The sequence below is a fragment of the Cupressus sempervirens genome, chromosome 11 (assembly GCF_028749045.1).
Source record: "Cupressus sempervirens isolate cs-2001-9-10 chromosome 11, ASM2874904v1, whole genome shotgun sequence".
Taxonomy (NCBI): domain Eukaryota; kingdom Viridiplantae; phylum Streptophyta; class Pinopsida; order Cupressales; family Cupressaceae; genus Cupressus; species Cupressus sempervirens.
Window position 1 is genome coordinate 427,375,032 of NC_143128.1, and position 144,179 is coordinate 427,519,210.

General features: G+C 35.5%; 1 protein-coding gene across 6 annotated transcripts; it reads right to left on the reverse strand.

Annotated features, from left to right (window-relative positions):
* Positions 1-34,932: 34,932 nt before the first annotated feature.
* On the reverse strand, positions 34,933-100,255 carry LOC149530254 (extra-large guanine nucleotide-binding protein 3-like). Of its 6 annotated transcripts, none has more exons than XR_016359136.1 (10): positions 98,386-100,255; positions 98,123-98,260; positions 96,116-96,220; positions 95,775-95,960; positions 92,661-92,841; positions 51,785-52,029; positions 50,675-50,844; positions 49,943-50,534; positions 38,873-38,917; positions 35,523-35,612 (listed from the first exon to the last, which is right to left on the reverse strand). XR_016359136.1 is itself a non-coding variant. In XM_089811284.1 (9 exons), the coding sequence occupies exons 1-8, from the start codon at positions 99,703-99,705 to the stop codon at positions 49,955-49,957; spliced, it is 2,925 nt and encodes a 974-aa protein (XP_089667410.1). In that variant the 5' UTR covers positions 99,706-100,255; the 3' UTR covers positions 34,933-35,612; positions 49,943-49,954. The 6 variants fall into 6 exon arrangements, 3 of the variants coding, with proteins under 3 accessions (XP_089667410.1, XP_089667409.1, XP_089667408.1); XR_016359134.1 differs by lacking the exon at positions 35,523-35,612 and adding an exon at positions 35,856-36,454; XR_016359135.1 differs by lacking the exon at positions 35,523-35,612 and adding an exon at positions 36,022-36,394.
* Between the last annotated feature and the right edge of the window lie 43,924 nt (positions 100,256-144,179).

Below are 144,179 nucleotides of genomic sequence, written 5' to 3' on the forward strand. Positions count from 1 at the left end.
CATGCTCACCCAATGATGAGTACCCAAAAGCATGCAAATTCCTAACCCAATCCAATAATCGATCATAACTTCTAGAAGTACCATGGAAGATCAAGCCTTGCAAGTCACCTGACAAACATATGCACGTGTACTTGTGTGTGGTGCATCACCATCACAAAGATCATAACACAAGGACTAGATGAGAGCATAAAGTAGAAAATCACTCAACCAAAAATAGACTTGGGAGGATGGATGTGGCACACATCCTAATGTAATATAAAAGTGCAATAGTGGTCTAACTAACATCCAAACATATCATCTAGGTCCATGACCAACATCATGCCAAGAAAATATGAGAAAATATGGTGGCACACAACATGAAGTGAAAACCCCAAAACTGAAAAAACATCGAAATTAAAACCCATTTGGTCTTTGGGTACAAAACCCCCAAAAATCCAATAATATTTGAGTTCAAATAGTGTATGTAAAAATGCCCACCATAACGGTGCAAAACCCCAAACCCCCATCCCAAAAATAGGGAAAATGTTCGTACCCAACACTAGGTAGAACCAATAAATAGAAATGGAGGGGAACACTAGTTCTCAGCTCCTAAAAAATTGCTATTAGAAATAGAAGCTAAAACAAAGCAGAAACAAGAAAACTGGAAAGCCCTACCTGGCAGTAAAAGGGGCAGAAACCAAAATCATCTCAACAAAATAAATAACCCATCGATATTGCAAAAATTGACGGCAAAGCAAGGTCTCCCCAAGTCAAATCCAATGAGACTGATCTTACGAAAATCCCACGCTCACAACTCTTCGAACAAACAGAAATCCAATCCTTCAGGAAGAGGAATTTAGAAAAGATTTCCAATTTGTATTTTCAAAAAGTGAGAAGTGAATAATAAATCCCTTTTTCAATACTTATTCACTTTTTGAGTGAATAGTCGATTAGGCAAAATAGCTAATTAAACTAGCTAGACTTCAAATCAACCCAAACGAAAATAGGTTAATCCTCATAATAGGAATTCACCTAAGGTAAAGCAGCAAGAAATTAAATTTGAGAAGATGTTAAAGCCCAAAAACCTAAAATCACAAAAATCACTAAACAATTTTCATGACAATGTGAACCTCTAAATGCACAGATACACTCACTGGTCTAATCACATAATGTAGATGAGTTCAAATTTAATAATCACTAAAAGATTTACTTAAACAATTAAAATAAGGATACATTGACCGTATAAGGATGACATTGGTAAAATATGAATAGCTGAATCACTAACTCTGTAGGCCACTGCCAATGATATAATTCTTGCATGCTAAAACACATGATCAATTGCAATTGCATAATAATATCATAGCCGAAGCACTAATGCATTAAAAAATTAATTATTCCATTTACATCACTCACATTTACATAAAGCATAAAGAGACAAGGATGGAGTAAATAACCATAGCATAAAATCCATCACATGACATAATCAGGAAAACATGTATCCAAATACCAGATAATCAAATATCATCATACATCTACTATCATCTCAAAATGGCATCAACATGCAAATATGATAAACTGAATAGCATAGCAATAAAGCATCTATAGTACTAAACCAAAGTACAACATTTGACCTTTAGGTCATCTCAAGGTACATATAATAAGAGTATCAAGTATCTCTCGAATCAAAATAGACAAGGTATAGATTGTAAACACGAGAGGCACTACATATCATTTCATTTCAAAAATTAACATATCTCAGAAAATCATGTACAACTTCATTATTCACAAAAACACAAGCAACAAAGCCTACTATTTATGTTTCCATTCCTTTCCCCTCCCAATGTACAATCTAGTAAGATAAGAAAACAAAAGAAAGACTCTTGTTGTCATGCAGCAATCCTATCTGTAGAAAAGCAGAACCCCTGACTATTTGATGCTTTCCCAATATATAGAATTGATGGATACATTGTATGGTTAGTGCAACTAGTTCTTCTCCATGTTGACCTTTTTCTCCTTCAATGAGATTCCTTTTTAGTTATTAAAACTGAACCTCAGTGATGGATATCCCTCTATGAAGGTTTGTGAAAGCTATTTAAAACCATCACGAAGATTTATGTAATGTAATGGTTTGTTCTTTTAAACCAAACATTATCACAATCCTTAGAACCTCACATGGTATGATGCCACATCATAAGTATACGAACATGGGCATTCAAGGTCAGCATCCTCAAATAATTGCCAGGTCAGACACCCATTTGGCATCGCAAGTTCTTGTCATATTACTATAGGCATTCTATCAAATAGTTGGTTATACACCCTGTGTGAGCTCAAGACTATCGGTTACTCCATAAATGAAACCCAATGAGATAAATTTGACATGTGGGCTTTCGGTTTGTATGTGAGTCTATATTTCATATGGGTCAATGGGCCATTGTCATCATGTAGATTTCATAAGCTCATCGAGCTTGGACACTTGTCTAATGATTCCTACTACATCTGCGAACACCCTGTGTTCCTAGGTATAATCATGGGTTCCCTTTTTTTTCTATTGACACGAGGTGAGGCTTGGACTAGCTTCAATATATTTGTGTGAACGTTTATGACGAACCATCAAGATTCATGGGATTCATGAAGATTATTAACTGCTTGTGAGTGGTAACTTGTGCACTATTTTATATTATAAACTTGTAGACCCCTGCCTCTATTGATATGCCTTACTACATGTGGATGTTTGTGATTGCCAACATTTTGAATGAGATTCGAAGATGGTATCAAAGGGGATGGAAATAACATTTCCCACCAAAACTAGAGGGATATGATCCCTACCAACCTCTTGCGGACCTACACCATATTCATTTTGAATGCATGCTTATGGTTTTGATATTGTCTATGGTCGAGCTCTGCTCATTTCTCCTACCTTCTTGTTGACATAGAGTGAGGGTCAGGCTCTTTTGATGAATGTGAGGCAAGTCTTTAATATGTTTGAGAACATCATGACATTAACATCATGCCTATTCAAAGCATGTTGACCAGCCAATGAACCCAACCTACCATTGGTTTATTTTGAGACATTTATATTTTACAAGGGCCCATGGAAACAAGGAACCATCATTTGTATGTGCCAAAAATTTGATGCCATTGTGTGCATCTATCTACGAATGCATTCTTCTATCTATTACTAGCAATTCAGGCTCATACCTCTTGCAGTTGAGGATAAACAAATATAGGTAACCCACACTGAGCTAAAATGGGAGAATGCATGATCTGGATGGTGAAGAGACTATGGTTTTAATTACCTACCCAAAAATCAAATGATTAATATTCATTATGATCCTTTTATCTTTGTGGTTGATGAATTCATGATGATACAGTTCAGAAAATAAGGAAGCTAATTTCTCCAACTGATGTATTCACCTCTAATCCCCATATGCTTCATATATTTCAAGATTTTATGTGTCAATTCTTTAAGGTGGATAGTGGATCCATCCACTTGGTAAATTGGTTGAGATTATTTAACTTAGTCAAATAGGCTCAACTATTTTGAACTACATTGAACTAACTACACCCAATTGGACCACTTTAAATTAGTAAGCTTCTTCTTTGAATCCGAACTCTGAAAGTTCTAAATTTTTACTAACATTATTGAACTCAAATGCACTTGTATATACTTGTGAGCCTCTTGGAACTCATGAATCATCCTGAATCATACATGTATTGAACCAATTTGAAGCTTCCTAACTTTAAATATTAGGGCCATAGAGTGCACTTTTGAAATATTTGATTGACCTTAACCACAAGCTTTGAATATGCACTTTTAGATTTGTGTACACTAAACTCAAACTTGGAGTCACTCAACCTTTGTACTAAACCTGTGAACTTCAAACTTGACCCATGCATTTTGCACTTTCAAACCTTGAACTTCTAAATCAATCAAACTTGAAGAACTTGTGAACCCTTTGTATACTTGTGAACCTATGCCTTGAACTTTCAACCTAAGAACCTCAAAGATGAACTTTGGTTCTACATTTTGAATATTGTACTAGGGCCAAGGAACTTACAACATGAAAGTGCGTCATGAAACCATTGAACTTGAACTATTGAATCGAGATTGAATTTTGATATTGAATTGAACATGGATTCTGAACTTTGCTTGTCCATTTTAATCTTTGAGCTTCAAACCACTTGAACCATTTGAACCTCTTGAACCTTGTTCAATATGATACTAAAGTTGCAAAAGGAAGGCCTTGAACCTGTGAGCTTGAATATTTGGTTCACTATCATGAAAATTCATTTGAACCCTAACTTGCACAACAATACTTTTATACAATATTTTCAAAATAAATCATAGGAGAGAACTGAGATTTCAAGGAAGGTCAATAGGGAGTTTGGATTTTTAAGCTTAAAATTGTGGGTCAAAATGCCAACTAACAATACTCCACCCACTACTGGTTAGATAAACGAAAAAGATATCAATCTAGAAACCATGGATACTTTGGTTAGTACCTTGTCATACACAAAGTATGTAGATGTAGATAATCTTGATACCACTTATGAGATGTGAGAAAATCTCAAGATTAGAGACAAGCATGTCTAGAAGGCTAAAGATGAAAGCTAAGAGAGAAATAGGATGAAAAAAAAATGAAAGAAGGAGAGGACATCAAACAATATGGAAAGAGGGTGAAGGATAAAGGATATGGTGCTAGAAATCTCATCTACTAGAGGCACCTTACAAGATGATGATGCAATGAGAAAGATACTGATAACATTACTACCCAAGTATGCTATATGTCTCATCCATATAGGAACTGAGATCAATAAAGAAGGTCAAGGTCTTTTGATGCCTTAATAGGAAAGTTTAGTGTGTAAACAAAGAAATTAAGACAATAGTCATCCAAAGGGTAAAACTAGGTTCAAAGCCTCTATTGCACCCTAGAAAGGAAAGGAGGTGAAATGCATTTTTAGATATTGAAGAGACCTTGAGTCTCTATTATGATAAAATCTAACAAGAAGAGTTGGAGGCTATGTTTGCAAAAAGATTACCAAGAGGTAAAGAGAAGTATAAGGCTAAGATTCATTTCGAATGTTTTTACTGTAAAAAGGTAGGATAGTTTGTTGCTAGATGTCATGAGCCTATCGAGAAAGAGAAAACCAAAAGATTGACAAGCTTCAAAGGCAAGAAAAAAAAGCATTTCTACATTGCTAAAGAATGTATGATTGATGAGGAGTCAACTAGTTCTAATGATGATGATTATTATTAAATAGAATTTATTGCTATAATAGAGGAAAGGGTGGAAAGAGCCATAATATCAAGCACTATCCATAGAAATCAATGGATCATAGACAATGGATGCTCTCACCACATGGCTAGTGACCAGAGTAATTTCCATGAAGTGGAAAAATATGGTAGTTTAATGGTAAGATTGGGCAGCAACTATTTGTGTATGGTAGTAGCTAAGGACATTGTCTCCCTAAATGACTTCACTAACTATGAAGTTGAATATCTTTTAGAAAGTCTCAAATAAAATGTACTAAGTGTAGCTTAACTAATCAATAAGAGTTATATGTTTTATTTTGACAAAGGATCTTGCAGAATTATTGATAAGATGGGTAAGCTACTAGGTATAGGTGAAAAAAGTAGAGGTAATTTTTTCTACCTCAATACCTACATAAATAGTAGTTATATAAAAAATTATGATGCTATCTGGTTATGGCATAGGAGGTTATGTCATGTAAATTTTGAGAGTATTGTCATGGTAGGAATAAAGAAATGTGTAAGAGGCTTGCCTCCAAGCAATAAACCTAACAATATCATGTGTAAAGATTGTCAACTAGGAAAGTTGGCTAGTTCTAGTTTCTCTAGAAAATCATTTACTTCTAAACAAATATTGGAGTTAGTGCACTATGATCTATACGGTCCTATGAGGACTAGGAGTGTATCTAGTGACAAGTATTTTATGTTGTTCATTGATGATTTTTCAAAAATGATCTGGCTTGTTTATCTAAAGGAAAAGTTAGAGGCCTTTTACATGTTCAAAGCCTATAGAGCAAAGGTAGAGAGAGATCGATAAGGAGTTGAAGTATCTAAGATTAGACTGAGGAGGTGAGTTTCCCTTACAAGAATTTGAGAGCTAGTGTGAATAACAAAGGATTAAGGGACAAATGTCAACTCCCAGGAGACCACAATAGAATGGTGTTGTAGATAGAAGAAAGAGAACAACCATAGATTGTTCCAAAACACTAATGGCTCAAAATAATGTTGAACAAATTTATTGAAGAGAACTTATAAGTGTCGAAAATATTCAATACTATGCTAGGTTACTGAGAGGGGAGGGGTGAATCAGTATCCAAAAAAAACTTTATCAATTATAGATCTTAATTGCAATAATCTATGGTTGTTCTATTTCTTCTATCTGCAATCTTTTCATCATCCACCAATTATGAAATAAATAATTATTACTCAAGAACTCATACTTATTTTATTTGTTCCACGATAGAATGGTGTTGTAGATAGAAGAAATAGAACAACCATAGATTGTTCCAAAACACTAATGGCTCAAAATAATGTTGAAAAATTTTATTGAAGAGAACTTATAAGTGTCGAAAATATTCAATACTATGCTAGGTTACTGAGAGGGGAGGGGTGAATCAGTATCCAAAAAAAACTTTATCAATTATAGATCTTAATTGCAATAATCTAATTATCATTTAGCTCATCATATTTGATCTAATTACATGCATGACAAATTGGAAACATAAAACATTCATAACACTTGAACACAATGATTTGGTGACCTAGAAACCTTCCAAATAGAAAGTAAAATTGGGGTGGGGATGATACCCACAAAACTTCAATATTGTAGCATAAATTTGGCTAGTTAAGGCTTACATTGATCACTTCTGATGATCTGCCTTGTTAGGAGCAATTAGGACTGCTAGGTCCACCTTGTTAGAGGTTTTACAAAAATAGAATGAATTATGCACTCTATTAAGAGATTTAAGAAAGACTGTTAAGTCTAACTTGTGAAAGAATTTTGACTAGTTCACCTGTTAGGATGAAATAGTAGATCTGTGACTTACAACTAGATTGCTGATAGAGATTCCTTTGATTGTACTAATTACCTTTTTGTGATGAATATGTCTCTATTGCTTCTCTTTCAATATGGCCTTCACAATTCACTCTTTATCTATTGTTTAGCTTCAACTATTCACATTCACATTTTTACACACTCATTATATGGATGTGATATAATACATTACATATATATATCAATCCAAATTACATGGTTACAAAGTTGGCCATCACATAGGTTAACATATATATCACAAAGTTGGCCCAAATGAACACACTGAGATTTTGAAGACTGGCTTGGTGAAGTTCTGATACTCGATGCCCACTGTCATTACTCGACATCATCATGCACTCGGTAGACATAGAAGCGTAGTCCATACTAATCACTTCAATGTAGTCTTGAACTCGGTTTGCACTAGTGACTCAGTAGATATTGTGTAACTTGGCATAAATTGAATCACTCAGTATACACATAAGCTTGATTTATACTAGCTTCGTATTATATGAACTATGAACTCGGTAGAAATTGTAATGCTCGGTAACCACTGAAATGCTCAGGTTGAACTGCTAGACTAAATTTGCTTGGTTTGAACTGCTGGGCTTCACAATAATTGAATACACTTGGTAACCATTGAAATGTTCAGTAGCTACTAGAATTAGTCTAGAAAACTTGGTAACAACTGTAGATCTTGATGGCTACTAAATTACATGGCAAATATTGTAGATTGTTCAATGAGGTCGATAGCCACACAAAATCTAAATAAGTGTATGTCACTAATAACAAACTTGACCGATATGTTAGCAATCTCTTGTTTGGCATTAGTGACAAAAACACTTATTACCCAAAATCTTATATACATCACCATGTGATACTAGCTTGGTAGAATATATTGTTTTGAGATTTTTCAAAATTTATCTTTGTAAGGTATACTATACATTATCTATTATATACATTCTCCTTTTAGCATCTTTCTCCCCCATACTATGTGTCTCTCTATATATAGTATACCATGTGTCTCAATAATAATCTCCTCCTTTTTTACAATAATGCCAAAAATTTATCCAGACATTATCTATATGGAGACACCGAAATGAGATAAAAAATTAGAATGTACCTTAAGAATAAGTGCCAAGGTTTTATCCCAATTTTCTTGCAAAATCTTGCATGTATGTAGAGCAATGTGTACTTCTGCAGAGAGTTCTATCATGTGATCTACAATAGAGAAGTTGTTGTCATGGATCAAGGTTTTTGAGTAAACAATATGTTTCTAGATTGTATCCATGATAGGACGGATCATATTCTGAATATCAATCAGTGTTGACCGGATCCTTGTTTCTTCTCTTAACAACTCTTTCTACATGTCTGACAAAAATCTGATCTTCATGTGATGTGCAAAGCTTGAAGTATGGTCAAGTTGCAACTTTTGAATACTGACTTTTAGATCCTCATTGATTTTTGATAGTTTACCCTTTATTTCCTTTGTGAACTAAGAAACATCACACAACTTCCCAAAAAGTGATGTCACATTGGTGCAAGAGGTCTCAAGATTGATCAAATTTGATGAAAGCTCAACTTGATGAATAGCAATTTGTTGAGCAATGTGCTCCAGCACTTTACTATCAAATTTCTTTTCAACTTTCTCAAGTAGCTTGTCTTGTCCACTAATGTCCTCATTGAACTTTTGGATTGCTTTTGCTAATTGAAACAAAATAGGTTGAGAAGTATCAACCTCGATTCCTATAGCCTCAAACAAAATATTTTTAGCATCATCTATAATCTTATACTCTCTATTTCTTTCTTCTCTTAATTTTTGTTGCTTTGCCTTTTTTCTGAAGAATTTCACCAAACTCATGCATTTGATCTACAGAAAGATTATGAATATCCCATTTGGGGATTTCTATTTCCTCGTCTAAGTCTATTTCATCCTTTATGTCCTTTCCTTTACTCAATAATTTTGTACTTGGTTTAGCCTTAGGTTCAACTATCCTTGTACTTAATGCTTTTGTATCTGGAATAGAAATAATAGTTGATATACTCGGACTTGTAGTGAAAATTGATATAGTACTAACCAATGGAATACTAACAGGAATGTTTGTTGAATCCAAAATTGAAGAAGTCATAACTAAAGTATCCAAAATTGAAGTACTTACTCCTGAAGAACTCAAAATTGTAGAAGATATTGTATTCATGACTGAGGACATCAACTTGGTAGCTAAAGAAGAGAGAGGTTGCAGCTCAATAGATGAAGTGGAAGTCACTTCTATTAATGATACATTAAGCTGAGTGGGGGGCCAAAGAGTGATTGGACATTTGAAGTGTCTGTGGTTGTCACAATCAAACTTGTTGAATTTATCTCTGAGCTTGATATAGCTATTGGTTTGCTTGGAGAGTGAGGAAGTGAGGCAATGACTGTCATAGCTATCTTAACTAGGCTAGTCTCCTCATCATCTTGCTTTGCTTCCTTAGTAGCTTCCTCCTCTTTATCTTCTTCATCTTCCTCATTGTCAAAATGTGTAGGGTCAGTATAAGTTTCTTCTTCATCATTATCACTATCATCATCTTTTATTTCCACTAGTTGTTCACTTGGCTTGTGAAGATGATAGACATTTCTCCAAGTTTTTGTGGCATTCTTCACAACATATTCAATGTCTTTCATCAAAACCAAATAAGTATTGAATTTGAGAGTCATTTTTCTTTCATTATCCTTCAATGACTTGTTTACCTCAGCATCTGTCATGCTCAATACCAATTGTCTCAATGTTTGTGCATATATATCCTTGACAGTTTGCTTGGTATTTTCCCATCTTATCCTAATTTTATCTAATAAGACACTGGGAATCTGTGATGCTAGTTGATTAGGTGAGTACTTCCATTGTTCCATTTTATCCATGACCAGGTCTTCAATCTATTTCTACTCAGCCTCTGTTCTGGTCTCATATTTGAGAACTTTGAAATTGGCTACACTAGCTCCTTCTCTCAATTCCTTTAATCTATCCTTGAATGTGGTTGGAGGTTGGCTAAATATGGTATCACCACCTTCTTTATCTACCTTCTTCCTTGTCCTTCTAGTGAAAACTATAGTGGATCACCCTGGCTTTTCTTCTTCACAGGTTCTTCTTTCTTTTCAAATTCATCTTCATCCTCAACTTCTTTTACATAACCTCTGCCTTCAATTAACATGAGATGTGTGCTAGTCTTTAGTTTAGCTATATTCCTCTTTCCTTTGTTAATTGCCCGAGGAAGCTTTATTTCTAGTTCTATCCTTGCCTTGGCTTCATCATAGGTTCTAAAGTATAGTGCCTTTGGATCAACAGGTTCATTAACTAGAGCTTCAATAATATCCTTTGCTTCATCAATATTCACCTCATAAGGAAGAGGTTTTACCCACACAATTATGGGCTTCATTGCCTGGATGTAAACTCTGTCACTATCTACCATAAAGCACACATCATCTTTGTAATCCTCAACTAACTTCTTAGGTATCTTGAACCTATTGTTCATTTTCTCTTTGAACACATTGATGTAGTTGTCCATAATGCTAACATAGTTCTCTCCCATTTCTATAATGTATTCATTTATTTGGTATAATACAGGCACATCTTTTCTCCATACTAACATTCCTTTGGAAGGGAAGAACTTCTAAACATAAAAGAACAAACAAGTCAAAAGTGAACCAAATTTATAGTAGTTTTTCTTGGATATCCTGAGACTTTCCATGTTTTTGTTGAATTACTTCAACAACAGATCTACCAAGTCATAAGATAGATTATTTTTCACAACTTTATAAGCTAAGTCCACAACTTCACACGATACATTGTTAAGACAACTCAAACTATATATCTTATGTGTTATAACATGAATCCAAAATTTTAGCTCTGCATCTATCACACTGCTAATTTTCATGCCTCTACCATCCCACTATGCTAGGGTTTTCTTTTCCAATTCAGCCCAACCTAGGGTTTTCATCATTTTGGCTTTGGTGAGCATTGGGAGGCTAGTGATGTGATGAATTATTTGCTTTGTAATCGCAACTAGTTGCTCAAGCCATAGTTGACCATTATGCACCCAGCTTAGAATGTATCTAATCCGTTTAATTTGAAAACCTTGGAGCATGTGGGGAATATGTGTTAAACCTTTGTCTTCCAAAATCTTATGCTTAGGTTTCCATTAACACACAATTCGCCTAGGGCATCATCCATTTCTAGGGTACCAATTTCTTGAATAGAACACTTGAAATGAGTACGAATATCATTAATAAGGAGTACCTTGGGAGGGATTTGCGATTGAGCTCCACTTGATTCAAGGGTTTCTGCAATCACAGGCACAAGTTTGAAATCCAACACTTTCCACTCGACTCCTCGAACCAGCCATGGTTCACGTGATAAGCTTGGTTCGAGATGGAATAATCCCTACTATTATATGCGGGGGCCCCTCTGTCGCTAAGTAAGTCCGATGCAAACATTTAAGAGAGGACCCATAGAATTGTAGGGCTCTCTTCTCTCCTATGGTTGTTCTGATAGCAACGCCCACTCATTTCTTCTGCATTACACCTTAGACCTCTCTTCACTTTGTTGTTGCTTGATACCATTTTACTCACTAAACTATGAGAAACTTGATAACTTGTTGCAAATTTTCTTAAATTTGCTTGATCACACTGTAAATCGCTTCTCCACAATAACACTTAGATTTCACGATGAGAAATGAACTTGATTTCATGTTTTTTGTTAAAGCCTCACCATTAATGCTTAGTACAAAGGTAGTTGAGTTGACATCATGCTTAATAGTCTATCATCCACTATCCAATGATCACTCGGTGAAGGCTTCATGACTTGGCAACCATGTGTGTCTTGTTACTCCCAATCTTGCTCCTTAGAGTCTGTGACCCAAACTTACTCAGTAGAGAAAATAATCCTAATACATTTGAGGTCATTTTTCGACCAAAAATTTTGACCATCAATTAATAAGGTTTTGATTGGTCAGACTATAGAAGGAAAAATCTCTTGTTTTTAAAAATCTAAGCCCGTGTTGGTTGAAATTTTGACCAACACGAGCTTAACTTTAACATGCAAAATTGTTTTCAATTTCATTGAATTTGAGCACACGAAGTAGTTGGAGCTACTTTAACCTTGGGTTGACCCATGCCAGTGTTGCTTGTTTTCTCGCTGCTGGCTCCTCATCTGGAACACTGGACTCCATCTCTCACATCCGACTCTGAACCTGTCACTTTTTGCACTTAAACTAGTATTTACCTCATACATATTTTATGTTTTCATACATTTGGTTGATTATTTCATTTCTTCCAATGGTTTGAGTTGTCTCATGCTTAGGTGCTTACACTAAATATGGCATGTTCTTCTTTCATGAGGTTTATTGAAAACCTAAAGCCTTCCACCAGTAATGCCATTGGTGTAATGTCATTAGACTAAATTATGTTGAACATTTTACTATCACAAAATGCCATTTGCGTCCCCTACTCTTGTCAATCTCGCACCATACTGCCCATTTATAGAGGGCCAGCTGAAGGAGATGCTTCATATTTTTCTTTCAACACACAAACCCCCTGAAGATTTGTCCGCAGATGTCCAATGCTTGTAGAATTGCAGTGAACAGAACACCTTTTTTACAAGGCGAATATGTCCTCCCATTTCCTCACTCATAGGCAATTTTCCTTTGGTGTGTATCCTAGTCATAGGTTGTTGAGTGTTCTACCTTGCCTAAATTTGGTCTTGTTTTTGGGCTTCTTCCTCTTGGATCTAAGACACCTTTGGGGCATATCTTTGAAAGGGTTTTTGAAAGGTTAGTGATTTTTGTTTCAGAAATGTGTAGAAGGAAGTTCCCTTGGAGCTTATCTTTTGATGCCTTAATTTGGCCTTTCATGATCCTTGCCTTAGTGTTTGAAGTACTCCCCCCCTAAGTGCATTGTCCAAAATTGTAGTTGAAAAGAGGGTTTCCCTTGAAACCTTCTTTAACATTGGCCCAATAATAGGTCGCACATCAAAAGTACCCTTGTTAATTTTGGTTTGACACCCTTTATTCAAAACTATACATTAGATCGTTAAGTTCTAGGATCTCATTCTACCACTTACTCTGAAAGAAATACCCAAGCCCTTGTTATAATGTTCATCAAGTGATTATCTTTTGGGGGAATATTTTCCTCTTTAATCCTACTCCAACATCAATTACCTGAGAACATATTATGGATTTCAATATCAAAGCTTCAAGTTTCCTTAATCCTCGTTAAGTAACTTGTGAATGAGTAATTAGAAACCTTGAGGCTTGGACCCAAGTAATAATTCAATTTGGGTTTTACTGAGATTGTGTTGGCTTTGTATACTAATAAAATATTATCTTGTAGGAAAAGATAGAGTCGAGAGCATAGCTTCCTCATCATCCACACCAGCGGAAACCTGACACAAGTATCATCAAACCCATGGGAAGGAAGAGAAAAGTTGATCAAAGAGTTTGAAAAGGTAGTACTAATAATGAAATATATGAAGGATGATGTGCTCCAAGTGTTGAAGATAGAGAACTTGATTTGGTTTCTAATGGACATAGATATCAAAGAATGAGGAAATCAAGGAAGATGTACACAAAGGAAATGTTTCTCAATAGGAATACTATACCAAACTTCTTAGTCTAGGATAGTTTAGAAATGCTTCTTTCCTACATCCATTCACTGTCCAAAAATCAGCAACACCTTGGACAATAATTAATCACCAGCTACATGATTTTGTTCCCTACCACACAATACTATCATTGTTGCCTTTGATTCTATCAACATAACCATAGTCTTTCGGACTCCTAGAAGAAAGTGCATGACTTTGAACAATAAGGTCTTTACCCTTAGGGAGTATCAATCCATGGAGCATGAATGCAAGCGATAAGTGAACACATAGTGGATAATCCTCCTCACCCACTATTTCTAGGAAAAAAGTCATATTACCCATCCAAGAGATCATCATTATTTTATGTCGCATATTTATGGAATTAAATATGAAAGAATATTCCCCAAGGATGTATTATCTAATCTCAACATTATTGAATCTACTACCTTTTTTGACTAGGCACAAATGATCTTTGAAAATATTGGTTGACAACTAAAAGAGTTGTAGCAGACTCACAATTTTTATATGACATCTTAAGTAGTTTGGATGATAGATTTGTGTTGACAATATCAAGTGTTGGAGACTAAAGACCACATGGGGGCTCCATTTTGAAATATGTTATGCAATATTTTGCAAGGCTAATGGTACATTCCTTTACAACACAATAATATGCTTACAAGGGGACCCCATATTTTAATTGTCCAAGAAGGAGAAAACCTTTATCAAGTCATGGGGGATGTGGTTCATAAAGAGTTGGTAACACACCTATATCCATCTGTATGGGTTCTAATGACATCCCTATCTACTACTTCAACATTATAGTGATCAAATCATCATGCTCGAGTTCTACAAGTAAATCTTGGATGTACATAATGTATTTTCCATAGAAAAGGTAAAAGTTGTGGGGTTCTCATTATGATGTAGAGGATACAAGTGCACTTTGGCAATTACTAAAGATGCAAGTGCCAAATTGGAAATCCTTAAACTGAGAAAGTTCTACTTGTTGAGGCCCAATTTTGACAACAAGAGGTAAGTTAAACAAGACATTTACCACTAGCTATGGTGGTCACCTCCCTTTCCTTGAGGATTTATAAGTAGATTGTCAAGATGACTTTGATGCATTCTTATGGAGGCATTGCCAAATTAGAACAGAAAATATGAAGTTGTTTAGGTTGAGGACTTTCTCAAAGAAATAATTTTAGTGGTCATGTTGTCCTTATACCCGACTTTGAAATAATTTCAGTGCAAAATAGGCCAAAACTATATTACCGATTATGCCTCTTCAAGCAAGAGCCTCCATTGTCCAATTTAGCAGCAGAATGAGTACTATATTCACATATTTCAATCTGGTCATTAGATATCATTCCAAGTTTTTTATCTATTAGAAAGTTGCAGAGGTGGATTTCAAAGCTATTCAATGCCTTTACATTTTCTCTTTCTCTTCTACTCATCGCAATTTAAAAAACAGAGCCACTGTTAATTCTTTTAGGTCACAAAGTTGTTATATAGATGATGTTTAGGTTCAGGGTTAGCATATATTTAAGTGCAAGGATAAAGCTATGGAAAATTTATATTTCTTATATCACCGGTTATATCTTAAAGTTTAGTTCACTAGACACCTGTATTCTCTCTGTAAGGCCCTGTCCCTTTTGTGGCTCAAATTTTCTCTCACCCATTTGGATCTATATTGAATTCATACTAATGGATGATAATAGACTTTTTTTTAGCAAGCTTCACAAATCTAGAAGTTAGTAAGCACATTACTTGGTAAAAGTCTTGAAATACTGAAATAGTTTTCTATTCGAATGAAGCCTTGAAAGTTTTTGGTTTGCTTCTCCTTTATTAATTTTTCAGCTATAATGAAAATTTGAAGTGGAGATGGCAATCCCATCCTTTGCTTGGTAGGAAAAGACTTGAAAGACAAAATTGTTTTTTGTAACAGTGAAGTGTCAAAAAGTTTTTGGCTAGCTTCTCCATTGTTAATGTTTTGGCCATAGATGAATTCCTTGAGTTCTTGATGTTTGATAAAACTTGGATTATTGTGTGCTCAAAATCAATTTTTTTGGAAATGCATTATCATCTTTATAGTTACTGCTCTTGTTTGTTAAATTTCATTTGCACTTTTCTTGGAGACATATGCCCACTGTGAGCTATTTCTTAAAAGACTAAGAATTGTAGAATAGATGAATAAGATTTAATACTAAATATTTTCTTCAAATCTTGTGTTTTGGTACCGACAACGATGTGTGGAGAGTAGTTGTGTAGAAAGTTGTGCTAATTTTTTGATTCATGATCAGTGACAATTTGTGTAAGTCCCTCTCTTTCGCATATATAAACTAATTCCTAACAACTATAGAAGTACAATCCTCAAATCTTGTATTGATTTATTGTTTAGTTTCTATGAAGTCGTGTGCTCCATTGCTCATGGATAATGTGAATGTGATCAAAACTGTTCAGATGGTTTCTGAGTTTCATGGGCTTCGAGATTATTGAGATCTTCATATTTATCCTAAGAGAGTTCTTGAAGGAGGCATGAAGCATTGGAATAAGAGTGATAGTGACAGAATGACAACATTATAGGACAGTTATATTCAACTATTATGCTCTCTTTTTTGTTTAAGTTCTTTGGTAGCTTCCAACAAAATGAATTGTTCAGTTGCACCGATTAGGTAATCTGACTTAAAAAAATATTACTTTATCATCGAGAGAAAGATACATTGAGGATTGTTTCTTTCTCACTGTTATAAATCGCATTTTACTCAGCTCTGCAAGTACAGAATCATTCTAAATGATGTTTTAGTGATATATGACTGTTCCATCTTCATTTTTGCTTGCATAAAAATTGATTTGCAACAATTAATGACAATTTCCACCTACAATAGAGGTGTATGATCTATTGGAGCTCAAAATAGTTATTGTAGTGATAAAAAGGCAATTTTATATAGTTTGTGTTTTTTAATGTCATTAGAAGACATTTATTATTTGATTTTTTTAATAATTGAATGGTCATAAATTAAGGGAGGATTGTGTGTCACTATGTAGTAACTTAGTTTTGGAAGATCCCCTTTTTGAACTGTATCTGAAAGTGTACAGAAAATTCTTGAGCAATCCAGGAAAACAATATCAGCTTTGAAGGAAGATTACAAATAGGCAATATTTGCAATTAAAGAAAGAGAATACATAATATCAAACCATAAGAAAGTAGGTTTGTATGCATGTAGTGTTATTTAGTAGATGTAGTTTACACGATATTCTTAGATGAGACTTACATTTGGGATGTTGTATGGTGAGCAGAAACACTCTAACCGAGCAGGCCTGCACATCTCTCTCTGATTTGGAGAGATCTCTTAAAGACATTGAAGGGTTATTTGCTAAAATAGGTATGTTGACCCAGGCCTTTTCAAAGACTCAAAATATTTTATGACATTGCAATGCATAGATTGTTAGCTGGACATTTTTGTTCTAATTGTGACAATTTATAGAAATGGAAATCAATATAGGGAATGGATTCAGAATTTCATACCTTGTAAAGTAGTAGTTCAATGCATAAATAATAGTTAATAGAACAATTTTGTAAAAGATAAATAAAATTTGTAGTGTGTGCTTGATATTATCGCATGTCTGTAACTCAAATTATTGTCAATATAAGAGGGAGATACCGTTTAGAATTTGTAAGAGTTCAAAATGTAGCCAACTCAATATTAGTAACAATCTTGACTTATGTCCTATCACATACATTTCTACTACTCAGTCCCTTGTTCCAGTCCTAAAATTTTAGATGTATAGTTGTACTGATGATGAACATTTATTGCCCCTAATATTATTTTATAAGAAAAATTGGGTAGCAAATGGTAGTTAAGTCAGTCACAAGGATCACAATGCATGAATATGAAGTTGATTATTTAAGGCACATGGGTGTGATTTCTTAGTGCCTTCATGGGAACTTAGCTCACCAATTGTGAGGCTCTGCTATTATCTTTATTGCGTAATCATCACAACACTTTCTGACAGAGACACTAAATGCATCTTTAATTCACTTTTATAACTCTTTTTGATAACCCTACAAATGGAGCAATTTACTCACCTATAACCAGTTTGGACCAAAGAGTAACTTAGAATGAATACAAAAACAAGGACATTGATCAAAGATGACTTGATTGGTAGTTAAGTTGTGCATATGTAGGTGTAGATGGAGCCTTGGAAGATTCTCTTTTTAGTATTTCCCCATTTTTCCTTAAGGGTGGTATTACTTGATCTTTTATCAACATTAGCTTTCTTTCCTCCATCTATATCATATTGAATTTGCCCTCATCCGGTAGATAGAGATTAGAGAGAAAATAAGACCTAAATCTGTTTCTCTCCTGCATAAGTTACCAAACATTAATGGTCTTAATCAAAGAACAATGGAAGCAAACAAACTCTTCATCAGTATATCTCTTACTTCCAAATACTTCCAAATGGTTAAGGAGGTAAGGAAGATCAATTTTACTCCATGAAACCCACATTTGCAATGAGAATTATTGTAGGCTAAACATAAACAATTAATCTCAGGTTTTACCAGTACCTGATATTTCATATTTAGGCAATGCTTAATTTTAAGCCAAACTATCGATAGCCAGAGGATTTAATATGATCTGAGATATACTGCATTGTAATTGTCACATGGATTTCCAATGAGACAAAACATTGTTTTGAGGCATCTTTGGTCGTATGAGAGGCCAATGATGCAGCCTTGGAGATTTTTTTTGTGCAACAAGAGATGGGGACAGTGAAAAACAACTTGTAGAGATCCAAAACTTCCCAATATCTCTTGGAAAAACTCTTATTTATTGTGGATTGTTCATGGTTTAGACTCTTGCTACCTTAGTTTATGTTGATAAAAACTGAAGAGAGGCTATTAAGGTGAAGTATAAACATTAACATCTTGAGCATGAATTCTTATATTGCAGACCCCTAAATATTTTGCAGACTTGGCAATTTGAGAGCCCTGTGTCAATAATGTAACACCTTTCAATAAGTGTGCTTGAATTGGGTAATCCAAAATTTAACATCTTGAGCATGAATTCTTATGTTGCAGACTCTTAAATATTTTTGCAGACTTGGCAATTTGAGAGCCCTATGTCGATAATATAACACCTTTCAATAAGCATGCTTGAATTGGGCAACCCAAAATTTAATGGTAGATATTGGGTATTTTATGGTGAGTTGAATCGATTCTTGAAGTTTCAAAAATGGGTCTTCTCCAAATTTGCCACTTTTCATACAGATAAGTTTTTGTAACAATGCTTGGATTGGGAAAATGAAGGCATTACTTATCCATCCAGTCTTTCTCAATGCCCCCCACTTCTTAACAATATCTTTATCTTTTTACACACATACACATCTCTGTGCATAAGAATTTAGAAGGAATCCCTCAGAAGAAACTGAACTTATGATACAACTTTGAAGAACTTTGATTATGTACTTGAAGGTGAATGCATTAAAATCTTAGAAACAACTGAGTTTTAGCAATAAAAAGATAACAAAATCCATGAATGGTGAAGCTTGGGAATCTTATACAAGCAGAAAACTCCACAAATATCCTACACCACTCTAAGAGTGTGGCATTTTTCTGGATGGGTATTGCATCTTAGTCTAATCAAAGGTTCGGCTATCTCTACACACCCTTCTCCCATCTATCCTTACCGACATGTATCTTAGTAATGTTATGCTATTGTCTTCTATGTTTTAGGGCTTGATATGATTGCCAACATATATGCTCCCTAGAAGATGAGAATGTTGTTGATTTGAGGGGATCAAGGGAGAATTTTGAGATGCCAGACCAAACAATTCTTTACTATTTGAGAAGCTTATTTATTAAATATGTATCTTTTTGAACGATTCAAAACTTCAAAGCCACATCATATGTGTGGATTGAGATGATTATAGGGATTTGTATCCCTCAATTGCCCTAGAAAATATCTAACATCAATCTTTTGACTAGATTTCAGGAAGGTTTCAATTTCTAGTTCACTGAATGGCCTCTGACAGTTTTCCAGCAAATCCTTTTGCATAAGAAGCTTGAAAAATGGCCTCTGATAGTTTTAAAAATATTTTCTATTTGTTTGTTAGTGGGGTGTCAAATGAAAAATGGAAATAGAATACCTTTGACTCAGTGTCTTAGCAAAAAATCAATGAATAGATGGTTCTTTCCCAAGGATCAAGGTTTTATGTCTAATATAATTGAATACTTCTTAGATAATTATTAATTAATCTGTGTCAGTGAATTATAAAATTGTTATTTTATTCGCCATGCTTAGGAATTGATCAGCTTCTCTAAGGTCCATCAGAGTGCTTGGAATATCAAATGTACTTGATAGTTGTTAGATTATGCTCCTTGCTGAAATTTATTCTATTGTCAGATGATGAGTGACTCCACATTCTTTCACCTGGAAGAACTACCAGTGAAACAGATGTTGCCAAAGCATTATTGAGAAAGATTGCTTCTGCAAAAGGAAGAGTTATTACTACACGATTTGCCTCAAATATTCATCGTCTTGGAAGTGTGAAAGCAACAGCTAAGCTCACTCATAGGAAACTGGTAGGAATATAATTTTTAGTCTCTATTTTATCATGTGCCACCACACATGCCTTTGTATAAATCCGCCAGGTGGCATCAGAGCATCAGCAAGGTCTGAGTGGGAGTTGATAAGTTGCATGTTTCATCATCTAGGAATTTTTGTTCAGGTTTCAACTTTTATTTTTTATGTTATCTGCATATAATTTTTTGGCATTCACACAAGGCATATGACTGTAACTTCAAAACTCATTTTACTTCAACACTAGTACATTGGTTCCTTCATAATGTTTATGACTACAACTCAGTTATCTTTCAACATATTGATATCTTCAATTTTCTAGATTATATTTTGAGTTGTTGGCGATTTCTATAACTCAATGGTCAGATCTTCTAGTTAAGGAGAATTGTAACCAACAATCACTTTGAATGGAGTCATCTAAATTGATTAACGGTGTATTGTTTTAAAATTATTAATCATCATTATGGGATTCGTCCACAATTTTTGTTCATCTTCTGATTATATTCCTCAACAGGCTTTCAAGCCTCTATCCACTACTTCCAAGCCTCTATTCATGACTTTGTTTTTTTCCCCACATCCCATGGTGTTTCTAATATTGGAATAGCAGGAAATGTGGGAACATGTCCTTGGTGACTGCAGAGGGTAGGAGGCCTTTTTTGTGTGGAACAATGGGGGACAACAATAAAAAAAGGAAAATTTTAAAATATTAGAATGTCAAGTATTTATATAATAATTCATTCGTCATATGCATTATATAAATGTTTCACATAACATTAGAGCTGAATTCAGAATTCACACAAGCTGACAAACAAATTAACTGAATTTCTCTTTTTGTTGTTGTCAATGTGCACATACAACAAAAAGCTGAAGGTCACAACTAGAAAATGACAAAACAGTTAGGAACAAATATATTATATAATTTAGAACATTTATGTATTTAGTATTACATCAAGTCAGTAATCATGCCCCCCCCCCCCCCCCCATGGCTTGGAAACAGTCTGCTTGTGTGCATTTGGAAGCACCACATGGTAAATATAAGAGGTCTGAGGGTTAGAATGGATAAATGAAGGTTGGAAACATTTAGAGGAGTATAGTTTAAGGTGTCTAAACCATTTAAATGGTTTTGTGTAACTGTTAAGGGTCTTTTCTAGAGATCCCTAGGTTAGAAACCCTTAAAACGAGGGTTTGATGAAAGAATGCTTAGAATCTTGCTATTTAATAGATTCCTTAAGACTGTTTCAAGGTTTGGAATGTTGGGAGCAAGTGTAAAAGGTAGTTGCTTTGTAATTGAAGGGCTAATTAGGTTGATGAGGGGAGGGGGATTAATAGAAGGGTTTAGGGAAGGGTCCCTCATGGGGCTTTGGTTTTCCTTATAGGAAGAGTCATCCGATTCACTTTTAACAAAATTTTTGCTTTCACTTTCCACAATGTCTCCTCTTTTTTAGCCAAGTCTTCGATATCTTTTTTACCTCTTTCCTTAGCCAACCTACTCAAGCAACATGTTTGTTTTTGTTGAGTGTCCTCATCACTATCATAGTCAAGGTCGAGGACCATTTTCTTGGCTTTTTTGTCCAGGCATGTTTCTTGGGCTTACAAGGCCTCTCTTCAATTTTTAACACTTGAGGTATCTAGGATATAGGAGTCACTAGAAGAAATACAGCTCACATTGGGAGTAGCTATAGAGTTTTAAATTTTAGACTCTAAAGGGCAACACATTGAGGGAGAAAGTATAGGTTTTTGGTCGGTGATGGAGAGAACATTGGTGGTTAGAGGGGCACATAGGGAACAATGAAGCTCATAAAGTTTGAACATAGGCTCTTGATGGAGGATAACCAATTTTTTCCTTGGACCTTGGCTTCAACAACATCAGACACAATGCTCTCAAAGAATAGAGAAAATAGAAAGGGATGGAGATCAACTCATAGTAGAAGACCTTGTACTTTCCCCCCTAAATTGAAGTAGTTGATTATGATCTAAGACATCTTCAACCAAAAATTTGGGATATCCTTTGTGTTGCGATCACCTTGCCTCTTGACAGGCTTCTCCTCAAGACCTCTAAAAATTTCTTCTATGCCAGCCAAAGTCTTTCTAATTTTATTCCATTTGCATTCATTAATGGGTAGCCCAATAGCTTTCCCAATGTTAAATTCATTGATCTCAATCATTATTCCTTTCACAGTGACTTGTGTATCACTCCAAGAGCTCACAAATTATCAGGAAACAATCTCATTGAAACTTGTCATACACTCCATGAAGTAGAGAGTGCTCCCTGCTTTATAGAAATACATGACCATAGGGTTGGTTCTTAATTCATCTTTGATTTTATCATGCTCGATCTTGTGTCTTTTTGGCCCCTGCCCCATATTCAAATTAGCAACAATAAATCTAGAAATATTGAGACACTTATGAGAAGAAACCCCATTGTAGGTTAAAGACCAACTGCAAAGAAAGAATAAAAAAATGGAAACATAATGCTAGAATGAAAGTTTTGGATGCCCAATATGGAAGGCATGTATGCTAGAGTGGAGAAGTGGCATAAAAATTATGAGGAGAAGCCCCAAATCCAAGACAATCACTATTTTTAAGAGTATTTCCCAAAGACATCTTTTGATACGATGTTAGTGTAGGTTAATAAAATTGTGAGTATAAAAGTATAATCACATAGTCCATGTGAATTTAAATCCTTCCAAAAGGATTTGATGAATATAAAGATTTTTATTACAATTCCACCTCATCCACATAGTATAAAGATAAAAATTCAGAGGTGAAAGATTACTCACAATAAAAAGCTATATATAGTAGTCCCACCCAAATCTATTGTAGAACACCAATAAAAAAGGTGAGGTCACATGCATATGGTGAAACCATCATGAGTAGTACATAGAACAGGGTTATGAGTGTAAGTCCAACTCTACCAACCCATGGAAACAAAATCGTAATCAACATCCATCTTGAACGAGTAATCCATGATAACATTTATATTAAAAAATATGACTCCAAGGAAGCAAGGCCCCATCATGTCAGGTTTAAGATATCCTTATCTATAAAGCTTAAATATCACAATCACCAATATTGGCAACACCCTACCTACCTTATGAGGTTTTGGGTAGTCTTGGGAACAAGATTGATTGCCCTCCAACAATTCAAGCTGATAGACAAATAGACCAACAACCACCATAGAATCTACTAGTGAATTCCCCTTCTTATAGGCATGTTTTACTTTCTCCGTATCAAAATTATAAAGAAGGTTAAGGATGTCATTGAGGATAGTAGTCAAATTTCACCCTACCCTAGAACAACCTTTAACCACATCAATAATGATTTTAGAGTCCTTCTCAATTTCCAATTTTGTGCATCCCAACTCAAGGGAAAATTTCAACCCCCACAAGAGGGCCATACCCTCCAGTTTGTTGAAAGTATGGTCCCTGAAAGGATCGACATACACATCTATAAGGCAACTCCTACCATTGTAGATTAATCCTCCCACAACCTCTTTACCACTACTCACCTCACCTTCAAAGTTAAGTTTGTCCCACAAGAGGTTCATGGGATCCATTTAGTTGCCTTTCTAGTGAGGATTTTAGAATTATCATGTCTTCTAAACCCTCTATCAATTTTCCAATTCTTAGTAATGTGAAGAAGGTTAGCAACCTCAAGGGGGTACTTGGGGGCTGGGGCTCTTCCAATGGGAAACTAAAGGGTTCTCAATTAGGAACATGGTTCCAAGGAGAAATTAAATAAGAGGAGATAGTTTAGTATACCTAAATATCCTATTATTATGCTCCTTCTAGATGCTCCAACAGAAATTTGAACTTGTTTCAAATTGAAACATTTAAGTCCCATTGAATTCTCAAGCATTACTAGAAGAAGTAAAGTAGAAAAAGATTAAGATATTTGAAGCTTGATAAGTACGAGATATTTTACACAAGAAGTCAAATTGTGATCTAACAGTTTATAAAATATCTTAATATCATACATTTGTACTCCAAAGTTGAGTCCCAAACATCTTTGTTCGTATTTGTGCTTTTGAAGTTTTCTTTTGTGTACATTTTGCACTATATTAGTTGGTTTTCTAAATAAAAATTGGTTCCCATATTTAACTTTATTCTCACCTAAGAACTCACTAGTGTTATTCCAAGGAGTTTTAGGTAGGAATTGTAACAAAGCAAGCATGTGTTGAATCAATTTTATTAGTTTCTATGGAGTTTTATATTGATCTGAATTATAACATTCATGAGAATCCAAAATGTTTGTAGTTTTTTTAACTGAATTTCTGTAAAATGTGCTCCAAAAAAGTACTTTCGAGGATGAAAGTGATGATGATATAGATCTGGATGAACAATTTGGCACTTCAAGCACTACACCAAAAGTGCTAGAAGGAAATGTTAGTGATGATGAGATTGTTGAATCAGACATTGAACTTGTTAATGAAGGAGTTGTTGAACCAGACAACGACCCCCCACAAAAAGTAAGGCTTTGATTGATAATATTTTCTATTGACAACTAAAATATGTATGTCGTACATTTTAAGTCTGAGTTAGTATTGCTTTTGGAGCTTCTACATGATTGATGTTGTTAACATCAACTCCTTAATTAACATATGTAGTTATTGATAGATGGGAAATCCCTCTGTTGAAGTAATTGAAGAGCAATGAGATTCTACCCAAGTAGCCAAGGGCAAAGCAATGGAGGCAATGTCAAATGGTATAACTCTTTGCTGATAGAATCTGTAGAGTGGTTGTCATATATTATTTTTGGAAGTGTATCACATAGATTGCCTTTTGCATTTGTTCTAATCTCATAGTTTCTCAGGTGATTTGGAAGAGGCTATAAACCATCTTATAGATCATTGGTGATTGTGTCACTTCATAGGATCATTGATTGCCAAGGAGGTCTCCTTACACAAAATCCTCAACTGGCTTTGCACTTGGCCCTGACTACAACATTCTTTGCTGGGATTTTTCAAGCAAGCATGGGCATTTTCAGGTTGATGATTTACATGTCTAATAATGCAATATTGTCACTATGCAAGCCTCTCAATGTCTATCCTTCATAGGATTCTTCTTTTATAAAGAAGATACATGTGACTGTACATAATTGAGTGGGAGGCTTGCACTAAAAACTCATGTAATTCAATGGTTTTAACAAGTCCCATATTTCTATTTTTAATTATGTAATTCTGCTTATTTGGGATGGCATGAGAAATTCATACTGATTTATATGAAGTTCATGGACAACACTAGAATCTTTTTCGGTGGAGCCAAACAGCTGCATTTTGGTCACTAATAGTATGTGTCACATCATTTATGATTCTACTACAGGTTGGAATTCATTATATACTTTCGATCGCATGCAACTATCGTGGGTTTCATGACTGGAGTAGCCACTGTTGTTTCTCTCCAACAGCTAAAAGGCATTCTTGGTCTTCAACATTTTACTACAGAGACAGACATAGCGTCTGCCATGAGATTAGTATGGGGACAAACTCACAAGGTATGTTTATATGCAATGAATCAGCAACCTCGTGATTTGAATACATCTGGAGTAAAGAATTCATTCTTGAATAAAGTATATTGCCAACTTATTGTTATTGTCTTCTTGTCATTGTATCAATGTGCAGTGGAGGTGGGAGACCATAGTGCTTGGAAAATGCCTTCTCTCTTTTCTACTCATCATTCATCAAATTGTCAGTATTATAACATAACTTCGTGATTCTCTTTCATTTTTATATCCATTTAATAGCGCCTTCATAACGACAACAAGAAACAACGTGGAATGACTAATGTCTGATATGGTGTTGATCTATTTTTTCATTCTTGTGGGTTGATCTGACGAAGTAAGAAAAATCCTAAGCTCTTCTGGATATCAGTAGCTACTCCTCTGACATATGTAATTCTTAGTAGCATGCTGGTGTTTGCTACACATGCTAATAAACATGAGGTTGAGATTGTATGAGTTTCTATCACCAACTATTGTATACTATCTTGTCGTTTCTACACAATGTGTTCAATTCACTCACGTCTAAGTATGGTAGAATGAATCACTTATTATTATGATCTATACATGTTCAATATCACTACCCAAAAGATACTAGTTATTTAGCGAGTTTGAAACACGATGGGTATGGAACGATTTGTTTGTTATTATGTCTAATTGCTATTCTAAACATGATTTTCTGGTCCTAAAATGCATGTTTCTTTTGCTAATGTTTTTGTGGGTGGCTTGAAACAGGTTGGTCACTTAAAAAGTGGTTTGAACCCATTGACCACTGAATTCTTTGTTTTTGAGGCCAAATATTTAAAGACCCTTGTGAAGGCAGGATTGATAATTGGCATCATCACACTCACTGTAAGAGCTAATCCCTTGAATTATGTTCATTGGCTGGTAATTTATTACATCTGGCTGATTTAAATGAGTCCCGTGTAGGAAGGAATAGCAGTTGGCAGAACTTTTGTACTGTTCAAGAACTACAATATTGATGGCAATAAAGAGATGATTGCCATTGGTATGATGAACATTGTAGGTTCATGCACATCTTGCTACATCACAACTGGTAATTACTACAATGCATTTAATCTGTTGAGTTACGAAACATTATATGACTACTCAAAGTCTTTATTGTATTCAAAGCATGAAATTTAGTATTGGTCCTAAGTTTTCATAGAAATCAAACCATGGATTTTGTATTGATTCTAAGACTTTATATTATTCAAACCATCGATTCTAATGTTAATTCTAGGTTTTTATGGCATTCAAAACATGAATTGTAGAAGAATTTATATAGTCTGAAGGGATGCTACCCCACACTTCTCGTCACCACCCTTGTAGTCAAATGTTGTTCTTGGACTCCTGGGATATTATGATTGGGTAACGCTTAAACAGTCTTGAATTTGTTTGTTTGCTTTTGCTATTTGGGGTTACTGGGTTTCTAAAATATCTCAAAAATTAAAAAGAATGTCCTAACCAACTCTGTAGTAGGCTCCTCTTAATTGGGTACTTCACGTGGGTTGCTAGACCGCACGGTGCTTCCTTTATTGAGCAAGTGGCGAGTGCTTAACCTTGAGAACCTTGCGGTCTCATTGTTCTTGTCTTCACACTTCTCAATCTCGTGATCAAGCACCAAAATCTCTGATGTAGGGCCAATGCTTAACTAGTGGATGAGGAAAAAAAGGTGATTGAGGATGTGCATAAATATGTTATGCAATTGATGCATCAATTGCAAGAATTATGAAGAGTAGAAAAGTTTTAGCACACCAACAACTTGTTATGGAGTGCATTGAGCAACTTGGACGGATGTTCAAGGTGAATTGCCTAATTGGATGCTAGATACTTTTGTTTGCATCACTAGTACTTTAGATTTGCTTTCTACTTTCCCACAATGAAAGGGTTTATACTTGTGTGAATTTGTAAAAAGTGGTCTTTTCTTTTTTCAGTAGATTGTCCTTTATCCGTAAGAATGTCACTACATCATCTGGATATATTCAACAAATCAATATGCATATCCTACAATATTGGCTTGCCATTAGACAACATTTCATGGAGGCAACCAATAAAATAGTTCAAACGCCTTACCTATGATTCCACATTTTGCAATGCATGTCTACAAGGACAGTTGCAACTTAAACAAATATATTCTCTCAATATATCTATTTTGTGCATATCCAGCAACCATGACTTTTGATGACCACATTACGTTCAGGTATCCTGTCAAACAGTTCACATGACTTATCTATGTTTCCATTTTGCAAGCATGTCTCCCAAGGAAAATGCTACTACTTCATCTACACCATCTGAAAAATTCCTTTATGCTTTGATGGATGCTTATAGCTTATCCCAAAGCTCTCATTCAGTAATTATGAGATGATCAATCAAGAGGAAACAGTTGAGAGCTTAGAGTGACACAATTTGTAGATGATCATATGAAATGAAATGGGCATGCAAGTAGAAAGAAACTAGAAAGACATTGTGTATAGTTGAAGGCATGAAAATGGATGGTTTTGGAGCATTCAACACAGACACTCAGCATTGAGTACATATCATCATTCGAGATGAAATGGGTGTGTGGGATTATACGCATAGTGAAAAATAAAGGAGGGAATTGAACCCTCCCTGAGGCTCACACTTGTTGAGGTCCACTTTACCAAGGGCCCTTCTTGTGAAATTGTTGTCTAAAACCTTTCTAATGAGATAATGTGTAATAGGGAAGAGAATATGGGTAATAGGAAAGAGAATTCAATAATAGAGGCTCTTAACTTTAGTTACAATCATGATATGGGTGATGCACAACTGCCTCTTGGATTCACATTCCATCCCACTGATGAAGAGCTCATAACACATTATCTCATTAGAAAGGTTTTCAACAACAATTTCACAAGAAGGGCCATTGTTGAAGTGGACCTCAACAAGTTGAGGCCTAAAAAAAAATTTGACCAAGCACTGGTTGAAATTTCAACCAATGTTTCGTTGTTTTTGACCAATCGTTGGTCAAAATTTTGACCAATGCTTGGCAATTTGGCAATTTTCTACCAAGCATTGGTTGACATTTCGACCAATGCTTGGCTATTTTTGACCAATCATTGGTCAAAATTTCGACCAATGCTTGGCAATTTTCTACCAAGCATTGGTTGACATTTCGACCAATGCTTGGCTATTTTTTACCAATCATTGGTCAAAATTTCAACCAATACTAGGCAGTTTTTGACTAAGCATTGGTCAAAATTTTGACCAATGATTGGCAAAACTTGTGCCAACATGTTTCAAAGGTTTCAACCAATGTGTTGGTCAAAATTTTGACCAGAAAATTATTGACCAGAAAATTTGGATCTTTAGCACCTTTCATTTGGAACTGTTTGAATGTGATCTTGATAATGCAGTTCTAGTTCTCATTTGGAAACCTAGTTGGAAATGGTGGATTCACCCACTTCTTGAGTGACATGACCATCATTACTTGAAGTAGAATTCTCGGTAGATTTAGGAATCCATTGCTGCCTCATCTGCTTTCAAATGTTATCTACTTTTGCTTTCTTTTCATCTTCAATTTTACTTGTATTCATGCAATTTTTGGCTAGATGACCAAGTTTGGTACAAGTGAAACATTTTATGGTGGTATCTCTTCTTCTCATGTGATGTTTAACACAATTCATGCCAATGTGTCCAAATTCTTCACAGTAATAACATCTACACCAAGTGTTGTAGTCCCAACCAAATATTGCTTTCATAATTTGCTATGCTAGATTGAATGACTTAGTTATGCATTCTAATGCCTTGTGACCTTGTTTCTTGCACTTGTGACACTTGCCCTCAAATCTTGGTTTCTCTTTACATTCATTAGGCCTATGACCATACTGACTACAATTGTAGCATTTTGCATTAAATTTTTCTTTACCATTACTCCAACATTTGTTAGATGTATCCAGTTCCTACTTTTCCTTTTTGCCTATAGCGGTTTTGCTCATTCAATTGAACCACGTCTACTTGAGATTTCATCATTCTTTCATTGATTTTCTTTTTATTTTTTAGGTCATTTTTCAATCTTTCACTAATTTTCTTTTCAAATCCCAGCTGATTTCTTATTCTTTCATTGATTTGTCTTTCTAAATTTAGATCATTCCTTAATCTTTCATTGATCTATCTTTGGCTCATGATTTCCTTATTTATATTAGAGTTATGATTCATAAGATCTGCATGTTGAAGGGATTGGTTCTAGATCTCGCTGTTTCTTCCATCCATTTCTTCTTTTATCTTGTTCCTTTGTTCCAAGATTTCACATAGCCTTACTAACTGAATTTCTTGTTTTCTTTTTAGCTTTCTTATTTCTTCTTGTAGGGAACCATTCTTCACTAGAAGTTTTTTGATTGCATCATTTGCTTCATTTGAACTACTTGAAGGGAACAGGTTTTCAATTCTTTCTTCAATGTACAGATGGTCATTCATTTCATTTGCAAGTTCCTTTATTCTTTTCAGGAATTGGGAAAGTTGCTCCTTTGCTTTCTTGAGTTGGGAAATGGCCATTTCTAGATCCAATTTTTTATTTTCAATGGCTTTGTCAAGTCTAAATATCTCCATTACCCTTGATCTTTGCTCAAGGTATCAAACTTTTTCCTAAGAACCACAAACTCTAATACCAATTGTTTGAAATATTCAAGACTATGCTAGGTTACTAAGAGGGGAGGGGTGAATCAGTAACCAAAAAAAGATTTATCAATTATAGATCTTAATTGTAGTAATCCAATTACCATTTAGCTCATCATATTTAATCTAATTGCATGCATGACAAACTGGAAACATAAAACATTCATAACACTTGAACATAATGATTTGGTGACCTCGAAACCTTCCAAATAGAAAGTAAAATTGGAGTGGGGATGATACCCATAAAACTTTAATACTACAGCATAAAGTCGGCCTGTTAAGGCTTATAATTGAGTTTGCATGTATGGCCTAACCAAGTATCTTTTGGAGTCTTCTTTACTCAATAACACCATTTTGCCCAGGGGTGTAAGTTGTTAATTGGTGATTTATGTTATGTTCACAAAAATAGGAGAAGGGAGAAGAAGAAAATTCTCTTTCATTGTCAATTCCAAGAGTAATAATATTATGCTTTAGAAAGTTGTGATGCTCAATTTATGTAGTTTGTTCCCACTCCAACACCCATTTTCCCTATGTGCATGCTTGATGATCATGCACACTTGAATCTTGGCCATGAGAGAAAAATTTACATAATTAGAAGGTTTGCTCTCCTTCCAAGAAATTTTACCTTGATGAACTCATCACATGAAGATCGCCAATTGTCGTAGGCCATCATTTAAGTCAAAGAGTAAAAGTGGCTTAGATGCAAGAGGTGCAATAGAAAGATCAGATGAAACTTAATGAAAAGCAAGTTGTATGCATGCCTAGGTGAGATGTGGTGTGGAGGAACTAGTGGAGATTCAAGAACTAGAGGAGTTGGAGCCCTACCACTAGATGGACCTAATGAAAGATGGGCACCCAAGTCTCGAACCTTGAGAGGTTGATCCCCTAAATCTATACTTGGAGGAGAGAGTTGAAATGGACCCCATTCCTCATCAAAGACACATCACAAAAAAAGATGATGATATTTGTCTTAAAGTCAATAAGACAATAGGTCTTATGATTATCATTGTAGCTAATGAGCATCACTCTTGGCATCCAACTTTGTGTACTTAACATCTAGATTCCAAAAAAAAGCAGTGGAGCCAAAAATATAAAGATAATCTAGTTTGGGTGTATGGTCTTATTATGATAATAGATAGTTTCTATTATCTTTGTTTAGTATCTAATGAGTTATCTATTGTAATCTCCTATAAATATTAGAACATTTCTAATATTTAGTTTTTTGTTTCTAGAATAGAATATTTTTATTCTTTACGATTGTTTCCTAAGGAAACATCGTTCAGTCTCTTGTATAAATTGACCTCTCAATCTCTGTTAATATCAAGCAAATATTTTCCAATTACTTCGTAATATTTTCCAAAATCTCTAGCAACTAGGGTTTTCTACCCAAAAAAATCAAACCTTTTTGTCTGTAACTCCCACGATTTTTTCCATTTTGCAAACTCACACCCTTTTATCTGCAACTAGCATGGCTAAATCCTTTAAAAATTGAGGGTTATTCTCTATTGTTCACGTAGAGGCCTATTGGGCATCATTTCTCTGCAACTCATGCCCAAATTTTTGTGCCACTCACATCCAAATTTTGCTAAAAATTGCTTCTTCTTTTTTGTGGTTTATTTTTCCATTTTTTAAAATAAAAAAGTGGTCATGTTTTGCCTATTTGGAGAGGTCTACAAACCTTTGTTGTTTATTTGCACCCAGATTTTACAACTTTCTTTGCAATCTACCATTTTTCTAAGATTTTTGCAGTTAGGACCATTTTTGCTCAAACCCCTAATTTTCGTACCAAATCTAAAATATCTTTACATATTTTTGGTGGGTTATTCAAGAGCTCAACTAGGTTGTCGTCATATTTTTCTAGGTGCCTCAATTTTCAAGCCAACGGATCCAAAAAACTTACAACGTATTCTTTCTAGAATTTTCAAGCTCTCTTCTAGGCACCCCTTCAATTTTTTTGGATCTTCCTTTTTTCTCCTCAAAGTACATGCTTCATAGATTTTCATGGTTTTTCACTGAATAGCATGCTATGTCATCTCGTACTAATATTTTTCTCTAGGGAAATCAAAAGTTCAACAATCCCAATTATGGCACATGGAAACAACGAATGCTAACCATCTTTGAATATCACAACAACAATAAAAACACGTTTGGGTACTACAACTCAACCTACTCAAGCTGGTCGTAATCTGAGCAATTTGGTTCGCAACCCATAGCGAACAATGCGGAGCACTCTAAGAAAGAATCTATCTTTTACGCTTTTTAGCAGTACCATGCTTTGGATAGATTAACCATTAAGGGACAGTATTATGATAATAGATAGTTTCTATCATCATTTTTTAGTATCTAATGGTTATCTATTGTAATCTTATGTAAATGTTAAAATGTTCCTAATATTTAGTTTCTTGTTTCTAGAATAGAATGTTTCTATTATTTACAATTGTTTCCTAAGGAAACATTATTTAGTCTCTTGTATAAATTGACCTCTCGGTCTCTGTTAATATCAAGCAAATATTTACTTCGTAATAGGCATAACCAAGCCTCTTGTGGAGTATTCTTCCTGATAGTCAATGTAGGATAGTGGTTGAGAAGATAGATGGAAGTGTTGATTGCTTTAACTTAAACTTATTTGGAACATTGTGTTTAACCATAGACTAAGACCATTTCAATGATCATGTAGTTTCTGTACTCAATGACACCATTTTGCCAAGGGGTGTCATGTTCACAAAAATGGGAGAAGGCAAAAGAAGAATATTCTCTGCCATTGTCAATTCCAAGAATAACAATATGTTGGCCAAACCCTTTATATGCATATGCTTTGAACTTTTCAAATAAAATAAAAACATTTTTCTATAGATGCTTTGAACTTCTAAAATTTGAAACAATTTCTTGAATTTCAAATGAAAAAAACATACCCACATTTTTCAACTAAAATCATCAATAAAAAGTAAAAGATACTTGAACCCAATAACAGGAGAAGCCATAAGCCCACAAATACTTAGTATGGATGAGTTGAAGTACCTTAGAAGCTCTCTAGAGGTTATCATCTAGAAGTAGAGTCCGATGTAACTTCCCATCCTAACATGGTTTGAAAACTCTGAGGTTTTGGGTCTAGATCTCTGACAGTCCAGTGGTAAAGATCTTGAACAAGCTGAAAAAGATGATGCACATTTAAGTGCCCATACTGCTGACGCTAAAGTTTGCTAACAAAAGAGTGCTTGGTTGCCATGAAAAGCTCATGAGAATCACCACAATAATGATTCTATGCATACTATGAATCTCAAAACCTACAACAATAGTAAACTGAGTTTCCCTATCAATGATACAACACTGGTGTGAACTAAAGGTCACATGTAGAAGAGGAGAATGTCTTAGGATTTAACTGGCTGGAGAAAGTTCAGTTCCATTCCTCGAGCATAGTACAAATCAAGCTATAACTCCCTCTTCTGATTGCTATGATTGCCTTGCTGACTGTTTTTTGTTCTTCAACTGCTGTTGATCCCAAAGAGATTTGAGTGAAGCTGTTTTTTATTGCTAACCGCTGATGATATTTGAGCTAGAAGGCATGATAGCTTTAATGAGTTGTTTTCGTTCCCCAATCTGAATTGAATTATCTTTTTCTGCAACTCTAAATTTCTGCTCTGGATTGTTATTATGTGAATTTTTGTTTTTGAATCCCTTCTAGATGATGATCTCGTCTTAACCCAAATCAATTTCTCTTTTTATCATTTCATAGGAGGAATTGCACACTAAGGAATAGGAATAGGAAATTAGGAATACGTTTTCTATTTTATGTTTGGTGCATCAATTGGAATAGAGAATAGGATTACATATTCCTATTTTGCCTATAAAATGAGCTTATGTCCATTCCAAAAAAATAGTTGTTATTGGAATAGTCATTCATATTCCCAATATGCATTCCTATTTTCAATTCCTATGCCTGCAACCAAACAGACCCTTACTAATGGGAAGAATTGCAAACTGCCTTACTGATAGGAGGAATTGCACACTTCCTTATTGTAAGGAGTTGCACTCCTTCAAAATGGAGTACTGCCATGTCTCTTCATTTACTATTAACTTATTTTGCAGATGGGCACTGTTAAATTTTTCTGTTGCTATCACCGTTAAACAGAAAACTATTTTTCTTTACACCTCTTTACAAAGCTAGATCTCAAAGGATAAACCACCTGTTTTTTAATCCAATTTTAAGAATACCTCTTTCATAGGAAAAATCAAACCAGTGACTGTCTATAAGCAAGCCATATTAATATTTCCTTCAAACACAATGGAGAACAACTATGATGCAGTGTAAAATACTATTATTGAGATTGCCGAATTTTTATTGGGTTTCGTAAATGTCATCCTGTTAAACTTAAACCTTCTCTTACGGATAAATTTCACAACCAACTAGTTAAGTACAGAATTTGATGAATAGAAACTTTGCTTGTTGCAGGTTGAGGTAGCCACTCTCAATTATTTATTTTAGAAATTGATCTGAATTCAGAGCATTATTAAAATACAAAGCAGCCAGCATTGATATGCAGATTTTTGTCCAAATTTCCCACGAATAAATTCTCTTGAAAGTTGAACTTTAAAATTGCCTTTAAATATAGATTGCATTCAATAATATTAAAGCAACTAATGAGTGTTATTCTCATAGTTTCTAGTTTGATAGAGCATAGCACACCTCATCCAGTCATGTCTGAAATCGTTGTTGGCTGCTCACTAACTACAGTACAGTTCTAGTAGAAGAATTCTTCATATGCTCCTATCTATAGAGATTTTTCCCATTATACTTTCAACACCTTGGTCAAATATTGAAATTATACCTGGTCTGTGTATTTCTCTTGGACAGACGGTATGTGTGTCCTGAACTATATAAAACATGCTTTTCAACTTCAAATTACATATTACACTTTGCTTGAAATGTGATTAACATATAATATTTCTACAGGGCATTTTCAGCCACATCCTTGACCTTGAAAATAAGAACCTAATGAAACATTCATTATATGTTGCATCATTTGGCACTCGTCTCGAATCTATGCAACAAACAGATATGTTTGATGTCACACCATCATTTAACCAGAATACCTTCTACACTTTCAACTATTATTCCTGCCATGTTCACATCTAGCAATCCTTATAATTGCTCTTTATCATTTTCCTAGGCTATGCATGTCAAGGATTTTATTTTCCAAAGGATGTGAAGTTTTCACCACAAAGACAACAATCGAGAGTTCAACAAAGTCCTGCGGAAAACAAAATGATGAAGAAATCAAGAGGTTCCAAAATATCAAAATTTGAAACAATTAATTGAAGACAAGAAGTTATAGAAAGAAGCCTTCCATCTTAGGGAAATGTTGAATCCATCTACAGTTCACAACACCCACACCTAGAGTTGCAGAGGCAGCAAAGCATTTATAAGAATCCATTTCTTAATGTTTTAGCAGTTCGGTAGATACATGATCAATATAATATGGCTCATGCACAAATTGAATAAACATGCCCAATCTATTTTTCTCTTATCAAATTTCACAGTAATATGATGGCACCAAAATCATTGAGGCCTTACTGCTTGAGTTGCTCTATGGTACAACACTATATTTCCAATAACGATATTAAAATGTGGTACATCATAATCCAGCAATGCCAAGTAGATTTGGTCCTCAAAATAAATTGAAATAATGAATAATAGAAGCATTTAATATTGATTATCAAAGTTTTTTAATACTAACAATGCACCAATCAATTTCTTTAAATTGGTTATGCATGCCATGTGACATGCAAATTTCACCTGAACTCCAATTGTCTCATGAATTGTATCTTTGACAAGCTTTTCTTATGTATACGATGGTGCAATTGGATGTCAGCTAACAAACTGGTTTTGAAGAACATCCTTTAAACACAGTTTGACGGAAAATACCAATTGATCAAATGACAGAACAATAAATATGTTATACTGCCGCTTCCCAATCCATCAATAACAGGTACCGTGAACTTAAATGCCTATATATGATACAACTTCTGAATCCTGGGCCACAAGAATAGACAGGACTCAAATATAGATATAATTGTTCATTTGCTTCCCTGCCTGCTCAATATCACAAAATGCACCAACAAAATCTTCAATAAACAACTATATGTGGTATAAACTCTCTCTCTCTCTCTCTCTCTCTCTCTCTCTCTCTCTCTCTCTCTCACAAGTTCCTTGTGAATGAACAAATGTTTAATGGTTGTGTGAAATTATCACATCTATAAAACTCAAGTTCCTAAACAAGGATGCTTATTATGCTGTTCTGAAAAATATTAGACCTTTAAAACTGAAACGACTGAACTACACAAGCTATTCAAAAACAACCTACGAAATTGTATCCAAATCAAATAAAAAGGCACTTCACCGCTGGTTCAAGACCATTTGAAAAGAAAACAATGGAGTCAAAGGCATCAATGATTTCAAAACCAACAGCATTCAGTAGCAAGAAAATATAGCATACAAAACCCATAAGTTAAATTGAAATGCTTTGGGAAGGCAAATGGTATTAAGATGATAAAACCCAATTGGAATGCTAGCCTAGGTAGGGTATTGCAAAAATATGCAATTAAATTGTGTTTCCGGAGCTGAATGGCATGCTACCAATGCTTTTGCATGAGGATGAACTTATTAAGGACAAATTTTGTAATGATCCTATTGGTGTTTTCTTATTATTTTGCACTTTTTTCATTATGCAAGACTATCTCCTCCAAAACCAGATTTTCTTACATGAAATGATGTATTCTTCTTTGATGAGTGAAGTGATCATATACAAAGTGCAATTAATAAAAGATACCGAAGCTTGCTATTGGAGGCCATTTACCAAGAACCATTATTTAGAGTCTTGGATTATCTCCACTGTTTCACATAATTCATTCATGGAACTGCTTACAAATAAAAATTTCAATATGTTTGGATCATTCAACTCCATAAACACTTGTTAAATAGTTTCTCGATATGATTGTGTGAGAATTTTTTATCATCAAACTTCGGCTCACACTCCATGATCCATCATAAGGATGCAAGAGAGTGTAATCCATTGACGATAAAAATTCTCACACAACTGTATCCAGTAACTATCCAACATTCATATTGTTAAGAATGTTAGCATTTAGTGCATTGAAACACCTGCTGCTTAATTATAAGTCTGACAGTATATATATATAATCCAATCTGTCAATACAATTGATAAATGCAGTATAATCAGTTTTATAAATGTCTTTCCTCCTATTATGACAATGATCTTCAGATCAAATGGTGTGCTTCACATTCAATAAACTTCAATTTGCATTATATCTTATCCCGATTGCTATTGGGTGTTATCACTGATCATTATTAGTGTTATACTTCTCACACTGATCAATGAATCGGGAGTATCCTTTGACAAACAGTTTTATTATTAAAAGACTTGTCATCGGATGAAATTACCATCGGTTTAGTTTAGTTATGAACAAGTGCTAGAATTATTATATATATTGAGGCATGACCACGTAGGGTTATGCCCCTACTTTATATACTAGTCTCATTTCTTATCTGCAGATCATATCAATAACATTGGCATATAGATCTCAGACTAAAATCAGAATACTAATTCAGAAATTATATCAGATCAAGAAATCAAGCAATCATATAAGGAACAAACAAGTCTGTCAAAGTAAGCAAATCAGACTGAAACATAGTTGCTTAGTCGCCACCACTCAAGATCTTATAAACTTTACATGGTATCAGAGCCCAATTGGTAGAGAGACTCTCAAACTGAATCTTGAATAAATAAAAGGGACAATATGTCAAATAATGTGAGAGCAGAGGACAGACTCGAGGAGCAGCAAATTTATTTTCTTGAAAAATTCAAATTATTACAATTCTTTAAAAATTAGAACTAGAATCTTTTATTGAAAGAGACATTTCAATACTTGAAGAAATCATTGTGGATTCCGTAAAAGATCATATTCTTCCATCCATATCCAATCAAAAAAAGGCATTCGAAGTATTCAAGACAATTAAGGATACGTTTGATATCAACAACTCAAGTAGATTGATTACACTAAAAAATCAACTAATGAATACTAAAATGAATAAGGGAGAAACAGACTCATCCTACTTTGGAAAGATCTCTGAAATTAAAAATCATCTATGTTATTGGAAGCAAAGTAGAAGACCAAGAACTATCAATAGTACCACTTAGAGGATTGCCCTTATCATGGGAAGCATTCATCTAAGTTACTGGAAAAACCTTCAATACCAACTTTTGATCAACTAAAGAATGATTGCACTTCAGAAGAATCAAGGCTAATCTCTAGAGGGATCATCTCAAATCAAGAGAGAGAAAATCAAGCTCTTTTATTAGTCTCTAAATACAAAAAGAAAAAGAGAAAATTTAAAGGAAAGAAATATGACAAAAGGAAAGAGAATAATAATTACAAAAGAAATGACTTCTCCAAAGTTAAAATGTTATAAGTGTGAGAAACTCGAACATACCTTTAGAAATTGTCCAGAAAGGGAAAACATCTTTAGCTTCTTTAGCTGAAACAAAGAAAGATGAAAATCTATTATTCTACTCCACCTTATCAAGTGAGATGAGTTCAAATGAAAATGTGTGGATAATATAGATAATGGTGCTTCCCGATATATAATAGGATTCAAAGAAAAATTTCAAACTTTCAAAAATTATCTTTCTGAAGGAGTCACCACTGGAGACAACTCCGCCCATCCAATCAGAGGAATTGGGACTCGTTCTATACAACTAAGGACTGGAGTTACACTAAAATTGAAAGATGTTCTTTTTGTACTAGGCATTAAAAGAAATCTAATTTCAATTTATGGACTAGCTGATGAAGGATTTCAAGTTACCTTCAATGAAGACAAAGTTTTGTACTAGCCTAAAAACTGTAATCTAAAAAATGCTATCACCATAAGGACTAGAGATGGGACATTATATAAACTATGCAACATTCAAAAGCAAGCTCTTAATCATGAAGTGACAAATTCTAATAAAGTATGGCATAGAAGCCTTGGACATATTGGATTTAGTTCACTTCCAAATATAGAGAAAATCACCTCTGGAACACCGCGCCTAAATTCAAAGCACATAGGCATCTGTAAAGAATGTGCTTTAGGAAAGAACGTTAAAAAAAAATTCCTCCTAGTGAACACAAGTCTAAATCAATTCTAGAACTAGTTCAGTGTAACTTATGTGGGCTCATGCCAACACTTTCTCTAGGAGGTTACTCTTACTACATAATATTCATTGATGATTATTCTAGGAAAACTTGGATTTACTTTGTAAAAGTCAAAAAATCAAATGAGGTTCTATCAAAATTCAAAGAATTCAAAAAAATTGTGGAAAATCAAATGTCAAAGAAAATTAAAACTCTAAGGTCAGACAATGGGAGAGAATATACTTCTGAAATTTTCAAAACTTTTTGTACCTCTATTGGGATTAAGAGGGAGTATACAGTACTTTATAATCCTCAACAAAATGGGGTAGCAAAAAGAAAAAATAGAACCATTGTTGAAGCAACAAAAGTCATGCTTCATGATCAAAACCTACACTTTTCACTCTAGGTGGAAGCCACCAATTCTGTTGTATACATTCAAAACAAATGCCCCCACTCTATACTAGAAAACGTAACACCTGAAGAAGCCTTCACAGGAAACAAACCTAAGTTAAGTCATCTTAGAATTTTTGGTTGCCCTGTTTATATTCACATACCTAAAGAAAGAAGAACTAAGTTAGAACCATCTGAAAAGAAAGGGATATTTGTTGGGTATAGTGAAAATTCAAAAGAGTAAAGAGTTTATGTTCCTAGACAAAGATCAGTTGAAGTAAGCAGAGATGTCATATTCGAGAAAAACACTGCATTAAAACTATCTACAAATATAGAAGATGAGCCCATTACAAACTTAGATGGAAATCTACAAACTGAAATTCAAAGGGAGAACATATCAAAAGAGAATGAATTATTACTAGATACAGAAGATAGAGACATCTCCAATATCAAGAAAAGGCCTTTATGGGCAAGAAAAATGATCAAAGAAAATAATGTTGAATCAAATAAAGAAATGTCGCCCATCTATGCGGTGTGTTGCCCATTCTCGACTACCTATGGTATGTATTGCTGGATGGATGTGGAACCTTGGGACATGTGTGTTGAACTTATTATTGGGGGATGGGGGGGAGATCCATCAATCTTCAAAGGTGCCATGTTTGAGTGAAAAGAGGAGATAAATGCCATGATAGGTATACATAATCTAGATAGCACTAGTAAACTATAGAAAAGAGAAATGTTGATGAAGTAGGGGATATGTTCGTTGTAGAGAGTATGGGACTATTTGTATTTTTTCCAAGAGTAGAGGGTAGAATGGTGGTATGCATGGTTATGCCCTGTTCCTTAATAGATGACACGCTGTAAGTTGGATGTGGTACTGCAAAGAGAAATGGAACCATGCCCTGAGTAGAAACCATGTGCAATAGGCGGTATGTAGCTCTTTTGCATGCACCGGAATGGATATAAGAACCAAACTCCCAAGATGATAGTGGGTAATGGCTCGGGGCTGTGCCCTTACTATTCTATGGAGTCCAATAGAGGGGTAGTGGTTATATAGCCAGGTAATAGCAAGAGAATGAGAAGAACCATGGTTGTGTTGCACTAAGGGAGCCAGTCATTTATACTCTCTGTACATGATATGTGCTATGAGCTGAAATGGTATGTGGTTGTGGACTATATCTCTCTGAGTAGATGAATGCAGTGGATGTGGCATTGTTGGTGCTACAGAAAGAAGAGTTGGGCTGAGGTTCATATGCCTATAGGCCTGACTGGTAAGAAAAAGAAAAGTGGGATGAGAGACAGAACTGCAACAATGGTAGTGTTCGGATACTGGTGTTTGTGAATCCCAAAAGTTGATACAACAGGATGGTGCATAGTAGAAACTAGTAGAGATGTTGTAGATTCCATTGCTATAGTAGATGAAAGCATTAGGGGAATTAAATTCCCCTTATAAAATAGTAGGGGTCCCTTACCTTAAAACAGTAGGGGTAGGGGTAGGGGGGGCATGAGGTATAGGGAAGGAGATATAGGAAAAGGAGAGCCTGGGTGTGAGGGCCCCTACTATCTAGCCAAGGGGATGTAGGCAAGTTAACTAGAGTAGGAGGATAAGAATGAGCAATGTGGAATAAGGAAGGAGTAAATAGGTGAACTGACATGCTACAAGGTAGAACTAAGAGAGAGGCATTTTTCCAAGATGACCTATTGGGTTGTCACAATACGGGGAAGAGGTATTGCAGCAGAGGTGAGTTCATATGTTTGGTCATCTCTACGAAGCTTATAGGTGTTGCGGTTGGCATCATATAAAGCGCATTATAGTGCTATTGATATGGAATGCCCAAGAGCAAATCAGAGTGGTCAAGGGACGAGACCTCGCAAGTCATTAGTGTCACAAAATGGTCCGCTAAAATTTTATGGGAATCTGTGATAGAACAATGTTTATTAACCAGCAAATGAGGGCAATTCTATTGCACCCAGCCGAGATGATAAGGATATGGGTGGGGCGAGGTGGAAAGTGAAGGTGATTGACAAAGGTCTGGGAGATGAGATTCTTTTGGCTGTCCTTGTCAAGAATTATCATGGCCAGCTGATCTTTACAATGGAACCTAGTAAAAAAGAGTGTGGGAGAGGGGGAAGAAGTCTCCTTAGTCATGAAGAGTAATGAAGGGTCTGCTGCAGTGGGGTTTGCAAGAGGAATGATTTGAGGTTGGGGAGAAGGGTCAAGAGATAGAGGTGGATTAAAGTTATCAAGGGTGCCTTCATCCATGTATAATGTTATAGATGAGGCTTGATGCTTTAAGAATACGCAATCTGCAATAGCGTGGGTGGGAGTCTTATTGTAGTGGCACCAACGTGTGGGAAGAGAGGAGGGGTCAAGATTGTTGGGGTTAGCACGGTGTGTTGTGCCTACTATTCTATGGGGAGGATTTTGATAAGAACTAGGGCCCCTCAAATGTATTATTGCTCGGGTGAGTATTATGAAAGGGAATGAAGCAAGGGTGATTGTCTAATTTGTGTTCCACAGTGAGCGCATGAAGAAAGGCTTGTTCTAAGGAGGTGCTCCCCATAGAATTGTAGGGCAGTGCTACTACCTAAAATTCTACGGGCGAAAAATAGATAACAAACCAAATCATGCCCTAAAATTCTACGGGAAGTAGGGCCATAGAATAGTAGGGGCCACCCTGCTTCCCGAGGGGAATAGGTTAACCGCCAGCCATTATAGTTATTATTCAAACCCACCCTCATCTCATTCTAAACGGAATGTAAATGATGATGTGGGATGTGGATGTGACATTCAGGATGTAGGTAGCTAATAGGCTTCCTACTTAAGGGGTCAAGTGAGATATGGTCCCAGTGGAGTTGACTTGTTCATTGATGTGGCCATCTAGTTTCTTGTCCTACGCCGATCAATAATAAATAGGAGAAGTGAAGCGGCCCCCATAGAATTGGATATGGCACGGAAGCACCGCCTCAATGCACGCATTCCCCTACAACTCCACAGGCCCCTACAATTATAATGTGGCTTTGCAGCCTTCTAAACCGATGCAATATTATGAATCCCCTGCTATCTATAGGGTCCGGCTCAGTATTTTTCAGGCTCAGGCTCAATTGTTCCCGTTTCGCTGGATGGGGGGAACTATAGGATGCACTACTTGCTTGTTGGAAGTGAACCTGTAGGGCCGAAATATGTTCTAAATTGAGAGCTAAACTAAACTAAATAGATGGGGGGCTTGGGGCCCCCCCACCCTAGCCACAACCACTTTATGTTCATTAGCAGTAGCGGCTTGAGTGTTCAATATCCATATGATCTACTCCACTTGATTCCTATTCTATATGGAATCAAATAACGAACTAACTCGAATAGCAGATTCAACTATAATCCCGTGCATGTTCAACTACAGGGTGGGAGGGAACTATAGTTGTAGGGCCCCTACTATTCACACTACCTTATATAATAGTAGGGGCCCACCCTATAGGTGAACATGCATGTTCCCCTACAGGGTGGGGAGGACTCTATTTCAGGGTGGGGGGGGGTTATATTACTGAAGCAAGGTGGGGAGTTAATCCTATATCCTCCAAATTATTGGGAGAGGGGGAATTATAGCTTGCTTGGTGCATTCAAAATGACTCATTTTCCCGGTACAGTGGACTTCACTTCCTCTTCGATATGGCCCTTCGAATCATTTACTACCATAGTTTAGTTCAGGGTGACCCAATGCCAGATAGATTAGAAGTTTCGATCTTGAATCGCCGCGTATAGAGGGATTGTGCTTGACTATCCAATGTGAGGAAGAGCAAACGTACTATTCTGATCAAACCAACCGGGAAGAATGTAGGGTGGGTGGGTGGGTGGATATAGCCCGTTGCCCTACTACTCTAAAGAGTACCGGTGTTCCTTTGACACAACAGGCGTTGAATCGTCACTAATGGTTCCTCGAATCTTTGTTGTTCCAGTCTTCACCTGCATTGAGAACAGTAGATTCAACTGTTGGTGTAAATACGTATTTACTATTTACACTTACTTAAGTTTACTTAGGTTAATGCATTATTTTATTATATTGCATTATTTTATTTAGTGAGACACTTGGGATTGCGCACCTTTTTGAGTTGTCATGTTGACAACACAAAAGTACGCAACTCTATTTCAGCACATGTTGTCTATAACACCGATTTGCGTGTTACACCCTTGTAGGTTTATCCTCTCATCATCGCACTTACTTCCGTGCTTCATGGAGGATAACCCATATCTGGTGGACATGTGCCTGGTTGTATGACTTATCATGTAGCTGATTCTTACGCATTCTAGATGCATCTCAGAGGCCTTTATATATAGGCACTCCTAGTGTACTCTCAATGCATATTGAATTGAATACATTGTTATTCTAATCATACTCTTTCTAGTCTATAGTAGTGCTTGTGTTTGAGTTCTTAGTTCTTGGGTGAATTTTGCCCTAAGGCAAATTCTTACATCGACTATAATCCCCACCCAACTCGTACAGCCCCTACTATTCTAAAGCCCTACAACTATAGAAAGGGGGGGAATTTATCCGGGGGGGGGCAGGGGGGGTAGATTAATTGGGGGTGGGGGGCCCCTACTATTCTAAGGGCAATTAATATACCCTTCCGCAGATAGATAACCCTCTGCCATGTTTCAACCTGCTAATGAAAGCAAATAGAATAGCAGCCCTCCCTAAAATGTCATACCCTCTGCATCGGCAATTGGTAGTACCGATCCAGCATCCCTCCGGTGATAGGCGACGAGCCCCGTGCTTCCATCCATTAACGCGTAACCCTATTCAGAGGGAGATGCTTCATTGTGCTTCCATTCTTCTCCTTCACTGAACTCATCTAGCAGAGAGGGCCCTACTATTCTATGGCCTAAAGGATGTCAAGAAGCGCCCTACTCTTCTAAGGGGCAATACCAAGAAGCGCCCTACAATTCTAAGGGGCCATGTAGGCATAGCATTTCCAAACCTGTTCGATGACATCTATCTATATAGAAATTTTCCTCCGTCCGCCCATGGGTGGGAGGGAAACTATAGTTCCAACCCCACACACAGAGCATTTCCCACAGAGCGGGGCGCGTAGTGATTCATCATACTTGACCATAACAATCTCAATTGATCCCAAGCCATATAAATTATAGGCACATAATCTTCCAACGCAATTTATGAGGGTTGAGTCAAAATTGGTGATTATGCATGTCGATACCAAACCCCCTTCCAAACTATAGGCTCTAGTATCTCCATACATTCATAAGACTGGGTCGTAGCTTACTTAGTTACTTAGTTACAAAAGGGTGGGTTTTGATGCTCATGTTGTAGTGCCCTATAGAATGGTAGGGCCCTTTAGAATAGTAGGGCCCTGGGCGCCCTTGAGATAGTAGGGTCTATGGGCTATTTGATGAAATTGGATACTTCCATAAATTGGCTGCCCCCATTCTCTATAATGGGTCCGGAAGGCCAATTCTCCAATCAAAATGTAGGGATTCGGGTGACATTTGGCAGGACAATTCGACGTTCGTTCAGTTGGTTCTGAGAGAGATGAGATGTCGAACCCGTGCCCTACTAATCTAAGGGACACGCACGATTTTTAATTGTGTGCACTTCCATAATTTCATCGTTCATTCTCATTTCACGTGTTTCATGCTTTCAACTAACTGAATGCCCTAGGGGGAATAAAGGGCCAACCATTCGTTGATCCAGTTGTTGATGTTCTGGTTGCAAGGCCCTTGGGCCAGTTCGAGTACCTGAGCCAGTTTGGTTTTGAGTCTCGGTCTCAAATCCATATCCGATTGTAGAGCCAGAAGCAGTTGCCAAAGTTGATTGGATTAAACCAGCTCGAGTCCATTTCCTACTATTCTATGGAGACCCAATGGCAGCAGAAGCAGAGCAAGCAGCACAACTCCGTGGGGTGGGTGGGGGGTATACTCGTATAGGTAATGGTGAAAGCAACAACACTAGCAGAAGCAGAAGCATAGGTGCTAGTGGCAGAGGCAGTTTGACCACTTATACTAGTAATCCATAGGGTCACTTTAGTCTGGAAGTTGTGCCAATTAATCTACCATAAACTACAACTGCCCTAGCGAATAGGGCGGGGTGGGGGGTCGCCCCCCCTCTATATAATTGAGGCCCCTACAATTTTGTGGCCCTATATTTCCCTATCTCTATATTGGCGGGTTGGGGGCATTTATTTGTTGCTTTTTCTACTGCCCTACTACTATAATTGACCCATCCATACTCACTTGCCCTTCCTTCTTGCCCATAGAATAGTAGGGGACCCTTAGAATTGTAGGGCTTACTCAAGTCATATTACATATATAATGGTGACATCATCATGGCTTTCTGGATGAATTGATGCAAGTAACGACATGGTCAATCACTTGAGCATGCCTAAAGGTAAGGGAGGACTGGGAGGTCCATTGTTGGGGGGTTATATTGGGAGTGAGGTGGGGGAGGTCGAGAGCATAACCTCATGATCAATCATTGGGTTATTCCATTAGTGGTGTCCTACTCTTCTAGAGGGGGATGGAAATGGGAAAACATCTTTAATTACAATGCAAAAGAATGATCCTAGAAGGATGGAAATCCAATTCCGGGTCATTCCCTGGTGAACGTGATCTGCCATAATCTCTTCGATCCCCGCATGATAATGCCAGAATGAATAGATATCCGATAGCGAAGTGAGATAAACTTCGTCTAATAGGATCATCAGAGGAAGTAGGGAAGCGGCAAACAAGAGGCTTCTTTTTCTATCTCAACTAATCTCCATCCCCAAAAAGAGTTCATATCCCAATCCACCCCTGCGTCCCCTCCCTGCCAATAAGCTATCATTTCCCAATCCACCCCTATCTAGAATGCGTCTCTTCGTAGACCTCCCCACCAATCAATAGAGACAAATGGGAATAACTGAACCACGTCTACAGAATGCCAGTACCATGCAGCTGCTTCAAAGCCAACATGGTGCTCCTTGGGCAAATGACCCAGATATTGGCGAATACCACATATGACTGGGAAAAGAGTCACAACGAATGGGATCGGAAAGGCCGTCGTCGATGCGGATGATGCAATAGCTTTGGTTGGAGCAAACCCCGAAATGGCATGACCGAATGATTGTTTAGCCAATGATGGATTCCACGCAACAGGATGAATCGAAGAACTAAAAATGTTTCTAGTACTAGCAACAGCTCCCACTAAAGCAATTGTAGTTGCTCTGGCACCTATTGATTTCACACCCTCCAGCATCTAAGTAGGGGCCCCGCGTGTTAGTAGGGATCCTTTACCTACCTGGTCTCTGAAAGAAAGCGGCCAACAACTTAATAAGTTCTCGATGCCTGATAGTAGTCTGCCTATGCTTAGCTAGAAATCGCAGGATGTCATTTTGCAGAATGGCTATCTCTCTCTCCAACTCACTGATGTCCTTAAAGGGAGAAATGTTGTCAATGTCTAGTTGGAACTATAGTGACCTCTGAATGTCGGCCACTAACATAGGTAGTGGCCAATGGGCAACACACCGCATTGATCTAGGGAAAGCAAGAAAACCAGAAACAAATTTTGTTATACTGCATTAGTAACTGAGCTTACTAAATTTGAACCAACAACTGTTGAAGAAGATCTAACTCGTCAAGCTTGGAAAGATACTATGGTTGAAAAATATCAATCGATACTACAAAATGATGTCTAGGATATTGTACTTAAACCAAAAGACAAATCAGTTGTTTCTTCAAAGTGGCTAAATAAAATCAAATATGCATCAAATGGCAGCATTGAGAAACATAAAGCAAGGTTTGTTGCTCAGGGGTCTTCCCAGAAAGAAGGCATTGATTATGAAGAAACTTTTGCTCTGGTTGCTTGTTACACTTCAGTCAGGACAATTATGGCAATTACAGCAGCTAAAGGATGGAAGGTACATCAAATGAACGTAAAGACTACATTCCAAAATGGGGTCATAAATGAATAAGTATATATTGAACAACCTAAAGGTTTTGTTATAAAAAATAAGAACCTATATGTGTATGAACTCAAGAAAGTCTTGTATGGTCTTAAACAGGCACCTCAAGCTTGGTATGAAAGGATAGACAACTACCTCACCAAATTAGGATACTCTAAGAATGAAGCTGATCCTAACATATATTTCAAAATCTCTAATGACGATATGTTAATACTTGTTTTATATGTTGATGATCTATTGATAATAGGAAACGATCATCTAATTGACAAATGCAAACAGGATCATGTAGCTGAATTCAAAATAGACAATCTAGGTTTACTACATTATTTTTTGGGTCTAGAAGTATTTTTTGGGTCTAGAAGTATGTCAAAAGAAAGATCACATCTTTCTAAATCAAGGAAAATACACCCAAGACATCTTGACTAGATTTGGAATGATGGACAGCAAACCACGTGCAACTCCAATGGAAACTAATCTACACAAGCTAAAAGAGGAAGCAATACATTCAAAATCTATTGTTCCTACTCTCTACAGACAAATCATTGGATCTCTCATGTATTTGGGAAATACTAGGCCCAATATCTACTATGCCACAAATGTATTAAGTCACTTTAGGTGTGAGCCTAAGAAGATACATCTAATGGCTGCAAAAAATAATTTGAGATATCTACGTGGCACTATTGGTCTTCGACTAAAGTACAGAAATGTTGAAATCAAACTTGAAAGTTATACTGATTTTGATTGGGCTGGTTGTTCTATAAACCATAAGAGTACAATTGGATGTTGCTTCAGTCTCGGATCAGCAATGATATCATGGTTCAGTAGGAAACAACCTACAGTTGCCTTGAGCTCCATCGAAGCTGAATACATGGCAGCCTCCATGGGAACACGTGAAGCAGTATGGTTACGGAAGCTATTATTTGAACTATTTGGAAAGAAATTATCATTGTGACAAGCAGAGCTGCATCAAACTTTCCACAAATTCAATGTTCCACAATCGATCAAAGCACATTGAGACTCCATATCACTATATCTGAGACATGGTTGACAAGAATGTGATGAAGCTGATCTATATCAGCAGAAATGATCAAAATGCTGATATTTTCACCAAGCCTCTTCCAAGAATGAAAATAGAGTACTTCAAAGGTAAACTTGGTATGACAATTTTGTGATCATATTTGTAAATTTATATATATTCATGAATATTGAAAAATTAGATTGTTTGCAAACTTGTAAAATGAAAGGTGACGATCTTTCATGTGTTTAAGGTCTCTATTGTAAGGTGATGATCTTATCAATAGATAACCAACCTTCTAACACCGAAAGTGTTGAAGGAAAGTGTTATCATTGTTCTTTGGGCCAGATTTTGCCGTACACCATGAAAATTATTATTATGGCTCTTTGAGCCGTATTTTGCTGACACATTGATAACACTGATCTTATCCCAATTGTTCTTCAGTGATAATGATCATGTTATTGTTCAAAATCTGGCCCAAAGAACAATGATAACACCAATCTTATCCCGATTGCTATCGGGTGTTATCACCAATCATTATTACTGTTATACTTCTCACACCAATTAATGAATCGGGAGTCTCCTTTGACAAACGATTTTATTATTAAAAGATTTGTCATCAGATGAGATTAGCATCAGTTAAGTTTAGTTATGAACAGGTGCTAGTATTATTATATATATTGAGGCATGACCACATAGGGTCATGCCCCTACTTGGTTATGCTTCAATGTATATACAAGTCTGATTTCTTATCTGTAGATCATATCAATAACATTTGCATATAGATCTCAGACTAAAATCAGAATACTAGTTCAGAAATTATATCAGATCAAGAAATCAAGCAATCATTTAAGAACGAACAGGCCTGTCAAAGTAAGGAAATCAGACTGAAACATAGTTGCTTAGTCTCCACCAATCAAGATCTTATAAACCTTACACATATGAATTGTGGAAATCTAATAGTTTTGATCAATAAACACTTACTAAGCTCAATGCATGCAGACACATTCCTGAGAAAGAGATAGGGAGAAAGCGCACCTAATAGTAGAATTAACCCTCTGGCCTCATAAAGGGTGAGGAACTTATGTCAGTGCTGCAAAAAGAATCTTCAATTCCATAGTAGTTTTCTTCCTTTTCCTCATCCCACTTTAAAACCTCTCGAATATATTTGAAGGCTTCGTCCACTGTGCTGCGATCACGAGCCTTTACTTGACATACAAACAACTTGTGGCTGCTAAGGGATGCATATAGTTCCTTGAATTTCATTGCCACATAATAGTAAGCTTGATGGGCTAGTGATGGATTGTTGTGATGTGGTTTCACTGGACTAAAATCCTTAAACCATTCACATGTAGTAAGTGGCACTGTATTGACCTTCTCCTCAAATATATCATATTTGTTTAGTAACAAAACAAATGGTGTATCTCTGAGACAAGAGTGCTTCACAACATTCTCAAACAGGTCTCTGCTCAAGATCATCTTATTGCGGAGAGGGCCATTGCTTTCAGCCCACATTTGGTCATATTCACTTATAGCAACACAGAAGATGACAGCACGAACATCTTCAAACATTTCTAGCCATTTGCAGCCTTCATTTAGTCCTTGGGCATTTACTCGGATAAGCTGGTACCTAAAAAATTCAAATTATGCATTATAAACAAATACTGTAAAAGCGAAATTTAAGTTCTTAAGCCATCCTGTGCATATATGCACTAAATGACAAACTAATTTCCACAATAGGCTTTAAGGAATGTGAATCAAGGCCCTTACTTCGCAGGTGGTGAGGGGCAATCAAAATTCTCATTATAAGGTTCTGACATGGGACTACGATCATCCAGTGAAAATTCTATGAATGTCAAACCATTACTTTGAGTCACTCCTTCGGCATATAAAATGTCTGCCTCTGAAGGCTCATATTCATTACTTGATACCTCAACAGCCTACAAAATAGCATACTCGAGTCAAAATACTGCCAAAATCTTAAATCAAAGATTCAATACAAACAACTAGGCCTTTCTTTTTTGTATTGAGAGTAATGTTATCTTACAAGACCAGTTACTTCTTTAGATTGATCTTGATGTCAATAAACATGTAGAGATGCAGAATTTTTCATCATTCAAAAGATACCAACTAGATTGATAATTTTCAAGGATAAAAGTATCTAAGATTTTTTAAGTCCATTTTTATTTCACCAATTTTGTTTTTAATTATAAAAACAATGATAAAGATGTGGCATCAAATTCGAAATAACTGTTAGTAGCTATATACAAGATCATGTGTAGTTGTACCTTGTTTTTTTATAACAGTACATATTTCAAAAACGTACTAATGCAAGAAAATTTAGTTATCGGGTCATCAAGGCCTATTATATGGTGCAGATATTGCTTATTTAAGTACTTGTATTCTAGGTCATCAGAGTCGCTAGTATGCATATCATTGTTAGTATCATGAACAACATCATCAAGACTATCTTCTTCATCAAGATTAATTGTAATAGAATCCAAGATATGAATGGTACATTCATGTTTACTCTTTTTAACATTATTAAAACAAGCTGTTATACTTTCCTAGTCTCTGTACTGTTGGTTCATGTTTCTATTGTAGCTTATTCACCTGTAACTTATTGAAAAGCATTTTGCTTTTAAACTTCAAAATCGACACTTCGAAAATATCTATTGCAGTGAGAGGATTTTGAATTAGAACTAATAACCTTTGATGGAAAGAAAAAGGAAATGCTTGTCATCACTATGATTTTGATTTTAAAGTTCTTCACAGGCGTATAAGGTAAGAATATACCAGATTTTCCTCTAATATTTTAACTACCCACTCCATGATAAATTTGAAAGAAAAAAAAGAAGGGATAAGAGACTGGTAAAATACTCGCTCTAGGAAGTAACCGGCAGCATCAGGGAGAACATGCAGTTCATTTCTTCTTTCATAAGTAGCCTGAATCGCAGGGTCCCTCCACATTTCGTCAACTAATGGAGCATACTCACGTGTCGCAGCAGGGAAAAAAGCATCTAGATCCCCCATTGCCATAATTTCAAGTAACCAGTCCGAAAAATGCTTTAGTTTTGGATTAACAGAATAAATACATGGAATGGCCTCTTTTTCTTCATTCTCGTCTGCAAAGACAATATATAGATATCACCATATATAAATCAAAATTATGCTCCTCTGTCCGAAGTTGATTATTACAAACTGATCAGAGCACTATCACTATAAAAAATTAAAAATCCAAATTACATGGTATCTTCTAGAGTTAAAATATGTTGGAGACTAGAAAAAGCTAAATGTTAATAGAGATAAAATCCAACCATAGAAAAATAAGTGAAGAAATTATAAAATGAAATAAAATTGTCCAATACAATAGTTAGTACATCAAGAAATGAAATTATCCAACATTTTTAAGACACTACCAATTTAAAATATTAAACTTCTGAATTTCCAAACACAAACTCAGTGCTTTTCCCTCCTGACCAACTTGGTATTTATGGCAGAATCTTATTCAGTGTTCACCATTATTGCCACCTGCACTACCCAGTGCTGCTTGCCTCATCATAACTCAGCACATAAATAGCATTAACTGATCTGTAGCTATCATGAGGACAATGTACAATCAGATCAACAATGTAGGCAAAGATAAAACTGTGCATTAATAGGATTGTACATTTTAATATTTTATATAGTGATTTCAGCCAATTATAACATTAGGAGTTGACCCCAATTAATAAAACTCCTGACTTTCCTATTTGACTGATGTTTGACTGGACTTCCTGCAGCTGAACAGAAAGTCGATGTAGTTGAACATTGACTACTCCATGATAGATGTTGGACTCAACAGGAGGCTCTTAAGCACTTGGCCTCAGTTTGTCTGCTGTACTTGATTGTTACAAGAAACTACATCCTGCACTACAGTAATAAATGGCTTGTAAACAACTGTTAAAAACACTGAATTACACTTTTCATAAAATAGATGCAATTACAACACTAGTGAGTTGACCAGCATTGACCAACTCCTGGCTATTCAGTTCGATTTTTCTTTGACTGGATTTTCCTGCTGTTGTCAAGCAATTACTATGACCACTGCACATAATTTTGACTGGTGCACTTATTTTTTAGTGAAAATTTACACCATCAACATAATTTTAACTGGTGCATTAACAATAATTTGAATTGTGGTGGCGTTGTGTAATGGTAAACTGTGGCACTGTGATTATTTACACCAAGGTTCAAACAACTATTGAGATGTTTTTGTTGTGTGTTCATGTTGGGGATGAGGCTCCCCATTTTCGGCCTCACCAGTTCGCTGCTCTAGTCAAAAGCATTTATCCGAAATAAACAAGGATTTGAATTATAAAGTCAACTGTCAAAATGTTGCGTTGTATTTTCATTAACACAAATGTAATTATCAATGTCCCATGATTCATACCTGAAAATTACTCCACAAAAAAACTTGTATGACTAATTAAACATGTAGATGACTGGACACCTACAAAACGCCATCTTGGCTGATGCTTATAATTCATCACATAAAACTGTCCCAAGGACAACACCCAGAAATCAGCATAAATAGATAAAATTGAAAGGGAATGACCAATGTTATGGCCGCTGTTACCACAACAAACCTAACTACAGTTAAACCCTGGATGACATGGGATTTATTAACTCACCTTCATTTATCCTCATTCTTTTTGTTTTCCCAAGAAAGATATTTCATAACCTGGTTTGCCTTCACTCTGATTTTGTTTGAAATGTCCCAATTTATATTTTTTATGTAAACATATAATAGAAATGATATATTTAATAGTCAGATGTTCAAATGTTAAAATATTTACCAGGATAATCATCTATTGATTCAGAATATTTTTACATGCATTTCAAAAAGCAATATGTTTATATGGTGATATTATGTCATCTCACTCTTCAAATGTATGAATTAAATGATTAATAATCGGATATGAAATGTAATCGGGCGATAAGTATTGAATTTGGATTTAAGAAAATTGTCAAACTAAATTTCTTGAATTTTGTTTGTTTGTGTGAAGATTAGATTAATAACTTTTTTTTTGCTTCTACTTTTAAATTGTTTGCATCTTTTTGGGCCAATGTTTTTGGTCACACTCTGTGAACCATCATCAGGGAAACAAAGCAGCAAGGAGATGAATAATATACAGGATTTCAATTATATTAATGTTAATGCTTTTACATTACAGACTTGACATGTAGAAGAGACCTAAATAAAATGTTTGAAATTGGATTTCAATATGATGTAGAAAGTAGTGTTACACAGGGATAGGTCCCCCTCCAAAACCCTCATCCTGTGCCCATTGCCAATCCTGACCTGGTAAGACATCAAGGGGCATATTTAATCTCCATGCATTCCTGAGGACATCATCGAGATGGCCAGGGATATCTGAGGCATCCCTCAAGCATTGAAAAAGCATCCAAGCAACACCCCCACCCCCTTTCCGTCATTTTTTTCCAAAAGCAGTCAAAATTAGGAGTTGGAGAAGGGCCTGCCATGGACAGATTTCCCCTCTAAAACCTTCTGTCCCAGGGGTCATTCCTACAACATTGAGACGCCAGGGGACATCCTGAAAATCTCTACTATCTACAGAGATTCGTAACGATGTCATCAACATGGCAAAGGGACATCTAAGATGTCACTCACCCATCTTAGGGATCTCTAAGCATTCCCTAACATCAATAATTTTTAGAAGGGAAAAATTAAAATGCATGCGGGGAAGAACACAAACCTCACTCAGCTATCTTAGGGATCTCTAAGCATTCCCTAACATCAATAATTTTTAGAAGGAAAAAATTAAAATGCATGTGGGGAGGACCACAAGCCTCCCATGCTCCTCATGCAACCCTAAACACATTAGAACATAAACTCATTCCCTGAAATTTTCTTTGCCATTTTCATTTGAGTATTTTTTGCAACTCGAAAAAAAGGAAGGAAAAAATAGCAAGCAAGAAGATTTACAGCCACACTGTCCATTGGAGATCATTTTTATTCACCACAGCTGTTTTCTCCCAACTTTATATCCATTTTGCTCTCTGTCCAAAAACTTACGTAGAGCTTTCACATTTTTTTGTTTTCAATTTGTTGTTTTTCTGCCACACATTTCTTTGCAAGTAAATATAAGCAGCACTGATGTGTATAAGACAAGCAGTGAAGGGAATGTTAACATAAATAAAAATGAAGATGAAGGGAGTGATGATGTTCCCATTCTTTTGACAATACAAGCGATTTTGCACCAAACTGTTTTGCATGTCCTTCCCAATACAGTTAGAAGTCTTTCATCCAATACCTCACCATTTTGTAATAATCGGTACAAAACTGCAGTGGGCGGCAAGCATTAGTTGTTTCATGTTTGCACTACTGATTTGCATGCAAATTATAGTAGAGTTGGACACCATTTGTTAGGTGACACTTGAGAGTGACTGTCATGTCCCGTTGAAAACCCTAACAAAATATCTCCTTTTAGAAATAGAATTATTTAAAGAACAAAAATTAAATTAAAAAGAACAAATAAATAATATTTAAATATGTAAATTCTAATACTGTAATCAATTTTTAATATTAATAATATAAAATTATAATGATTAATAATAATATCATTTTATTATTATTATATCAATTCGTAATATTATAAGGCAGCAAGAAACAATACAATCATATTACCTACGGTTGAAGTCAAAGTAATATTTAAACACTCCTAAATTAATCACCAAAAAGAAAGATTATCAGTGGCAAGCAGATTGATGCAGACAAAGCATCTAAGACGTTAAAGCCAGCGATGGATATAATATCATTTTGAAGGAATTAGATAATGACTAAATCAATATAGTAACAACCCTTAATTATTGATGATTATAGAAGAGTGGTAACAGGGATACCAATTATATAATTATCGTGAGACAGTGATCGGACAAAGTAATTAAGAAATAGCAATCAACAGATATCAGTATCAGGCTAATGAATGTGTTTCAAGAAAGGACTTAACAAAAGATGTGGTACATATATGGAAGGCTTTGGCTTACAATTGTAGGAGTGATTAACATTAGTTATTAGTGGTTAAAAAGGATTAATCATTGACTAGAGGGGTGCAATTTATGTAGCATTGAAGAGTTGCCACCCCACAGCACCAATCTCAGAGATTATTGAAGGAAGGACAAACCTCACTCAAGGGGGACATAGAGCACTAAATAAATATATATTGATCACCCATTGAATGGAAGATAGGAAATTATAAATACATTTAAAATGCTGGCAAGCTTTGTGCTCAGCAAATGATGTTGTCACGTATTTGAGCTTAAAAGTGATTCACAAAATATTATATCAATTTGTTATTAGGAATAAATGGCCAATATATGGACTGGTATATATATAGCATTCAAATCTGAAAATAATAACAACAAAGTATATTGGCAATAATAGAAGTGTTAATAATGATAGCTTCAGTCAGATAAACATGAATGATAATTATCAATAGAATGATCTATGATTCTATTATATGCATGTGTGTACCAATATAGATTGAGTATATTAATATACATACATACATAATTAAATAGTAAATCATAAAGCATTATATTGATTGTATGAGAATTAAATTACCATTCATGTTAATCAACTTGATGAATGATTATCATTACTGTTATTTCTTCCAAGTATAAATCTGTATTTATCGAACTGCATTAAGTTGATATTGTATATCATTATCATTGACAGTTAAATGAGTATCGATTTAGTTGATATTGAACATAAATTACTACCATTCGATAATGTATATTAATAAAGATAAATTGCATCAATTATATATCAGATTTGTGTCTGATTGCATTTGTTATATTACCAATAACAATCAGTCAGTATTAGTTTGATTAAGATACTGATTATGAAGCACTATATAAACATGTCAGTGGAGAGACACTAAACCTTCATGTGACCAAACTTGTGGCAATAGTTGTATTGAATGTTCTTCTTTCGGGAGCCTTCTGAAGCTAGAGCAGAGGACTTCTACTAAGAAGACTGCTGACACTTGCCTTTATCCTTCTGAAAGAATTTAGTAGCAAAGGCTTGCTTTGTGGACATGGAGGTGGAACTACTACCAAACTGTTGTTTCCACCAATATTGCTAAAGCAGAAGTGTGCAGAAATCCGTGAACTTTAGATCAACACCAGAAGACATGATGTTGAGTCTCGATAAAATGCTCCTAGGACTTCGGTAAACTCCGGAAAGTGACAACCACAATGTCCTCTTCCTCCATTTGCAACCAATGGCAAACTAATCACGGATTTCTTATTCAGATGAGCCTGGAGGGATGTTTTCTCATCCATGATAATTAAAAACATATTGTTCTTCAAGAAGAAAGCTTTGCTTTTGTCAAAAGTCTCATGAAGATTTTTGAGATGTGCCCATATCTCGGCAACTATCTTGTCAGATGGAAATTGAGAGAGTTGATCATCAGCTACAGATAATTTGAGAAGCATCATAGCCTCTTGATTATTTAGATCCCATGAATCCTGATCAGTGCCAGGGGCAATCAAATGCTTTGTAACGCTCAGAACAATTTGTATTCCGATATTCAAAAATTGCAATTATTCGTTGTTTCCAAGTGCCATAATTCCAACCATTGAATTTTGAATTGCTGTCGAGCAAGTTATTAGTCAATGATGTCATAGCACATTTTCCAATGAAAAAGCGTAAAAATCTATGAAGGCACATGTTCTTCAAGGCAAAAAAACGAAAGGCCCAGAAAATTTGAAGAGTGATCCAAAAGAGAGCTCAAAAAACCCAGAAAAACAATGTTATCAGTTTTTAGATCCGCTGGCTCGAAAACTTAGGCATGAAAATCAAGGCACCAGAAAAATCAAAAAACCCAATTGAGCTCTCAAAAAACCCAATTGAGTTATCAAAAAACCCACCAAGAATATGTAATCAAAACAAAAATCAAGCTTAAAATTTAGGTTTCAAGAAAAACCCTAGTCAACGGCATTGGAGGAAAAAATAGCAAAAAAAAACGGTGATCTCAGGTAGTAAATGCCCAATTTTTCACAAAGTTTTTTGCTAGCGAAGACATCACACGAGTTGCACAGACGTCATTGAATTTGTAGGATTTTAGCACCAAAAAACATCAATTGTTGAGGACACAACGGCATTGAATGACGTCGCAATTTGCAGAAAAAACAAGCCCCCAACGATTGCAAACACGAGCAAAAGGCAAAACCGACTTTGGGAACTCACGATTTTGTGGATGTCATGATTTTTAGACAAAATCGACCAAAGAAATTGTGATTTGCCAAACGCAAGCCATCACAATCAATTGCGATTTCGCAAAGGAAAACCTAGTCAAAACTCAAGTTCTTACTACAGAATTTGTCTAAAAAAGGAAACCCTAGACGGGCTATAGAGAAATCAAAATAAATTCGAAAAATTTGAACAAATAATTTCGAAAGAAATTATTTTATGAAAAAAATTTGAAGTATTAGCACTAATACCATATTACGAAGTAATTGGTAAAATACTTGCTTGTTATTAATAGAGACCGAGAGGTCTATATGTACAAAAGAATAAAGCAATGTTTCGTTACGAAATGATCGTAAAGAATAGATATATTATATTATAGCTAAAAGAAAGCTAACAGATAACTACAACTAACTAAATATTAGAAACATTCTAATATTTACAATAGATTACAAACAGATAACCATTAACTAATAATAAACGCTTATCTATTATCCTAATAGTCTCTCCACAGATTAGGAGACATGTCTATCCATCAAGATGTCTCATCTAACAAACATATATATTTCAAATCAGATCGATGAATGACAAGTACAGAAATTTATTACTGCAAGTCATTTGGAGATTGATCTCTCTTTCTTATACTCAAAAATTTGTGTTTCAAATTCAGTAATACTTCAAGAATTATCAATATGTGACTTATCAACATTTCTTGTGAAATATTATTGTCTCGTTACTCTAGCACCAACCTGCAAATAATTATAAGTTAGTAAGAGCATCATTCAAGAGATAATAAAATTAAAAGATATATATATATAATATTCCTATTCAACAATAAATCTAATCTACTTTAACAAAAAGTCAAAAACAAAATATATTAATGATCTCATCATATTTATGTATTTATATCGTTATGTTATATTATCTATCATAATTATTAATAATAAAATCAGAAATATTATATATATATATATATATATATATATATATATGCACACACATACATACATACATATATATTCTATATGAGAAGTATTATTCTATATCTGGTAAGAAAGTAATTATTTGCTATGCTGGTAACCACTGTGTGACAGTAAACTATACTGTTGCATATCTATGTTAGATACTGATTTACATAATATTATTATATCAGAATTCTATATGGAAGTGATTATCCCTGTATTGTCTAATATACATAAATATAGTAACAGAAGTAATGCTAAGATCTTCGCTATTACTTAAGTAATGAAGAGGGTGTCATGCCCCCCAACCTGAGCCAACCTCGGGATCAACTCCCTGCCTATAGTGCATCCCAAAAGGCAGAAACAGGGAACAGTAAAAAGGGACAACTTGTTGGCCTAACCGAAGGTAAAGATGGATATTTGTCTAAGTACGATGGGCTCCAGGCGGATTATGTAATTGCCACTGTGGAATCCTTGTGGGGTTGTATTGTTTGGCAAGGCTGGACTGGGCTTAGTCTACGTGGTTGAGCTTTGTCTTTTTTCCATCTTTGGAATGTAATGCCCAGGCATTTTCTTCAGCCCACGGATGCATGTTCGAACTTGCCTTTCGAAGCCATAATGGCAAGTAACGGGGCGGGCAACCAAGATAAGGGAGTCTCGAGTCAGAATAGGAGACATGAATTTGGGAGAGCAAACACAGAGATAAGCAAACTTGGTCTGCAACTTCAAGATGACAAACTTCGACAGTTTCGACATAGCCCCAAACTAAACAGAGGTAAAAAATAAACGGAATCATCAGGAGTATTGCATTCATGCTGGTTTGACAGAGTAGAGGAATGTGGGTCCACATCTAAGCTCCGGCTGAACAGCAGAGGCATCCCACGTTGAAGTTAATGAGTACAAACTCACGGCACTTGCCCAGTGACAGAGAACTCCATATTATTTCCAGCACTGAGGCGTCTGTAGAGCAGCACGGTGCACGATGAGTATGAACTGGGTGGAGATAGTGCATGGTCTGCTAGAATCAAAGGCGGAGTAGCATTTTGAGAACTGCAGGGCAACCTTTGGGCTTGACTAAAATAGGAGCTGGCGTGGACAGGTCACTCAACCATGGCACACTCCATCACCATGATCATTGTCTCTGAACACCACTTCCAGGTTTCTTCTATCAAATTACTTCTTGCATGTTAGGAAGTCACCTTAAGGGTGTTAGGAGTTGATTCATTTGTATTTTTGCTACTGAAGGAACAATTCATTTCCAGTCTGTTACGTTGTTGTAATAGAAATAAAATATCAATGCAAAATAATGTTCTTCTTGGATCACCACTAGTATCAAAATCCTTTTGGTAAACAATGAATTAATTTTTTGAGCAGACAAACAACATTATTTGATAGCAGTCCCTATAGGGACATTACAGTGGTATCAGAGCAGTGAACCTGCTGCCTTGGGATTTTCATCTTTTGAATGCGTCAATATGATAGGGAACCCTGCAAAATCTAGAAACCCTCACAAAGTCCAGAAGGTAAAACAGCTTCAGAAGTTATATGAGTGCATTCAATGGCTGAAGGGGGGCCAAATACAGCTGAGGAAGCAGATAGAGAACCCAGAAAAACTTTGAGGTCTCTTAAAGATGGCCAGAATCATGTTGCTAATGTTCTGCAGCAACTTACACAAGCTATACAGCAGATGAATACTGGGCCTAGAAGACCACAAAACCACCACAGTGCAAGTGGTAGCATAGTTGGATCACTGTGTGCTAGGGGAGCACCTCCTCGAACCACTGACAAGCCTTTAATGCTAGCATTTGTTGAACATCAGGATGAGGTTGTTAATGTTGGAGACATACCTGATGATGTCATGGCTACGTATGCGGAATGGGATTTGTTCCTAGACAATATTAAGACAGTTTTAGGCTTCGTTCAATACATGAATCAGCGAAGGTAATTGATGAGAGCTAGACAGGACAGGAGGCCAAGGACCCCAAAGAGGGATCTTAAACATGCTACGAACACGTTCACCTCGTCCAACTTTGATGGTAGTCGAAAAAACTACAGCGAGGACCATACAAAAATTGGATACCTTCCTCACACTAAAACCCATGCCAGAAGCAGATGCAATCAAGTTTGCTGCGATGCATTTGGAAGGGCCAGCTTACAATGGCACTTGACTTGGCTAGCTCATCTTCAGCAGTTTAGCCTCCCAAGAAACCTTTTAAGGGGTATAAGACCAATATCAAATCTTTAAATCAGAATAAGAGTAACCCTCTTAAAACTGATTTTGAATCACGAAATGAGCTGAGGAAAAATTTATGCTTCACATGTAAGGAACCTTGGTCACTGGACCATAGATATCTTAGGAAGGGGAAAATTCATTACATTGAGGTAATTTTGGATGATAAAAATGATAGTAACAGGTCTGATAGCAGCAATGAGGATAGTATTTATGAGCAGCCTCAGTTAGAGAAGGTGGAGAAACAAGTTTCAGACCAGCCACCTACACTCGCCACCCTATCAAGGGATCTCACAGGTAGTCTTAGTCGTCTGAAAGGAGTTGTTAGATGGCAGCAAATGGTTTGGCTGGTCGATAGAGGAGCTACATTTAACTTCGTCAGCACCTCTGTAGCAGCAAGGAGGAGGTTACAAGTAGATGCAGTCCCGCACTTTGATGTTAAGATTGCTGGGGGAGGTCTTCTTAAATGTTCAGGAAGGGTTTCTCAGCTTCAAGTTCAGTTGTGTAGTTATACGCTAACGGCAGATTTTTATGTGATCAAGCTAGGTGGTACGGATGCAATTTTGGGTCTACAGTGGCTCTAGACTCTTGGTAGGTACACTGTTGATCATGATCAGAGGCAGATTGAGTTCATGAGAGGGGATCAACAGGTTATTCTTAAAGCTATGATTGATACGGGTCCCAAGATAGTTTCAACTCGTATGATTGATAAGTAGTTATACACTCACAGAAGATTTTTAAGTGATCAGGTTAGGTGGTATGGATGTGATTTTGGGTCTGCAATGGCTCCAAACATAGTTGGCATAATCGCAGAGTAATCTGCAATAAGTCAAAATCATCGAGTATTTTTGCCAGGCAAGTTTTTCAGCAAAAAAATCGTCATTTTAAAAACTTGGCAGTTTGGAAAAGATTGCCAATTAATAGCAGAGTTTTTGGCGAGTTTTTAATCAATGACACACCCACGCGCACAGGCCAAGGATATAGGCCAAAAAATACATTTTTTCTCGTGAGTTTCAATCAACAACTCACCCCCACACACAGGCCAGGGATATAGGCTAAAAAATACATTTTTTCTTCACCAGTTTTCATTTGTGCATTTAGAGTCTTGAAGAGTGGAGAGAAGAAGGGTTCCAAGGCATTCTTAGGTGACTGCATATTGAAGGTGGATTTGACTAGACCCCCTCTCTTTTCTACTAGTAGAGTTGGGAAGAAGAAGATGTGATTGCGTTGATGTATTTAGTATTTACTTCTAGTTTGACACAAACTATTTACTATTTTGCTTCCCGCCATATCAACATTCCGCATGAGAATGCGATTTTGTACCCACTATGCATTTATATATATCTAAATTTTGCTTGTTTCTTTTGTGTTCTCTTTAATTAACTCATTACATGCATCTTCTCATTGAATTTTGCAAAAAAATGTATTTTTAATTAAATTTAAGCATTCTTTAGGTTCCTGAGTTTTTTTTAAAAACTAGCTGATTTTTTCCCGAATAAACTTTTGGGGGCTTGGCATGTTGTTACTGACTCTAAGTTTTCCAACTATGACTCTAGACTCTTGGTAGGTACACCATTGATCCTGATCAGAAAAATATTGAGTTCATGCAAGAGGATCAGCAGGTTATTCTTAAAGTTATGATTAATAGGGGTCCCAGGAACATTTCAATTCATACAATGGAATCCATCTTGAGACATGAAGACACAGAGTGGACAGCGCATTGTTTTATCTCCACTAAGTCTGATCCAGACATTGGACAGCAGCACCATATTGATATTCAATCAGTGTTAGACAAACAGAAGGTAGTCTCCGGTGATATTCCTCTTGGTATACCTCCTGATCATGGATTTGAGCATATAATAGAGCTGGAGGTGGGGGAAAAAACAGTTATCCAAGACACTCCAAGGAGGAGATTGAGCAGACCATTCAAGAGTTAATTGACATAGGGCACATAAGGCCGAGTTCTAGTCCATTCACTTCATCTGTGGTTTTGGTCAAGAAGAAGGATGGGACTCTGCATATGTGCATACACTACAGGGCCTTGAACAAGAGGACCATGAAGGACAGGTATCCTATACCCTGTATCAATGGGCTTTTGGATGAGTTCCACAAAGCTTTCTACTTCTTGAAGATCGACCTCCGTTCGAGGTACCATCAAATTAAAGTTCATGAAGAGGATGTACATAAGACTGCATTTAGATGCCACTATGACCACTACGAGTTTTTGGTGATGCCTTTTGGACTCACCAATGTACCTGCTACATTTTAGTCATGCATGAAGCATATATGCAATAAATAGTTGCATAAGTTTGTTTTGGTGTTCTTTGATGACATTTTGATTTTCAGCAAGACATGGGACGAACACTTGAAGCATTTGGACGAGGTTCTAGGGATCATAAAGTAGCACTCACTTTTTGCTAAGGAATCCAAATGCGAGTTTGGGCTAACTGAGGTCTTGTACCTAGGACATGCAATTGGAGCAAATTGGCTTGAAGGTTCATCAAGAAAAGGTCCAGGTTATCCTAGATTGGCCACCGCCAAAAAAATGTATTAGACTTCAGGGGATTCTTGGGTTTGTGTTCCTACTACAAGAGGTTTGTGAAGGGATTCTCACAACTTGTAGCACCGCTTACTAACCTCACAAAGACAACGGCTTTTAGATGGTCTACAAAACTGGAGAAGATATTTGACAGGGTCAAGAACGTGATCTTAGCACTACCTGATTTCATTAAACCTTTCATTTTGGAGTGTGACGCCTTGGGTGATGGTATTGGTATTGTGCTTATGCTTATGTAGAAGAGACATCTTATCATTTATGAGAGCAGAAGTTGAAAGATCATGAGAAGTTGTATTCCACCTATGATAGGGAGATGTCAGCTATCATGCACGATCTAGCAAAATTTAGGCAATATCTAGTGGGTGGACGTTTTGTTGTGAGAACAAATCATAATAGTTTGTGTTTCTTCTTGGCACAAAAGGAATTAAACGAAAGGCAACAAAAGTGGATCAGCGAAATTCAAGCATATGAGTTTGATATTGCATACATCATGGGGAAGAGTAACGTGGTTGCTCATGCATTATCCAGGAGACCAGTTAGTGCCTCGTGTTGCGCTATGTCAGAGATTTCAGCTGATTGGAAATCTCAATTGTTAGTTGAATATTCCAAAAATACTTTTTCTTGTGAGGTTATGGATGGGCTGGTTCAGGATGATAAATATCGGGTTATCGATGATATTATCCATTACAAGAACAAAATCTACTTGGTACCTGAATCTAAACTAAAAAGACAAATTATGACAGCCACTCACGATAGTCCTACAATGGGGCACTAGGGATACTTCAAAACCTACCAGCAAGTTTGAGAGTGGTTCTCGTGGAAGGGGCTCAAGGATGATATCCTCCAGCACATAAGGGAATGTACGATTTGTCAACAGAAGGAATTAGAGCACAATTGTCCGATAGGTGTCTTACAGCAACTACCCGTCCCTGCGCATAAATGGGAAATTATCTCTATGGACTTCATCACAAGCCTACCCAAGGTGCAGGGTAAGGATAGCAATTTCGTGGTAGTGGATAGGTTAACAAAGTATGCACACTTCTTTGTTATTGTCACTGATTGGACAACATCACACGTAGCAGCCTTGTTCTTCAGAGAACTTTTTAGGTTGCATGGTCCTCCTAAAACAATAATCAGCGACAAGGATAGCAAGTTTCCTAGCAATTTTTGGCGGGAGCTATTCAAGTTGGTCGGAACACAATTGACACCCAACACTAGTTACCACCCACAGACTAACGAGCAAATAGAAATGGCTAATAAGTGAGTGGACGGATATTTTCGTAAATACATTTCAAGACAATAAGCAGGCTTGAGTCCGGTTGTTATACTTGGGCGGGCTTTTAGACGCTCTACAAAATTGGAGAAGATATTTGACAAGGTCAAGAAGGTGATGAGCACATGCCCGATTTTAGCACTACCTGATTTCACTAAACCTTTCATTTTGTAGTGTGGCGCCTTGGGTGACAGTAGTGGTATTGTGCTTATGTAGGGGAGACATCCTATCGCATATGAGAGCAGGAAGTTGAAAGATCATGAGAAGTTGTATTCCACCTATGATAAGGAGATATTAGCTATCATGCACACTCTAGCTAAATTCAGACACTATTTGATGGGTGGACGTTTTGTTGTGAGAACAGATCATAATATTTTGTGCTTTTTCTTAGCACAAAAGGAATTAAACGAAAAGCAACAAAAGCGGATCAGCAAAATTCAGGCATATGACTTTCATATTGAATACATCATGGGGAAGAGTAACATGGTTGCTGAAATGATTTGGGAGACCCATTAGTGCCTTGTGTTTTGCTATGTCATAGATTTCAGCTGATTGGAAATCTCAATTGTTAGTTCAATATTCCAAAAATACTTTTGCTTGTGAGGTTATGGATGGGCAGGTTCAAGATGATAAATACCGGGTTATTGATGATATATCTATTACAAGAACAAAATCTACTAGAGATTTCAGCTGATTGGAAATCTCAACTGTTAGTTGAATATTCCAAAAATACTTTTGCATGTGAAGTTATGGATGGGCAGGTCCAAGATGATAAATACCAAGTTATTGATGATATTATCTATTACAAGAACAAAATCTACTTAGTCCCTGAATCTAAATTAAAAAGACAAATTATGATAGTCACTCATGATAGTCCTACAGCGGAGCACCAGGGATACTTCAAAACCTACCAGCAGGTTTGAAAGTGGTTCTCGTGGAAGTGGCTCAAGGATGATATCCTCCAGCACATAAGGGAATGTATAATTTGTCAACAATACAAATCAGAGCACAATTGTCCGGTAGGTCTCTTACAGCCAGTACCCGTCCCTCAAAATAAATGCGAGAGTATCTCTATGGACTTCATCACAAGCCCACCCAAGGTGCAGGGTAAGGATAGCATTTTCGTGGTAGTGGATAGGTTAACAAAGTACGCACACTTCTTTGTTGTTGCCATAGATTGGACAGCATCATAGGTAGCAGCCTTGTTCTTCAGAGAACTTTTTAGGTTGCATGGTCTCCCTAAAACAATAATCAGCGACAAGGACAGCAAGTTTCTTAGCAATTTTTGGCAGGAGCTATTCAGGTTGGCTGGAACACAGTTGACACCAAGCACCAGTTACCACCCACAGATTGACGAGCAAACAAAAACAGCTAATAGGTGGGTGGACGGATATCTTTGTAACTACATTTCAAGACAGCAGCGGGCTTGGGTCCGATGGTTATACTTGGGCAAGTATTGCTATAACTCAACCTGTCATATGTCTATAGGCACATCACCCTTCTAGGCATTGTATGAACAAAATCCATTTCTTTCATAAACTTAGCCTTGTCTGATAGCAGAACCCCACTTGCCAAGGATTGGCTTCAAGAGCAACAGGATATCCTCTCAGCTCTTAGAGAACACATGCAGCGTGCACAAAACCAGCAGAAGATGTACGCCAATAGGCACCATACAGAGAGGTCCTTTGAGATTGGTGATATGGTGTTCTTGCAACTTCAGCCCTATCGACAAAGTTTGATAAAGAAGAGTGGCAGCGAGAAGCTCAAACCAAGGTTTTATGGACCTTGCCAGGCACATAACAGAATTGGGGAAGTTGCCTATGAATTGGAATTGCCCAGTGACAGCAAAATCCATAATGTCTTCCACATCTCTTGTTCTAAGAAAGCCATTGGCCTGCAGCTTGAGAATCCCCCAAAGCTACCTCCCCTTTATGAAGAAGGAAAGTTAGAATTGATCCCAGCAGAAGTTTTGGATACACGAGATATGCAACTACAGAATAGAGTCATGAAGGAGTATCTAATCTGTGGGAAAGATTTACCCATTGAGGATGCTACATGGGAAAATGAACATATTCTACAACATCTAGCTCTTAAATTGCTTGGGGACAAGCAATTCCAAAGGGGAGGACTGTCATGTCACCCAACCTGAGCCAACCTCGTGATCAACTCTCTACCTATTGTATGTCCCAATAGGCAGAAATGGGGAGCAGTAAGAAGGGACGACTTGTGGGCCTAACCGCAGGTAAAGTTGGATATTTGTTTAAGTGCAGTGGGCTCCAGGTGGATTATGTAATTGCCAATGTGGAATCCTTGTGGGATCATATTGTTTGGCAACACTGGACTGGGCTTAGTCTACGTGGCTGAGCTTTGTCTTTTTCCATCTTTGGAATGTAATGCCCAGGCGTTTTCTTCAGCCCATGGATGCATATTTGAATTTGCCTTTCGAAGTCATAATGGCAAGTAACGGGTTGGGCAACCAAGATAAGAGAGTACCGAGCCAGAATAGGAGGCATGAATTTGGGAGAGCAAACACAGAGATAAGAAAACTTGGTCTGCAACTTCAAGACAACAAACTTGGAGGACAGTTCGGACATAGCCCCAAACTAAGCTCCAAATATATACGGAATCATCAGGAGTATTATGTTCATGCTGGTTTGACAGAATAGAGGAGTGTGGGTCCACATCTAAGCTCCAGCTGAACAGCAAAGGCATCCCACGTTGAAGTTGATGAGTACAAACCCACGGCACTTGCCCAGTGACAGAGAAGTCCATATTATTTCCAGCACTGAGGCATCTGCAGAGCAGCAGGATGCATGATGAGTATGAACTGGGCGGAGATACTGTGTGGTCTGCTAGAATCGAAGGTGGAGTAGCATTTTGAGAACCGTAGCGCAGCCTTTGGGCTTGACTAAATAGGAGCTGGCGTGGACAGGTCACTCAACCGTGGCACACTTCTATCACCGTGATCATTGTTTGTGCCACTTCCAGGTTTCTTCTATCAAATTACTTCTTGCATGTTAGGACGTCACCTTAAGGGTGTTAGGAGTTGATTCATTTGAGTTTGCTACTGAAGGAACAATTCATTTCCAGTCTCTTACATTTTCTATTCAGCTGGAATTTTTTGCTAGTAGTTATAATAGAAATAAAATACCAATGCAAAATAATGTTATTTTTGGGGCACCACTGGCATCAAAATCCTTTTGGAAACAATGAATTAGCTTTTTGAGCAGACAGACAACATTATTTGATAGCAACTCAAGGAATTATTAAAAGTATTAGGTACCTATGATTTAAATACTGATTTACATAATATTATTATATCAGAATTTTATTAGGGATTGGTTATCCCTGCATTGTCAAATATACATAAATATAGTAACAGGAGTAATAATAAGATATTTTTTATTACTTTAGTAATAAAGAAGGAAGGCTGAAGCAACTCAACGAATGGCAGTCTAGATTCCAAAAGTATAGCTTCCTAGATAGGATAGGGACCAGCAACCCTGAGCATCTTGCGAGCAAAGTCCCAAGAAAGGCTTAAAGCCATAAGGGCTTGGATCTATGAACTTTGAAGGAAACTATCAAGTGGTCTCTAAGCGCTTCAGATCATATTAAGACCTCCCCTTTCCTTATAACAAATAATAGCGGGTCAAGCTTAGTAATAAGAAATGGATATGAAATAAAATTATTAAATACATAATACAAATGGATGATTGCCCCTACTTTTACCATATGTTTATGGAAATCAATGCATTCTCTTGTCAATTCAACTTAGGAAATAAGAACTGAGATTAATTTAAATAATAATTGAGCTTAAATAACCAAGGGACATATAATGACCCTTTTGTAAGGGACATTAGGAAATTCCAACTCCAACGTATAAAATAATTAGAAATAACTTTGGAGTTAAAACTATTTGAAAAGCCTCTTTTAATTAAAAAAGGGAAAAGGGGGAAAAGGTGACAAAAGGGAAATAAAATGAAAGACGGAATAAGAATCTGAAGAGTCACCAGATGTATCCTAAAAAGGAGTTCAGTTGGGGTATGCTTGGTGTTATCATTTTGGATTTGAATTTTGAGTTTCTCTTGGAGAAACAATGGGAGAGAGCTTCCATCTTTCTGATCAGAACTTGAGGACGGAAACCTTCAGGCTCAGCTTACCGGATCGAACGCCAACCTGGCTCAACATTAGAGGTTGACTCACATCAAAGTTCACATTCGGTGTTATAGGTTTGTTTCTCTATGTCTCAAATCTGACTATTGTTACTGTTTATAAGATTGGATTTTCTATGCATGCTATTGAATTGCTGAATATTATAATAAAACAGAGATTTTGTGGTTTTCTATATGAGCAATTGTTGTTGTATTGTTGGTTTATAATACAATAACCAATCTGAAGTTGCATCAAACTGAGTGTTTCAATGAGCAACTATCAGTTCATTTGATGGTTTATACTACTGGTTTGGTTTGCATGAGCTATCTATTATGTGCTGAAATCTGTTTGTGAGAAAAATTGGAAATATATCCCTTCGGGGTATTGCAGTGGTATCAGAGTATCAGACCTACCATCCAGTTGGAAATAATCAGAGGGTTCATCTGAGCAGATGCAGATTTAGAGATGGAGAAATAGGTTTATGCAGTTTCATAGTTAGGGAAAACAAAGTATAGTCGAAGAATATATATCTAAAGCTTGGCGTTGTCGTTAAGGTGATTTCAATTTTCAGATGTATTGCTGGATATTCAGTACTGGGACTTTATTGGAGAAGATATTAAAATTTATATTTGGTGCCGTGACTATTGTTGTGAATGATTTACTACTTCATACTTCAGGTTATATGTAAGCATTGTTATAGCCGATATTGTACGTTGTTTTATTTGGAGGTCATATTTTATGATTAATAATTTACATTCACCTCAGCTGAAATAGATACACTAATATCAGAAAACTTTGGGTTTTATGAAAATATTAACAGGTTATAAAGCTTGAATTGCAGCATTGGGGGAATAATCTAAAAATTGTGAAGTATTGGGAAATCTCATAGTCAATGTAAGAAGGTAGTCGCAGGAGGCTCCTGATCGTTGTTTTTACAGAGTTAAATGATCGAAAGAAGAAACATCGGCTCTTCTAAAGTCAAGAATACAATCGGGTCTTTATTGCACACTAAGATTTTTCTTATGGTATAATAGGATTTTGAATGCTCGATGCAGAAGCTCTAATAATTGCAATTATCGCTGTTGTATTTCTATGAGAACTCCTAAGCTTTGGCGTAAATGTTGTGCTGAAGCCTAAAATAGCTCCTTGCATGTTAATGGTGCATTTCTATTAAGACATTGAAGTAGTCGACAAGAGAATTTGGAGCGTCCAGCCTATTACAGCACTTGGAATCTTTTACTAAATTGGGCAGCTGTCATTGGCGTTACCAAAGTTGGCTCAAGCTCGGCACGTCTTTGGTATTGCAATTGAAATTGAAGATTTATATCTGAACGCTGATTACTACTTATGCCTCGTATGTGATTAGAAGAACTGGGTTTTACTGTGGAGAGATCTACGAGGAAAATCCCAATTTCTTTGGTAGCTTTCGAAGACACAAAGATAAGGTAAACGATACCTTAGTGACAACAATACATTCGAGAGAATATTATTTTTCCTTCCCATGCCACAATAAACTGTCTCCAGTAGTTGGTCGAGTAGAGACGATACTACCTACGGAAGTTGGAGCGGTGTTGTTTGACCTTCCTAGTGCATTGATCATTATCAGACTGTCAAAGCCCAAATAAGCAATTAGTTGCAGCTAATGCTTGTAGTTCACATGTTGTGAAAGATAGAGAGGCATTTTCTTGCACAGGCGTCCTCAAAAAAATCACAAGGAATATGTCTGAAGACACAAGAACCAAAACCGGTGAGAAGGGGGAGAAAATAGGAACAACAATCTGACGAGTGTTAGAAACAATCGTCCACCAAGATAACTGAGAGGGGGTGGGGGGATGAATCAATTATCCAACAATTAAAAACATTTATCCTCTTTAAACAAACTTAACCATTCAACCAAAGTAAACAGCAACCATACAAAGATGCACATTAACAATTACACCAGATATGTTGACTAGGGAAACCCTTGATTAGAGGGAAAACCCCGGTGGGAATGATGCCCACAAGATGATGTACTAATATAAATATTTCTTGTTAGAAGATGGACACTATTAAGAGTCTATTACAACATTTAGTACAAAGAGTCCTGTTAGGAGACTTTGAATCCCTGTTAGGAGATTCCAACCCTGTTAGGAGTTGTTGAAGACAGTTGAACCCACTGTTCAAACAACTTCAAGATCAAATCAATGAACCCACTGTCCAATTGACATTGGTACTATTCCCTTCAGAATAATAGATGTGAAACAACCTTCTACTTCTTCCTCTTTCCACTACGTCAGACTTCTCCTTCAAACCGTGTAATCAGATCTAGAACTCAGTTCTCAATAAGAATAACCCTTAAGGTCACTTACACGCATAGGTAAATCACTCTGCTTCTTTAGCGCTTTGCTTGCTCAAAAGTTCACAAGTCTCATATGCTCTATATATCTTAAACATGGAAAAAACATCTTTCCTTTATACCATGCCCAATAATAAATCCTTGAGTTGGCTTCCCACTTAATTATAATATGTCAATTAAATGAATACACATTTAATTAATGTTGTTGGCTCACAGTCATAAGCAAACTTTTACTTGTGCGACTTTCGTACATGCGCATTCTCTGACGTCATCACCGGCCAGTATACTATCTCCAGTTAACTACGCAACCTTTCATTACATTTTTGATGAACTGCAGCAATCACACAATACGAATTGCTTTCCTAATACTTTGGTTCCATACAGTTCTCTGTAGATCAATAATATCTTTCGTATACAGTCAATTTAGGTTCCATGCACTTACCCTTGTAACAAAAACATATTGTAGTGTGTACTTTGAAAACTGCACATCAATAGATAAGTAATGTATTGTTCTTAATACAAAGATCACAGTCTGTTGCTCTATCAGTCTTCACAAACTTACTACTATGTTGTCATCAATGACAAACACAGTCATGAATACATCATATCAATGTTCTACAATGCTAACAATCTCCCCCTTTGGTATTGATGGCAACATAGATGAAAAGCATCTAAGTTCCAAGAATACCAAGTATACAGATCAATCAATTCTTACTTCATTTTCCTCAAGCAAACATCATGCATCATGTTCTCATTTCTTCCCCATTATACTACATAGAATATTTTTCATATCACTCTCTCCCCCATTGACATCAATGTCAAAGGTTACGGTGTAATACACAAATAGTTCAATTGCTCAAAGATAAAATAACCTATCAGCATGACCACAAGCCAGTCTGTTGCTTTACAACTTTTGTATATAAATCCATAAACAACTCAAGTGTCTAGAGACATTGTTATATACCAATTACCAATTACCAAGAGTCCTTTGCTAACTCTGTTCATCACAGATACTCCCCCATTGAGCTTCCATCAGCATTCAGTCCAGTCTAACAATGGTGCTATGTACCCTGCACCAATGCACTTTTGCATCTTCTACTCTGAAGTAGGCAAGGGCATAACCCCAAGCATACCTCTTAGGTACTCAAATGTGTCCTTTGGTAAGGCCTTTGTAAAAATGTCTACAATCTATTCCTTAGTACAAGTATACTCTAGTTTGATTTCTTTGTCTGCAACTTTCTCTCTCAACACATGATACTTTATAGAGATGTGCTTAGTCTCAGAATGCAAAACAAGATTCTTAGACATGCTTACTGTACTTGTGTTATCACAATAAATGATAACAGGTTCTTTGAATGTAATTCTAATATCCTTCATCATCTACTTCATCCATATAACTTGATTACAGTTGTTTACTGCTACAACATATTCTGCCTCTACAGTACTCTGTGAAGTGCAATCTTGTTTATTGCTAAGTAAAGAAACTAATCTTCCACCAAGAAAGAATGCCCCTCCACTGGTGCTTTTTCTATCATCCATATCTCCTACCCAATCAACATCAGTATAAGTGCAAAGAGCAAAATCATTACCTCTGTCATACCAAATGCCATAATCAGATGTCCCTTTCAAATATCTGAATATCCCTTTTACTACTGCATATTGATATTCTTTAGGATCAGCCTGAAATCTTGCCACAATTCCAACCGCATTAGCTATATCTAGTCTACTATGAGTTAGATACTGCAATCCTCCAATCATAGATCTGTAGTTCTCTTGTTCAACAGCAGGTGTCTCATCCTTGCTAGATAACTTGTGACTAGTTACCATAGGAGTTCCAACAAGTTTACAATTTTTTAGTCCAAATCTTTTTAGCAAATCTTTCAAATACTTAGTCTGAGAAATAAAGATACCTTCTTTGTTTTGAACAATTTGCAATCCTAAAAAAAAATTCATTTCTCCTATCATACTCATCTCAAATTCATTCTTCATATCTTCTGAGAATTTATTACTGGCTTCATTGTTTCCTCCAAAAATGATATCATCAACAAATACAATGATTATCAACAAACCATTTTCTATTTCTTTTAAGTACAAGTTGTTGTTTGTTGTTCCTTTAGCAAATCCAAGCTTTGCTAAGTATTTATCTAACCTTGCATATCATGTTCTAGGTGTTTTCTTTAATCCATACAAGGCTTTCTTTAATCTACAAACCATATCCTTCTCTTCTATCAAAGGAAACCTTCTGGCTGCTCAATATAAACTTCTTCTTTAAGTTCTCCATTCAAGAATGTTGACTTAACATCCAACTGATATACCTTGAAGTTTTTATTTGCTGAATATGCCAAGAAAATTCTGACTGCTTCCATTCTTGCTACAGGTGCATATGTTTCCTCATAGTCTATTCTTTCTTGCTGAGAATAGCCTTTGCATACTAGCCTTGCTTTGTTTCTTATTACTTCTCTTTGTTCATTCATTTTGTTTTTGAATACCCACTTTGTGTCAATCACATTCTTGTTCTTAGGTCTAGAAACTAATTCCCATGTGTCATTCTTTATTATCTATTCGAGTTCTTCCTCCATTGCTTTCATCCAATGATCATCCTTGATTGCTTCATCTGTGCTCTTTGGTTCAACTTGAGATATTAGACATAGTTCTTCATTGATTCTGGTTCTTGTCATTACTCATTTTTCTCTACTTCCTATTATCTAATCAGCTGGATGATTTCTCATCATATTCTTATTTGGAGTAGGAGTTGCTGCTTCAACTCTCATTTCAAGTACTGTGCTTTGTTCTCCTCTTATTTCTTCAATTTGCACATTATTCTACAAGTCATTGTTAGTCTTGAGAAATAATTCATTACATTTGTTGGTCAACCCAGAATAATTATCTTCATCAGAGTTATAATCCATCATCTTTTCTTTGGTGCCAAATTTTTTATCTATTCTCACATTTGTGCACTCTACTATAGTTTTTGTTCTATAGTTGAAACATCTGTAAGTTTTACCTTTTAATGAATAGCCAAGAAACATACCTTCATTGCTCCTTGGATCAAACTTACAGATATCATCATCTCTTTTGATGTAACATTTGCTCCCAAATATTCTGAAATATTTGACTAATGGTAAGTATCCAATCCATAACTCATAAGGTGTTTTCTCCATATATTTTTTTGTTCTATACTCTGTTCAGAGTGTATACTACTGTATTGACTACTTCTCTCCAAAATGTCTTTGGTACATCATTCTCGAATAACATAGCTCTTGCTGTTTCAGCAATTGATTTGTTCCTTCTTTCAGCAATCTCATTTTGCTCAAGTGAATAAGGTAAAGATAGCTGTCTCCTGATTCCATGCTCTTCACAGTAGATATTGAATTCTCTGGAAGTGAATTCTCCTCCTCTATGAAATCTTAAGCTCTTGATTATAACTTCAGATTCATTCTCTACTATGTTCTTGAATATCTTGAATTTCTCAAATGCTTATGATGTTTCTTTAAGAAAAGCTACCCACATCATTCTGGTAAAATCATCTGCAAAAATCATAAAATACCTTTCTCCATAGAATCCTCTTGTTTTTGAAGGACCACTTAAGTCTGTATGGACCAATTCCAGCTTCTCTGTAGTACCAAACTTCTTGCTAGGAAATAAAACTTTCTTCTACTTAACCAAGATACATTCCTTACAAATAATGTCAGTAGGTTTAGCGATCTTAGGTAAATCTCTCACAGCATGTGTATTACTAACTTTCATAATGTTATCAAAGTTTATGTGACAAAATCTTCTGTGCCATAACCAACTATTGTCAATGTTAGCTACCAAACATGTTATTTCAATGGTGTTCAACTGAAATACATTGCCTTTGGTTCTTGTGCTAGTACCAAGCAATTTTCCTTGTCCTTAATGATACGTGTGCCATTACCAAACTGTAATTGGTAACCCTTGTCCATAAGCTATCCAACACTTAACAAGTTATGTTTCAGTCCATCAACAAAGTAAACATCATCAGTATTTGTTTTACCATCAAGTATAATAGATCCAATTCCTATAATGTGACAAGCTACATTATTCCCTAATCTAACAATCCCTCCATCATGACTTCTAAATTTGACAAATTTGCTCATATCACCAATCATGTGATGTGAACAACCATTATCAATGATCCGATCTTTCCTTTCAACTTGTGAGACCAGCGCACTTTCTTCTCCGATTTCTTTGTCAAGATCATCCTCCTTTATAGCGCTACGAATCCCAATTCATCTTCACTTATGCTTTGATCAGATTCTTTTTCTTCTTCTTCATTAGCATATAAGCAATTTCTAGGTTTTCTAGGTCTAAATCTTCCCTTATACTTCTTTTTTCTTTTAGGACACTTAGATGCATAATGACCATATTCGTTACATGTCCAACACTTAAAGATATTCTTACAATCTTTTTCTCTTTCCAAAAGAAGAGCCACTCCTTTGATCTTTTCCTCAACAGTCTTTGCTAGACCAGGTTTAACATTTAATGCACTAAATGTTGTCTCAACTTTTGTTAATTCTCCAGATTGTTTCAGATCAAATTCTACAGCTTCCAATCTACCAAGCAATGTTTCTTTGGTGAAATTATTTGTACAAGGTATCATCAGCTGAATCATCTGTGTTATTGTCTTGAAAGGTGGTGTAAGAATTTTCAAGATCTTCCATATTACTTCATCATCTAATTTTTTTCCACCATGAGATCTAATTCCAATAACAATCTCAAATATTCTGCCAATATAGCTTCTTATAGATTCATCTTCCATCATTATGGCATCTTGAAATGCACAATGCAAATTTTCTAATCTAACTCTTTTTGCATGTGTATCACCCTCATAATTAGCTTCTAAAGTTTTCCAAATTTCATGAGATGTTTTGAGTAGTTTTACCTGACTATACTCACTTTCAGGTAGAGCTCACAATATTGCTTCTCTTGCCCTTATATTGCACATAAATACTTCTCTTTGCTCCTCGATACAACTTTCAAAATTGTCTTCTTCCGCAATATCCTTAGATACCTTGGTTATAAGCCAATATCCTGGACCCATGCACAAAAGTTAAGTCTTCATCTTATCTTTACAGCTGTCGTAATTGGTGCCATCAAATTTCAGACTTTCCTTTCTGCATGTTTGCCATGGATCTCCCCAAGCTGTTAAACTTTTTCTTCAAGGACCTGATGCTCTGATACCAATTGTTAAAAACAATAGTCCACCAAAATAACAAGGAGGAGGGGGGGGGTGTGAATCAGTTATCCAACAGTTAAAAACATTTATCCTCTTTAAACAAACTTAACCATTCAACCAAAGTAAAAAAAACCATACAAAGATGCACATAAACAATTACACCAAATATGTTGACTAGGGAAACCCTTGATCAGAGGGAAAAACCCGGTGGTAATGATTACCACAAGATGATGTACTAATATAAATATTCCTTGTTAGATGATGGACCATGTTAAGAGTCTATTACAACATTTAGTACAAAGAGTCCCTGTTAAGAGACTTTGAATCCCTGTTACAGTTGTGGAAAACAGCTGACCCCACTGTTCAAACAGATGGTTCAGATCAATGAACCCACTGTCCAATTGACCTCGGTACTATTTCTTTCAAAATAATCGATGTGAAACTTCTACTTCTTCCTCTGTCCAGTATGTCGAACTTCTTCTCCTTCAAACCATGCAATTAGATCTGGAACTCACTTTTCAATAACAATAACCCTTAAGGTCACTTACACGCATAGGTAAATCACTCTGCTTCTTTAGCGCTCTGCTTACTCAATAGTTCGAAAGTCTCATATGCTATATATATCTTAAACACGGAAAAACATCTTTCCTTTATACCATGCCCAATAATAAATCCTTGAATTGGCTTCCCACTTAATTATAATATGTCAATTAAACAATACAAATTTAATTAATGCTATCGACTCACAGTCATAAGCAGACTTTTACTTGTGCGACTTCCTTACATGCGCATTCTCTGACATCATCACCGGCTAGTATACTCTCTCTAATTAACTGCGCAAACTTTCATTACATTTTTGATGAACTGTAGTAGTCACACAATAGGAACTGCCTTCCTAATACTCTGGTTCCATATGGTTCTCTATAGATCAGTAATATCTTCTGTATACTGTTAATTCAAGTTCCACGCACTTACCCTTGTAACAAAAACATATTGTAGTGTACTTTGAAAACTGTGCATCAATAGATGAGTAATGTATTGTTCTTAATACAAAGATCACAATTTGCTGCTTTGTCAGTCTTCACAAACTTACTACTATGTTATCATCAATGACAAACACAGTCATGAATACATCATATCAATGTTCTGCAATGCTCCCCCATAGTGATAGCATCAGCATTCATGCCAACAACGAGAGTAAGTACCTGCAGTTGGAGATTCCTAGGTGAACTATATTAGCTAAACTTTATAGAGCCAACTTAACATTTGGCCAGAGAAAATGCTCAGGTGAATTAATATTGGCAATGTCTACAGGAGTTCGAGGACTTATATTGAAACTATTTGATTCTTATTTAGGAGCAGTAACGGCTCTAGGTGTTAATGCTAAAAACAACGGCTCTAGCAAAATTTTCAATCCTAAAGGAAGACAATTATTGTGTCGTCCAAACAGTTGGAGTTTGTTTGACTAAGGAAATTCAATGAGTCGAGCCTACTCCATAGTGCTTGTTTGGGAGGATTAATAAATTTTATGCAACTTCCACATACTGAGATAAATTAATTACCTGCAAAAGAAATGAAGCAACTAATATATGATTCTTTCTTTGGCGTAGCCAATATTATAGTCTAGCACAATAATTTATACGGAAGCCAATATATTATTTTGCTAAAGCTTCGTAAGTCAGAGTTAGTGTTTGGGTGCATTTTAAGGAGTTGATCTTTGGGGAGCTCTGATAACTATCGCCAGCATCCGTTGTTTAATGTAGAAATCGCTAGCTGATGAACACTTGTAAGTGGAGATTTATGTCGTGTATTCTCATGAGGAGGTTCCAATGAATGTCATATTTCAGAATTCCTTATCAAACATTGTATTATCTATCTCTACACCTTTGGGCAAGACAAATCTTCTTTCCAAGAATCTGTAACCACAGCTAGACCCAATTTGATATTTGTTGTCAAAGAATTATTTCAATTTATAGAGTCCAATCTGCTAAGAGATATTACAGTTGAACATGTCGTACCGTATTCTAGGTGCTTGAATTTTAAATGAATAGATCATTGCAACCAAACTCATTAGGTCCAAATTTGTGAGTTTGAACGTCCGTCTTGGCATTAAGAAAGGCATACAAAGTGTTTGTCTACATTCCGCGGAGCACAAAGGGCAAAACCAATGCAAAGTAACAAAGCAAATAGGAGTGGATAATGTAGAGTTGTGGTAGACTTGTCTCCTTTGTATCTCAAACTGTACATGACAACCTTGAGTTAATAGAAAATTGGGTTAGACGAGGGCATCCTTGTTAGCTGTTGACAAAATAAAGTATCTGTGAAGACTATTGACTTCGGATAACTTTGCAAGCAACTAGTGGAGGGACAAACAAAACTAAAACAATGAAAAAAATTTAAAAACAGATGTTCTCAAGGGAATTTAATGATACTTTTAATAGTGAACAGCTAAGAAATCTGCAAAAAGAAAAGGCAATAGGGAAAAATTTGTACATTATGGGATGGCAATTAGAGTCTATGCAGTGTATGGATGTTTTCATTACAAAATTGGAAGAATTAAGCTATTGTTTAACAGATGTAGATCAGTCCGATTGAAAAATTGGGCATTATAGCCTTCCATGATTGCCTTAGTCCAGCACAGGTTAATAGAGCATTTGTGTGAAAAGGTGAGATTAATGGTTGCTATTTGTCTAGGTGATATTGACACAAGGAGGGAAGGGAATCACCAGGGCTAATGGCGCACCTAGCTATCTGATACACCCTACAAGAGTTAACACAGCGGAATACCAACACAAAGAACATCCAAAGGAGGGAGAAGAGAGAACACTTTCATTAATTCATCAAATAATCAGCATACATACCTAGCTGTAAGGCCTTGTGGGCTACGGCCAATTACAATTGATTCACAATCCACAATGATCCTACTTTGCATTCTTGCCTCTCTCCTTCTAAGTTCTACTTCCTTAAAACTCAATCCTAGACTTCCTTAAATACTTTCCAAAACAGCTTACAGAAGATTCTAGAACATAGAAAATCCCCAAGTCGGCTCTCAACAGTTATTAACTACCTATACATAAATTAAATACAAGCAAAGTCGGCCCAAACAGGAACCAAACACAGATAACTTGGCAAAAGAAAGCTTTTCAAAACTGGCACTCGACATCCACACAAACTCAACATCCAAAGGAATCACTCGGCAGTTACTACGAACTTGACATCCTCCAACGCTCTCCAACCACAGAGGACTCGACAACCAAAGGAAATTGCTTGGCAACCAAAGGATCACTTGGCAACCAAAGGATCACTTCACAACCAAAGAAATCATTCGGCAATAATTAAGAACTCGGCAACAACTGGAAAAATAAACAAAAGTGCATGATTACAAGACAACCCAAGATGCTCCTACATCAGACAACCCGAGTAGGAAGAAATGATTCTCCTGAATCATGCAAGTGTCACAACCTAAGCTGAATCCAACTCAGATTGAGAAATCCATGTAGCATCTTCAACTAGTCTATTCTTCCATTTCACCAAATACTCATAGTAATCTTTTCCTCTTGCGTTTTTACAGACTCTCTTATCCAATATCTGTTCAACTTCTTCAATCTGCTTCTTAAGATAATCCTCTGATACAACAACTTCATCATTTGACTCATGATACTTACATAAATCAGCAACATTGAATATAGGAGATATATCCATGTCAGCAAGTAACTCAACTTCATAAGCATTACCACTGTCAAACTTCTTCAAGATCTTAAAAAGTCCAAACTTCTTCATCTTCAGCTTATTGTATGTTCCAAGGAAATCTTCCTTTCTTCAAATGAACCATCACCTCATCACCAACTTCAAAATCATAATGTCTTCTAGACTTATCAGCATTCTCCTTATACTTCTGATTACTTCGTTCCAACCTCAACTTCACTTCCTTACGCAAAGATCCCATTAAATCAGCAAATTCTTCTCCAACAGCACTTCTCTTTTCCTCACTAGCAACATCCCTCAAATCTGATACTCCTTTAGGCTGCATTCCAGTAACAATTTCAAAAGGTGTCTTCCCTGTACTCCTGTTCACAGAATTATTATATGCAAACTTAGCTTGTGCTAACACTACTTCCCAATTACTTGGCTTATCTCCAACTAAACATCTCAACAAATTACCCAAGCTTTTATTCACAACCTCTGTCTGTCCATAGAATGTAGAACTAAACTTCAACTCAGTACCCATCTTTTTCCACAAAGACTTCCAAAAATAACCAACAAACTTACTGTCTAGATCAGAAATAATACTTCTTGGTCAGCATCTGATGTCTTCTCACACTGTATGAAATGAGCCATTTTAGAAAATCTATCCACCACAACAAATATAGAATCATACCCCTTTACTGTTTTAGACAATCCAAGAACAAATTTCATACTAATGTCACTCCAAGGTTTCTCAGGAATAGCATTAGGTGTATAGAAACCAGTATTCTGACTTACTCCTTTTGCAACTTGACAAACTCCACAACTCTTTACAAATTTCTGAACATTCTTATACATTTGTAGCCAATAATACTTCTCCTTCAGCAAGCTTAATGTCTTATCAATTCCAAAATGTCCAGCCAATCCACCACTATGTTTTTCCTTGATTAGATTCAACCTCATAGAACTTCTAGGGATACACAACTGAATACCTTTGAACAACATACCTTCTTGAATGAAAAACTCATCATATTTATGTGATTTGTTAAATTTGGTGCTTTGCACTCTCTCCACGCCTCAGAAAAATCAGGGTCAGTATCATACAACTCTTTCAATTCATCAAAATCAAGAACTTCAACCTTCACTTCAGTCAATAAAGAGCATCTTCTACTCAATGCATCAGTGACTTTGTTACTAGTTGCACTCTTATGCTTAATTACAAATGTAAAACTCTGCAAATACTCAACCCACTTCATATGTCTCTGATTCAATTTATGTTGACTTCCCAAGTACTGTAAAGCTTTATGATTAGTATACAACACAAACTCCTTAGGAATCAAATAATGTCTCCACTTGAACAATATACAGAATACTTTCTTTCAGCATCATTCAACTTTTCACTAAAGAAAGCAACAGGTTTTCCTTCTTGACTTAATACAGCTCCTATTACACTACCACTAGCATCACATTCAACTTGAAATACCTTATTAAAATTAGGCAAACCAACACAGGTAACTCAGCAACCTTTTGTTTCAAAGTCTCAAAACTCTTATCAGCTCTATGTGTCCACTTGAATTTATTTTTATCTCCTCTCATTGTCTCAGTCATAGAATTACAAACAGAACTGAAATTTCTTATGAACTTTCTGTAGAAACTAGCCAAACCATGAAATGATCTTACCTCACTCACATTCTCAAGTGTAGGCCACTCCAAAATTGCTTTAACCTTCTCAGGATCCATTTTCAAACCATCAACTGAAATCACAAATCCCAAATACACAATCTCCTCTTGCATGAAATTAATCAGTAACTTCTCCTCTTTCAATCTCTGCAATACTTGTCTAATATGCTCAAGATGTTCTTCCTTAGTCTGAATATCAAAATATCATCCAAGTAAACAATCACAAACTTACCCAAAAATCTTTTCAGAACTTCATTCATCAACCTCATAAAAGCACTAGGTGCATTAGTCAAACCAAAAGGCATAACCAACCATTCATACAAACCATCTTTTGTCTTGAAAGCAATCTTCCATTCATCACCTTCTCTGATTCTGATCTGATGATAACCACTCTTCAAATCAATCTTGGTAAAATACTTTGCTCCACTCAAACAATCCATTATGTCATCCATCCTCGGCATAGGAAACCTATATTTTACTGTAATCTTGTTAATAACTCTAGAATCAGTACACATTCTCCATCTCCATTCTTCTTAGGTGCCAATACAGCAGGTACAGCACATGGACTCAAACTTTCTCTAATCAATCCTTTCTGCAATAATTCATGCACTTGTCTATTAAGTTCTTCATTCTCTGTAGGTGTCAATCTATATGGTACTTTGATTGGCAAACTAGCTCCGGGAATCAGATCCATACAATGACTTATACTTCTTGCTAGTGGTAAACCATCAAGAATATCCTTAGCAACAATCTCTTTATACTCGTTCAACAATTCTGTAATTTCTCCAAGTACTCGGCTACCACTATCTGTTGTTACTCAGTCATTACCAGCTTCTATTGCTCAGTCATTACTACCAACACTCAGTCCTCTAGGAACTATAGCAAAACAAACTTGATTCTTCTTTACTTCCTTTTCAAATTGCTTTCCATTAACCATGCAAACTTTTATTGCAATATAAATAACCACATCTGGACTTTCAATCAAAGGCAGCAATATTTGTTCCTTCCCATTTACCCAAAGAGTATATTGATTCAATCTTTCATCATGTATAGCATATCTATCATATTGCCAAGGTCCACCCAACAAAATATGACAACAATCCATAGGCATAATATCACACAAAGCTTCATCAAAATAATGTCCAATCTTGAACTTAACAATGGCTAACATACCAATATTTTATGCTCATCTTTGATCCATGAAACATGATAGGGTTTGGGATGCTTCAACCTCTGCAACTGCAACTTTGTAACCAGTTCTTCTAATGCCAAATTTGTTGAACTTTCATTATCAATGATCACTTTGCAACATTTTCCAACCATCTTACATCTGGTTTTGAAAAGAGTTCTCGTTAAAACAGGTTCCTCATCACTTCCCTTCTTACATAAGGTTCTTCTCACCATCAGATTTTCTCCAACCTCATGTCCACTTGGTGAACTCTCAATGTCTCCTTGAATCACAACAATTCTATTATTTTGCCTACTTTTTAAGGATTTGCATTCAAAAGATCTATTGCCCTTCTCTACCAAATCTGAAACAATTACCATGAAAACCACCTCTCGAATAAGAATTACCTCTTCCTCGGTAAGAACTAGTACCTCCTCGGTAAGAATCACTACTTTTCCATTCAGTCTTTCCTTTGTCATCATTTTTCCATTCAGATTTGCCCTTTGTCTTGCACAAAATTGTCAGATCTATCATCTCCTCCATAAGATCTACCCTCTATTTCTCTCAAATCTACCACCTCTACCTCTTTGTTTTTGTTCATGCTTTTTGTCAAGATCTCCTCAGCTTTCAAGGCATATTGATATGCTTCCTCTACACTTTCCAATTTCACAAAGCTTAGATATCATCTTGAATTCCAGATCTCAATCCATTTATGTACTTTGCAATTTTCTTAACATCATCATCCACATGTCCAGATCTGATGTCCAATCTATAGAATTCCTCAGTATACTCCTTCACACTCATGTCTTTTTGTCTTAGATTTTGCATCTTTCTCAACAAGCTAACTTGGTAATCAGCAAGGAGGAATTTGTTCTTTACCTCATTTACCATCTTCACCCAAGTTCTCATCTTCTTTCATCTCCTTTGTCTATCAGTTTGCAAATGCTCCCACCACAGTGAGGCGTGACCTTTCAACCTTGTAATTGCAATCTTCACCTTCCTATTATCAAGAGTGTTTTCATACTCAAAGAACTTTTTCATATCTGAGATCCAATCTAACACAGCATTGGTATCAAATTTTCCATCATAAGGAACAACTTCTATAGCAGGTTTTGAATGTGCCCTAAACAATACTCTCAGCAACCTTTCTTCATCTTGATCTTCTTCAGGTCCTGGATTAGGGTTTGGTGCTAATGCTTCATCATCACTTACATCGTCAAGATGTGCTCCTCTCCTCTGAGCTATAGCTCCACAACATCTAATCTAGCTGCAATCTATCGCAATGTATCCAATATTGCATTATCAGCATTTCCTCTACCTCGAACCATCTTTACGAATCAAGTTTCTGCAAGATCATATCCCTCTGCAAGTTATATGTCAAATTCGCACATCTATTACCCCACAACCAAATTCACTTAGGGTTCTACACGATCCAATCACCACAAGGACGAACCTCGGGCTCTAATGCCACCTAATGCAAGGAGGGAAGGGAATCACCAAGGCCAATGGCACACCCAACTATCTGAACCACCCTGCAAGAGTTAACACAACGGAATACCAACACAAAGAACATCCAAAGGAGGGAGAAGAGAGAACACTTACATTGATTCATCAAATAATCAGCATTCATGCCTAGCTGTAAGGCCTTCTAGGTTACGGCCAATTACAATTCATTCACAATCCACAATGATCCTACTTTGCATTCTTGCCTCTCTCTTAAGTTCTACTTCCTTAAAACTCAATCCTAGACTTCCTTAAATACTTGCCAAAATGGCTTACAGAAGATTCTAAAACATAGAAAAGCCCCAAGTCAACTCTCAACAATTATTAACTACCTGTACATAAATTAAATACAAGCAAGATTGGCCCAAATAGGAACTAGACACAGATAACTCGGCAAACGAAAGCTTTTCAAAACTGGCACTCTACATCCACATGAACTCGGTATCCAAAGGAATCACTCAGCAGCTACTACGAACTCAGCATCCCCCAACGCTCGGCAACCACGGAGGACTAAGCAACCAAAGGAAATTGCTCGGCAACCACAGAGGAATCAGCAACCAAAGGATTACTCAGCAACCAAAGAAATCATTCAGCAATAACTAAGAACTCGGCAACGACTGGCAAAATGAACAGAAGTGCAGGATTACAAGGCAACCCAAGATGCTCCTGCATCAGATATTATCAAAATAACAACTCCTAATGCTCCTTATATTGATAACATCAAGGTTCTACAACTAATTGTGGACAGCTTATGCGGATTTCATGATATCACCAGCCCTACCTTTGGTAGATGGGGTAAGACCTTGGAACTCATTGCAAAGGCCAGATTTTTATCATCATGTTGGATCTCAATTGTGAATGAATGGTGCTACAAATATTTTAATGTTTCTTGAGGGGAGTTAGGAAGCATCATCTAGACAAGGTGAAAACCCGCATAAAAACAATCATGTCTTTAATTCTAGATGAGGATGATGGTGTATGTAAGCAATTAAAATCAAACTTGTTAGCTATATGGAGGAAGGAGGATAGAATCTCAAACATGGCTTATGAACTTGTGGAGGAAATAACTTAACATAAATTTGACATGTTCAAGGAATTTATATTTAAGCATGAGCTGAGATTAGCAAGCATGCAGGTTACAGCTTCTTCGAATTTGAGCAAGAACCAAATGACGAAAGAACAGCTTTATTTTAGTTGCAAGTGTGTTTGGTCACTTGGTCACAATTCTGAGAAGAACAAGAAAGAAGAGTTGGCTCAAGAAGTCCAGATCAGCACCAAGGAAGTTGAAAACTCAATAGTCTACCTTCAACATAATGAAACCCATGAGTGGCAACTATGGATAATAGTAAGGACTATAATAGCATTTTATTTGGTGAATTGGAAGTGGTTATTGACAAGCCTTTTCATGCGAATTTCTATCTATTAAGATGTTTCCAAAAATGAAAATGAACATCTCCATGACAATGAACTGTTTGAAAACGATATATCATAGTTGATGAGTCAATAAATCTTGAAAAGGAGAATCCTAAAATTGGTGCAGCTAAGAATAAATCTAGTATCCAAGAACTAGAGCAATATGATATTACCATAGGGGTTGATTTGAAGAACCAATTAGAAAATCCATTTCAGGTAGATGATTTTGGAGCTTATAATTTGGATAAGCTGAAGGTATCAAATGATATGGTCATTACAACCTTAGTATATTTTGATAACACCCATAAAAGCATTAAAGAAATCATGTGGGAGGTTAATAATGTTGAAAAGCAAAAGGGAATAACAAATGGAATCAATAGTGCATATCTTTACACTCTTAAGAGGGCATTGGAAAGAATGAAATCAGACTACTTTAAGTTCCTCAAAGACAAGGATATGGCTATCAAACATGCTGAAGATAAAGAGGAGATAGATGAGCTTTGTCTCCGACTGAGTATTACACACTACTCCTTAGATCAAGCCGGAAATTTGAATTCTATTACAAACACTCGCATAGATGATGGACATGATCATACAACCAAGGAAATCATACACATTGTAGAAGGGATTAATACCCTTATTAAGAACGAAGGTGAGCTAGTACCCCCACTTCACCTTATCTATATGAGGCTCATTATGTTGCAAAAAACTAAAAGGCCAAGCAAGAAGTAAACCATGAGAACTCTGATTTTTATGACAACAGGTATATCTTCACAATATAAAGTGGATAGATATAGACCAAGTGAAAATAATTCAGATAATCCACTTAATGATGATCTTTTCATTGCTGGAGATGTTGATTTGAGTAATGATACTTAAGGTAACACTAAAAATTCAGAATTGTCCTTAATGTATGTTGATAGTTTCTACAGATTATGTAGAGGTGTATCACTGAGTCTTCATGAGATGGCAGGTATTCACTTGTTCGTTGGTGATTTTTTCTTGTGCTTCAGTTATCAGTGGCTAGCCTACTTGGATTGTTAGTATATTTCCAGATTTGGCTCTTTTTTGAAAGATAGTGAGTTGCAGATTGATTTCCACTTGAGGCACATGTCTAATAAGATGATTTTCCTTCTAGTGCAAAGGCAAAATGATAACATTGGTATCATTCATATTCCTGATTCAGATTATAGCAGTAGTGTGTGGTGGTTATATGATTGGACTTCTTACATATTGGAGATGTTTTTGGGTTTGATGGGGTGATTTGTTCATTGAGTTGGCTGAATTAGGATAACGACAAGTTGATAGACACCTATTTCCACTCCCAAGATCAAGTTGACAGGATGGCTTGGGATCTAGGTGTTAACAGGATGTGTGCTTTGCATTTGGTGGATTATGTTGTGATACTACACAACTTGAGATTTATGATCAGAGTCGCACAGCCTACAAACACAACGGAGTTTCTGAGATTAACTTGGGATCCAAGAATTTTATTGATCAAAGAGTTGTAATTGGGCACTTTTCTTCACCATGTGACAGGATATGATTTCAGATTGAGCTACAGAGCTACTTGCAGATTCTGGGATCCTGGTATTGATTGCTTGAGGACAAGCAATCTCCAAGAGGGAGGGCTATAATGTCCATTTTTTAGGGACATTAGACAATTTGAAGTACAACTTATAAAATAATTAAAAGTGACTTTGGAGTTAAATTAAAACTATTTGAAAAGTCTCTTTTAATTAAAAAAAGGAAAAGGTGACAAAAGGTAAATAAGACGAAAGACATAATGGGATCTGAAGAGTCATCGAATGGATCCTTAAAAGGAGGAGTTCGTTTGGGATATGCTTGGTTTTATCATTTTGGATTTGGATTTTGAGTTTCTCTTGGACAAACACTGGGAGAGCTTTCAGTTTTCTGATCAAAACTTGAGGATGGAAACCTTCAGGCTCAGCTTGCCGGATTGGATACCAACCTAGTTCAACATTATAGGTGGACTCACATTGGAATTCACAATCGGTGTTACAGGTTCTTTTCTATATGTCTCCAATCTAACTGTTGTTACTGTTTATAAGATTGGCTTTTCTATGCATGCTATTGTATTGCTAAATATTATAATACAATAGAGATTTTTGTGGTTTTCTATATGAGCAATTGTTGTTCTATTGTTGGTTTATTTGATATAATAAACAATCTGAAGTTGTATCAAACTGCGTATTTTAATAAGCACCTATCAGTTCATTTGCTGGTTTATACTACTGGTTTGGTTTGCATGAGCTATCCATTATGTGTTGAAATCTAATTATGAGAAAATTTTGAAAAAATATCCCCTCAGAGTATTACACGACATTACAGTAAAACTGGGGTTAAGGTTCGTTGGAAATAACTCTTGAATAGTGGGTTGAAATGGTAAAGTCAGAAAAGAAGAGTAAGGGAAAATTAGATATACACCAATGTCATCTATTATTATTCCCATGTGTCATTTGTTGCTAGTAGGACAAAGTAATAGAAGTGGAGAGTTTCAATTAAGAGAACAGGGACACTTTTATCACAAATTGTAAAAATACAAACATAAGGATGTTAGTGAATTAGTCGAAAAAAAATTCACCCAAGCCATTCCATTTAATGTGGCACAATCTCCTTATTTTGAAGAGATGCTTAAATTTAAAAACTTAGTTACCAGGTTTCCACCCCTGGCACTACGTGCAAATACCAAGTTTGCCCGGGTATAGATATGCAATGCAACCATGTTATGCCCCAGGCACCTTGTGGGTCTGCACCTGCATAACTATAGTGTCTCCAGGTATCCAAGGCAAATCCATGCCCAAGCACTTAAAAAGGTGCACAATGAGTTTTTTTTAAACAATTTGTAACTTTTTTTGGCAAACAACCCTAAAACGGCATAATATGATATAATATATTATTGAAATTTTGAGCTATCAATTGGCATTTGGCATTGATAAATGATGTGGTATCATACTATCATATGTATTTAGTTTTAATTGTGTATATTTCTTTCAGTTTTTTGGTATATAATATGTAAACACACATATACACACACATTACAGATGTACCCAAACCCACATACCTAAGGGCAAAACAAATTGCCCATGCCAATGTACGCAATTCTCAGCACACATACTTGTAGAGGCAACTTAGAAAACAATAGGACCTTATCATGCACCCTTGGCAAAACATATATAGCATAACTCCCTCTTTAACAAACAACGTTCAAAGGTGAATGCATTGATGGAGGACGAGACAAACAAGGATTATGTCAGATTGCTCCATAGTCATGAATAGATAAAGTGATATTTGACATCAACCACGATATTATTGCTCAATGTCTGGCAAGCCCCTAGTTTCGCATTGCTACTAATAGCTCTAAAAATGCAAGGGGGAAATATCATTTCTCTGCACCCACTGGACTTGCACAACAAATATGTCTATTTTCTAGATAAAACCGACTTAAAATAATTAATCGTTTTACAATATTCAATCTCATGAGTAGATTTCCTTTTGTTATGGATTGTAAGAAAACCTCTTCAATGATGGATTGATAGAAAGGAAAGCTAGTGTTAACGGGCCTAGATGCATCCAGACTATTGCATTGGCTTCCTTCTGCAATTATGTTCCTACGGCCTGCTATATTGATAACATTATTGTTGTTGCCAATGTTGGGGTAGTGCCCAGAAAGGCTCTGGTGAAGACATCTAAAAAAACATAACTTCAATGATTATCCTTCCCAAATCCCCAATCACCAATATAAAAGAATCCTTACTCAAAAAGCTGTGTGCACCTTCAAAGACCTACATCTTAGGTAACCTGACTTGGAAACTAAGTTTACCTTAAAAGAATTAAATCTCTTCATGAACAGATATCAAGAGATTTCATTGGCATCTTCAAATGGCCCCATCAATGACTGAAAAATAAGGCCTTCAGTGAAATCAGAAACCCAAACATCTCTCTTTATTTTTATAATTGCCTAAGTCTAGGAGACAAAAATAAAACATTTATAACTAAAGATGTCACTTAAAAGGGGACATTACAAAGGGTTGCAAATTCGTTTCAACTTTTAAAGGAGGCGATACAGGGTTGGACCTTTTAATATTCTGCACATTCTGACATATTCAACTCATATTAATAAATTGGTTTGATAGTTAAGATTGCTCACAAATACTTTTTTTGGGCTCCATTTTATGTTTCATGAATTGAACAATATTTTCAAAGAAACCAGAAAAATAAATTGAGTGAAGACATTGTTGGTTGAGTCTAGAGATACACAAACATTTGTATGTAGCCACCACACATCACTTGCATTATTTAGGTCTTTTCCAAATAAGGAAATCCCCAAACCAATGGAGAATAGAAAGAGCTATTTCATTTTGCTATAGAGGATGTTCAAAGTTTAAAATACTTTACAATTCATTAAGGTTTGTGGAGGGTGGAAGAAAAGGGCTGAACCAAAGTCGAAGAGAAGCTACAAGAAAATGTACTTGATATTGCTTGGTAGTTCAGTATGCGATAGGAATGTGTTAATATTATGTTTGGTTTTGATTTAGAAGTTTACCTTTAATTTCTATTTATTTTAGAATCAGCATTCACCTTTAAAAGTTTTCTTGTTTTATTTTTTAATTTCTAATTCTTTTAGTTTTTCCAAATGTTGCTTGCAAATATTTTTCCCCCATCATATAGCCTATTATGGAGAATAATAAAGTGTGCCAATATTAGCTCTTCTAGCCTAGAAGAGATTTAGAGACTCTCAATTGCATACTTGACCAAATGAAGCAAGCAATTCATAGAAAGGATCTTTTGTTACAATTTTTCAAGCCTATGGTTACAAATTTACAATGATGTGGAATGAAAGGAACACAATTCTTCATATTGTTCCTTATGCTCTCAACCCCAAGCAATATGTAGCTATATCTAACAAAGTTCTTTCTTTTAAAGATGACAAGATAGATGCGGCAGTCCATAAAATTCACTGAGAATAAGTCTAGTGGTGAAAATGCATCCAAATATTTCAACCTTTCGAGTTCAACATTCAAAGACCTAAAAGGGTCTTGCACAAAACAACCCTGTTAGCTTAGGGTATAACATGGGAAGAATACATCAGAAGTAAGGCATCTTGCCATTTGACTACTCCCAAAGGTTGCTACTTCCTCTATAGTCAAAAGTATTGGTCCAATCATAGCTTCATCAAATTGATAAAGAGAAATGAATTATGAAAAAAAGAAACTAGTCATAACTTGTAGTGCCTTGAAACTTTAGGATCAATAAACTCCTAAGTATTAATTGACTTTGGCCACATTTGGGGGTGTCAATCTTAAAGATGCCAGACAGATCAACAAAGTGGAGGTAAAAAAGGGTTCGTTGGGATTCTGTTAGCTGAGCCACAAATTGATATACTCAGTAACTCAAATTCAAAGAGCTCAATTGATATTGACTTCCCAAATAACCTGGCTGTACTTAGTACTATAATTTATATATTACTGTATCTATCAAAAATCTAAACAATAAAATCTAATTTTCTTATTTATTGCTACTAAACTGCTATCAAGTATGGCAAACAAGTTTTGGTTTAATTGTAATATTGTATTTGATACATTAAATGAATGTTTACAGTTAAAATATTGAGGCCACATAAAGCTGAACTTGCAAACGAATTAGCTACCCTATACATGTACTATCATCACCTGCTGAACTTAAATTTTACAGAACAATCTATACCAAGGTTTGGCAGCTCTGTGTTAATAAAGTAAAAGAAAGTAAGGAGATTCTGCTTCATTGAACCACTTATGCTTGTACTCATGAAGTTGATATCAGTTACCATGGAATATGTGTTGGATCAAAAATTGATCAAATATGGAAACCACTGGAATAGAAATACAATCATTGCTTTATAAAATTAATGAGCACGAAAAAAATGCAATTATTCTGTGCATGGCAATTTCAACATCAACTTATTTCACTACTGGAATCTTGTAAGCCAAAGAGATCTTCTTCATTACATTACATGAGCTTAAGTGCACTAAAGCGATTATTGATGTTATGCAAGCGCAATGTTAGCCACTAAAATTCAATCCAAATTTTAAATAGTTAAAGACAGATTGGTCCATGGAACTAAAAGAAAATAAGCTTTAAGTTGTAAACAAACATGCCAAAATTCATCTCATATATTGCTAGTTTAATGCTTCCACAAAAGAGCTTCTGTTACACAAGGAGATCAATACACAATTCATTTAGATCCAATTTAGTCATAATCCCCTTCATTATGGTGTATCTATGTATATTGTGCAAAAAACTAAATCCCCTTCATCATGTGATCAGTTATTTCCAACAAGAATACCTGCAGGGGAGACTTGCTCATGTACATCATCACCTTTCAAATTCATCAAGCTTTCCTCCTCGAAACGCTCACGTCCCTCAAGTAATATACTGAGGTACTTGTATAAGTTGCTCTGAATCATTAGTTTGATGCTTTGCAGCTCCTCCTGTGAAAATTTGTCATCTTTGTAGAGAAATTTTGCCTGTCAATATCCTATATAGAGGTTAGCGAAAATTCCACTCCCCTATTTGTTGCAATTTCATTCACAAGAGTGAATAATAGTTTTTCGATAACTAAGAAATATAGCAAAGTGATCCATGAGATGCTGCACAGATGACCATGCAGAATCAGTTTCAGCAATTCAATACAAAACCATGAACATATAATTATGCAACTTCAAGGCAGACAGAGCTGGTTGAAAATGAGGATTATGAACCCAAAAAGAGCATGCTTTAAGTGGCTTCTTCTCTAAAAGAAATTGCCTGTTAGCATGAATTATTCTCAGTCTGATAACAGTCTCTTCACTCTCCAGAATCCTTGAGACCATTGACAATATAATTATTGTTTTTCGCCAAAGATATTTGGCTTTTCTTCTTTTCTGATCTGGGGAGGTTGGATAATAAAGCTTATTTTTCTTGGAAAGAGATTATATTTGGCTACACTAAAGGCTTTAGCAACATTCTTGTCATTTTTTTTTTGGTTAATATTTTTTACTGATATTCTATTGTTTTTATGGAATAGTAGAAACAGGGACTGTTTCCAAGGTAAGGAAAGGAAGCTTACTGAATCTTCAAAAAGACTCATATCACTGTACTGTTATGCAGGTTGCATGGAGGCTTCAAAAGAGAAGTTCTGAAAGTTGCTGAACACTGGTCAAATTGTCTATATTAGGTCTGATCTCAAGTTTGCTAAGCATTGACCCTGTGCCAAAGGAGTGGATGACAAATTTGTAAAGAGTCAATGAAATTTCAAAACAGGCACAATAAGGACTACACATATGAGATGGTGCTCGGGGGTATAGGACTCTAGGAAAACAGTATACCCTGAAGGGCTATGAGCTAGTGGTGGTCAGATCTAATGAAAGTATCTCAGAAATTGATTCCCCAATTGGATTTAAATGATTTTGACAGAAAAGGCCAAGTCAATGCATTCATTGAACCTCATCAATGAAATTGGAATTTTGGTGAATTTTTTCCCTTGCCGAACTTCATCCGAATTTTATGATATTTGATATAACGTTTGTTTTATTTTGGAATAATATTGAGTTATTTTGTTAAAACTATTTAGCAATGGATATTACTTATGTTTAAAAATAAGGAAAATTTAATGTTGACATTTATTATTTATTTTTTAATTTTTACCGTTGCTGAGATTCATTAAAATTTTATGATCGACTTGTGACGTAGAATATAGGGAAAGTTGGCACTTCTAGTATGTCTGATTCCATGATATACCTTATCTCTGTAATAATGATCTATATCCACTGGTCTGCATTGTTGGGTCTCTCTGTAAGTGAGACGTTTTGAATTCTGATGTAGTCAGTTAATAGTTTGTAGTCTTTAGGGGGATGATTACAGTAATGTATGTAAATTTGAAGGGTGGTTTTTGGAAGGTGGTTGATGGAAGATGGTCTTTGGATGGATAGGGGTAGGTGGCATTAAGTCTGTTAGTTTATTATCAAAAAATGCAAAAAGTGAAGCAGGACAATGTAATGCTTTTCTATGTAATCTGACTTTAATAATATTAATAAAATATCATATTACCAATCCAAGAAAAAAGATTTATTAAATCTATTTAATATGATATACATATTTATATATATAAATGTTGATCATATATCGAGAAGTATAACTATTTTAGTATTAATATAATTTACAATAATGAGATTGTAATATCAACTATAATAGCAAAATCAGAAATATATATCTACATTTCAATCCTACTACTATTTGGCTAAGAAGAGATAGCATTACCAAGAAGGGGCTCGTACAAATCCAATCTAATGGATCTTATCCCAATGGAGGGTAGGAATCAGCATTCCGCAAAATCTTCGTGAAACAGACTTAGACCTGTAAACTTTGAGGGAGTCCATAGATGGTGTCTAGGCAACTTGGATAATGTCTACATCCTTCATTTGTAAATCTCAATAATAATAACAATTGATAATTGAAATGACTATTATGAACATTACAATTGATTTAAAGGTATCAATCATGACTAACCCAGAAAGGGGACATTACAATGTTTTTTCCTATGCTGGTTCCAAAATAAAACCCCTCATTTACCCAAAAAAAAAAGAAAAAATAGAATTACTTCCTAGGATCTGATTTAGCTCAGCTAAAATTTGCAATAGAGAAAGGTCCTTTTACAGCTACAGATGACAATTCAAAATAAGGGTGCAATCCTAATGGTTTATATATGGACAACCATTGCAGTTACACAACTTAATGATATTATGAATATATTCTTGTCAGTCTATACCAACACTCCAAAAAAAATGGGCTCAAATTTAGTACACAAAGTATCACCGTATAAAATGGGTTGAAAGCTAACAGCAGTAAACTAATTTACTTTTCCTGAATAAACATACTTTCTAAAGAGTGTTTAAAAGCCTACTAATATGTCATTTTTACCAACAGGAATTAAGAGCCACAAGATTAATGAATGTTCAACTTGCCATAAAGGTGAATCAAGTACGAAAACCAACCCATATGGAACTTCTGAGCATTTATGTTTTAAATACCAAGTTCTATAATTTTGGTCGTTGAAATGTATGTTTGAGTGGCAGTCTTATAATTTCCTTTTACTTTGAGCTTTCTTTATCACAAATCATTTATCAAGTTGTGTCTCCAATGTTCCACTTCTTAAACGATACACAGCTTGAAATTTAATGAGAAAGATAAGTTTTAAAGTTAGAAGCAAATCTTTGTTTCCATTAAGGTTTTCCAAGTAAATAAATATAGCTAATATGAAGATTAGCCATTACAATTCTGTTGCAATTCATCTATCATTTTGCAGTGTTTCAAGATTATCATTCAGAAAAGTGCCCCCAATTGTTACAAAAGCAATGGAGCTCAATGAATCAATGAATCAAAGTGTCATGGAAATCATTTTCTTCAAGTACTAGTAATTTACCTGTTTAAAAATGGTACTGGTGCCAGACCCTTGAAATCCAAGTAACAGAAGCTTTTGAATTTTTTTCTGCTCCAAGTAATCAGGGACTGATCTGCTTGAGTGGTTATTCACATCTTCTCTTGACCCATTGAAACTCCCACGAGGAGTGGGCAGCGAGAGCAAAGAGCAGATCAGCCTTGTTAAGGCCTGCCTAGCAAACATCGTAAGCCAGATGCTCCAAACTCACAACCAAAGCCATAAAATTTTGAAACTATGTAAAGAGCTCAAGGAATGAAAGCATGAATTCAATACACAACCAAAACAAAGCTTGACTAGTTGTTTTCCAAAAATAAAACGTGCACCTTGCCCCATATGTTTCCTTTGATATTATTCTGGCCTTCCTCCTCATATGTACCATCAGAATACACCCAAAAATGAGTGTCTCGTGGACACTGCACTCCTGCCAACTACATGACACAAAAATATTTATGATAGGATCCCAAAAAAAAATTAATCCACATGTGTGCATTTTAGTTTTCAAACAACCCAGATGCTCAGGACAGGAATCAACTCAATTCATTGCTGCCATGCTTGAAAAAAGTCACAGCTGGAGCAAAACACCATAGAGAAAATGATGAATCATGGATGACAATGAAAAATGGACAAAAGAATGGAACAACTTGGTATTTGAAGAGAAACAGCCAGGACTTCTCACTGCCAGAAAAAATGGTCTTTTACCAGTATCTGATTCTAGACTCCAATTTTGAATAAAAAGCCTAAATCAAAACTGCAATTCTAGCTATTTCACTAGAACAGCCACAATAAGAAACTGACAAACTGAATGTCAACATATCCAGAATTCTACAGACCAATCCCCAAAGTTCAGTGTTTGAATTGATATATCTGACGGTACCAAAGAACTTCTGATATATTATTTTCATCACTATTCCATTTTTTTGGATTATGTAGACAACAATGCAAAAAATGAAAAACTATGTGCGATCACGGTTTGACAAGCTTCTCAGCAATTTGGCATGTAATCCAATCACACATGCAGCATACATGAAATCAGTACCTATATCTAATAAGTCACAATCCACAGAGCATTTGATTCTTCAAAAACATTGCATTAACAGTCAATTTTTTTGTAGCGATAAGTTATTCAATTATTATATTTAATAAGGTTTTATTAACAACTTAAGAACCCTGGAAAAATAGTTTTCTCATATTTTCTTCTCATTTACAGCATCGGCAATTATGGCAAAGACACATTCAAGGTGAAAAACATTTCAGAAAAACAAAAACAACGTCAGCGTACTTTACTTTCTAGTTTTAGGAGGGATTTTCACAAAAAGCATGAAATTACAATGTAAGTTGGGGAGAAGAATCTATTTTAGGGCCAGCAGAAAGACACTAAATTTCCCCGGGGAGATGGATAACTACAAGTTAGTTCTACCTGCCAGGTTGAAGCTGTTAAATCACTCTAGTGGGTTAGGCCTCTCTACCCTTAAACCTCCATGATGAGCGACAAAATGGTGGGTGTGGCTTAAACCTCCATATTGAGCCATAGCTTCTATGATGCTCCCCCATCTCCGCTACTGGATCTCTTCTCCTCTCGAGCTACTTCTGCACCCCCATTGTTTCTATAGGCAATCATAGAAAAAAAAGCACCCCTATCCTAGTTTCTATGGAGATGCGTGCAAAGGGTGCTTCTATACAGTATTGAAACGATAATATAGAATAAAGCCACCTTATCCAATTAATCTACCTCCCGAGGAGGCAATCAGGTTCCAGTCATGAACATGAACTATATAGAATTTTCATCTGCTCTCTGAGTACAACAAATAAGCCTAGGAAACCTTTAAAATAATTTGCAACGGCAAGAAAAAAGTTTTGTTTGTACACAGTTCGATGGCATCAATCATAAAGAACATTTCTGTCTACTGTCGTAAAACATCTATAATGGTTTTTGTAAAGTATCTGTGACTTCAGTGTTCTGGAATGTGTAGAAACAACAAATTGGACATCTTGAAATAATCTCAAAGATCAATGATGTAACCTACACTTCACAATGAAAGCAGCACCCAATCGTGGAGATACCTAAAGAGTAGTGACCATGATGAAAAGTAAAATCATGAAAGAAAAAGGGCACTATCTGTAAACTGAAAGTCCTTTGAGTATGGAGACGTATAAATTCAATAAAGATTATTCCAGCTTCGAGAACACAAAATTTGCACTTCCAACAAGTAAATCAAGGAACAAGGAAAAAATTATATAACTATAAAGGTGGGCATGAATCATACAATAAAAACAAGAGAAATCTACCAAATCCAAGCTGGAAAAGACAAAGAAACAAACCAGAGGCTTACCTTTAGCATCTTTAGCTCTACTTTAGTAATCTCACGCCCATTGATGTAAACTTGGGTATTTCCATTACTTGCTTTAGGAAGAAGTTTTCCTCCCAGGTTCAAGTTTGCACTTATGATCTTATCAGGCTTTTCACCCTCCTGCCATCTCAACAGGAAGAAAGATGTGCCCTACTCATTAATTTTAATGTTCTTACATTTGGTGCTCAGAAAAATTAATTCTTTTACAAGAAACTCTAACCTTACCAATGTTTATAGATACTGACCTTGCCCCAAAGTCCAGATTCTTTGTCATACCAATATCTCCCAGGTTTTAGCTTTTGGGGAGGTTGGGGGCAACCAAGTAATTCTGCCATTTCTTCTGGTCTTAGTTGCTTCCCATTCACGTATAGTTGTTCTGGTCGAAGTTGATTTGCCGGGCATTCCTTCTCGGCTTTCATAATTTGCTGAATCTCTAATGGGCTAAGAAGGCGACAAAGCATCCGTGAGGATTTTCCTAGTGCTGATCGTCTTGACTCGTTAATTGGCTGACCAATGCAAGCCACACATTTTCGGCCCTCGGGCATTGATCCCATTGCTCTGAGCACACAATTGCTACAGTACTTAGCATTGCAGACTAAACATGACTCTTTATCCTTTAAACGATTACTTTTCATGCATCTCTGGCATATGCCTTTCACCTGCTGCTTTTCTGATCCTCGATAATAACCAGTATCCATCTTACCTAATGATACTGGTGGAAGCTCTGCAGAGTTGAACTCGGATGAACATGGATTATCTGATTCTGTGTCGTCTACATTTTGAAATGTTACTGAAGCATTAGTTTTTGCTTCATTTGAAACTGGATTGACCAGTCTGCATAAAGAATTACGAAATGATGCTGAAGGAGATAGTGATGTTGAATTGGGATCTTGATATTCCTGTGCAGATGAACTGCCAATGGCCCTAGAAGTTAGAGACTGCTGCGAGCCAGTATACAAACCACTCAATGCGTTAGTACAGACCTCGCCCTCATTTCTAGAACTTTGAGGACATGTTGATGATGATCCATCCGCAAATTGAGGTGGAGAAGAATCAAATTCTTCTTCGGCTTCCTCTGTTGATAATCTGTCATTAATATGTTCATGCTCTTTATTTTCTGAAAGAGGGGAATCTGATTCTGATCCGTATAAAACTGTAATGGGAGTGCCTTGTATAGTTGTTGCATTGGGTGTTTCTGTATTTTCTGAGGGAGTGGTTGACGTGGGGGTAGGAGAGAGTGATGGAGCGCATTCTAAAGCAGAAGAGGGATCTGCTGCAAGGTTAATGCATAAGCTTGTACTGTCTCCATCCTCGACTAGTGGAGTGGAGGTAGTATGGAGCGTCGAAAGTGGTATAGGAAGTGGTTGGACAACCGGCAGTGGCGTCGAGATGGGAAAATCAATGGATAATGATTGTGCAGTGGGAATATCTTCATTGTCATCTAGAGGCAAAGGCTCGATTTTCGGAGCCTGGTGGTCTGGGGGACCTTTATACTCTATAGCAAATGCATAATCCGTTTCCTCACCGCCCAATCTCCTGGTCTTGTCTGCTTTAGATTTGTTCATGCTTCAATAACAGAAAAGCACTTGCGTATGGGGTTGAAGGGGAAGAAATGCACCTGCCATGAGACAATACCTGCCAACTATAATTACCTTGTAACGCGATCGCCGGCCTGTATCACTCATTCATTCGCTGTCTGTCTATGCAGAGAAAGCTGACTTTAGGGTTTGTTGGAAGAATAAAGGTCTACTGATGCTGATGGTGATGATCACATTCTTCTTTGTATCCACCCGAGCTGAGCCGAGCCGAGCCACCAAGGCGGTGACTACAGAAAATATCTGTATAGTTGAACTAGGTAGCTCTTAGCAACGAGTGCTCTTCATATTGCAAATTGCATATTGCAGGACCTGTCAACGCCACAACAGCCAGCGCCTGCATCGCCTTATACCTATTATTACTTGTCCCTTTTGCTCCACTTTTACATTGCAGAGTATCCAACTGAACAAGATAAACTTGTCTATATTAAAAAGTGAGATTGTAATGGCCAAGATGAGCATCCTCTACCACTTTATACTCTCTGTTTGGAACTTATTTCAATACAGATTTTTTTTCCTTCAAAAATCTCATTTGTAAACACTTAAAAAGGTCTCCCTCATGGAAAATTCAATACTCTTGTATTCTAATAGGTAAGTCGTGTGTACATTCAAAAACACATTTCAACTTCAATTTTTCATTTATAATGACTATGTGCGGCACCTTTTTCATGATATTCGACATTAATTTAAATTTTATTCTATTTTTTTATTATATTTTTTTTTAAAATTAAATTTAGGTTAATTTGTGATATATAAGATTGATTTAGATTGAAAATAATCTTTGATTTTTAATATTTTAAAAATAAACTTACGATTGATTTGATCTTCTTTATTAATTTGTCATCAACTTCAAATACAAGCATTCCACTTCATTTTTAAAACTGCATTTAAATATTAACACTAAATTCTTCTCTACATAAAAGGTCAATTCTAATAAGATTTGACAAGATTGAAAGAATAAAGCTAAGTGCAAAAGTTTCAAAGATCAATAAATTTTAAAATAGAAGATTCATAAATAATCCATGTGTGCAAATGGAAAAAAAAAATTATTAATTTGGAAAACTATGATGTATAGTCACATGTGTGTGTGTGTGACATCTTCACCAAACTAGTAAAGTCACATGATGCAAATAAAATACATCTAGTAGATTTTGCATACTCAAGCTTCTTCTATCATAGGCATGTGATATAAAATAAATATTACTAAATTAAAGGCAAATGTAATGTATCAAGACCTTACATAGATGCAACTTGCTTACTTGGATGAAAAGATGGATCCCAACAAATAAATCTTGATGCTCACTTGCAAATTGATCCCAAAAAAGAAATATAGAAGCTCCTTCTATAGAGAAAGAAAAGTATCCTTAACCTATGGAGAAAATAGGAGGACTAAGAAGCCCCTCCCAAAGAAGTAGTCACTTGCTCTTAATAAAGCTCACAAATGAAATGCAGTGCATCTTTTCTCATGGTCCATAATTAATCACACAAGTTCTTCATATTTTATTATAAATTCCTATGTCAAGTATTTGCTCTTATAGTTGTAAAAGGCCTTCCAAGTGTTAATAGTTTGTAACTTTGAATTTAATGTCTCCAAGATATATACCTTTCAAGATACTTCAAGCATGTTAAAAGTTTTAATTATATTAAATCATTAAAGAAAAAACTTATGTCTACTTATTGTTCACGTACGAGAAGATTTGACATTTGAACAAGAGCTACTTTTTTATCAAGTCTACTCTGATTTAGGGTTTGCCTAGGCTTTTGTTTGCTCAATTTCACTAGGTTACAATGGTGACTAAAATGGTCATGTGGCACTGTCAAAAGGGACTAACTTGTGATGAAAGTTGGAGGATCCACAAAATTGGTGACCTTCTAGCTCATATAGCATTGGGGTAAAAGCACAAACCTGTGTCACCTTTTATAAAGGAGAAGTGATATCAGAATTTAAAGTCTTCAACTTTAACGAAATAAAAGTGGCATTTGTGCTTAGAATTTGAAGATGATGTAAACTAATGAAATGTGTAAAATTGGATGAAGTTTATGTCTATAAAAAAAAAATTTAAAATTGAGTGAAAATTTTATTTATTTTTGAATTTTTAAAGTGTATTTTTTAATTTTTTAAAAATATAGAGGTTTTTTCCCGTCAAACAAATATATGCAAATCTTCATATTTTGGTTTGATTTTGGAATATGTTAGAGTTAACATGTATACCTGGTGCACCGAAAAATTAAAATTAAAATTCGGCTAATATTTTTGAAGTTATAACTGGTCAAAGTCAAAGTTATCAGAAATAGACAGTTTTTTTCTCCCGTCAAACATTTTCCATCAAATCTACATATATTTTTTTTTAAATTACATATTCTTGAAGAAGACTCTCTCCTCTAGTGCACCATTATTAAAAAAAAAAAAAATTAACATGATTTACTATTTTTTTCTTATTTTTGAATAGACATCTTCCTGAATCTTAAGATACCTACTTGTAATATTTTTAAATTATAACATATTATTCATAATCAAAACTTTAAAAAAATTATACAATCATAATCGTGACTCCGAGAACTACTAAAGTATATTTTTACTTTTAAAAAATACTTCAATTTAGTAGGTCAAATTGGCCTTCAAAGTGAGATGTTTACAGAAGTTCTGATTTTTGCTTGTTAGGCTACCACATAGACAGTTACGGCCGGAACTATTTCGGCTGTAACCGTTTCGACCGGAACGGTTACGGCCGAAACCCCTAGTCGGCTTGAGAAATCGCTAGCGGTTAGTGTGACTTTTTGATATAAAAAAATATTGTTTTGTCTTTTTTAAATAATTAAATATACAGGGACAGCGAAAATTGAAAGAAGATTTGCAAAAAATAATTAATTTTGAAGCAATTTTCAACAACTGTTTTGCGGATTTAATCAATATTGCAAAGGATCGAATAATTTGAAGGTGCTTTTTTTCTCTTCTAATTATTTTTATTTTTATGTATTATATATTGAACCATTAGCTGATATTTAGTAAAATCTAATTTTTTTATTTTTTTTTCTATAGGTTGAATTATTCAATGGGTAGTAAAAGGAAAAGATCAAGGAAATATGATAGAAAAAGAGATGACAAAATGAAAGGCCATACAAAACATGCTCAAAACCAACCTACTGAAATTCCTGAACATGATGAGATTCATGAAGAAAATGAAAGTAATGAAGAGGAAGAAATTGGCAGTTCTATTGATAGAGACAAATTAGAAAGCATAAAAAATTTGATGGATTTGGATGAAGAACTACTTTTTAACCAAATTCCATCTAAAGATATGATAAATGATATTATCACTATCAAAAAGCATTGTCAGAACATGTGGGATGAATATTTCAAGGATAAAAGTATATTTGGACAAGCACAATTATTTGTCAACTTATTTAGGAGAAAAGATATGAGACCTGTCTTAGAGTTGTTGGGTGTTGATAACAGGAAAAGCCATGCTCATAATATTAATAAAACAATAGTTGAAAATTTGCAAAATGCTTATAACAAAATTGACAACACAACTCGAGGAGGTGATTTGAGTAATGCACGTAGAGCATTGATGACTACTATATCTAGTAGAAAATTGACACACAGAAAACAGGTACGTGCAATTTCTGATGTACTACATATATCTAGAAGAATTGTCCAGAGATACATCAAGAGGAGAAATATGCTAGATGATAACATTGAGAATAACTGGGTGACTATTTGTAGAGTTCCTCGAAAAGACAGGATTTCTGAAGAAGTAAAAAGACAAGTTATTGAATTTTGGACCACACATTCTCGTGTTTCTTCCAACAGGCGTGATACTATACAAATTAAAGATCAAGAAACAGGGGCCAAAATTGAACATCCAAAACATTTCATAGATATAACTCAAAGTGAACTTTTTGAAGCATTCAAACAAGAATTTTCAAATGTCAAAATATGTCAAAGAATGTTTGAGAGTTTACGTCCTTCCTTTGTACGCATAAATAAGATGCAAGAAACTTGTTGTTGTAGAAATCATGTTGAATTTGGTCTACACTTGCAATCATTTAAAAAAGTTATGGCAATACTTGATCCTAATTTGGTCATCCCTAGTAGTACAACACAATTTGTGAGGTTCATATTATGTGATAAATTAGAAGATTCAGATGAATTCAAAGTGCAATGCATCAAAAATCAGTGTGAAGTTTGTGCAGATTTACACAAATTTTCTCAAATTATGCAAGTTGAGAATATTAATGAATCCACACCAGTTTCATGGATGAGATATGAATATGAGACATACCAAAATAATAGAGGGGATGAATCCAGAAAAATTGTATTGAAGGAGAGTGAATTGCACTATGATGAGTTCATGGCCAAGTTCCGTCCATTGATATATCCACATATCCAACATTGTCATGGTGCACGATGGCAAGCTAAACAGTTTCGTGATTCCAAAAATTGTTTTCCACCTGGTTGTATACTTTCAATTGTAGATTTTTCTGAGAATTATACATTTGCACCTCATACAGAGCTCCAAAGCCAATATTATCATTCTGAAAAAGTTGCAATATTTGTGCAAGTGACCTATAGACATGCACAATTTGAGGTGGATCAGATAGAAACATTGGATGAAAATGAACGCATCATCATCAAAGAGGTTCATTTCTATATTAGCGATGATAAAGTTCATGACAAGAGTTATGTGGCTCATTGTTTTGCAATGTTCTCTGAAGATCTCAGAAATCGTGGAATAAATGTTTCAGAGCACTGGATTTGGTCTGATGGATGTGCAGGTTAGTATACACCAAATAATTACACATTTATTTAACTTTATTTTAACTTGTATTTATTTGGACATGTCTATTTCTATTTAATATATGTACTTGGATAATTGTAGATACTTATCATGTTTCACGTTCACAGGACAATTCAAATCTGCAAAAGCATTTAATTGGTTAGCAATGCAACATGCTAGAACCAATGTTAAGTTTTTATGGAATTTCTTTGAAAGTGGACACGGAAAAGGGGAGCATGATGGAGCAGGAGCATGTATAAAACGTGCACTTCGACAACATGAACTTGCAGGTAAATATATGCATTTTTTAAATGTACATGTTTACTACTCTAATAGCATATATTTTAAATTTTATATATACATGCATATTTTATGTACATACAGGGAATAGGATAGAGAGCGCAAATCAAATTGTTGAATGGTGCAAAGTTCATTTTGCTACTCGAGATACTGAATACAATAAGCGTTACTTTTGGGAGGTGAAAGGTGAACTAAATTATATTTATTTTTAATGTCTTTTTCAAATCAAGTTGAGTTTTTAATTAAATATTTATTTTGAAATATGACAATTAGTTTTTGTATTTGTAACAGATATAGATCGATCTAATCCTTACAATTGTCAAACGATTCCTAGAATTAGAAGTTTACATCAAGTGATGACTACAGGAAACCATAAACCTCTAGTACTTAAAGTAAGAGAGAAAACATGTTTTTGTGATGATTGCATTAAGGACAATGTAGTGAGTGCATGTGAAAATATTGAGAATGGATATGTTTCACATTGGGATTTGAAGGAGATAGTTAGAAAGCCTCCTTTTGAAGATGTTGACATTGACATTGACATTCATGATCCTGTATATTCAGCTGATTATGAGCGCATTTCTGATTTAGTTGTGGCAGGTTTGTGTGCATATATGCATATATATAAATTAATATACATGTATATTTTTTTAAAAATTAATTTATATTTCTCTTTTTATATACATGCAAGAGATATTTTTGCAGTTCAAGCCTTACCAGATAATGTAGAAAATGTGGACTATTATCTTTTAAGATGCACAAAAGCAAAACACAAGTTGCTAGAAGGAACTATAGATGTTGATGAACAATCATATCCAATTGGATCAGTTGTTATTGAAGGAACATATTATCAACAAACAAGGGTAATTGGTAGTGGTATTGAATTTATTGAATACAGGCTTGGAGAAAAGGTTTTACACTATAGCAACCATATTATAGCAACCAAATTACAATTTGAAGCAGTACAAAGAAAAGGACATCGTGGAAATCAAAAGTGGAAATTGCCTATTGAAGAGCATGAAAAACTTCTAGAGATAATAAAAAGTAGAGAGGATCCTAACAATACATTGTTTGTGGAGCTCTAGTTTACCTATGTACTTATTGTGGAGCTCTAGTTGAGCTATGCCTGTATAGCTCTTATACTTTCATATTTAATATTGATAGGATATTTGTTTTATATAAATTTTTGTACATTGGATCATTTATCTTGCATATGCAAAATTAGACATGTATTGTATTTTTATTTAAATTCGACATGGATATCTCATTTAAGACCAGGTCTCTTAGGACCTCCCCTTAAGACAACCTTTTTAGTATTTGTATGTATTTGTATGTGTACATATAATCTTTATATGTTCTTATATGATACATTATTTATGTTTGTATATAATCGTTATGTTAAGATTACATGTATATGTTATATGAACTATGTTACATATAATTACATGTACATTATATTTTATTAATTAAATGTTGCTAATTATAGTTAATTAAGAATTTATGTCATTAAATATAGTTAATTAAGTTATTAAATAGAGTTAACTATTAAGACATTAAATATAATTAGATAAAATATAGTTAATTTAAAGGTTAAATATAGTTAATTAAGGCATGCCATTAAATAGAGTTAATTATTAAGACATTAAATATAATTAGATTAAATATAGTTAGTTATAGTTAATTAGGTTAAATATAGTTAATTATAGTTAATTAAGACATGTCATTAAATAGAGTAACTAATTAAGTCATTAAATAGAGTTAATTAGTAAGATATTAAATATAATTAGATTAAATATAGTTAATAGGATTAAATATAGTTAGTTATAGTTAATTAGGTTAAATATAGTTAATTATAGTTAATTAAGGCATGTCATTAAATAGAGTTAATTAAGTCATTAAATAGACTTAATTATTAAGACATTAAATATATTTAGATTTAATATAGTTAATTATAGTTAATTAAGGCATGTCATTAAATATAGTTAATACATGATCTACATTAAATATAATTAGACTAAATATAGTTAATTAAGACATGTCATTAAATATATGTTATATTGTTATGTACATTGACCATTAAAATTATATAGTTAATTACACTTAGATTAAGGCAGATGAATAACTATACATATACATGTAAACTTGAATATTGAAAATATGAATAACATATAGAAACATGTGCATAACACATACATAAGTTACATAAAAGATGAAAACATCAAAAGATCAATAAAATAGACGTCTACATTAAAAGATCAATAACATACATGTGCATATATCTAGAGAATATAATGTACCCATATTAAATGTATAAAAATAGATCATGTAGATCAAATGTCTGGAAATAACATATATAAAACATCAAAATCTCCATATAAGCATGTATCTTGAAATAACATATAAAACATCATTTAGTGTCCATGATATAAACACGTATCTAGAAATAACATATAAAACATCAAAGTGTCCATATAAACCATGTATCTGAAAATAACATATAAGACATCAAAGTGTCTGGATATAAAATGTATGCATATGGAAATAACATATAAAACATCAAACTATCCATATAAATATGTATCTAGACATAACATGTGTGTAGTAAAATAAAAGGCCACATATGATCTAATCAGCTACATCTGAACCCTGTGTCAAATGATAACAAGTGAGCCATTTAATTATGTGTACAGACAAATTATATCAAGATCTACATGTATATAAATCAAATATATATATATATTGTAACATACCTGGGACTCACGACGTGTAGGATCTGTCGGCGCTGTCTGCAGATCAGCAAAACGTAACATACTATCAGCCAAACCCTATAACACATACACAAACACACACATATACATTAATTTAAACATATAGACATATTAAATTTACTATAAATAAAAATAAATCTAAACATATAGAGATATTTACCGTAGCATTATGTAATGCTCTGCCGATTTGACTGATATCTGAATCATGTAATGAAAAAATAGTATCAGCATCCAAGTCAATAGTGCGGCCCTGATCTGAAAGCATGGAAGTAAATAGACCAGGCTGTATGGTGCCACTGAGATTCTGAGTAGGGGGGGGGTGCTGTAGGGTCCTGAGTAGTTGGGGCTGGTGCTGTAGCCTGGGCCTGTGTAGCAGTAGGAGTAGTAGAAGGTGCAGGAATGTCCTCCTGCTTCTGTGAATCCTCTGGGACTACTGTACGTGACAAAATATGTCTAATCTGAGAGCTCATGTCACGAAGTGGAATCCCTGAGAGTGTAGATAATGCTCGATATGCATCTAAAAGATCAGATGCTAAATATGATGCCAAATGATGCAATGCATCCACCTCTAAGACTGCAGAAATGTCTACAGGAGAAGGTATGTCTGCAACTCCATAATCATCATCAACAGGTGTGCTAGATGATGTAGCTGTAGGAGCGGTACCTCGAGACCGTAGCATATATCGACTACATCGATTAGAAGAAATCTCGTGTAACTGTGTGGCGACGATGGCGATGCTCGAAAAAATCTATGTCCTAATTCTGTCATCAGGAACACTCTCACCTGCAGTAGCCATCTGTGGACCTCTCGGCATAACCAAAAGGTTTGGACCCACCATTGCCCGTTTGTTAACAGGCACAGGAATGTCCGCGGGTCTAAATCTACCAGAAAGTCTCCCCTGACCCTGCCCAACATGCCGTGGATAATCTGTATAGTCAACATCATAGTGTAAATGAAATTCTGCAAACAATTGTTTGCAGAAATATAGGGGGAACTCATCCTTCTGTGGCCATCTATGATGAGTAGCCAACCAATGAGGATACATCAATGGTGCAACGAGTGGATCAGTACACTTTGTCGCAGAGTAGCCTCTGACTCTACGACGATGTGCATAAGATGGAAACATGGTTTTCACCATGCCAGTGGAAACCTTAGTATCAATCTGTGTGTACTTCACAGTGCCAGTGACACTGTGAGATAAAGAAGAATAAAATGTCTCAATGCTCATATCATCAAAATGGTTGTATGATTCAATTGTCTGAATCATACGAAATAACTCCTCTTGCATCGCTATAACCTTCTCCCTATTAGGGAGGGTGGTAGAAGAGGAAAGTGAGCTATCCAAAACCTGCATAGCACGAGATAATCTCGCCACTGTATCTCTAAATAACTGTTGTCTATCATGGGTGGAGGTCGCTCTACGTGTTGTACCAGACTCAACACTCTGACCCCCACCACAAACACTGGCATCCCCTAAGGACGCAAGAGCACGATCCATAGAACCGGATGCCATAGTGTATATATGAAAATAAATATGAGAATATGAATGTGAAGCTACAATCTGAGTGATAAATATCTAGAGATCTGCACATGCAATATATATACAAATATAAACATACAAGTCTATTTAAATTAAAATAATTAAAAGTTAAATTTAATTTGAAACACATGTACATATAAATACACAACATTAAATGTATGGTGCTAAATTAACAATCATGTAACATACATATGTATTTTAAAACAAATTATCTTAGAGACCATATCTAATGTACATTGTAACATGCTCATGCAAATGTGAAAAATAAATATTCATACATGTACATGTATATGCAATAAAAATAAAATAAAATTTCTTGATTAAATGATAACTAAGTGCACACATGTACATACATGCAATAAAAAAATATAATTCTTGACTAAAATCTAAATTTTGATGTAAATGCTTTGATGATTATGGCCCAGAGTGTAGATGATAGTTAGGAAATAGGGATAGAAAAATTTGTTACTAGATAAGTAAATGAGTTTAGTTAGCAAATGTTAATTTACAATTTAGAACTCATGACTTTAATTTACTAGTTTGAATTAGAGTTAAGAATGTTAATAAAGTAAATGGGATATAGTTTTATTAAGGTTGATAGTAAGGTCAGTCTATTATGTGCTAGTTTAAACATATGAATACCTATTACAACCTATAACAGATGTAATGACCTAGTAGGAGTCCCTAGGTCCCCTTAACATATATATGGATAAAAATACCTAGAAATGTATCATGAGGTCCTATTACGACTCCTATGTCCCCTTAAGACACACATGTATGGATAACATATTGAAAAATGCAGTTGACATAAGTGATCAAGTAATGTGTTGTTTGGTAATGTAAGACTCATTATTACCTGACAATACCTATTATGTGCTAGTAAACATATGAATACCTATTACAACCTATAACAGACGTAATGACCTAGTAGGAGTCCCTAGGTCCCCTTAACATATATATATGGATAAAAATACCTAAAAATGTATCATGAGGTCATTATGTGTCATATGGTAATGTAAGAATCATCATTACCTAATAAGACCTATTATATCCTAATAATACATATTAAGATTTATTAGAACCTATAAAAAATAGTATGATCTATTACGACTCCTATGTCCCCTTAAGACACACATGCATGGATAACGTATTGAAAAATGTAGTTGACGTAAGTGATCAAGTAATGTGTTGTTTGGTAATGTAAGACTCATTATTACCTGACAATACCTATTATGTGCTAGTAAACATATGAATACCTATTACAACCTATAATAGATGTAATGACCTAGTAAGAGTCCCTAGGTCCCCTTAACATATATATGGATAGAAATACCTAAAAATGTATCATGAGGTCGTTATGTGTCATTTGGTAATGTAAGAATCATCATTGCCTAATAAGACCTATTATATCCTAATAATCCATATTAAGATTTATTAGAACCTATAAAAATAGTATGACCTATTATGACTCCTATGTCCCCTTAAGACATGCATGTCCATTGGTACTACTATCTCTGCTAGACTTGGAACAACAGCTCCTGGGTATGTAACTACTGCTGGGTAAGGAACTGCGGCGGTGGGTCGTAAGAAACTACTACTAGTGAGCCAGGAACTGCCGCTCGTGTTGCAAAAAATTTGAATAACTAGCTAATGAACTCCCCTACAAATTCTATGGAGGTGCATAAGGTATTGAAAAATGCAGTTGACATAAGTGATCAAGTAATGTGTTGTTTGGTAATGTAAGACTTATTATTACCTGACAATACTTATTATGTGCTCATAAACATATGAATGTACCTATTACAACCTATAACAGACGTAATGACCTAGTAGGAGTCCCTAGGTCCCCTTAACATATATATGGATAAAAATACCTAAAAATGTATCATGAGGTCGTTATGTGTCATATGGTAATGTAAGAATCGTCATTACCTAATAAGACCTATTATATCCTAATAATACATATTAAGATTTATTATCTAACCTATAAAAAATAGTATGACCTATTATGACTCCTATGTCCCCTTAAGACACACATGTATGGATAACGTATTGAAAAACGCAGTTGACATAAGTGATCAAGTAATGTGTTGTTTGGTAATGTAAGACTCATTATTACCTGACAATACCTATTATGTGCTAGTAAACATATGAATACTTATTACAACCTATAACAAACGTAATGACCTAGTAGGAGTCCCTAGGTCCCCTTAACATATATATGGATAAAAATACCTAAAAATGTATCATGAGGTCGTTATGTGTCATATGGTAATGTAAGAATCATCATTACCTAATAAGACCTATTATATCCTAATAATACATATTAAGATTTATTAGAACCTATAAAAAATAGTATAATCTATTACGACTCCTATGTCCCCTTAAGACACACATGTATGGATAACGTATTGAAAAATGCAGTTGACGTAAGTGATCAAGTAATTTGTTGTTTGGTAATGTAAGACTCATTATTACCTGACAATACCTATTATGTGCTAGTAAACATATGAATACCTATTACAACCTATAACAGATGTAATGACCTAGTAGGAGTCCCTAGGTCCCCTTAACATATATATATGGATAAAAATACCTAAACATGTATCATGAGGTCGTTATGTGTCATTTGGTAATGTAAGAATCATCATTACCTAATAAGACCTATTATATCCTAATAATATATATTAAGATTTATTAGAACCTATAAAAAATAGTATGACCTATTACGACTCCTATGTCCCCTTAAGACACACATGTATGGATAAGGTATTGAAAAACGCAGTTGACATAAGTGATCAAGTAATGTGTTGTTTGGTAATGTAAGACTTATTATTACCTGACAATACCTATTATGTGCTAGTAAACTGATGGGGACACAACCCAACAACAAAATGGACACAATAGAAAAGGGGAATTATATTAACTAAGAAAATAAGCTAGTACAAACAGTGCAGAGAAAATAAACTTCAAAACATGCCCTACGGGCTTACAATAGCATAACTCTGGAGAATATTTCTCCTTTTAGCACCTCCTCTCAGGCTCCAGTCCGAACTCCCTTTACAATGCCAAAAATCTCCTTAAATAGACCCCAGAGGGTTAAGGACTAGGAGTACATTCTAGAAAGTGCTAGTAGGCATCCACCGACAAAATAGAAGGTTCCAGAAGCTGCGTTAGAAGTCGGTGCAAATCTAGAAGAATCCAGAAACGGTAACCGAACTTCTGGGAGGCATAACTTTTGAACCGTAGCTCCGATTGACGAACCGTTTACATTTTCGGAAAGCTCTCGAAGCGCTCTATAGCCCTATGGACAAGCTTCACTCGTCCCCCATTTTTTGGCCCTTTTCGAGGTCATTTAATGCCCCAAACCTGACTTTGAAGCATTCTTAGGAGGTCTCCAAAATCCAAAAAACTGTAATAACTTTCAAACCGTGGGGCCTTTTGACCTGATTCTTTTTCTGGAATGCTCTAAATCTCAATTACATTCATCTGGCCAAGTTGCACCTTCTAGGTCACCAAAATGATGGTCAAATTGCATGCTCCTATTTTTTTGGAATTTTCAAATGCACTGATAGTTGAACTATGAGAGTTGGAACCTTTATTTGAGCCAAATGGGTATCCAAAAATGTAAAGACATAAAATAGAAACTAAGTCTAAGTACATTTTTTTGGGTGACACAGGATTGCCCTTATACCTCTGGATGCTCCTGCATCAGACACCCAGGGTAGATTGAAAAGTGACCCTGTCACTTTATGGATGGTAGAGGAAATCCCAAATGGGAAACCTCAGTTGCTGAAATCCAAGTTGAGTCTTCGATCGGTCGTCCTTTCCATTTGACCAAATACTCTTCATACTGCCTGTTTCTGGTACTCCTACCCACATGATGATCTAGAATGTCTTCTATCTCCTCCTTCTTAGAAGCAGGAATTGGGCATGGCTCTAAAACCAGCTCCTCATCTGCACCATCATCATGATACTCTGTTAAATCTGCAATGTTGAAAATGGGAGAAATGTGAATACCATCTGGCAGCTCCACCTCATATGCATTTCCTGAGTTATGTTTCTTCAAAACTTTGCAGGGGCCAAATTTCTTCATTTTCAGCTTGTTGTAAGTACCAACTGGAAATCTTTCTTTTCGTAAGTGCACCATGACAAGATCCCCTACTTGGAATTCCTTATGTCTTCTCCTTTGATCAGCCCTAGCTTTATACTCTTGATTCATCTTGATAATGTGTGCTTGAACCTCCCCATGTAGACGCTTGATGTGTTCAACAAATTCCTCAGCTTCAACACTTGTTCTCTCCCCTTGTTCTATCTTCCTCAATTCTGGTGTAGTCCTTGGGCTATTTCTATATACAATTTGAAATGGTGATTTTCCAGTACTCCTATTTACAGAGTTATTATAAGCAAACTCTGCCTGTGGTAGAATCAAATCCCATCCCTTGGGCTTATCTCCAACTAAACATCTCAGCAAATTGCCCAGACTTCTATTTACCACTTCTGTTTGGCCATCAGTCTGTGGGTGATGCGTGGAACTGAATTTCAAGTCTGTTTCTCAACTTCTTCCACAATGTCCTCTAGAAATACCCCACAAATTTAGTATCTCGGTCAGAAACTATACTCCTTGGAAGACCATGTAATCTTACCACCTCTTTGAAAAACAAGTCTGCAATATGGACAGCATCATGAGTTTTGTGGCATGGAATGAAATGTGCCATTTTGGAGAACCTATCAACCACCACGAATACTGAATCATTACCCCTTTGTGTCCTTGGCAATCCAAGAACAAAATCCATACTTATGTCCTCCCATGGCCTTGATGGAACAGGCAATGGCTGATATAGGCCAGTATTTTGACTAAACCCCTTGGCAACTTGACAAACCTGGCAACTCTGTACAAACTTCTTCACATCCTGTGTAATTTGAGGCCAAAAATAATCTTCTCTAAGAATGGCAATGGTCTTATCCCGACCAAAATGTCCTGCCATCCCTCCACTGTGTTTCTCCTTAATCAGATTTTCCCTCATGGAACTCCTTGGAATGCACAATTGACTACCTTTGAACAACATGCCATCCTGAATCAAATAGTCTAACCACTTGGTTCTATCTACAGCCACAGGTTCTTTACAAGCTTTCCATGCTTCAGCAAAATCAGGATCCTCGGGGTACAAATTCTTGAGTTCATCAAACCCAACTACTTCAACCTGCATTGTTGTAAGCAACAACTGTCTCCTACTTAATGCATCTACAACCCTGTTAGATTTTCCACTTCTATGCTTCAACACAAATGTATAACTCTGCAAGAATTCTACCCACTTCATATGCCTCTGATTCAATTTACCTTGGCTATTTAGGTACTGTAATGCCTGATGATTAGTATACAAAACAAATTCCTTTGGCAATAAATAATGCCTCCATTTCTTTAAGGCCTGAACTATTGCATAGAACTCTTGATCATAAACAGAATACTTCTTCTTTGCATCATTCAATTTTTCACTAAATTATGCAATAGGCTTACCTTCTTGACTTAATACAGCCCCAATAGCGCTACCACTAGCATCACAATCCACCTGGAATACTTTTCTGAAATCTGGAAGTGCCAACACAGGCTGTTCAGTGACCTTCTTCTTTAGCAATTCAAAACTTCTCGCAGCTGCTGCAGTCCATTTGAACTCTTTTCTATCCCCTCTTATTGTATCAGTTAGAGGTGCACATATGCCACTGAAATTCTTAATAAACTTTCTGTAAAAACTAACCAGACCATGAAATGATCTTACCTCAGTAGCAGACCTTGGAGTAGGCCATTCCAAGATGGCTTTTACCTTCTCTGGATCCATTTTGAGACCTTCAGGTGATATAACAAATCCCAAATAGACTAACTCCCTTTTTGCAAAGACACACTTCTTTAGATTAATTAACAGTTTCTCTTCCCTTAGCCTTTCAAGGACACTACGAATATGTAGTAAATGTTCTTCCAAAGTCTTGCTGAAAATTAAAATATCATCCAAATAGACAATAACAAATTTTCCCAAGAACTTCTTAAGTACCTCATTCATGAGCCGCATGAAGGTGCTTGGGGCGTTCGTCAATCCAAAGGGCATGACTAACCACTCATAAAGACCCTCCTTGGTCTTGAAGGTTGTTTTCCACTCATCTCCTTCTCGAATTCGTATCTGATGATAGCCACTCTTCATATCTATCTTTGTGAAGTACTGAGCTCCGCTCAAGCAGTCCATAAGATCATCCATCCTTGGTAAAGGAAACTGGTACTTGATGGTTATCCTATTTATAGCTCGAGAATCTGTACACATCCTCCACTCTCCATCCTTCTTTGGTGCAAGTACTGCAGGTACTGCACATGGACTCAGGCTCTCTCGAATCAAGCCCTTCCTCAACAGCTCTTGAACCTGTCTATTTAGCTCCTCTGTTTCAGTAGGAGTCATCCTGTGAGTAGCCTTGTTAGGAAAACTAGCTCCTGGAATCAGATCTATTTGATGACTGATTTGCCTTACTAGTGGCAATCCATCTAGAACATTATCAGAGATAATATCTCCAAATTCTCCTAGTAAATCTGAAACTTCAAATGGTATTTCACTACTACCTTCTTTATCTTTCCTAGGAATCAAAGCATAGCACATACACTGATGTTTCATGCCATCTAAAAACTTCCTTCCATCAACAAGACAAATCCTAGCACTGCTACATACCTTTTCACCTTCCTTTTTCATGGGCTTCAATTTGTGGCGAACTCCATCCTTTGTCAGAGAGTATGTGTTTGCATGTCCATCATGTATTGCATGTCTATCAAACTGCCATGGTCTACCCAACAATAGATGGCAAACATCCATCGAAATAACATCACAAAGAACTTCATCATGGTAACTCCCAATTTTGAATTTTACTAAACATTGTTCACTTACCAGGACCTTATGATCATCTTTTACCCAAGAAATCCGATAGGGCTAGGGATGTTTCTCCCTCTTGAGCTTCAGCTTAGAGACCATCTCTTCTGATACCAGGTTATCAGTGCTACCACCATCAATGATCACATCACAACATTTATCCTCACACTTGCATCTGGTACGAAACAAACTCCTTCGTTGCCCTGGTTCATTCTCACCACTTAGTAGGACTCTTTCATTTACCAAGGCGTCTCCTCTTTCTGCATCCTCTGAATGTGATGATTGTGCATCCTCATCCACATGAGCAACCCTAGCTTGGCCCTCAGCTCTCCTATCTGTCCTTCCTTGTCGTTGAGGGCATTCAAAGGCACGATGACCTTCTTCATTGCAATGGAAACAGGTACCACGGAATCCTCCTCTTCCTTGCCCACGTCCTCTACCTCTTCCTTTTTTATTTCCAAAGTCTTGATCGCGGGAGCGGTTGAAACCCTCATTCCTCTGGTTCCTGCTAGTACTCTCATCTTCATTTTTCTTTTGAGTTTCATTGCGGCCTCTAGATGATCTACCGCTTCCCCTTCGTCCTTGACTGCGCCCTCTTTGTCTTCCTTCAAACCTTTTACTCAGCTTCTCTTCAACTCGTAGGGCAAACTGGTATGCTTCTTCAACACTGGTCATTCTTACCAGACTTAATTCCTCCTGGATGCTAGGTCACAACCCACTGATATAACGAGCAACCTTCTCCTTATTTGCTTCTACATGCCCCGCTCTAATGAGGAGTCGGTAAAACTCCTCTGTATATTCTTGGACTGATCTTCCTGCTTGCTTTAACCCATGCATCTTCTTAAACAGATCAAGCTCGTAGTCCATAGGAATGAACTGCTTCTTCAATTTGTCCACCATGCAATCCCATCTTGTGATCTTCTCCTTTCCTCTTCTAAGTCTTTCCAGTTGAACCTCTTGCCACCAGATTTTGGCATGGCCTTTCAGTTTGGCCTTTGCAAACTTAACCCTATCTGGGTCCCTTATATCCTCATACTCAAAGTATTCATCCAGTTCATTGATCCAGTCGATCAACTCATCTGGTTTCAAATTTCTCGAAAATATACCCACTTCAATTGTAGGTCTTTTCCCAAACCTAGTAATGGCCCTAAAAAGCCTTTCCTCTACAGGATTCAGAACTTCCCCGTCAACTTCCATTACTTCCTCTTCATTGTCATCCTCACTATTATCATCTGCGGCAATATTTGCTCCTCTACGAAGCTCCTCTTGCAATGCTTGTGTACCTGTCTCTGGAGGGCTCTAACCTCCTCAGGATCAATAGCTCTGGCCCTTCCACCATGCTCTCTTCGTGGAGGCATCTTCTAACTCGAACCCACAACCACACAGTCCTGGTGCAAACTGCCTCACAGTCGGCGATCTGTCTACACACTCAGGAAAATCGGCTCTGATACCACTTGATGGGGACACAACCCAACAACAAAATGGACACAATAGAAAAGGGGAATTATATTAACTAAGAAAATAAGCTAGTACAAACAATGTAGAGAAAATAAACTTCAAAACATGCCCTACGGGCTTGCAATAGCATAACTCTGGAGAATATTTCTCCTTTTAGCACCTCCTCTCAGGCTCCAGTCCGAACTCCCTTTTACAATGCCAAAAATCTCCTTAAATAGACCCCAGAGGGTTAAGGACTAGGAGTACATTCTAGAAAGTGCTAGTAGGCATCCACTGACAAAATAGAAGGTTCCAGAAGCTGTGTTAGAAGTCGGTGCAAATCTAGAAGAATCCAGAAACGGTAACCGAACTTCCGGGAGGCATAACTTTTGAACCGTAGCTCCGATTGACGAATTGTTTACATTTTTGGAAAGCTCTCGAAGCGCTCTATAGCCCTATGGAGAAGCTTTGCTTGTCCCCCATTTTTTGGCCCTTTTCGAGGTCATTTAATGCCCCAAACCTGACTTTGAAGCATTCTTAGGTCTCCAAATCCCGAAAAACTGTAATAACTTTCAAACCGTGGGGCCTTTTGACCTAATTCTTTTTCTGGAATGCTCTAAATCTCAATTACATTCATCTGGCCAAGTTGCACCTTCTAGGTCACCAAAATGATGGTCAAATTGCATGCTCCTATTTTTTCGGGATTTTCAAATGCACTGATAGTTGAACTATGAAAGTTGGAACCTTTATTTGAGCCAAATGGGTATCCAAAAATGTAAAGACATAAAACAGAAACTAAGTCTAAGTACATTTTTTTGGGTGACACAGGATTGCCCTTATACCTCTGGATGCTCCTGCATCATAAACATATGAATGTACCTATTACAACCTATAACAGACGTAATGACCTAGTAGGAGTCCCTAGGTCCCCTTAACATATATATGGATAAAAATACCTAAAAATGTATCATGAGGTCGTTATGTGTCATATGGTAATGTAAGAATCATCATTACCTAATAAGATCTATTATATCCTAATAATACATATTAAGATTTATTATCTAACCTATAAAAAATAGTATGACCTATTACAACTCCTATGTCCCCTTAAGACACACATGTATGGATAAGGTATTGAAAAACGCAGTTGACATAAGTGATCAAGTAATGTGTTGTTTGGTAATGTAAGACTCATTATTACCTGACAATACCTATTATGTGCTAGTAAACATATGAATACCTATTACAACCTATAACAGACGTAATGACCTAGTAGGACTCCCTAGGTCCCCTTAACATATATATGGATAAAAATACTTAGAAATGTATCATGAGGTCGTTATGTGTCATTTGGTAATGTAAGAATCATTATTACCTAACAATAACTAGTTGTTAAAATGAACATCATCAATATCTAAGTGTGGTTCATTCGGTTAGTAGAGGGCCTATGTTATGGTTAGAATGTGGTATGGGTTATGATTGTAGTTAATATAAGGTTATGTTAGAAGGTATATTTTTGTATATTTTAACCTAATGTTTTTGTATATTTTAACCTAATGTTTTTTTATATTTTAATCTAATATTTTTTAATATTTTAACCTAATGTTTTTCTACACTTTTAACTAATGTTTTTCTATATTTTACTCTAATGTTTTTCCTAATATTTTTCTACACTTTTAATTAATTATTTTCTACGTTTTTATCTCATGTTTAACTACATTTTTGCTAACAAATTAATTTAAATACCATTCTTAAATAATCTAAAATAATTTAAATAATTTAAAGCATTCCACTCACAAAATAATATGTAAAAAACAACTATTTTAAGTACGATTAACATCTACTAATCAAAAAATATGTTTAAAAATTATTAAAAAATAGGGAGGGAAAAAACACTAACCAGTTATGGCTAAAACCCTTAATCCGCTCTCCAAACATTCAGGAACCGCAATAGTAACAATGATAGCCGCTAGAGGTTTGCGCCGAGTTTTATTCCGTTTCGAGGTTTCGATCATAACCCTTTTGGCCGAACTGGTTTCGGCCGGAACAGTACATGACACGTAGGCACGCGAAATCACCACATGTGTACAGTCGGATCCGTTACGACCGAAACCGTTCCGGCCGAAACGGTACAAGATATCACAAAACGTGACACAGGTTTGTGCTTTTACCCATTGTGCATGTGGTAATCAAAGAGAAAACTAGGTTTGTTTGTTTCTTTTGGATCTTTGTATTTCTATAAGGAAGGAAAATTATGTTTGTCTTATCTAAATAGAGTTTATATCGTACCTTACTAATCATTCATACATCACCCAGTTTAGTAACATTTAAAAGTTTGTCTTGAATGATTATTTAGAAGAGAAGTTACTATTTTATAGCCCCCTTATTGGGTCCTACACATTTGGAAATATCTATTAGTTTTGATCATTTTCAATTCATTCCTTATGATGGATTAAATTAATGGCAAGTAATCAATTATGAAGGCAAGACTATTGGCATTAACGACAACACAATTCAATGGTAAGGTTTCTTGGACTTATGTTCATATTTTCTTTTTGTTTAGTGTGAAAATTGCCTAAGTACAGTTTTGAAAAATCATCAACAAGCATATGGTTTTGATCAGCAAACTTAGTAGACTAATTCTTACTAGCCACAATTTTGGATTTTTGTAGAATGAAGTATCTATATGATATCAGTATGTTTTCCTTACTTAATATGTTAGATAACATATATTTTGGTTGATGAATGTGAAGGCGAGTCTATATGGCAGAGTATGGAATAAAAGACAAAGATCGGGCATTTTAGTCTAAGGAATGGAATTGCCTTATCAATTAAATTACTTGAAAATGTAGGTATTGAAAATGTAGGTATGACATCCTAGGTTTAAACTCTTAGCAAGTTTTGATAATTGGTTTTGGAGAAGTGTTACATGTTTCATCATTAAGGTAAACTAGAAAATATAATTCAAAGGTTATATATAAAGAGGACAACTTTATCATGTGAAGTATGGTACTGTGATGCATATGCTATGCGAGCTTTATTGATGTTGTGATGTTGTTTTGATGGTTAGTGTATCATCTTGAATTGGAAGCACTTTAATTTAATGTGAGATCACCATTTCCTTACATATGTCCTCTTTTCTTCCCTTTTCTTCTCATAAGTTCTCCTAGGTGGAATTTGGGTAAGACCTAATCAATCCTCTTTAAATCTCCAATTTTCATGGCATAATACTTGAGCTAGGATCTTACCACCTAGACCTCCCTTTCCTTCATCTAATTACTTGGAATCTCTTTCCCGCATATATAGACTATATCTTGAGTACTACACCTTATTTCCAGGATATAGGACCTATTCTAAGACTCCAAGGGAATCATGAAGGTTATGGGCCATAGATGGTAGGGATGCAGTGCATCCTTGTTGATCAGAGACGTAGTGCACCCTTGCTAGGTTAATCATGGATGTAGTGCATCCCTGTTTGGGCCCTATTTTGGGTCTATTACTCAGGTCCCATGTCTGGATTGTTCTAGGGTATTAACTTCTACATGGGTCGTCCTATGGGAGAAAGTTAATTATGAGCCCTTTATAAACCCATCAATTTCCTCCATTTTGCATCCAAAATCCATAATCTACAAGAATCCACCATGTTCATGATCAAGCATTCATGCGCTCAAGCACTCAAGCATTCAAGTCTTCAAGCAAATTCCTCCATTGAAGATCAAGGATTCAAGCATTCAAGCAATTGAAGGAGTTTATCTTCAAAATATCCTTCAATCCATTCAAGGCCCTTTATTTCATCTTCTTTATCCATTCATCTACATTCTTCATCTAAGTCAATTGGTAAAAAGATTACATTGCATTTGATTCAAGTGATCTTATTATAGAATTCATACATTTACTTTGCATTCCAATATTTCAATTATTTTAATTCACGATTGATTCCTAAACTAGGGTTTAACTAAGGCGAACCCCCATCAATAAACAAAAACCTTTTTTTATTGGAGGTTTTGGATCTTGGATCAGTCAATGTGTTGTAGATTTAAATACCCTTTTTGACTTTCTTCATAACTAAAAAATCAAAATCGAGATCAAATACATTTTAGCAAGGCTTCAAAGGTTGCCTTATCGAGTGAGGTTGTAAGGTCACTATCATGAGAGGAAGTCACCCTTTTCGAATCGCCAAATGATTTTTGGGTTTTCCAAATTTTAGCATTTTAGGTATAGATCTAACATAATTTATCAATTTTGAGCAGCACAACAAGCATAAAATTGGATCTAACAAGTATTTCATTTATCTTCTTTATCATTTCAGCATATGTACTTATTACATTTACATATCTTTCCCTAACTCTCTCTATAAGTAAAGGGTTTCCAAGGACTTCTACATCTTTTCCCCTATTCTATCCCCTAGATCTAGCTTGCATCAGTGCTCCTGTCCCACTTCACTAGCAATAATCTTTCTAGATCTAGTCTTTTAGAATTGGGACTGAAAGGATCAAAGAAGATGTGGATTTTCCATCCAAAGCTAGAAACCAAGATTTCTTCTTGGTGGAACATTGAGGTTGAATATATTGCAATGTTCAGGATTGCCCAAAAATTGAAGAACATGAAAAGGAACATTAAAGTTTGGAATAAGTCAAACTTTGGGCATATATTCCAAGAGAAGGATGAGAAGTTAGACCAGATTTGTACTATCCAAGAAGAGATACAGTTGGAGGGATATAACAACCTAAATAGGTTTGAAGAAAGGTCTATCCTAACTAATCTACATAATATCATTAGTAAGGAGGAAAACTTTTGGAAGCAAAGATCTAGAGTTAACTGGCTCAAAGAGGGGGACCAAAATACCAAGTTTTTCCATTTATCCACCTTAAAGCACCAAGCATAATAGGATTTCAAGCATCAAAAGGGGGCAAACCTTGTTTACTAAGGACAATGAGATAGCAGATGAAGATATGAATTTCTTCTCCTCTCTTCTTTTTGGGGATCAGTCTCTCTCCTTGAAAGATCATGAGGATATCTTAAACATTATTCCCTCGCTATTGTAGGATCACCATAATTCCATGTTGAAGGCTATTCCTTCTCTACAAGACATTTATTAAGCCCTTTTCCTAGTGATAAAGCTCCTAGCCTAGATGGGATGTTGTGAAGGCTGTGCAAGAATTTTTTTGAGCCAAGAACCTCTTGAAAGGATTCAATGCTACTTTTCTGGTGCTTATTCCAAAAATCCCAGGGGCTGACTTGATGGATAAGTAATTCAGACCCATCAACCTTTGTAACTCTTTTTATAAAATTATCTGGAAAGTTTTGACTACTAGGCTTCTCACTATCCTTCATTTGATTATCTCCCTGCAACAAACTAGTTTTGTCTTAGGGAGATAGATTCTTGACTCTATTAATACACTCCATGAGGTGATTCACCCTTTGGAAGTTGGGAACAGAGAAGGATTTTTGCTTAAATTGGACCTGTCTAAAGCTTATGGTAGGGTGGACTGGAATTTCTTTTTTGTTGTCCTTTAGGCTTTTGGCTTTGATGCCCAGGTTTGTAAACTTATCCTTCAACTTGTCTCAACCCCCTCTTTGTTTATTTTGGTCAATGGTTCCCCCTTGAATTTCTTTTTTGCCTCAAGAGGGTTGACAGGGCAACCCTTTATCCCCTATTCTCTTCATCATATTAACAAAGTGCTTGGGGAGGTTAATTGTAAGGAAAAGACAAGATGGGAGTTTGCATGGCCTCAAGCTTTCTTCCAGGAAAACCTCTTTCACCCATCAACAATTTGTCGATGATACTATCTTGCATAAAGATGCCTCAATTTAGGAGGCTAGAGTGCTTAATAGATTGTTCAATTCCTACATGAGGGGTTCAAGCCAGTCTATTAACTGGGAGAAACACTCGGTCTACTTTATCAACACACCTTTGGAGAGATAGAGGAAAATTGCTTGTATTCTAGGATGTGGTGTTGGGTCTCTTCCAACAAACTATCTCGGTATGCCATTGGGGTCCAAACCTTTGGAATCCTTTTGGAATGGTATCATTGATAGATTCAACAAGAAGTTAGCTAGTTGGAAAGGAGCCACCCTCAATCAACAAAGCAAATCTACTTTGGTGAAATCCACTCTTCAAAATCTTCCTACTTATGCCTTCGGCCTCTTTGGGATCTCGGTCAAGCACACTGACAAAATGGAGAAGATTCAGAGAGACTTCTTATGGATATGTGTTGAAGATAATAAGAGATATCATCTTGTTGCTTGGGATCATGTTTATCTCCCTAAATGCTATGGTGGTCTTGGCATTAGAAAGATCAGACATCTCAATAATGCCCTATTGGCCAAGCAAACATGGTGCATTTTTCATAACTCAGGAGAATGGAGGGACATAATAGTGGAAAAATATATGAGAAGGCAATCCATCAATTTTTTGTTTAGTGAGGCTGAGATACCTCAAGGATCTTATATATGGAATGGGATTTTAAAGGCAAAATTTTTGGCCAAGTCTAAGGCAAAATGGAAAGTAGGTAATGGTGAAAACATTTTTTTCTGGCAGGATAATTGGTTATGCTGGGGACCCCTTATTGACCACCGTAATTATGGGAGATGGGCAAAAATATGTATAAAAAGATTTGGTCTAAAATTTAGTGACTACAGAGCTGGTCAAGGATGGCAAGACCTATTCTTAGTCTCCCATGACCTTAAACCTTTGATGATTACCCTGAATGTAATGATCCTTAATAACAAGAGGTACAAAGTCATTTGGGGAGATAACTCAAATGGGCAATACTCTATTGCTTTAGGTTACTTCTCAATGTGGGATAGATTAGAGAAACCCATCTGGGCTAAGGCTTGGATTCTTGGTCTTACTCCAAAAATTAACATATTCTTTTGGCTACTTCTCCAAGACAAAGTGCTTACCTTTGATAATTTGGCAAAGAGAGGTTAGATTATCCCTAACAGGTGTAGCCTTTGCAAGCAAGATTAAAAAATGGTTAACCACCTCTTCATTCATTGTCCCTACTCTTTCAAGGTCTAGAATAATTTGACTAGGGGCTATGGGGTTAGTTGGTGCATCCCAAATAACATCCAAGAGTTCTTTGGATAATGGAATAGTGTGCACATCAGAATGAAGACTTAGAAGTTATGCTCCTAGTCTCTTCCACATTTCTATTGGGGAATATGGAGAGAGTGAAATAATTGTATCTTCAGAGACAGGGAATCCTTTGCTTTTATTATTGTAAAAAAAAATAGAAGGATTAATAAAAGAGAATTTTGCAACCAGAGAGGGAGGAAATATAGAAGGAGGCAATAGCATAGATAAGAAAAAGGACAGGGATAGGAAAATATAGGAGGCTAGGTGGCTTCTTCCCCTTGAAGACTAGCATAAAGCCAACTTTGATGGGGTAGCCAAAGGGAATCCTGGTCCTGCAAGCTATGGAGGAATCATTAGAAATAGTCATGGGGTGATGTTTCAGCTTTTCGTATTGTCTTGGGACTTAGTTAGACCATTTTGTTGAGGCCAATACAACATGTCACATTGTTAAACTAGCCCTAGCTTCTAGGATTGACAACCTTTGGCTAGAGGGGGACTCTTTTAAATATTATTAATTGTTTAACCGTTCAATCTTTGCGATCTTGGACTATTGCAAATGTGGTGTTGGAGACCAAAAATGACCTAGACAAATTTAAAAAGGTCCAATAAGCCATGTGTATAGGGAGGCCAAGTCAGCTGCAGACTAGTTTGCAAACAAAGCGGTAATAAAAAACATGGTAATGATGTGGTATAACAATGAAAGCTTTCTGGGGGTTGTGAAAGAATTAATATTACTGGAATGTATCTAAGGAAGGATGAAGGAAATCCAATTATAATTATCGAAAGATTTGTAAGATTGCACATCGGATAACGAGTTAATGAGAATCATATGAAGTTATTATTTTTCCATCATATCAAGTATGTGTGGCACACTTTTTGGATCGATTTTCCTTCTACCATTTTTTTTGCCATATGTAAAACATTTTTTGGGGTTTGAAAATAGAAGGAAGCTAAAGTTTGTGAGAGAACAGGAAGTAGAGGAGTAGGAAGGAGCTAATGGGGGAGGCAGATAACTAGAGGAATAACCTGAAGGTATGGCATAGACTGGAGAAGTTTGGCATTACAAAATTCATGAAAAAACTCCATGGTTTCAATAATGAGGTCACCAAGACAATGGTGAATTCTTGGAAGGATAGGTGAGTTAAAATCGATGGGGTTACACATCAAGTTAATGTGGATTTGATTGCCCAGGTCATAGAGCTCTCCTTGGAGGGGATAAATTTTGTTAGAGACAAGAAAATGTCAGCCAATGTAGTCAAGGACTTTGTGAAGGATGAGAATGAAAGGAAGAAACTCATGAAGACTGAGACATAGTATGAAATGGAGTCCATTAAAAAGCTTTGGAGGTATATCTTAAGAGTTATTATCTAATATATATCCTTGGATACTAGATTCAATAGGGTCAGGACTCATCATTTTGTGTTGTTAAATCACTTTAGGCATGGAATAAAAATTTTCTTTCATTTTTATCTTTTCACCTCCACTAACAAGGGTATTGCGAGTTTTAAAAAGAAACCCACTACTAACCCTACCCTTCATGAGGGGTTGCTCCTTTTGGTATATGAGTACTTAAAGACTCAAACCAGGGGCAAATCCCTTAGCAAAGCTAGGAATGCTTTTGAGGAAACTGAAAGGTTAGATTCTAAGGAAGTTCAGAGCATATATTTGGAAGATGAGGAAACTTCCCCCTTTAAAGGTAAGAAATATAAGGGGAGAAAGTCTCCCCCTCTACTAGCATTGCTCCCAACAGAAAAAGCCCTAGGGGTCTAACCCCTATTCCCCTCAAGATTGAGGAACAAGAGGAGGAGGAGCATAGCGTTGAAGAAGAGGATACAAAATTAGAGGAAGAGGTGAAGGGGGAGGATAGTGAGAAGTTTGAGGAGGAAATGATTGTTACTTCATTGCTAGAAGAAACAAAAGACCAAACTCCTTTATTCTCAAGCCCAGTCCCTACTATTTCATCGCTATAGGGGAAGATAATTTCTCTGGTGGAAGACAGTGGAGAGGTAGTTTTGAAAGATAGGAGGGGGTTGTGGAGAAATTTTAACTCTAAAATAGCAAAGATGGAGATAGTGAGAGAGACAATGAACCCCTAAGTAATGGAAGAAAAAGATGGTAAAGTCCATTTTGATGAACTTCTAGACCCAACTCTTGTTGTAATTTCTAACAATGTAAGAGAATATGGGCTCAACCTACTCTATAATGCTAAAAATAGCATGATAGATAATTTTTGCTCCATCAAATGGCTATTTCATGAGATAGAAGAGCTCAAGGAGAAAGTGAGCCAAAAGGACAACCACATGAGAAGCAGTGACCATGGACACCATGCTAACGAGGAGGATCATATCTTAATGGTTGAAAAAAGAGTTCTAAGGATGGAGACTTCTAATCAAAACCTAGCTAATCAAGTGATTGCAACTTTGAACACCCTGAATGAGAATATCAATAGTTTGGATAAATCTCTAAAGGAATCTAGCTTTGGTGGGGAAAAAGAAGATAAGGCCAGTATGGACTATCGAAAAACTATTAGATTGTGGTGACTGATCAGGAAAGTACTGTACATACTTCATAATTAGTGGGGTTGAGGGCATCGCCCCGAAATTTTTTTTTTGGTACTATTTGTCATTCGTAAATTCACCACTAAAGTTATTGCTAATTATGGCCAACATTTTATAACCCTAAAGCACTTTAATACTTGTATAAAAGGGTTTAAGGTTGGGTATTTTTCATTATGTTGTGATGCAAAATTGGTTCTTGTGGCGGTATTGAGCTATAAGGGATTACAGATTGTAATCAAGTTGTAATCGTTGGATTGTAATAAGATCGAACTTTCTGTTTGGTGGATGTAGCCCAGGGATTGGGTGAACCACGTTAAATCTTGGTGCCTTGTGTTCATTTCTGTGTGATCTATTATTTTCTGTTATTGGTTATATTTGCATGTAGTTTTATTTTTGTCTGTGGTTTATCCTAACAAGTGGTATGAAAGTGAGATTTCCTTTCAGTTATCCTCTGTAGGAAAGTCTCATGGTTAAGTGGGAGTCTCACAGTTGAGTGGGAGTGATGGTAGATGAGGGTAAGCTGAGGGTTGATAGGTTTAATGGGCAGAACTTCCAGTTATGGAAGATGCAAATGGAAGACTATCTATATCAGAAGGATTTATGGAAGCCGTTGGAAGGCAAAGCCAAGAATCAGGGAACTATGTCAAAGGCTGAATGGGATCTTTTGGATAGAAAGGCACTCGAAAGCATTCGATTATGCTTGGCACCATCGGTGGCATTTAATATTACAAAAGAAAAGATGAAAGAAGATTTGATGAAAACCCTAGCGACACTGTATGAAAAGCCCTCCGCTTCAAACAAAGTATTTCTCATGAAGCATTTATTTAATATGAAAATGGCAGAAGGTGGATCTATTGCAGATCATTTAAATGAGTTCAATACTATTACTTGTCAGTTATCTTTTGTGGGTATCAATTTTGATGAAGAAATTAGGACTCTCTTAATTTTGTGTTCTTTGCCTGAAAGTTGGAATGGCTTGGTAATGGCGGTGAGTAATTTTGTTCCTGGATCTACTACCCTAAATTATGATGATGTGATCGGTGTTGTTTTGAGTGAGGATACTCGTAGGAAATCCTTAGGTGGATCTACATCAAGAAGTTCTTTGAATGCACAAAGCAGGGGTAGAACGACTGAAAGAGGAAGTAACTCTAGAAATCGTGGGAAATCAAGAGGAAAGTCAAAGGGGAGGAGGTCTCAATCGAGAGGACCAAATGATTGCTAGTACTGTGGAAAGCCAGGGCACAAAAAGAAATATTGTTGGAATCAAAAGAAAAATGAAGGAGACAAATCAGATGGAGACAAGGAGGCAAATGTGGTAAGTAACAAATTCGAAGAGGATGCTTTGCTTCTATCTTTAGAGAGTGTTTATGATTCATGGGTTTTAGATTTTTGGTGCTTCATTTCATGCTACACCTCATAGAGGTTATTCCATTGATTATGTCCAAGGGGATTTTGGGCTTGTTTATTTGGGAGATAATGAACCTTGTCAGATTTTTGGAAAGGGAAAAATTAAGATTAAGTTGCAGAATGGGAATCATTGGCTACTACATGAGGTAAGACATGTTTCAAGGCTGAGTAGAAATTTAATTTCAGCCGGGCAACTCGGTGATGAGGGTTGTGTAGTTACTTTTAATGATAAAAATTGGAAGGTTTCAAAAGGTTCCCTTGTAGTAGCAAAAGGTGTGAAAGTAGACACCTTTGTACAGGTCGTAATGTTCCTACTACTTTGATTGTTTCAGAGAAAAATGAATGTTCAGGAACAATTGCTGCAGTTGAGCAGGGAGAACAAATAGTTGTTGTAGATTCTCATACAGCGATGTGGCACAACAGACTTGGGCACATGAGTGAGAAAGGTATGAAGGCACTTCATTCAAAAAAAGTTTTATCAGGTCTGAAATGTGTTAATATGAATTTTTGTGAAAGTCGTGTGTATGGAAAACAAAAGAGAGTGAGTTTTGTAAAGACTAGGAAGGAAAACAAAAAGGAGAAATTAGAGCTTGTGCATATAGATGTATGGGGACCAGCTCAAGTATCTTCCCTTGGTGGCTCTTATTATTATGTTACATTTATTGATGATGCAACTAGAAAAGTATGGGTTTATTTCCTTAGACAGAAATCTGATGTATTTCAAACTTTTAAAAAATGGAAATGCAAAATGAGACTAGTAAGAAATTAAAGTGTCTCAGATCTGATAATGGTGGTGAGTATTACAATCATGAATTTGAAGATTATTGCTCCACTAATGGTATTCGTAGAGAGAAAACTGTTCCAAGGACTCCATAGGAAAATGGAGTGGCTGAATGCATGAACAGGACTATAATGGAGCGTGCAAGGAGCATGAGGTTGCATGTTAGGTTGCCCTTACACATGTGGGTGGAGGTGTCAATACTATAGTATATTTGATTAATAGAGGTCCCTCTACTCCTTTGGGCTGTGGTTTTCTCAAGACCTTTGGTTGTGAAGCTTTTGCTCATATAGACTCTGAAAATAGAACCAAGCTAGAAGCTAAATCAAAGAAATGTGTCTTTGTTGGATATGGTATTAATGAATTTGGTTATAGGCTTTGGGATTTTGAAAATCTTAAAATTGTTAAAAGTCAGGATGTCATATTCATTGAGAAAGTGTTGTTCAAAGATCTATTGCAGCAACATGAGAAGAAAGAAGATGATTATGTAGTGCTGGATGATACTCCAAAAGCTGATGTTTTGACCATTCTTCATGATGTACAACAATTGCAACAACAAATACCACACACACCAATGTATGTTAGACGATCAACGAGGTAAATTAGACCTCCATAAAAATTTTCTCTCTCTTTGTATTCTATTTTACTTACTAATGCTGGTGAACCTAAAAGTTATGATGAAGCTGTGCAAGTGGATACTAAGATTGAGTAGGAGTTTGCAATGAAAGATGAAATGGAGTCTTTGCTACAGAATAAGACATGGGATCTATGCAAGTTGCTTGCAGGTAAAAAGGCTTTATAGAATAAGTGGGTTTACAGGTTGAAAGAAGAGGAAGGAGGTAAGAAAAGATTTAAGGCCAAGTTAGTTGTAAAAGAATTTGCACAGACAAAAGGAATTGATTTTGATGAGATATTTTCTCCTGTTATTAAAATGACTTCTATATGTACTATTTTAAGTCTTGTGGCTACTAAAGATTTGCATTTAGAGCAATTGGATGTTAAAACAACCTTTCTTCATGGTGATTTGGATGAAAAAATATATATGGCCTAGCCATGGGGATTTGAGGTCAAAGGTAAGGAGAACTTAGTGTGCAAATTGAAGAAAAGTTTATATGGCTTGAAGCAAGCACCTCAGCAATGGTATCTGAAATTTGACAGGTTTATGCATGAGCATGGCTATAACAGGTGTCATTCAGATTATTGTGTTTATTTTAAAAGGTTGGATGATGATAGCTAGATTATTTTATGTCTATATGTTGATGATATGCTTGTAGCTGGGTCTAACATGGATCATATTAAGGGGCTAAAATGCCAGTTAGCACATGCATTTGCTATGAAGGATTTGGGGGCAGCAAAACAAATCCTTGGTATGAAGATTTATAGAGATAGGAAGAACAGAACATTGACGCTATCTCAAGCTAATTATGTTGAGAAGGTGTTGCAATGTTTCTCTATGGAGAATGCTAAAGCTATCAGCACACCTTTACCTAGTCATTTGAAATTGACTAAGGAGATGTGTCCCAAGACACAAGAAGAGGAGGATAAGATGTCCAAGGTACCCTATGCTTCAGCTGTAAGAAGCTTTATTAATGCTATGGTATGCACTAGGCTAGATATTGCACATGCAGTGGGAGTCGTTAGCAGGTATACGAGTCATCCAAGATTTGAGCATTGGAATGCTGTCAAGTGGATTCTCCAATATTTGAGAGGAACATCCAATAAGTGTTTATAGTTTGGGGGCTCTACTACTAATTTACAGGGCTATGTTGACTCAGATTTGGTAGGGGATATTGATACCAGGTGGAGTACTACAAGTTATGTATTTACTGTTGGTGGGGCAGTTGTGAGTTGGGTTTCTAGGTTACAAAAGATTAATGCTCTATCCACTATAGAGGAAGAGTATGTTGAAGCCATATCATCATATGGCTTCAGTTCTTCTTGGAAGAATTGGGACATCCTCAGAAGGATAATTATTTGTTCACAGATAATCAGAGTGCCATTCATCTTGCTAAGAATTCAGCTCTGCATTCTAAGACCAAACACATACAGTTGCGGTACAATTTCATTTGGTCAGTTTTGGAGGATGGACAGTTAAAGCTGGAGAAGATACATACCAATGACAATCCAGCAGATATGTTGACAAAAGTTGTAACAAGGGAGAAGCTGAACTCCTCTTCAGCTTCAGTTGGTCTTTTAGACTGAACATGAATAAAAGAACAGTAGAGTCCAGGATCGTTTGATCCAGTGGGAGCCACATGTGCTAGTGGTATTGCTACAGGATCAGTCTCCAAGTAGAAGATTGTTGTTTAGTGTAGAGCCTGATCAACCCCCAAGTGGGAGATTGTTAGATTGTGGTGACTGATCAGGAAAGTACTGTACATACTTCATAATTAGGCTCTGAATTTTTTTTTTGGTACTATTCGCCAATCATTTTGGTACTATTCACCATTCATAGATTCGCCACTAAAGTTATGGCTAATTATGGCCGACATGTTATAACCCTAAAGCAGTTTAATACTTGTACAAAAGGGTTTAGGGTTTGGTATTTTTCATTATGTTGTGATGCGAAATTGGTTCTTGCAGTGGTATTGAGCTGTAAGGGATTACGAATTGTAATCAGGTTGTAATCACTAGATTGTAATAAGATCGGACTTGCTGTTTGGTAGACATAGCCCAGGGATTGGGTGAACCACGTTAAATCTTGGTGCCTTGTGTTCATTTCTGTGTGATCTATGATTTTTTGTTATTAGTTATATTTGCATGTAGTTTTTATTTCTATCCGTGGTTCATCCTAACAAAAATCAAGGAAGAAAAGAAAGAGACCAGGGGATGGATCATTAGAACCATGACCAAGTGGGCACAGACAATCAGAGGGCAAATGAAGTTGTACAGACTCTGTAGGTTCTTGACAGGGAGAACTAATAGTTTTAATTTTCATTTTTTGTTCCATCCTTATCTAGGGTTACTGGTCATTATTTCCTAGCCATGGGCCTATCTTTTAGTTTTGGCTTTTTATAAGCAGATGCATACTAGCTGGACTTTACATTTTATTTATATTTTTGATATTATGTAAAATATTTGGGTTTCAAGATCCTTGTAAAACCGGTTTTACTTAATCAAAAACAGTAAGAAAATTAGTGTAGATTGTCTTCTATTGCATATAAAAAATAATAATAAATGATTAATGTTAACTATGAAAGTGATCTAGAATGGTTACAAATTTCTTTGTATAGATCATTGTACTCTCTTCCTACCTTCTTATTGTCAAATTTGTTTGTTTCCTTATATTGTGTTCCCACCAATTCAATCTCTAAAATCATTATTTTTATTTTAGCACACTTTTGATTTGTATATCTTTATTTTGCATAATATATCTTCTTAAATGTATAACATCCCAATAATACTTCTAAAATTGTAAATAGATCATTGAGAATTGTCTCACCATAATTTATTGTCACTATCTCTATGATAAATAGAGTTTATTTTATTGGATAACATGGCCACATTTATGAAATATATCTATCTATTATAGAAAAGGATACTTGTGATAAATAATGTCAGAAGCATTATTGGGACAAATAAAGTACATATGCATGAGAAGTCAAGACTCCTAAACCAACATAGACTACTATCAGACCAAAAATGCTCTCTACAAATTTCAATGACCTCTCTTAGAAAACAAAGAATTCACTTATATATATATTATTATTGGAATATAACACAAATATTGTGCCACAAGTAGACCAAATTAATTTACTAGACTAAAACAAAAATGCTTTCTAGATTGAGTGCAAGTTGCTATGTACTTAAAATGCAACTAGTACATTCATTTTTTTATAATAATCATATTATCATGGGAATAGAAAAGGCATGATGGAGAAGGGAATGCCAAGGCTAGGATGTTCATAATGAAATGGCTAGTAAATTTTACAGTTACCAATTACATTTGTGACTTCTCAATTTCTTATTAACCAAACTCATCTTGCATAAAAAAAAGTTGTTGAATAGCATATGCTAGATACATTCAAACAAAGGCAATTAACAAAAGATTCTACCAAATAAATTTAAATGAAGGAAATATTACAAACTTAATCTTTGAACTATGGATAAATCCATCTAGTTGCTATTCTCATAAGGTCCATCTCCTTATATCTTTTTAACCAATGGTCTCATGGACTATGGCAACCTATCATTTATAATATTTTATGTGTTTAGAATTCATTCAAAAATCTTACAAGTTGAATTGTATATCAAGTAAAATATACAACTTAATTTTTGCATTAATATTGTATTGTGACTTATTTCACAATATCTAACACCTTGCTCTTGTTATTAATAGTTGACAGCTTGCTTCATAATAGGCAATTCTTGCAGCTAATATCATGGAAGATTAAATTATTTGTATTCCTTTTCTGAATTAGTTTATCATTATAATACATGATGTTGAGTTGATACCATGAATAAACATTGACATAAATTGTAATCAATGCCATAAATAATTGATATGTACATCTAATGGATTTCCAAACTGAAATAATCAATACCATAATTATAATGCTGAAATCATGAATCGACATTCAATTAATATGGAAGTAACAAATTTAACTTATAAAAAGAAGAATCGATTTCCATGTTCCCTTCAATACCAATCTAGTAATTTGATATGTATTTTCAAAAGCAGGATTCATATAAAATAGAGACTCTTGACTCAAACAAATTAAATCAGAAAACACTTGAATCAATATAAAAAGTTGTACTTTCTAGCTGACTCAATAGTTGAATCTGTATATGTGTAGATGCATGCTTTATGTTTTATTTTTTCATGTATTTTGTTAGACACTTTTGAATTATACTATTTTATTCCCTCATGATCGTGAATGTTATGAAGGACTTGTTAAAATGGCATGGATCACATTTAGTAATTTATATTTCTACTATCTTTTACAATCTTAGGAAACTAGAAAATATTGTCTCTATCTTACCTTTTCTAGCCAAATTATACTTCTATCCCCAAGGTACATGGCTGTAAAAGAGGGAAGGCTCTCACAATTTTATACAAAATTTTAACTATGAGAAACTTTTTGCTAGTTATAGTTATCCCCTTTAAGAAATATATAGAATCTATTGATTTCTACTACATAACTATAGATGAATTTGGTAACGTAAATATTACTGCTTCTTTTGACATCTACAACTTATTTAACTTATTATGTCCATTAAATGATTTTTATATAGCTGAATTATATTATATTCAAAAGGTGGCAAACTACTATATACAAAAAAAAGTGGTTGTAACAAGAAGAAAAGGTCTTCGTGACTCACTCAAGATTAACTTATGTGAAAAGTTTTGTTGGCTGATGTTATCTTTCCTTCTCCATACTATTAATAAAAACCTCTTGTACACTTGAGAAGTGACTAGATAAAAAATGCCTTTGTCTAATGATGAGGCATTTGTAAAATCTAATTCTTCAACACCAATGCTCTACAAGGAATCTCCATTAAAAATGTCAGGAAACTATTTCAAGAGTCCCAAAGTTGTAGCAAGGTCATCATTTAATACTAATGAAGAGGTATATTTTTTTCTAGTGCTTTTAATTGAATGTGATATGTACAATACTATTATATATACACATAATAATAGGACTATCTCAATAAGAAGAGATAGTCAAGTTCATCATAAACAAGTAAGTACTTGACTTGATGCACATGAGAAACATTGTCAATGTGATTTTTGGAGGGACCACAAACTTTGAGCACTAAACTAATATTTTTCTTTCGTAATTTTTTCTATAACTAGCTGTTACAAGATTTAACCAGCAAATTATATAATTAGAAGTCTCAAACCAATGACATGAATTGTTCATCTTCAAAGCAAAATATGGAGAAACAATGTAGAAAAATACATCGTGGTTTAAAAATATAAGACTATGGTAACATTTTGAACTATATCACACTATTTTTGGATTACGCATGAGAACCAATTAGTGCTTGCAATGTTGTTGAGGATAAGGAAAATAGTGATTTGAAGAAATTATAGATTGTATCTAAATCAGGTCATGGGTTTTCTTCTACAAAAGTTGGTATTGAAGCTATCTACTATACCTATAAGAAGTAGGAAAAGTTTAGTTAAGGGGCAGCTTTATGAATCTATAGTTGACACAAATATAGATATCAAACACATTGTGAAACATTCATCTCTAAGCTCTTCATCAAATCATAACATTTCAAACATGGTAACATGTCCAGTCTATTTGACTGAAGCTAGTGAATCATGTGGAGTTCTACCATGCGGACATGATTTATTCTTAGAATGCACCAAAAAATGGGATAAAATAGAGGTAAGTGATATTTATTGTCCATCCTATGCTTTAAGTCATACTCTCATTGTTGATTATAATTTTTAGTGATAACAACATTGATAACAACATTGAGATTGCTTAGTGATGCTATTCTTTAGTCAATTAGTCGACTTGGTCTCATCATCAAAATTATTCATTAAAGACATATTATCTTTAAAGACATATGGCATAACTATAATACTTAATTTAATGTCAATGAACCAAGTATTAACATAAGATCAAAAGCTTGGAGTTGTACAGGAAGGTCTTTGTCAAACAAGTCAATTTTCCTTGGCATGCATGATGTATACAAAGTAATGATTTTTCTCATTTTATGTATTTCTAGTAGCTCCCCATATTCACTACCTTTAACCTACTTTTGACTAGACTTTCTCTAATTATATCATTTAGCTAAACGTTTCTCCACAAGAATTAGTGGAATAGGAGTCAAAATAATATGATTTGACTCTTTACTTAAAAACTCTATATTTTTTGTTTCTAAATGATGTTGTGTGTTCTTTTCTAATAGAATTTCATTAAAAGTAGAAAAACTAGTAACAAAACTATTATTCTAGAAGTGGTTGAAGGTTCAGGTGACATTGCTAAAGGAAGCAGTGACATCTTTTAAATTGCATGAGTTTACATTTCCTCATGGACCTGGGTCTAGGCTATTGGACTTGAATTTGGGCGACCACTTGCTAATGTGATATCTTGAAAGGTCCCTTTGGATATGGTTTGAAGACAAAATTTGATCCACCTTCCATATTTGCATTTTGTTGTTTGAAAAGAATTGTTTGATAGTAAAAATTGGGAAATTATGTATTATTAGTGATGGCTCAACCTATGAATTGGTTAGCAACATGAGAAAGTTCAATAAAGTAGAGGAGTTAATCTTATGATGTAGATTCAAATATGGGGGTTGAGGAATATGAATGATTGCAAGTGATATACACTTAAACTTGGCATTACTTCTACTAGAAGAGCCTAAAGCCTTAGCATCATTGTTATCATTATTATTGGTCTATCTCTAACACACAATGAAGCCATGGTGCCTGCTAGCAACTGAGAGAAGATATTATACTTGGAATTAGAGTCATGCTCTATAAAGGAGGACATAAGGCTCATAGGATCAGGGGATATATTTTTATTTGAACATGGAAGAAGAGTTAAAAACGGGGCTTTGTTTCTGCAGGCTTTGTTATCAAGAAGCCCCTTCATCCCTTTCCCTCACCCATATATGACCTCTTTCTCTTTCCCTTCCCTGATTTTATAATCCCTGATAATACTAATAATTGAATACATAGATTGATGAAAAGGGAGCATAGAAGATGATTCCAATTACGCTCAACTCTTCTATAAACTATGAGAAAATTCAAAAAAATCAATAAAAAGTGTAAAAGGTTTGAGAAAATATGAGCCTAAGGAATTAATGTGAATGTGGAAATCAATAAGAATAGGATGGATACATTTGAAAATGCAAAAAAATAAATTTTGCCATAACAATGAAATTTTTTTTATCCTTACTTGTGAAGGAAACAATAATTTAAAATCTACAAGGTAAAAAACAAATACTCCACCCTTATCAAGAAATTAGGGAAAAATAACAACTCTACCCTTGTCAATAAATTAGGGTTAAATATTACCCGGTATGCATCACAAACACAAAAGTCAACATCTGCATATTTATTTAGGAGAAATCTTATGCCCATCTACTAGTTGCTACAATGAATCATCCACCTTGGGTTTTTCCAAAACATAGAAAGTGGTCAGCTCCCTATCGATGTAATATTCACACCAAAATTGTAGTGATTGGGTTTTCATCCAAATCCATATCCAAAACACCTATCTTTTGTAGTTTGAATCATTGAAGGGAAACTTTCCTATTGTAGAAGGATTGTGTATTCAATTCAAGCCTCTCTATGTTCTTATCATTTTGGAAATGTTAAGGGAAAAATGTAGGACATGTCGAAGCTTCTTTCTTTTAATTTTTTTAATTTTTTATTTAAAAAGATAATTTTCTTCTTATTGTAATCAATAGAATCTAAAGTAAATAATCTTATTTCATTTTACTAAATGTATTTGAAAATTCAAAATTGATAAGAAATTTAAAACTTCAAAAAATTCTTTAATTTTAAATTTTTAAATATATATATTTAATAGTTATTTATTTTACAAAATTATATTTATTAAATAATTAAAATGAAATTTTTATTTAATAATGTTTATCTTATTTAATTTAAATGTAAAATTACATATTAATTAATGATGAGTTTTATATTTTTATCATATTTAAAATATTATGAAATTAAGTAATATATGAAACTATTTTATTTAATGATAAATGTATATATAGGCAAGAGCCTACACTACAATGGTAACTTGAAGCACTTAGTTTTATTAATATATTAATAAAATAATGTATTAATCAATAGTTCAACTTCTTGAAAATATTTACCTTCAAAACCAACTTTTATTTTCCCTAGTCATGCCCTCTTTACCTAATGTATATATTTGTATCATGTTAGAATCTCCTCATAATCCTCTTAAATTTTGGAGATTTTTTGCATTGATGTAGAGAGAAGTTCCTATATGTAGGTAGGTTGAAGTGACATTATAGAATTATTGAATTTGAAATGTGTATATTTTATAAATTGAGTTTATATAGAAAATGATTTTATTTGTTAAGGATTTGTGAATATACTAGTATATTGAAAATATCTTCTCAAGGAGGGTTTCCTATCAAGCAATCTACTGGTAGTATATTTGTTCATGGGAGATGAAGCAATTATTGACAAAAAAAGATAACAATCAATAGATTTAATATTTAAAAATTGCTAATTATAATATATGTTTTATTAATTTTATTTTTAAATTTATATACAAAACATAATCTATATGATAATGTGTTGTGGTAGAGAAGTTTGGTATTTCTCACCAAGAGAACCCTAAGTCAAATTGTGATATTACTATCAAGATTCAACTAGTAGCTTTTCAGTAAAACTCATTGACCTAGTTTTATACCACCAACACAACTCCTTTCAAAAAAAAATTATAAGCATAATGGTGAATATAATTTATAAATCAAATTCAACATATATAATTGTATCTTTAAGGATTTTGACACTACCTCTCTCAAACTACTAAGATCATGTTTAAGGTTTACCTCCATACAATAAGCAGTACTAAAACTAGTTACATTGTCATGAAAATGAACTTGAATAATATATAGATTTATTAATACTTGTTTATTTTGTTCAATGACTTTTGAAATATTCTAAAATTAATAAAATAATTGGTAACATCTAGAACAAAAACATGTCATCTAAAAATCAAATATTAATAATTTATTTTCATATATTACCAAATGTTTTTGAGTGGATAATTTTTTTAACTAATTATTTATCACATTTTTTTTGAAAAAATAGTATTTAATTTTCTCTTCAAACATCTATATAAAATTATTTGATTTATTAGAATTTAATTAATGTATTAATTAGAGTAAGATAAAGAAAAAACTAATTGTTTAAAAATAAATTATATTTGTATTTACAAAATCTCAATTTAAAGAGTTAAAATAACAATATTGTTATTACATAAAAAGTTATAACAAAGAAATTATGGTGTTCAAATACATAAAGAAGCATGCTTGAGAATTATAGCTTAATTAATATCTTTTTAAGTGTTATAGTATATTATTGATTTTTTATCTATAACTGTAAAAATTTGCCTTAGGGCAAAATTCACCCAGGAACTAAGAACTCAAACACAAGCACAATTGTGGACCAGAAAGAGAGAGTATTATCAGAATGATGATATATTCATTCAATATGCATTGTGAAAGTACACTAGAAGTGCCTATTAAGGTACATACAGAATGCCTTGGAATCAACTACATGATAAGTCATACAACTAGGCACATGTCCACCAGATATGGGTTATCCTCCATTAAGCACAGAAGTAAGTGTGATGATGAGAGGATAAGCCTACAAAGGTGTAACACACAAATAAGTGTTGTAGACACCATGTGTTGTGTTGTCAACATGAAAACTCAAAAAGGTACAAAAACTCCTAAGTTTCTAACAAAATAAAATAATAAAATAATGCAAAATAATAAAATAATGTATTAACTTAAGTAAGTATAAATAGTAAATGCGTATTTACACCAACACCCCCCCTTAAGTACTTAGGGAAATACCCTTAAGCTTAGAAAATCTAAGATGAAATGCAAGATGGGTCCCAACTACTAGGCCATGTTAGGTACCCATGTACATAACGAAATACAATCTCTCATAAAGCAGAGAAAGAGGAAAAACCTCATGGAAAAAACTCTCTCCCAAAAAGAGAGATGAATAGGAATGCACGGATGGATGGACTAATCAAGACCCCCCCATTACGACATACATCCAGTACATACATAAGTGAAGAATGAGAAGAACAAGCCTCATAAGAGGTAAAAGTCCTCCCCATAAGAAAGAAGAGAAAGAGAGACAAGGTAGTGCACCACCCCCCCCCCAAAAAAAAAAAAAAGAATGCTTATCAATGAAAGCTGCTCCAAGGAAGAAGCTTGTCCATGAATGTTGAATGACATTCTTCCCCTTTGGAAGAAACAATGGCAAAGGTACAATCTTGAAGATGTATGGTTTGCCCTAAAACCTGCTCAAGTATCCCTATGCTGATGTCGATGTGCAACCGTTCCAACTATGCTAAAAAGAACAAATGTAGATCTGGAAAGGATGTCTGTTGAACCTGTTTCAATGAAGCATATGTCTCCTCAATTGATAATGAGACCTTTGACAACTGATGTTTGTAAGGATCCACAATCATGCCAACCTGTAAAGATTGATCATGTAGAGAATGGACATGAGGGTCAGAGTGAACCCTTGCAACAACTGTAGAAGGATCACCTTCATTAATGAGAAGATGTAAATCATCAAGACTATCTCCCAAGTCTACGATGTGTGACTCCACAAACAAACCTACAATGTCTGCCATGTAGTCATCAACTAAAGCTAGAGCTAGAAGACTGTACCTTGTTGTGTTGGACCTTTCACTATGGCAATATATACATGTGGACTAAACTAATGATGTGACCTCTCACTACAACTATCAATAGAATCCCATGTGTCTAAATCTATTGAAGCACTATTGCTAGTGTCACTATCAGTTTCCATAGTATATGAAGTGCAGAGAGAAGTACAGGATAAGCTAGGTGAACTTTCCTCAAAGTGAACATCCTTCTCCACAAAAATATCATGACTCACTAGATCCATAAGTCCATAAGCTTTTAGCACTGTCTTCATATCTAATGAAAGTACAAGGCCTAGGTGCTGGTGCCTTGCATCCCCTAGAAGATAGGTTTGCCCATGCTGGACAACTAAAGACTTTGAAGTGACTCACAACTAGTTTTCTGCCACACCATGCCTTAAAAGGAGTCTTCCCATCTAAGGCATTATGAGGAGACCTATTAAGTATGTGAGTAGCACTACTAATGGCTTCAAGTTCTAATGTAGGATCACAAGACTTTCTCTTTATCATGCAACTTGCCATGGTCTTGAGAGTCCTAATCCTCATAGTTGCAACATCTGTCTTATGCGGACTAAATGCTAGTGGATTCTAAAGATCAATCCTCTCAAGTTTGTAAAAGTCCCTAAGTCTTCTATTCACACATCTATTCTCATTGTCCACTCATAGTACCTTGATGGATTTCCTTGATTTGTGTTTAACATGAGACTTGAAGCCTTGAACCTTATCAACCACTTCATTCTTGTGATGAAGGAAGTAGACCCAAGTGAATCATGAAAAGTCATCAACAAATGTGAGGATGTAGCAACCTTGGCTGATTGATGTCACTACAAAAGGTCTACTAAAACCATGTGAACTAACTAAAAAACAACTGGAGTTCTTTAAGACTTGTCTTTATCATACTTTTCCTCAAGATGCATGCATATCCATTAAACATGATGAACACTTTCCCTTATAAAAGTTGATGTTAGGTAAAACTTTAACCATGTGTTTTGAGCAATGTTGCTGAAGGTAGCAGAAGTCAAGATGATCAAACCACTCATGCCATAGTGTGGTTTGTGAAGTAGAGTGAGTCAACAAGGCTTGAGAAAGAGACTTAGGTACAAAGTGGGAGAAGGAATAAAGCATCTTGTCACCATTATTTTCCCCCATTGCAACTAATGAATCATCTCTAAGACTTTGCACCATCACTAAATCTGTAAGGAACTCAACTTTGTGACCATCTCCAAGGTGAGTGATTTGGTAAACTGATAAGAGATTGGAGTTAAGGTTTGGAACATAGAGAACATCTTTGAATTCTCCATTTTCCATTTTCACATGTCCTTTCCCTTCAACTTCCATTTCAGTATCATCTCCCATGAAGATGTGTGGTACCTTTGACTACTTCAATGAAGAAAATTCTCCCTGTGAAGAACCCATATGGTAGGAGGCACCTAAGTCAAGTATCCATTCCGAAGAAGAACTTGAATTTTCCATAAGTGCTTGCCATTTTGCCTTTGAAGAGTTGGAGTTGAATCCTTGGAAGTACCTAGCATTTGAATTTTGTTCTTCTTGAGTAGATTTTCTAACTTATCGATTCTTTTAGTCTTGCAATGATGCTCATCATGATTTGGCTTTTTGCAGTATGCACAATTTTTTTTTTCCTTCTTTTCATTACTTCCCTTCTTGTTGGAAGAAGAATTGCCTTGTTGTGAGGAGGATTTTTGTGTCTCAAATTGCAATTTCTAGTTCTACTGCTTCTTCTTGTTGTTGCTAGAACTTTTCCCTCCTTGACTTGATTGGTGCTCATCACTAGCCACCAAGGCTTTGGTCTTTGATGACTTTAGAAGTCCTAAATCCATCAAGTGAGATTGTTCAACAATCAACATCTCTACAGATGCATCAAATGTAGGCTTCTAGTAAGCAAATCCAATGGTCAACCTATGAGTGTTGAAACTCAAAACAAAGGAAGCATACTCGAAAGGTAGCCTCTTTAGGATGTAATGAATTACTTTTCATCCTTCATGGGATTTCCAAAATCTTTAAGAAGTACCCTATATGCATTGGCTTTGTTGATGTAATCTTGAATTGTATCAAAGTTTTTTTGGATCCAAGAGAAGTAGATCATCCTCAATCTAAAATCCCTTTTCTTCATCCACCTTACCATACAATGATTCAAGTTTATCCCAAGCTAGTTTTGATTCTGTGAAACTAGCAATGTAAAAGAAGAGATCTCTATATACACAATTCTTCATAATTCCTAAAGCCTGTTGGTCTTGTTTTTTCCATTCAACGAGTTCTTTAGTATAAATAGGTTTGGTAATTGTACCATCAACATAAATACTATAACCTTTTTCTATTAATCTACTCCATGTAATATCTTTCCATGTACAATAATTGCGTTAAGTTAGAGGTGGATATTTAAATGAACCCATCATGTAAAAAATGAAAAAAGCACAAAAGAGAGACACAAGAATATAGTACACAACCCCTTTTTCACTCAATCAAAGACACCCCCCAAAAAAGATGCTTTTGGCACTTTATAAGTAGTGTGTGTACAATGGGCCACTTGTCAAAATAATCAAAGTGGAATTTCTGATTTTGCTTTTTACAACTACCTTTAGAGGCCCAAATCAATCACAAGCATTGTAGCTTAGATGTACAATAATTTTGAAAAGTAATCAAAGCTTTAAAATATAAGTTCTGAAAGGAAGTTCTTTTCCACACAACCCTAGAATCTAACTTTAGATCTCAAAAGTAGATGAAAAAATATGCACTGTCAAAAAAAATAGAACTTGAAAAAGTGACCAGATGTGCTCGTGCAAAGTATTTGAAGTTGCAAAATGTAGGATTATGTAGGTATAGTCACTAAAAAATGCAAATTTTAAAAAATCTTTGCACCAAAACTAAAAAATAATACCGCCACTAGAAAGTTCAAGAAATTCTACCCAGTTTCAAAAAAAATACACCTGAATTGGAGTCTAGATGTCTAAGTTATGATCTCACAAAGTTAGGCTACCAAAATAAAAAACAATCTAGAGAGGGGTTCGAAAGGAAAACTATGAGCTTAAATTTGACGATCAAATGGCCATCATAGTAGTTATAAAAGGGTAGGTTTTGATAGTCAGGTGACCATCAAATTTAACCTAGTGATAGGTTTTGAAAAGTATGACTGGTGATATGGTAGCATACAAGTGGCAAGTGACATGGTCAATCTGCCTACATAAGCACTATTGGATGATGTGGAGGTGTGTTTGTGTGGCAAAAATGTGCCTATATTGACCTGTCCATGTGGCAGGAAGTCAATAGGTTGCATGGCGAACAGTTGATCACACTAAATGTCTGAGATACTATTTGAGTAGACCAAGGAATTGGTGTCATGTGGTGGATTGACACATGTCAGTAGGGTTTGACAAAACAATTGATTGGTATTTTAAAAATGGTGCCAGAATTTGTAAACCAGTCACTAGACTAGAGTTTCAATGCGCAGTCACCGAAGATGCCACAATCGGTGTTAGATTCTTTGTTTTGTGTGCCAAAATACAAAAGTTT

Coding starts and splice junctions, on each gene's coding strand:
- LOC149530254 (XM_089811284.1), bottom strand. CDS start 99,705: ATGAACAAATCTAAAGCAGACAAGACCAGGAGATTGGGCGGTGAGGAA. Junction 98,261..98,385: donor AATCTGGACTTTGGGGCAAG/GTCAGTATCTAT, acceptor TTGAGATGGCAG/GAGGGTGAAAAGCCTGATAA. Junction 95,961..96,115: donor AAGGAAACATATGGGGCAAG/GTGCACGTTTTA, acceptor TTTGCTAGGCAG/GCCTTAACAAGGCTGATCTG.